This window comes from Coturnix japonica, chromosome 3 (genome assembly GCF_001577835.2).
Source record: "Coturnix japonica isolate 7356 chromosome 3, Coturnix japonica 2.1, whole genome shotgun sequence".
NCBI classification, from domain to species: Eukaryota; Metazoa; Chordata; class Aves; order Galliformes; family Phasianidae; genus Coturnix; species Coturnix japonica.
The window spans coordinates 45,568,356-45,693,921 of record NC_029518.1 but is presented as its reverse complement, the minus strand read 5'-3'; the positions used below and the strand labels follow the sequence as shown (position 1 = coordinate 45,693,921).

General features: G+C 38.6%; 3 protein-coding genes across 9 annotated transcripts; 1 reads left to right on the top strand and 2 right to left on the bottom strand.

Annotated features, from left to right (window-relative positions):
* Positions 1–5,605: 5,605 nt before the first annotated feature.
* Positions 5,606–30,605, top strand: TFB1M (transcription factor B1, mitochondrial). Of its 3 annotated transcripts, none has more exons than XM_015858260.2 (8): positions 5,606–5,760; positions 6,818–6,959; positions 8,478–8,629; positions 10,809–10,917; positions 12,233–12,384; positions 16,152–16,271; positions 27,661–27,788; positions 29,724–30,605. In XM_015858260.2, exons 2-8 carry the CDS (start codon positions 6,827–6,829, stop codon positions 29,980–29,982), a joined length of 1,053 nt encoding a protein of 350 aa, XP_015713746.1. In that variant the 5' UTR covers positions 5,606–5,760; positions 6,818–6,826; the 3' UTR covers positions 29,983–30,605. The 3 variants fall into 3 exon arrangements, with proteins under 3 accessions (XP_015713746.1, XP_015713744.1, XP_015713742.1); XM_015858258.2 differs by lacking the exon at positions 5,606–5,760 and adding an exon at positions 5,787–6,099; XM_015858256.2 differs by lacking the exon at positions 5,606–5,760 and adding an exon at positions 5,787–6,165.
* CLDN20 (claudin 20) lies at positions 18,368–24,936 on the bottom strand. Its single transcript, XM_015858261.2, has 2 exons — positions 23,401–24,936; positions 18,368–21,532 (listed from the first exon to the last, which is right to left on the bottom strand). Exons 1-2 carry the CDS (start codon positions 23,507–23,509, stop codon positions 20,784–20,786), a joined length of 858 nt encoding a protein of 285 aa, XP_015713747.1. The 5' UTR covers positions 23,510–24,936; the 3' UTR covers positions 18,368–20,783.
* TIAM2 (TIAM Rac1 associated GEF 2) lies at positions 30,538–115,751 on the bottom strand. Of its 5 annotated transcripts, none has more exons than XM_015858245.1 (26): positions 115,637–115,751; positions 113,413–114,612; positions 107,562–107,997; positions 102,559–102,731; positions 101,309–101,533; positions 91,400–91,585; positions 90,126–90,272; positions 87,038–87,100; positions 82,298–82,465; positions 79,657–79,761; positions 79,108–79,186; positions 78,131–78,223; positions 76,852–77,115; positions 61,421–61,524; positions 44,683–44,862; positions 43,083–43,151; positions 42,571–42,696; positions 41,049–41,157; positions 40,272–40,451; positions 38,791–38,909; positions 36,961–37,069; positions 35,342–35,400; positions 34,453–34,558; positions 33,605–33,692; positions 32,590–32,744; positions 30,538–31,789 (listed from the first exon to the last, which is right to left on the bottom strand). In XM_015858245.1, the coding sequence occupies exons 2-26, from the start codon at positions 114,604–114,606 to the stop codon at positions 31,149–31,151; spliced, it is 5,178 nt and encodes a 1,725-aa protein (XP_015713731.1). In that variant the 5' UTR covers positions 114,607–114,612; positions 115,637–115,751; the 3' UTR covers positions 30,538–31,148. The 5 variants fall into 5 exon arrangements, with proteins under 5 accessions (XP_015713731.1, XP_015713732.1, XP_015713735.1 ...); XM_015858246.1 differs by having other exon boundaries at positions 82,298–82,462; XM_015858249.2 differs by lacking the exons at positions 61,421–61,524; positions 76,852–77,115; positions 78,131–78,223; ... (9 more) ...; positions 113,413–114,612; positions 115,637–115,751 and adding an exon at positions 58,822–59,004.
* Positions 115,752–125,566: the final 9,815 nt, after the last annotated feature.

Genomic DNA, 125,566 nt, shown 5'->3' with positions numbered 1-125,566 from the left:
AACAGACAAATTCATTAGCAGTCTGGATGGAGCTGTGGCTCCAAATTAACTTCAAATGAATTACTGAAGTGAAGAAAGAAATCAGTTTACCTCACATTCCTTCATTTCCCAATTACAGTATGACAGTATGTATCTAGAAGTGAGCAAATCATTGCTATTTTTTTCAAATGTATTAGAATATATTAAAGCCAAATCTAACCAATGAGAACAATAAAGTATTCTCACATGGTGAAAATCAGCCCCACCACCATGGCTTTAACAAAAATGTAGTAACTTACAACAGGTAAAGTCTGAGCACAGTATATTTTGAGAAAACTCAAAATATGTGTTTTATTGTGTTTGATTCTTAATTTCAGCATAGCACTTCCCTTTCTCTCTACAGAAAATCAATTAGCTTTACTTTTCACTACTCATCATCACAGTAATGGTAGTGGTTAGAACACAGTGTGGTAGCTACAGCACCTAAAGGATAAAAACAAGTCAAGGTTCAAACTGAAGTGCTATATTTTATTGTATATATTGTACATTACTATAAAACATTGTATTTATTTCTCAGGGAAGAAAAAAATGCTGAAAAACAATAGATGAACAACAACAACAAATGAAATGCTTTTGTTTTAAATCAGTCTTCTTAACATTTTCTTAGCAAAATATGAATTCTGACCTAACCTAATTAGGAACTTCCAAAGAGCAGAGCTACTGTGATTAACAACCTACTCTTTCCTGCAGCATATTTAGCAAACCTGAACCTCCAGGTTTTGTAGCTTAGGTTTTGCTAGCTAAATCTTCCTTTCTTGTTTACTGTAATCTTGTATCATTTAACTTCTGCTTTTTAGTTCTGCTAAGTATAAATTCTAGCAGCCTGACTCGACATGAGGGTGTACAGCACAGTCAGTAAACTTTTCCTTCATTGGTAGACTGCAGCTCACTCATCGTGAAACAAGAGTGGCACCCAGTGGCCAGAGAGTTTGGTTCAAATTCTCTTACCCTGAAGTTTCTGTCTCTGCACTTTATAAATGCCTTTCCAGCATTTTGAAGACTCAAGCTCATAGAGCTCTTCTTCCTCTCCCACCTATCTGAAAGAAAAAAGGCAGAGAACTGAAGCTAAAATGTCTCTCTTCTGTATAAGACACAAATAATCAGCTACAGGTATGACACATGTAGACAGGTTAATGCTTATAAGGGATCAGGCAGAGGCTCTCTCCTGACGTGAGTGCAGAAAAAAGAGGAATGCAAGGACCCTGTCCAACTCCCACATGTTGAGGTAAGCTTGCATACAGAAACCACCTGGCAGACACTTTAAAGTAACACTACACCAGGAAAGAAGAACCGAGGGACACTGCCTGTTTTGTGATCTGCTCCTGTGGGAAACACACAGGTTCTGTGCTGCTCCCAGCCCATGGCTGCATGTTACAAGACAATACAATAGATCGTTCCACAGAAAACACAGGTGATGAAACAGGGTGGCCATGAACACTGTTAACTTTAACAGGAGTGTGTGCTACTACAAATTTCATGGGCTTCTCAGAGATCATGTAGTTTTGTACTCATTTTTCATGACCCTCAGTGTTTAAAAATGTTGTTGATGTGGTATGCTACGCTGTACTGCTATGCTGTACTTTCAGTGAAATTCCTTGGGGGAGCTACTGCTAGTTGTAAGGAAGCCATTACTCTCCAGCATTTTTCTTCAACTTGTGTGACTCACTGATTAAAAAGGAAACATGAAATTTGAAAATTCTCTGTCAGAGAGCCTAATTAAGACACAAACAACCATTATGCTCAAGGAAAAATCTCCAAGGAGACTTAATACTGGGAAGCCTTAATAACACCAAGCTCACTACAGCACCGGTATTTCAAAAGGATGCAAAATTCCAAATGCTAAGTGGGTGCAGTTTATAGTGCCAAGCCTGTTTTTATGTCTTGAGGCCCACATTGCAGTGTGAAAATTCCCAGTTCCATAGCGGCTGTCATGCAGGTGGAAATAGTCTCAATGCTCGTCCTGGCATTCTTAAAGTGGTGCCACTGCCTTTGCATTAACTGCTTGTCTTTCTGATTGTCCTAGAACCTAGAATGGTACAAGCGTGTGAAAATCAAAACTGTAAACTAAATTATTTTTTTTTTTAGCATGGAGGGCTATAGCTAGCAGTTAACACTGTGACTCAACCAGATTAAATGGCTCAGAAATAAAATGGCACATCAGAAGAATAAGCTTTAAAGAAACCCAAATGTTTTAAAGTAAACATAATGTTTTTTAGACATCTGCTGTGGCAATAATGAAAGCCATGGATTTTTCTATTTCCTGAGTTATGTTAGGAAAGGGCTCAGCAGGCTGGATAGCATTTTCAGCCAGATTTTCTGCTAATGGGAATTCTTTGTTCCTTTGGTGTTTATTTTTTTGCCACACAACATTACTGAAATGGTAACAGGGAAAATATTGTTCTCGATCATACTGAGGCTTGATGATTCCTCAGTGGTACACAAGAAGGAAGATTTTACTCGCAACTGGATTGCTTTGCTTTTGGGCAAAGGATGAATGTAGTAATTCTGTTGTCTTTCACATTGTACGTAACTATTGCATTTAACATAAATACTTAGTTCAAAAAAAGGTACTCTGAATTGCTTTGTCTTCACCATCAAAGAGCAAGAAACCATTTTATGGATCTTCTTCACAGTTAGATTTATTTTCTTCTGCATTTCAGCTTTTTCTGAGTGTATGGGAAATTGGTAATCACAGCCTGAACCTCTGATTAATCAGCTGAGGCAAGTGTTGGGTCAGCTGTGGGAGCACAGGTGAGAGTAATTTAGCTGTGCTCCTGGAAGGGGTGGAGCTCGACTCCACCTCCTCTAGACCTCATTTAATGGCTGACCACCACCAAGGCAGCATTTCTTGGAGATTGCCCCAGCTTTTCCAGCCAAGGCATTTGTGTGGGTGAGTTTTCCTTTACAAACAACCTTTTGAATATTTGCCAGCATCTTTGATACCATCTTTGTATCACTCAACCTTACACTGAGGGAAGGTAGTTACCAGGTTGTTTGTACAGTGCCTGGTGCAATGGGCTCCTGAAGTCTATGCAGGGTCCTTATGAGGTAGTGCAATAGAAATAATAAGCATTTTATTTTAACAAACAGTAGGAAATGGTCTATGAAAACTAGTTGAAGAACAGAGATCTTGTTGTATCAAAATCCAGGTGTTTGTTTTTCTGTAGTGTGGGATGGAAAGCAAAAAGATTTGTCTCTAACCTCTCCTGTGTGTTACATTTTTGTAACACTGTTCAATGCTCTCCAGCCATTCATAATTTGTTATCCTATTTACCTCAAGTTAATGTAAGATAACTGCCAAGTAGGTGATTCTGTCTAAGAATCCTAATGGAGTGTGGCAATTATGGGCGTAAGGTGTGAAGTCTGTTTTCTAGAACAAGATGCCATAATGTATAACTAATAATAATACTCCCCAAATCACAATCATTTTATGCCACTGATACCATGCTTCCTTTTACAGAGGGAATTACTATTAAATTGTAACAACTTGAACACAGAACCAGTACACAAGTAGCTATGAAGGAGCTCAGAATCTATAAATCCCCAAACTGAACCTGCCAGTGAAATTCCCAATTACAGAGAAAACCTTTCATCAGTGCACATAGTGCTTTGAAATCATGGCTGAAATGTTGTTTCCAGGGCTTGTAATGCTGGAAAGTAAACCTGAGTTGAAACCGAACTCAAGATAAACAATTCCAAGTAATCTCCCATGAGTGATTTCACACAACTGATCTCACAACCCAAATGCGAGTTTCTTCAGATGCCTGGTTTACCTTTTCCTGTAATTACAATTAGCATAGATTGTTATACTCCTATAAGTCACTTAAATATAAAGCTATTATATCTTGTTATTATTACAGTAAGAGTTGTGGCTACACAAAATACCCAGAAACTTCTGTACGCACATCTCATCAGTAAAGAGCCTGTATTTAAGCTATGGCAGAACTATTTCCCTGTAGAAAAATTCATTAGATTTGAATTTGCAAGATGAAAGTGCTCAGCCTAGGTGACAATCAAGTATGAAACGCATTATTAAAAGAAAAGTCTCACATAACGTTTTTCATGTACTGAGAAAAATAAGACTGGCAATTTTTTGTTTCAGAGGTAAAATAGCCTGGATTATTCAGCTGGTCATAAAACAGATTAATTACATGCTATTTCCACAGTTCTTCTGGTCCTTGTTTCTTCAAACTTCTTCATATTTTAAGTAGAAAAATCATCAGTATTATTATTTTCTTTAACAGCTCTTTTCAGAACTGGGTGTACTAACAAATGAGGTTTGAAATCCCACATTCCCACCAACAGGTGGAGCATGTATTACAATGACTTCAAATTCCCCCAAAATAAAAAGACAAATACTTTTTAGCTCACAAATTCACAATTCCAGTGTTTCAGTTATGGCTGCAACCATGACATTTTATTCTAATATTCCATTGTACATAAACAATAATTTCTAATCCAGCTCCTTTTGTTACTGACACTAATTGCAATATTCCATTTTAATGACTCCAAAATTAGATCCATTTTCAGTTTTCATTTTTGTTAGCTCCACAGGTGCTCACATTTATTTTTTTTTTAATCTCACGTGCACAAGTTTCAACTCTGATAAACTTTGATCTCAAAAGATTGAGCCCACATTTGTAAAATGTGTTTACAATGTATTTACCTTTCTCTACTTAATTCTATACTGAATAACGTTATGATACACTTTAGTGCAAAAGGAGTTAGTTAGAAAATAGGAGACATGAGAAGCTGAGGAAACTGAGATTGTTTAGTCTGGAGGAGGGTAGACCTCATCTCTCTCTGCAGATGCCTGAAAGGAGGATGCAGTGAGGAAGATGTTTGTTTCATTTCTCTGGTGGTGTGTGATAGAACATTAGGAAATGGCATCAGGTTGCACCATGGAAGGTTTAGACTGGACTTTAGGAAGAACTGTTTTAAAAGAGAGGGTGATCAAGTATTGGAATGAGCTGCCCAGGAAGACATGGTAACTTCTCCATCCCTGATATTTTAAAATCATATGAGCATGGCACTGAAGGACACAGTTTAGTGATGCAGCTGGGTAGCTCAGATCGATGGTTGGACTTGATGTAGAAGTTCTTTTCCAATCTAACTTACTCTATGATTTAAGAGCACGATATTGATGGCAAAAGTTTTGTCTAACACATAGCTGTTTTAAATTACATCCATTCTTTGCACTGAGCAAGGAATTACTTTTAGAACTCCTTGAATGTTTCCATTCTCTCCCATCTAGCTGATTATCTTTGGCATTTTAGGAACATTAGACTTCTGGAAACATCTCTTAAGTGTTCACTTGTTGAGGGTAACAGCAAATAACCACTGAAGCAAATTCAAAGCAGGGCTCCAGTAACCACTCGGGAATTCTAAGCTCAGCAGCGCTGGAAAACATTCATAGCAATATACACGCAGACAACAGTGCACACGCAGCTCCCAAAGTTACAGATCCTGACCCTAATCTCAAATTACTCTACAGACAGACAGAACAGACCCAAACAGCTGTGCGACTACCACTCCCAGCAGCACAGCAACACAACCCTCCACATCCCGCACAAGCGCACTGCGAACAACTTCTGAACTCGTCCGTACCGGGGCTCATGCGCAACCCTGCCCCGAGCCCCCACCGCCAACCAGGGCGCTACGCGGGCACATGCGCCTGCAGGACGGGGCGCTTCCTTTTCCGGGTCAGCTTCCACGTACAGTGTAAGAAACTGCAGCGTTGTTTGCGTGCTGCTCTTGAGGGGTTTTGTTTTCTTTTTTCCCCCCACAGCGAGAGGAAGGGGGTGTGCGGCGCATTGCAGCGCCTATCCACACAGCAACCCCCCACCCCCCTTCCCTGCTTATGCTTATCATTCTCCTTAACTACGCTTGCGGCTGCCGCATGTGCGCAGCCGGGACTCCCATGTAGTGGGCAGAGGAGCGGCCGAGGGGCGGAGCTCCTTCAGGCCCCGCCTCGCTGTGGGACCTTGGGGATGGTTGGGTCATAGAGCTGTAATGGTTGGCCTGGGCTGGGGTGTGCTCGGGGTGGAATGCTTTGCTGTGGTGGATATAAGAGTTACTATTGCTTACACCTGCAATTCCTGTCTTCATCCCTGTTTAGAGGAGCAGGTGACTTGAAAGTGAATCGTTTGAATGCCTTTTCACAGACAGTTATGTGCTTGCTATATGTGACACTGTAAACCAAACAAGAAAGTCTTAATTAAGACATGGGTTGATAGTGATAAGGGGGTGTGGTTTTAAATTAACACAAGGGAGGTTTAGGTTAGAGGTTAGGAGGAAGTTTTTCACTCAGAGGGTGGTGACGCACTGGAACAGGTTGCCCAAGGAGGCTGTGGATGCCCCATCCCTGGAGGCATTCAAGGCCAGGCTGGATGTGGCTCTGGGCAGCCTGGTCTGGTGGTTGGTGACCCTGCACATTGCAGGGGGGTTGAAAGTGGATGAGCATTGTGGTCCTTTTCAACTCAGGTCATTCTATAATTAATTATGTATTGCTAAAAAGAAAAGAAAGTTAGAAAGTGAACAGTCATGGGATGGTTTTGTTTTGTTTGGTGTTTTGGCAAACCAACCAAATGAGTGTCTTGCCCAGCTCCCACAGAGACATGCTAAATAGAAACATTGTGTCCAACAGTGAAGATGTCTGTGGGTAAAATCCAGCACTTGCGAAATGATTTGTAAATCATGTCTTGGGTTGTAAATTCCAGAGAGTTTTGACTTATGTGAATTCGCTGCAAATGCCAGAACTGTCTTCTCTGTCCCCCAGTTCCATCCAATGGCGACTGCAGGAAAGGCTGCTGCTTTCCATCTGCCTCCTTTGCCAACAGTGGGAGAGATCATTAAGCTTTTTCGTCTTCGAGCACAGAAAGAACTTTCCCAGAATTTTTTGCTGGACTTGCGATTGACAGGTTAACTATTTTATTTTATATGTTTTTAGCTATTAGGAAGTATATATTTTGAGATTCATCAGAATCTGGTTTCTAGCTAAGAGGTGATGTTTGCATGATGATGTCTGTCCTGGTGTCTTCTTTGAAAGCTGTTTTAGTGTAGACTAGTTAATTTCACTTGTACATCCCTAGAAAACATATTTCTTTATAGAGTAAATTACAGAGTATTTTTTAGGTATATTCCTATATAAAGTATCAAAAACAGAATATCAGTTCAGTGCAAAACTCCAAGCCTGTGTAGTACCATTTCCATTCAGGTACTGTTATTCAATAAGAACTATCAAGAATTATCAAAGCATTGCCTAATTTTGATAAATTTCAGGTGAGTTGAGTATACACGTTTAATTCAAAAATGAAGGATTTATTTCAGGTTATTATATATCACAAGAAATACTGTTAGTCCTTCTGTCTTCTAATATACTATATACGGTAGTTAGGAAGGTTGGTTGTGTCAGTCTGTCAGAAATTTTGTAGCTTTTTAGACCAGTTACAATTTAGTTTTCTGTAGCTTCTTCTCAGCAGCAGCTGACAAAGACTGCAGTGTACAATCCACAGCAGATTTCTTTGTTAGAATCATTTTGATACATAGTATCGTCTAAGTGGTGGCTGCATTTTACAGTAATCAGTGCAGTGTATCTTCATGTACCCAATGATTCAATTGGTACTCTAGCTGATATAGATTAGGATTGTTAATATAAAACTCAATTCCTTTTATGAATAACCAGAGTTTTAGCTGGAGTAAAAATGTCTGAATGTACTTAGTAAAACCTTAGAATAGACATTGTCAGAATCTCTTGTTTTTGTTACATATTTAGAAGACTTGTAGAGTGAGCAGTATGGTTTCCCTCAGTGCTTCCTAATAATCTCTTTGTTTCATTAGCTATGTTTTTAATCCTTACTTTAAGCCTTTTTCAACTGTTCATTTGTTTTCTTCCTCATCTGTAATGACTTTCAGTGCTGTATCTTTCTATTTGTGTACAGTAGTCTTGCTAACGCTTCACTTTTTGCATCTCATTTCCTTAAAGCAGGTGTTCTGTAGTGATATACCTTTATAAAGATAAGCATTGAGACCGTAGGTTGTTGAGTGCTTACTTCTGGTTTACAGATTAAAAAAAAAAAATTTTTAATTTACTCTTTTAAATTAAAATTAAAAAAAAAAAAAAAAAAAAAAAAAAAAAAAGTAATTCTCCTTTTATTTGATTCTGTAATGAGCAACAACGTACATGAAAGACAGTAAACTGGAAATAGCCCTTCTTTAAACACTGGAGCAGTAAAGCAGTATCTCTTGGCATGAAATAAATCTGAATTCTGTGATTCTGTGCAGTCTAGCAGGCATGTGATTGTGTAAGTGGGATGTGTCACTGTTTGTGCCTATTCTGAGATAAACTCATTGTTTATTGTTAGGGTGAGAATGTGCTTATCTTAGTAAGCCGGCTCCTTTGGAGAATAAAGGCTTAGTGTGTTCTTATTGTCTTGCAGACAAGATAGTGAGACAAGCTGGTGAGCTGAAAAATGCTTATGTCTGCGAAGTGGGCCCTGGGCCAGGAGGAATTACCAGGTCTATTCTTAATGCTGGTGTTGAACAACTCCTCTTGGTTGAAAAAGATACTCGATTTATTCCAGGATTGCAGGTATCAATTGCAGAATGATTCTTACAAATGTATGTGTGAACATTTTAAGGACACGGAAAGGTTCAAGTGTCTTACTTAGATCAGAGCATTAAAAAGAGCTTTGATACTTTGGCTCAAATCAGAGCCATCATTTGCTTGAAATGAAAACATGTACTATGGCAATTAATTGATCCTGTCTTACCATAACAAGTACCCATTGTCTCTTTCTGATCTGATGCTGCAACTCAATAAAGGTGCTTTTTTTTTTCTTTTTTTTTCCCCTAACATTGGGATGTTTCAAGTGCTTTAAAGAGGCTATACATGAAATAGTAGTTTAAACATTGATGTTAATGTCCTTTAATCTCATTTTTCATTTTAATCCTAATAATTTTGCCTTAAAGTTTATAAAACTCTGACCACATATTTCCAGTTATAACAATTCAGTTTAGGTTCATATTCAGGTACAGAAAAATAAAACAAGCATTTATTTCGCATCTTCAAAGGGAAAAAATAAAACCCCTTAAGCTTATGCTCCTTTCTTTGTAGCTGATGTAAGTTCACAACTCATTGAGTCATTTTGCAAATACCATCTACTTATGTTGCTCTGAAAATTTCCTGTTTTAGAACTTGGCTGTATAAGAAAAACAGGGACCAAAATGTCTTCAGTTTTGACATGTATTTTTGTTTTGTTGTTGTGTGTTACAAAATTTATCTTTCTTTTGTGATAATATAGGTCACATTACCTCTAATTTTTTTTTCTCCATTTCCATATTAAATGCTGTATCAATAATTGAATGCCCATAAAACTTGCTTGATTTGTATAACAGAAAATGTCAGAAATTAAGTAAAAGCTCCCAGTTGTTTTTTTATAAATGTCTTTTTAGGTATTTATAAGATGCTGATATAAAGCACACAGCATTTTTCAGTACCTGGTTTTCCATCTGTGATCTCTATTGCGAAGCTGAAGTTGGGATCCTCTACTGCAAAATGGAAATGTGGTGAAGAACATATGTGTTCGGAGTAACAGTTTACACAAGCTGAAAGTCTGTCAGTTCTGTCTCACTCTTAAAGAATCACAAACGCCCTATGCCATATGCCCTAATACTTGTTAGGCTGGAAACATTTATGAGAAGAGTGAAGGTGCTCTCAGTCAGAGAGTAGTCTGAATATACTGTTCTTCCAGGAAGAACAGTTCAGGTTTTTTGAACCATGCCCATTGGTTTTTGTTTTCTTACACCCTTTTACATGTACATGAAGAGCAAGAGGATCTGCATAATGGAAAATTACTCATCTTGTGCTCTTGTTGCATAAGAGCTCCTGGAACCATGTTAGCTGCACACATTGGTTTTAAAGTGAAGAAAGTGTTGGTGACTTCCCTCAGTTTATGATTTCAAATTGAATGTATACGATTGTGGTTTTCTGCTGTCAAATGCACTTCTCAATTATGTTAGGCGTGAAACTAATTAAAACCTGCATTCCTTCTGACATGGAAACTAATATTAACAAACAGCAGAACATATTTCAGTAATCCTTTGTGTAGGTGGCTGTTGGTTTCCTCTTGTGCTGTTTTCTAAGTTTACTCATATTACGTTATCTTTCATCCATTTACAGCACTTGGAATAACTTAAAAGAAAGATTTGACAAATCATGGCAGATTAGTGAATTTGAATGGAATATAATTGCTAATGTAATGCTGGAAAACCCATTAAGTGATTTGGAGTTGTGGTTAAATTTGTTTTCCTAGTTGAAAATAATTGCACTTAAATCACGTGGAATCGTAAAACCATAGAATGGTTTGGGTTGGAAAGAAACTTAAAGATCATCCAATCCCCTTGCCATGGCCAGGAACATGTTCCACTGTAATAGATCCAAAAACATTCCTAAACTTGCTACTTGCATTATCCGTTAATAATGTAGAGTTTGTTAGTTGTTTTTATTGAAGATAACCTTGTTTTCAGGTTTAAACTCCCTATTAGGAATTGTGCAGCTGTGAATACTAAGGTTTTAGATACATACTGAACTTTTTTCACTAGCGCTTGCTTTTTGAAGGTAAACAGTTACTGTGTTCAGTTTTAATTGCTACCATTTTTTGTGTATTGAAGAAAAGTAGATAGCAGGGGTTTTTCTCATGCTGTGAATGATGCTGAAAATCAGAGTGGTTAATATTCACTGTAAATTCTGTTTGCTTGTATGTGAACAGATGCTGTCTGAAGCAGCTCCAGGAAAAGTACGTATTGTTCATGGAGATATCCTGACATATAAGATGGATAAGGCTTTTCCAAATCACTTAAAGAAGAACTGGGAGGATGGTTAGTATTTGGGCTTGTTCTGGATTCATTTTAAGGCGCCTGAGTTAAGTGCAGAGGTGTGAAAATTCCATGCCAAATTTGCTTTGTTGCAAAGATTCACACAAAAAACTGACCAAATGGTTGTGTGAAGGTATAGTATGGCTTTTGAAAATCTACATTTCTTGAACATCTGTGCACACAAGTCACTGTTGTCTTTGGAATTTATTAATTAAAGGTAAGGTATACTTTTACTATTGCCATATGAAAATCTGAAATACTTGTAGATTTCAAAAATAGAGGGAATGGTTTTAAGCTGCGCCAGGGGAGATTCAGGCTGGACATTAGGAAGTATTACTTCTCGGAAAGGGTAGTCAGGCATTGGAATGCACTGCCAAGGGAGGTGGTGGAGTCACCGACCATGGGAGTGTTCAAGAAACGTTTGGATGTTGTGTTGAGGAATATGGTTTAGCTGGGAAGTATTGGGAATGGTTGGACTAGATGGTCTTCTAGGTCTTTTCCAAACTTAATAATTCTGTGATTCTGTATTTGAGAAAAATCACAAATATCCTAGAAATATCCTAGCCTGGAAAGTGAATAACAAGTAAACTGCCTAAAACCCAGCTTGAATTTGATATTATCATCTGCCACTCATTTAATTAAATGCTGTATTATCTAAGAAAGAGCAACACTTTCTTCTGTCCACCTCTATTGCAATATCTACTTTGTGCTGTGTAACAAATGCATTGGTGCAATGCAGAATTGAACTATACATATAAATATGCGTGGCTAAGGAGCTGTCTTGTGTTAGTTATAAAGCTTTCAGATTCCATATAGGACTCTGTGCAGAGATCTCTCTTTAATTTGAGCTAAGTTACATCTTTGACTCCCCTGAGTCCTCAAAGCCCCTGGGATGAAAGGTGTTGGACAGAATAATGAGTGGGGCTATTTTCTCTGTATCTGATAGTCATAGATGAATGAAATGGCTAAGTTATATATTTCTGCTATCCTGGAGCAGCTCAGCTGAAATCTATTGATCTGCTGAAAATTGTCTGAAAGCTGCTTTTTTATTCTAATGTGCACAAGAACCAAACTCAACTTTTTTTTTTTTTACTTTTTTTTTTTTGCAACTAATTACCATAAACAGTAACAGTGTTGTCAGTCTAAGATGAGTATAAATGGAAAGGCATAATTTTAATGTGTCACAATAAAAATTGTTTTAGTACTTTAAGTCTAGATTGATAGGCTCATATGTTTGTTATGTAAGCATTCTTCTATGGCAGATCTTATTTAACTTTTTGACAGTTGTTTGCTTTTTTTCCCCATCAAATGTGAACAGAGCCACCAAATATTCATATCATTGGAAATCTACCCTTCAGTGTTTCAACTCCTCTAATCGTCAGATGGCTTGAAAATGTTTCTAAAAGAGATGGACCTTTTACTTATGGAAGGACACAGATGACACTGACTTTTCAGAAGGAAGTTGCAGAGGTAAGATGTTACTGCTTTCCCTAAATTTTAATTAGTTTCTAAAAAAAAAAAAGACACTGTAAGTAGATAATAATGTCACGGAATATACATCAGTAGATGTTATAGGATGACCTGAAGGAGATGAGCTCAGCAGAAAAGGACCTGGATGTCCTGGTGAATAACAGAGTGGCCATGAGGCAGCAGTGCACTCTTGTGGCCAAGAAGGCCACTGGTATGCTGGGGTGCATTAAAAAGAGCATGACCAGCAGGTCAAGGGAGGTGATCCTCACCCCCATGGTTTGCTCACTGGGCTCCCTAGTTCAAAAAAACAGGAATCTCCTAGAAGGAGTCCAGTGGAGGGCCACAAAGACAATTCAGGGCCTGGAGCATCTGCCATATGAGGTAAGACTGAATAACCTGCGTCTGTTCAGCTTTGGGAAGAGAAGACCGAGGGGGATTAAATGTGTGTGTGTGTGTGTGTGTGTGTATATATATATAGAGAGAGAGAGAGAGACAAAAATATTTTATGTGTGTGTGTATATATATATATATAAAATGTATATAAATATCTGGAGAGAGGTAGGAGGCAAATAGGTAAGGCCACACTCTTCTTGGTGGTGTGTAGTGACAGGATGAGAAGTAATGGCCTAAAACTTAAACATAGGAAGTTCTGTACATGTGGAAGAAGTTCTTTACAGCAAAAGTGGGAAAGCACAGGAACCCAGAGAGGTAGTAGATTATCTGGAGATATTCAAGACCTGTCTGGATGCCTACCTGTGTGACTTATTTTAGGGAACCTGCTTTAGCAGAGGGCTGGACTTGATAATCTCTTGAGGTCCTTTCCAACCCTTTCAATTCTGTGATCCTACTTGATTGAATTTCCGTCTAATTAGCTGGAAATAGGAAATAAAGTTTCGTCTATGCAGCCTAAATACATATGTTGCTTTAATTACTTCTCTTTAATTTTAATGTTTTATAATGAATATTATAAAAATTAAATCTTACTCTGCTTTTTACAATGCACATTAATTACTTATGCATGCAAGTGGCATGTCTGCTTTCACTTTGGGGTCATAGAAAACCAGTCTTCTCTGTTACTGCTTTAGTTCTGCAATCAAGTTTCAAGCAAAGTACTGAAGTTGTTCCAGCAGATGGCTCTAGAGATCACAAGGGACAAGTGTTTGTTATGACATGAGCAGGGCTTTTTAATTCAGTTCTGAGCTCATTCTGTTTTCCAAAAGGACTTCCTATCATCTGGGATAATACATAGTTGTAAAATATGGCTTGTGGACTAAAATAGAAAATGCAAAGTGATGATTAATAATGAACAAAGACCTGTGACAGCAGTGAAAAAAGTGGTGTAGTGCTGAAATAATAAATGGACTTTGTACTTTTTTTTTTTTTTTTTGTAACCAGCTGAATACTCTGATAGTAACATGCAGATTATAGTGCTTTGGTACCCAACATAGCTCAAATGAGATGCAAAATGCCATGCACTCTTAAATTCTTTGTACTTAGAAAGCCAGGAAGTTAAAAACAATAGGAAGTGGAGTGATATGTTCAAGACTTATCAATTAATCAGTGTTAATTGTTGATTTTGCATTCTGGTACATCTTGATTCATGTTTTTATGCTTATTCAAACACAGAGCTTTCTCTGATGCAGAAACTTCATAGTTTATGGTTTGTGTTTTCATAATGAATGCTCATTTGGGATGTACTATTTTGTTTTATGATTAGGAGGAATAGTAATCTTTCTTGTGGCACTCTGAAGCAGATATTTGCCTTTGATATTTGGCAAGTACAGGAGTATTCTGTACATGCAAATACAAAACAGTTTAACACAGTAGAAAATTAAAAAAACTTATTTGTTGATATTTTATGTATCTGAAAAGAACATTTCTTAAAAGCTAGATATCCTCACTGATCCTGTGTAAGCTAAGAACCTAAATACCGAAGAAAGTGTTGGTTGTACATACCATAAGTTCAGTGTAAGAGTAATGTGCTAGACCAGACTGCCCAGGGCCCCATCCAACCTGGCCTTGAACACCTCCAGGAATGGAGCTTCCACAACCTCTCTGGGCAGCCTGTTCCAACACCTCACCACTTTCTTGGTAAAAAAAAACTTCCCCCTGGCATCCAACCTAAACCTTTTCTCTTTGAGCTTAAAACCATTTCCTCTTGTTCTGCCATTATATACCCTTGTAAAGAGTTTACTCCCCTCCAGTTTATAGGCTTCGTTTAGGTACTGAAAGGCTGCAATGAGGGCACCCCACAGCCTTCTCTTTTCCAGGCTGAATGAGCCCAACTCCCGCAGCCTGTCTCCACTGGGGAAGTACTCTGGCACTCTGCCTTGCCAGTCTTAATTCTTTGTGTAGGTTGATTCCTGTGATGGATTTTGCAGATTCATTGATAATCAGCTTTTAATATGTGCTTATTAAAAGCATAGCTTACCAAGGAACAAAACAAATAGTTGTTCCTGAGGAGCATCGAGAGGATCTGATAGTGTGCAACCTTAAAGAGATGTCACGTACCACCTTGACTGTGTTCCAGAGTCCGTGTTTTGATACCTGTCTTGAAATTTTCCTATTACATAGATGCAAAAATGCTGGTTAATTATCTGAACTTCTGAAAAGGTTGATTTAGTGCAGTTTCAGGTGCTGTCCACATTATAAAAGTAAGTACAAAGAAAATTTTGAGAGCTAAGGGAGAAAAAACTCAACTACCTAAATAGCTCAGGTTATGGAAGTAATACTCTTAGCATTTTTTTGCAGAGTGCCATACTCAGGTATGTTCCTGCAGATGTGATTGAAGTTATTTAAGATGTTTCTGCCTAGAGGTGGATGTTCTTAAGTTACTCCCTCTGTAAACTGAGAGGCAGGAACTAAGACTCAGACTTGTTTTCATGGAAAGTATATTGGCTCATTTAAATAAGCATTTGAAGGGCTGCAAGAGCTGTCCATTTCATTTCCATTGCAGAGTTAAGGAAGTGCATATCTGGTTGCTTTGTTCTTAGACTTTCTAATCAGCTTTTTTTTTTTTTTTTTTTTTTGTTCTGTTTTTATTGAGTTAGTTTTAATAAGTTTCTTCTAAAGCAATAAAAGGTAGTTTTAAATGCTCATGTAAGCTGAAAAAATCGCTGTTTGCTTTCTGAGAAATTGTTGAAATGGATTTTATTTGTTCCATGCTAATACTTAAACTGCCTTTTAGGAGACCTGCTGGAAAAAGAGGGGGGGGGGAGGGAAATGTTAGGCAGTGGGTTTAGTTTGTTTTTCTGACATAGTGAGGGCAGTATTTTATTAGCATGAATTTCACATGAAGTTATATAATCTATAGATGTTATAAGGTATACAGACTGCTCCTTTTTTTAATTTATTTTTTTTTTTTTAAAATAAGTTAGTGATAAATAAGATGAGAAAGCTTCAAAATTCAGTTGTTACCTGTAACATTCTCCACGGTTTGAGAGATGTTTTACTGAGAGATTTTTGTTTAAGTTTTGGTTTTGCTTGTTTTTTATGTTGACATTTATGTTCTGCAGAAGTTCAAGGAGCTCCTTTCTGTGTGCATTTGATTGAAGGACTGTGGTTGTAAATTAGCATGATACCATGATGAAATGGTATTACGTAGGAGAAAATAGTTCTAGATGATTTGAGCTTAAACTCTGATGTGAGCTCTTAAGAATTAGTTGGGTTTTTTTTTGTGTTTGATCATAGTGATAATGAAGCTTTTGTGTAATTGACAGTTCTGTCCATTCAGTTTCACTGATTCATGTGTTTTGGTTCTTCAACAGAGGCTCACAGCTAATACAGGAGGCAAACAACGTAGCAGACTGTCCATCATGTCTCAGTATCTCTGCACTGTTGAGAACTGTTTTGTAATACCAGGCCAAGCCTTTGTTCCAAAGCCGGATGTAAGTTTTGTTATGTTTTTCTAACTTTATTGTTAATTTTTCAGTTAGGCACTGCATCTGACTTTCAGGCAGTAAAGCAGCGGGGTCCTCAATTCAGCATCTCCATACTACTAAGTAGGGCGATATGACACGCATGAAAATGAAGCATCCATGGCTCAACAACATTCTTTTCTTTTTGGTTACTGAGAACTTGTTCGTTGATGTTCAAGTCTATTTGCAAGATTACTGTAATTCTTTGGATGTTTGTGGAGATTTAAATTTAGTGACAGGATAGACTGCTAGAATTGCAACATCTTTGAAAAGCTATTTTACGATTTGCAATTAGAGACAATTTAAAACTGCCTGGAAAATTTGTTGGGTCTTCTGAAAGACCCTGATTAATAAAAGCTTTTCAGATGCCACAGATCACTATTTTTACCACATCTGTAGTCTGCGCATTTCACCTTACTCATCTTCAGCATTTTGAACTCCCTCATGTTTGCTATACCACTTAGTCACCTACATCCCACTTCCTGTTTAAAAAAGTAACCATATTATCTCTCTTTTGTCTGCTCTGTAGAGGAAAAAAAGTGTCTTTGCTGTCTTATTTCCTGCTAATATTTTTTTTGTTGTTTTACTAAATCCTTTGGGATTACAGGAATCAAGAAAGAGAAAATTAAACTGCATTTTGATCACAGATCCAACTTTTTTTTCTTCTTTTTCTTTTTGTGAAAATGTGTGCATGACAGTGAGTAGCATAAATTTGCCCTGAGTACACATGGAAATTTACTTGCTGCTTCTGAAAGTTTCTCTTAAAATGGTTGGTTTGATTATTTAATAAGCCATCTTTTTTCATTTTTCACAGTCACTCTGTAGGTCTTTTTATTCCTCAGGCTTATCTCTTGGGAGCTTATAGAAGGTCATTCCCTTATTTTTGCATACCTTTGCTAAGGTGTGCAGGGAGAAAGTTAGGAAAGCAAAAGCCCAGCTTGAACTCAGATTGGCCACTGCAGTAAAACAGAATAAGATATCCTTTTACAAATAAATCAATGGTAAGAGAAGAACCAAGAAAAATTTCCAGCCTTTACTTGATGCACTGAGGAATGTGGCCAATGAGGATAAGGAGAAAAAAGAACTCCTTAACACCTTCTAGACAGATCAGTTATCCTCAGGTCACTTTATTCCCTGATCTGGAAGTCTGGCATGATATACAGGATACACCCCCAGTGATTCAGGTGAAGACAGAGAACTCCTCCTGCATCTGGACTGTCACAAGTCCATGGGACTGGATGGACTCTATCCTAGCGTGCTGAGGGAGTTGGTGGGGGTGATTGCTGAGCTGCTCTTTGCCATCTTTCAGTGTTCCTGGCTATCTGGAGAGGTCCTGGAGTATTGGAGTCTTGCTGATGTGACTCCCCTTTACAAGAAGGGCTGTAAGGAGGATCTGGGGATCTACAGGCCTGTTAGCCTGACCTCAGTACCAGGGAGAATTATGGAGGAAATCGTCTTGGGTGAGATCACACAGCACATGTGTGGCATCCAGGGGATCAGGCCCAGCCAGCACGGATTCATGAAGTGCAGGTTGTACTTGACCAGCCACATCTCCTTCTACGACTTGGTGACCACACTGGTAGACGAGGGAGAGGCTGTTGATGTAGTCTGCCTAGACTACAGTAAAGCCTTTGACATGGTCTCTCACAGTATTCTCCTGGGGAAGCTGGCTGCCCATGGCCTGGACAGGTATACCCTTCTCTAAGTGAGGAATGGGCTAGAGGGCTGTGCCTAATGGGTAGTAGTTAATAGAGTTAAGTCCAGCTGGCGGCCTGTTATAAGTGGTGTTCTTCAGGGGTCAGTACTGAGGCCATGTACTGTAAGGCCAAAACTTTGTGGGTGCAGTATGAGTACATAGTAAAGCTATAGTGAAAAATCTTGTGTCATATGTGTCTTGGCACTGGGTAACTATAAATAAAAGTTCCATTTTTCTGTACTGGATAGGCCTTTATTGAGTGAGGAGGAGAGAGAACTCCATGAAGGTGTGGCAATTGAGCATAAGCAAATCCTATTATCAGTTGTTGCTTAGTTGAATAAGGACCTCTCAAAAAGGCAGTACCACTAAATGCAAACGTGTAATTATTTAATGTATTTCTTTGATTTACAGCAAATACAAATTATATATTAAGAGCTGATAATACAGGCTTTTCAGGCAGACCTGACACCCATTGCACTGTACTTCGTTTCCTTCAAAATCATGTTGTGGCTTGACATCTGTACAGTTATACAATTGTACAGTTATACAGTCAATAGGTAAACAGAGGTTATACAGATGTTTTGTATGAAAGATTATCATGATTGAAGGATGAAGTGAAAAATGCTCACTGACATTGAAGGTTCTCAGGAAACTCCACGAAGGATCAATCTCCAGGGGAAGAGACCCTGCCTTAGTGGTAGTCAGCCCTTAAATAAGATCTCGGAGAGGTGGAACCAGGCTCCACCCCTTCCTGTAGCACAGCTTCAGGAATTGCCTTCACCTGTGCTCCCACAGCTGACTCGTTGCTTGCCTCAGGTGATTAATCAGAGGTTCAGGCTGTGATCAACAGTTTCCCATACAACATCCTGGTCTGTTTGTTTCTTTTGGGTACCCTATGTAGACTGACATGGTTTGAGCTGTTACTGTTACTGATAGAACCTTTGCCTTCCTGGAAAACTCTTTGCAGCATGTTGTGAATAATGCAGCTCTGTGCTTGACTTTTGTTTCATAGGTGTCCGAAAAAGTGCAGGTACTTTTGTGTAAAGTTTAAAAAAGAAAAATGCATTGCTTATGTAATTGGAGAATATTTCATTTTGCTTGGAGTATGCAATTATTACATTTATATATGTATAAATGTCTTTGGTTCCTGATTTATGAATGCGGATTTTAATTCTCATACGTTAGCAGTGGTCGCAGCATGATGTTATGTCAGACCCCAAACAAAAGGTGTAGAAGAATGGTTGGTAATGAGTAGGTTACCTCATTTGCTCAGTGAGTGAATAATATTTTAATAATACCTATGAATGTTGAGTCATAATGGGATTCTGTTTTATGGAAAAAGATGATGCTGCACAGCGTTCTGTCTTAAGCAAAGAAAAATAGGCTTTTTGCACATTGTTATTACTGCGATATTAAGTAACTGCAGATAAAAGTAGTAGGAATAGTACAAGTAGTAGGAATAGTAGTAGGAAGAAGCTCCCTGATGAATAGATAAGAAACTCTAAATGACTACATAACAGTAGTAATAAAAGCAAGATAAAGTTTGAAATTTCTTTCAGAGAATGCAGATGCTAAAACAGACTTTTTTACGTTATTAGATATAAAGCATTTCACTTTCTAAAATGCTGTAACAGAAGATTTTATCTTTTGAACACGTTAACTTTGTGGTTAATGTTATGGAGTCTTTATACTGTTCTTATGAATTTGGGGCTAATAACACAAGAACTGAAAGTTGGATATAAATGTACCAAATAAATAGTAGTTGATTTTGTTGGAAGACCTGTCCAACGTTGTAATATTCCTAAATTTATGGGCCTGCATCATATCCTCATGCCTGTTCTACCAAATGGGCTCCTTTAGAAGGCCGAAAATGTTCAAGGCAATAAATGGCAGCTGGAGGCCAAATGTTTCTGGATTTTAAATAAATGTAAATAGGTGAGTAGATTGTATCCCACATCACAGTTTGCAGATATTTTCATAGTCACAGTTACATTTCAGTTGTACTGCTACTCAAATCTAACACTCGTGATAGACTAGCAGTGATTGAAGAGTGCCCAACCAGCATTTTTTTTACCAGTAATAAATGAAATCCACAGCAGGACAGAAGTTTAGGGGGTGAGAGACATTTTTGACAACATCTGAATGATACCACTGATTCTCCTTCCTGGTGCGCAAATGTTGTGCAGCTAAGTTTGGGAATACAGGTTTTTGTTGTTAGTTTGGTGGGTTTCATTTTTGTATTGAGTAATTTATTTCTTTTTTTGCTTTGTACTGTTGTTTAGGAAATATAAATGTTACTATGACAACTCAGAACAAAAAATGAAAGGTAGATGTGTTCCTTGTATAAAATTTGCTCAATTGGGCTTCTTGGACAGAGAATGGTTGCTTCTTTTCCTTGCATCATAATTAAAAGGTAAAATACCATATAGAACATTCTGTTATCAGTAGCCTGATTTTACTAAATAGAAGTGTCTTTGCTGTAACAAGCTATCAGTACATTAAATGCACTGTTGCTTGTGCTGAGGCGATTTATTTTTCTTTAGTAAATCTTACTTGGAAATTCGTACAGAATGGTTTGAAAAGCCAGTCAAAAAAGTGCTCTTGAAGCAGACTCGAGCATAGTTTCCTATCTTGTTCTTTTTGCTGATACCACTAAGTGGAAAATACCTTATGTAAATATAATTACAGCCCAAATGTATGAAAATCCAGATGTTACACATTCTTTAGAGTAAGCAGAGGACACTTAGCATGAAAAACAAAGCCTCAGTGGAAAAAAACAATGGTATTTACACATAGTCCTTCAGGTTGTAACCTGCATTTCTCTCCTGCATTGTGGATGGGAGGTGCTGCTGCTTTCGGGTATAAATCCATACTCCTTGCTGCTTTTTAAAGCAGGAAGTGCAGAAAATCACACCTGCAAAAAGCAGAAACCCTGCTGAAATGAATCCTATATAAACCGCTCCTCCCGGTTCATGTTTACTGCTCTCTGGAATGGTCTGGTCCAGAAAATCAGAAATGATTTCTCTTGTGTACCATGATGTTGGTACTAATCCAAAAATTCCTGCAAGAATGAAGCAGACTCCTCCAGCAAAACAAGTGTGACTTTTGCTGTCGGTGTCCCCTCCCAACTTTGTGCATTTCATTCCAACTGTAGTGATGCAGATCCCAAAGGCTGATAGGATGCAAGACAGTACCATGGTGGTTCGTGCAGTCTGGATGTAGACGGGGAGAGATAGAATGGAGTATTTCAGGGTACAGCTGAACATCCCGGTGCTGTACCATGTGCAGTCCATCCACAGTCCTTGCATCTGTGTTATAGCTGTTATGATGTTGGAACCAACATCTGCATTTACCTTCCAGTTCGGTAGCAAGGTAGCTGCAATGTCTCCAAAAGCGCCAAACAAAGCCAGCATAAAAGCAAAGAACTGCAGACCAGCTGATGCCATGGTTATCTGCTGTCCCCTTTTGTCTGCTCTCTTCTCTCTTGTAAATCCGTGTAACTGGTTGATAGCTTCGTAGCCAAGGCTGTGGCTGGCTGTGGGATGGGGGGGGGAGGGGGGGAGGTGGATGAGGGAGAAGTGCAGCGAGAAAGAAAGAGAAATCAGCAAACAAAAAAAGCTTGCATTTAAAATCAGAGCTATGTGAATGAGTAACTGAATGTGACCCTGCAAGCAGATGAGAGCAGCTGAGCGGCTGTGTGCAAGGCTCTTGGTCATCAGTGATAACAAACGGACAGTGTTTCAGCATTGCTTGTGAGGGGGTGCTGCTCTGCCATACGTGATTACAAGCCATCAAACAAAACACAGCGTACCAGAGTGGTGTTTGGTTGTAGTATGCAGATTACAGGCTTACTGGACAACCACACATTATAAGTGGAACATGAGAAACTTGCAGATTATCAGCCATTATGGAAGAATATTGTTGTGAAAGTTATGTTGTATACTTGGCATATCTTCCATAAGCGTGTTCATGGCTGTAGCTCCTTTTGACTGTTTTGTAGCAAAGACCATTGATGATGATATCAGTCACTTAAGGTTCCAAGTAACCCTTTATTTCAGCTCTTTACATACTGGTGTTCTTTTCTTTCATAACTAACTGTTAGCAAATTTGTTTTTTTTGGAGATTGAGATGGATTTTAGTTTTTGCTGTATTTTCATAATTAAGTCACATATATAACATATCAGAATAACTAATTCACTTTCACATAGCGATTTTCAGTCCTCAGCATAGACCAGCAGTCTTAGCAAATATGTCATAAGATTGAATATGACGTTTTTGTTTATAAAATGAAATATTGTTTTTACTGTTTTATTCAGATGGCACCACTTAGTTGTGTAAGAGCATTTTTTAAAATCATAAACCCATCTAAAATAATCTGCAAATTTGCCTCACGGTGGCACTTCATAAAATTTGTTAAAAGGCAGAAAGGCCGTTCTTGTTTTAAAAGCCAAATTTCATGTAGTAAGATTAGAACATGTAGTTGTTCGGAAGATCTGTGAAGATAGAATTGATGCTGTTACATCGACGGGAGCATTGAGATAGCAGAGACAGAAGAACAGTTTGAAACCTGTGATAAGGATTAGAAAAGGTGTCCTGCATTTAGAGCGAGGCTGGATAACAGGCAGTTCTTGTTTTTTATCAGTGTGCCGTCCTTACACTTCCTCAGACATTCTGTCTAAATACGAACAGTAGTATTGGAATCGGTCTTTTAGCAATAAGTATTTTTGAAAAGCCATGATAATAGGGGATACAGTTGAATTGAGTGGAGCACAGTAACTGTAGCATTGTAGACTTATTTCATATTTTTATACATAAGGCAGCAAGCTTTTGATGAATGTGTTATTAGTGGCGTTACGTATCAAGTAATTCTCTAATTCTGAAGTATTAGTAATAAGCTAGAGTGTATATATTGTACTTAATTCAGGTAATTGTTCAAGTATGTGCTCTGTCCAGCATAAATGTCTATATATAAAGTGACTGTATTTTAGGTGAGTGATGGCAGCTAATCTATTTAAAAACCTTATTTCCAAGCATTGCCTATTTCAAAATCCCATCATTCGCATTCAGACTGTGAGGAGCTCCTTTGACAAATATGTATCATTTTTTGTATCAGGCCCACAGGAAAGATGGCTTATCTTCCTTTTGCAGAAGGAGCTGACATGTTCCTGATAGCCCAAAAGCTTCTGGAAGAAGTCATTAGGACTTCAAGTTAGTCTTTGTATTGTTTCAGTTTTACCATTTCAGCTACAGCATGCACACAGAAACCCAAAGCACTGCAAATGGTAGTCACACTTTATAATTAATGGGCTCAGCTGAATTAAAGGCATGATAAATTCAAGTATAAGCATTGTAGACATAATAGAAGATACAGTTATTGTGCATTCCTGCTCGTGTAACACTTACTGCTGGATGCGAGGTCTGAGTTGTTTTCTTCACTGTCGATGTCCTCGAAAAATAGGGTTTCTCCTGAATGGGACTGTCCCTTCTCATATAAAACTGCATTGGCATGCATTAACAAAATTTCTTGGAGTGTTGTTTTTTCTCTTCTCTACAGCAAGTGCAGTACTGTTGTTTGTTCCCTCTCTTAGTTCCATCTACCAGAGAATAAAGGACTACTTTGTTTAATGAGTTTTGTTTGACAAACACTTAGAAAGGGAAAGCAAAGAGATTATACAGAAAAATACGTGGAGGCTCTTAGTACTAAACACATAACAATATCCAAGTGCTATGATTAAAGCTGCCAATGGTGATTAAAAGGGAGAAGTAAAATCGTAAAAATCCAGAAACTCTATAGACATATGAATTTGAGGCTGGATATGATTCATTTAAGTTCATCTGGGAGCTGTAGAGGGTTTTTTTTCCTCTCTCTCTTTTTTTGTTTTCTGTTTTCTTTTTGCATCACATATAATCTTATTATGAGTTTAAACTTCCTAGGAAAGAACTATGCAATGTATTTTAATTTTTAATTGGAACAGTGGCTCGTTTTTCTTCAGCTACAGGTTTTGCTTGTCTGTCCTTGGTAGCTTTCACCTTCTGTAGGACGTCCTTTACTCTGTTACCTTTCAATTATGTGTAAAAGAATTGAAGGAATAAAGCTGCTCTAAAGCTTACATGGTAATTGCAACCTGTTGGTGAGGTGGCCTCAACAAGACAGGGTAAGAAATCACGAAGCTGGGAGAAAAGCCTGTCTGATTGTCACAGTGACATAACCATTAGCTTTTGGTTGACACGTGCGTTTAAAAAGATTTGGGAGAATTGTTTCATTTTCATTTGCCAGAGAAGAATGTTTTACATCCTCAGGTTTGTCTCTGTAGATGTTGTGACATTTAATAGCAGGTCAGGATAGTTGTCACCGCCAAGAGAAGTTTCTCTGCTCCCAGATAGGCACAGGTGTGAGCGTTCAGGAGCTGCTGTATGAGCTGATATAATGCATTAACTTTGGTACGACATATTCAGTTGTTCTTAAGGATTTTTCTGCTTGTCAGGAGCTTTCTACAATACTGAGCAAACTGGTATGAGCTGCTACAAAAATCAGAAGTAGTGGATAATGTGTAAGTGCTGCAGAAATGCAAGCAATGTCTCACGCATTTGGAGTCCTTTGGAGCAGAGAATGCGTGGTCCACAGTGTGATTTCATTAGGCTCTTGGAAGGCATTTGTGGTCCCATCACAACACTCTTGAAAGAATAAAACTGTCGCAGAGTTAAGAGGAAGGGTCTCAACAGGGACAGATAATTGGCTGGAAGATAATGTACAAGTAGATACGTAGAAATGAATGGTCAGTGGAATTGTGCTGCAAGTCTAAGAAAATGCTTGTGCTGCGTAACCTAAAGAGCCTGGAAAATTGTGAAGATGTAAAATTTTTTGCTCATGAAAGTAATGAGGGTAGTAAAGATGAGGTTTGACTTTGAAAAATTGCAAAAGGACCTTTATAGTGCTCCTGATTGGATGGCAAAATAGGAAATTAAAATGAAGCTTTAAATGCACAGGACATGACAGAGAGGAGAAGAACGCTGCTCACATCATACATGCAGTAACAGGCTCTGAATTCATTAACCTGAAATGAGGCTTTGTAGGGAAGTTCACTGTGGTGCTTAGAAAATCTGAGTGGCCCTTTGCTCCATCAAAAAAAAGTGGTAATAATGTGGTCAGATTATGAATAATCCAGCGCCTCTTCATCCTGGATCATTGCTCCTTGTGAGGAGGTATGTGTTAAAGGACTGAGGACTATCCTTGGGTAGGAAACTCATGTTTTCCAATACTGTAATAAGAAGCTGTATATTATTGTTCATAGTGCCACAGTTGTTTTCTGCTGGATGGGAAACCAAAGTGAAACCCTGTCGTCAGAATAAGGGGCTGTGAGATCAGCATACCTAGTGTGAGACTGAATGCTTGCCTGTAGCGCAGACGCAATGCTGGTGCTGAACGCTTGGTTGATGGAGGACCTGCCTTAGAATTATCCTATTAGGAACTCAGACAGTCTTCTTTAATGAAGTGCAACATGTTCTGCTTAGGTTTCAGCTCCCTGTAGGAGAAAAGTACAGCTTGGAAAAAGATATGTGGGTTTGTTTTTAATACAGGCTTTTTGCAAGATACATGTATTGCCTATCGTGAGACTTCTGTTGCTAACAGTTAGTAAAAATTGTCTCATTTAGGCTCATTCTGATTTAGAGCATTGATTTCTTAAGCAAGGCAACAGACTAAATTACACTGTACGTTGTCACGTGTTTCTCCTGTCTCACTAGAACATAAGCCTTCTTTGTACTCAAACACTAAAATAGTAAGGGGAGAATAATTGTTATACTATTGACAGATCAGTTTATATCAGTAGGATAATTTTCATATTCATTATTTTATTAGAATTATTATTTTGAAAATATTGGTGGGGCAAAAAATAAAGTGCTAGAAATAACATAGTTGTACGTTCCAAGTGCTCTCGTGTACTCTATTGGTTTTCATAATTCTACTCTCTGTCTTGTGTATATTTAAAAGGTTAGTGACAAATGGCTAGGATAATTTTAAAGGAGTGGCCAATTAGAAGTGAAAAGCTTTCCCTGTATCTGTCGCTATAGTAACCAGGCAGTTTTCCTGGGGTCCAAAGAAAACAGCGTCTGTAATGGAACAAACGCTGAGGAGTGCTGTTTTCTCTCAGAAGCAGAAATTATTGCCTACCAGCCTGCAAGTCCAGCTGTTTGGTTTGTTTTTTTCCCTTAAAGTTTACACTATATCCTTTTTTCTTATCCCTTTAGTTGGTGTGGTCAAAGATGCAGCTCCTTCTCTCAAAAGCAGAGGTATCTTCATACCTCACTAATGATGGGTTCTGCAAGATTGAGGGGAGGGGATCCCAGATGGTCTCCAATGATTTTCTTGTCCCTAGTTTTGTGGGGCAAATCACAGAATCACAGCATGTCAGTGACTGAAATGTATTGGTATATTTCTTGACAAAAATGTAGGTGAGCATACATGCATGTAAATTGGTATTTCTGTGCAAGGAACCTTTTGGTCATGCAAAGGATATATTTACCTTGTTCAAAAAGCTGAAGTGTTCTGATGTTCAGTGTGACCACAATTTTTCATGGTGTGCTTGTATTCTTCCTCACAGGTAGGAGTCTGTGTTGAGGTCCATGAGAAATTCAGAAACTATTTGGGAGAAATACACATTTCTCTGCAGATTCTATATGCCAGGTTTTTATTTGTCATCTCACTTCTAAATAAGCTCTTCGGGTAATTTTTTAATTATATTTTACTCATTAAAGCAATCTTAGTCTTACAAAAAAGTCCAGCTTACAGAAAAAGTAGGGGAAAAAAAAGTGTTCTTTAGGGTGTTTTTACATAATATGATATAACTATAACTGCATGACATATTGTGTTTTTTTTATATATATCTGTGTATACTGAAGGCAGGATGTTGCTTCAGTCTGTTTTCAGACACAAGGGAAGTGGCAGGTCTGTGTAGCAAGCTGATACAGGAACTAGGAAAGAAAATAACAAATGTTAAAGAGATCTGTGTGGAAACATTCAAATGTAATTTTGGATTAACAGTGATGGTACACAGCGTAAATTGACTCTGAACACAGAGTTCAACTACCACTTAAATTGAACGCAGCCTTATTTTGATCTGCCATTCCTTTGAGTAGATGTGAGTTTTAAGATATAATATTAATATACTGGAAAGTAATTCCTTGGCTCTCATTTTGCCAAAGCCCTAGAGCAACAGAAAATATATAGGGAATGGCTTTGATTTCTAATTATAATACCAATTTTCTCCAGCTGCCCTTCGGCCTGTATATTGAATCTGTGTCTCACGTCAGAATTGTCTTGCGGAAGGATCTGAAGAAAGAAGTGCTAATTACTTTACAGATGACATGGAAGTTGTGCTGGATGGAGGAAGTGCCATGGGGAAAAAAGTACTAAGTACTAATGGCATGTGAACTAATTAGAAATATGTAGATAACCAGGAAATACTAAAATACTCCACGGCTTTGAAATTTATGCCAAGCCAAATCAAGTACTGTGGCATTGGTTTTCACACAGCTGTTACCTGTCACAGTGTTTTCCTGTGTTCTGCCTGTTTCTTGATGCCTAACCTGTAAGCTGTAAAGAAGTACTGTGTCTCAGAGGAATGTATGTGCCCAGATATCCTGATGTTTTGTTTCTCCTTGCAGGTGGATGTAGCGGTAGTTCATTTCACTCCATTGGTGCAACCAAAGATACAGCAGCCATTTGAACTAGTAGAAAAAGTGGTTCGAAGTGTTTTTCAATTTAGAAGAAAATACTGCTGCCGCGGAGTTGAGTAAGGAACTTTAAGGAAAAATTTTCTATTTGTTTTTATTCACTGTGGTTAAATATGCCATTAGTAGTTCATCAGATCTTTTAATTTCAGAACAGAAACAAAATTATGAGCTGAATGCCTCTTTGTTTTTGTTAAATAATAATTACTGTGCATAGTTGTTGATGTACTTGAAACTGTTAAAATTGCTGGGATAAATGAAATTGGTGAGCTTTCCAATTTGTGTCTCTCTGATAATTGAACAAAATAACAATGGCAAAAGTCACTGAAGATCAATAGGATGCATTTGTTGGTTGAGTTAAAAAATAAAAGTCTCAGAATTCTTAACCGATGATTGCTGTTTGGAGAGAAAAATCAATCTGTGGGAAATTTTACTTATTTGGAGGGATAGTGTCAAAAGGTCAAATTCTTACTTCTGTGCTTGCCCTTGTATGGAGTTGTTATTGCCTCTTTAAAAAGCCTTGTGTCTCACTGAGAGAATTTACTAGGTTCTCTAACTGGTGCAGGAAAACTTCAATCTGTTCTCCAGGGATTCTTTTAAAACTTGAGTGTAGATACGTGACTGACTTGGTATGGGAAAAGCCCTGTGTAGAAATATATGACAGAGCTCTTAGGGAATCTGAGGCATAGAGCTGTAGTGTCAGCTAGCTGAGGTTTGCTGGGCATGATTTTGAAGCAGTTTAGATGGATGCCGCCTTGCTAAAATATAAGGCTTACATGTTGCTATTTTGTAGGTGAACATACACAGAATTTTGCCTTTGTTTTCTAGATGGAGAAGTGTTTTGATTGTTCCTGAGGCAATGAGTTGTACTGATGTCTGGCATTCAAAACTGAATGCTAATTTGCCTGCAATAATGTTTGTGTTTGCATTTGAAAGTGGTGAGACATTGAGGTATCCAAACCAGCTGGGTTTGTATTTGATTTACAGTCTTCATGGAAGAGTGGCTTCAGTTGACAGTATAATCAAGAGGCACATGCAATCAGCATGTATATGTTATGTAATGTAGAATATTTTTGCCAAAGCTTTTATTAAAGACTGTGTAAAATGAAGTAGCTAATAACTGCTGTACATTCTTTTGTGGCAAGAAAGGCAAATCTGAACTTTTGAACATCACATATTCCCTAACAGATTATTGTACTTTAGCCCTAGCACGCAGCTAAGAAACACAATCCTCTTAGTCCTTAGCTGACCTGAAAAAAAAAGAGCAACTTGTGGTGCACAATGGGGCTGTTACAGTACTTACAAGATACTGTATAAAAACAAGGTAATAGAATGAGTGTGTTTAATTTCTGGGACCTGAGAGAGATGCGGTATGAAAGATTAAACTGTTAAATCTGGGAAGAAAAAAGCGTAGCTCGAGTGAGTTACTACTGATGTATAGACTTTTCATAGTCTATGTATAAAAGGTGATTTTTGGCTTGAGGAAAGTAATGGAGATTTCTTTAATCAAGGCCTTGAGGTGTATTGCACCTTAAACCAGGCTGCTCCCAGAGATCCCACCTTCTCTTGTCCTTCTACTAGACCCCTTTTTATTGTGTTCTGACAAGTTATAATAATACGTGTCCCACTGAAATGAAACAGCCAGAAAAAACTTATTTATGTAGTTTGGATCTAATGTGCTTTGAGCAAAATTGACTCCATTATTGCTCTTTAAATATTAGGCTAATTCCAAGAAGGCTCTGTGACACTATCCATACCCAAAGCTTTTTTAATGTTACTAACCATGAGCATACATGCATGTGTTCGATGTACAGTGCACAAATATCATCTTTCACATTGCCAGAAGTTGCATTTGCAGAAAAGTGGCCCTCCTATGTTTCTATTTGTTTAGATAATGAACTGTCTTAAGATTATGTAAAAGCCCAAGGGAACCTCTTGTCTCTTCATGGAAACTGAATTGTCTGCACTTGTCTGTCTTCTCTTTGCCCTGACTTTAGGATCTTGTTTCCCGAAAAAGAACGTTTGAAAAGAACAGAACAGTTGATGATGGCAGCAGATGTTGATCCGACTCTGCGTCCTTTTCAGCTCACTATGTCACACTTTAGAAATCTGTGCAATATGTACAGGAAAATGTGTGATGAAGACTCGAGCCTTTTTGCATACAATTATAGAGAAGAGCTAGCACAGAAGAAGAGGAAGCGTTCCTCCGAAAGTACCGACCAGCTAGAACAAACGCAAGAGGAAAATCATCTGTAACAGTAGCAGACTGAACTGGGATGTAACTCGCTGATCTAGAGGTGTTGATTTATGTATTCTTACATCTGTTCAGGTATGGAAGAAATAACTTTTGAAAAAGTGGTGAAGAGGGCTTTCCTATTTGGTTTGTTCTGTTCAGCTATAGACAAAAGTTTAGGACAGTCTACTTACAACGCACGTACTGGTTCTTCTAACTTCAGGGAACAGAACATACACTCACAATAAAGTATGTTGTGAGATAAGTAATTAAGTTGAAATAATACATCTTGTATGAATGTGAGTGCATTATTGTAACATAAAAGATGCTTTTCCTACTTGCAGCATGTAAGATGTCGTCCGGGGTTTTATGCACTTTTTATCTGGGAAAATCCACTGTGCAGAGTAATTTAAAAAACAAAAGCCTCGTATAAATATACTCAAGTGACTGGCTTATGGGGGGATAAAGTGCACAGATTGCCTCAAGGTCTGCTAATACTCTTTCTCATATACACAAAATAAAGAACTTGGGAGTTTAAGAGAACAGCAGCATGATAAGAAGTAGAAAACATGGCTAAGTACAATACTTATTTGTCTTTTACTGTACAGGCTGGTAGAGAAAATAAAAAATACAGTCAAATAAAAGATTACAGGCCAAGCTTTGATTTTTTTTTTTGTATTTACACATATACATAAAGTATAAACAGCATCTTGAAACATACAAAAATGCCCTGTTGTGCACTAAAAAACATTCAAATAACTTAATTCTGCTTTAAATAAAGCAAAAATGAAAACCAAAGAAAATAAATGCCCATGGTATTGAAAAATTCATTTTGCTATACTGCTTTCCACTGCATGCACTTCTGCTACTCACTAGCACCTTTTCCACATAACTTAAAAGTATTAACAAGGCCATCCTTTCCCTCCCCAAGAATACTACATAATCCCAATAACTGTTTGAAAGGGATGAACTAATTTACAGACCTTGGTAAACTTAATCTAGTTTTGATCCACAATAAATTAAAATAACTTAAAAATCCTTTACAGCTGTATTTGTGGAAAAAATGTACTAGTGCAGATAGTAGTTTTGCTGTGGCTTCCATGAATTTACTAATTTTAAAGCAAAATAAGTTTGTTGAATTTTATGTGGACTTCAAATGAACATTTTGAATAGAGCGCTGCTCAGAAAGCTAGGATTTCCCATGCCTCTCCACAGCTTCATAAAAACAGTCCTCATTAACTACAGATGTTAAGCTCTGGACACTAAATTCCCTCTCCAAAATAGAGTTCAGGTCCAAGTTTGCAGCATCAGAGTGGCTGTCAAGGGACTGGTGACGTTCCTGCATTGCCATTAAAGTTTCCCTGTTACGCTTTGTGCTGTTTACTTTTCGCTTCACTGGGCAGAAATGGCCACGTATCAGCTTTGGATGTTCTCCCATCTTGAAACCATCTCCCTCCTCCTTTTCTGCAGCTTGATCTTGTACACAGTCAGTACTGGGTTCCTCCGAAATCTTCAGCCGTTGGAACTGAATTTCAATGTCTTTAGTAGGGCTGCCCTTCTTTAGGCTCTGATAGTCATCTTCATCATCATCACTGAGAATATCAGATTCTTTGACAAGAGCATTGGAAAAGTCGGAGGCACAGCTCTGTACGTGTTGATCAGGGGATGAACTTTTGGGTTCCTGTATGCTCTCTGTGGTGTTGCAGCTGCTGCTCTGTGTACTGCTGCTCAGGCTGCATTCATCGGAGTCCTGGAAGGTGCCTTTCCCCTGGTCACCGTTCCATTCGCTGCTGGGTGAATTCTTCAATACCTTCAAGGACCTGGTGGAAGCTATGCAGAAGAAGGCAGTTTTATCTTCTCATCTAAACATCTGGTTATACCGTCAGTCTCAACAACCCACTTCTGGTCACAATGTACAGTCTCATTCATGGTCAAGTGTCAGCATTCTGATACCAACAGGGTAATTAAACATCACATTTTTCACTCTTACCTACCTCCTCTATAGTTACGTACTTGCCTTTATGTTCAGGCATATATATCTCATGCACTAGAGGGTCAAGTTGGAGGCATGAGTTGAACTGTCCCTGAGCCTGCCATGTAATAGGGATTTTAGTCAACTGAACACATGAAGAACTAGAAATACTAGTAGCCAACTAGTAGATAAAAAACCTGAAGCCTGTGCTTAATTAATGAGGGTATGTGCTGGGATGCAGATTAAGAACACACACACACACCAAAAAAAAGAGCCCTGTCTTTTGTTGTTTATTTTAGTTTTAAATGTTAGCAGGGCTGAGACTCTAGAGATAACCCAGAGGAAAGAAGTCTGTATTCTGCATGCCAAGGGGAGCCTGTTTCTAACCAACAGAATGAGGGCTTATTAACATTTCTTTTAAGATAGATAGCTAATAACAAATCAAACATGACAATACAGTGAGGGACAGCAAGCTTGTTTATCTCTTCTAGCCCTTGTCATACACTGAGCTGTGAAAAAACTCTGCTGCAACTACTCAACCTGAAAAAGAAATGGAATTTGTGGCACATGACACCATACAGCCACTTCAACAACTGTGAATCAACTGCCAGCTCTGGATTCCAGCCTCTATTTTTCACTTCGAGAACCTGTTTCTTACCCAGTTTAGCTGTCGCGGGCACACGGTTCTTGAGTGGGATGAGGCGATCTTTACAGGCTTTGTCCAGAGGCAGCTCACATTTTATGTGACGTCTGAAATTCTCCCGCAAGATAGAACGGATCACTTTCACAATGTTAGTCTTGTTCTCGCAGTCGCTGCAAGAGAACAGATAATCTAATTTTCACATCTGAAAAAAGACAGCTGAAATCAGTTCAGTTCAGTTGATGTCCTTTAGTGCAGTGGTTTGTTTTTAATTGCTTTCCTTAGTAGTAGTTTGGCAGTTAACATTGTTCTGTGTTGTTAGGCATGTCACACTCTTGTGCTTTGAGATCCTTGTTACTTCCTTTAAAACAGCCTGAACGAGACTTCAGGTACCAAAGGATTACCCTTTGAGTGGTGTTATCAAACTAGGGTCAGGAAATTTCTGCTAAGCAACCAAGAGTCTGGTAAAATTAGTCTGCTCCTGTCGTACTGAAATTTATGATACTACACCTGTGCAGATTTCCACTTCATCACTGTATCAAGTTTACAGAACCACAGAATTGTAGGAATTGGAAGGGACCTCTAGAAATCATCGAGTCCATCCCCCCTGCCAAAGCAGGCTCCCTACACCACGTTGCACAGGTAGGCGTCCAGACGGGTCTTGAATATCTCCAGAGAAGGAGACTCCACCACCTCCCTGGGCAGCCTGTTCCAGTGCTCCGTCACCCTCACAGTAAAGAAGTTCTTCCACACATTTGTGCAGAACTTCCTATGCTGTAGTTTCATCCCATTACCCCTAGTCCTGTCCCCACTCACTAACAGAATCACAGAATTGTAGGGGTTCAGCGTAGGGGTTCAGTGTAGTTTCAAACTGTTGAATCTGTTATATCTTATGCAGTTAAAAACTGGCTTAGTGACTGGGTTTAAAGACTAATAACAGCTTTAGAAGTGCTGATATAAAGGTTGCAGGCTGGAGAGGTCTTTACTTTTTTATTCATTCATGTAATTTGTCCAACTTCCATAGAAATCTTACCTGCTACATAACTGAAAAATGGTTTCAGGCCTGCCTTCCAGTTCTGACTTTGTGTGAATCAGTTCCCAGATACAGCTGTTCTCTGTTCCTGTGCATAGAAGAAAGTGTTATTTTTGTATATACTTCACAAAACCTTTGGCATTAGAAAGACCCGTGGAGAGCTCCTCTTCTCCTGAAAGCAGTGTTAACATAGGGTGTGGCAGATCCACAGAAGATCTCATCTGAGGTAGAACCCAAAAGAATGTTCCCTGAACACTCTAGTTCTAGCAACCTTGCAGGGCTACCTTTGAAAATTATACCTTCTCTCTTGGAGAGTTGCTTTCCCCTGTTCTCATGCTTCTTGCTGCCTTCCAGCCTTAGATTACCTTCTCCCATTTCCTCTAAGACACTTCGTGGCACTACACAAGGCTCAGAACTGGACAGGATCGTAAAGATCATCTCAGAGAAAACAAAAAACATGGCCCTCTACTACACCAGTTATATAGTCAGTTTCCCACACCTGGAAAAATTCAAGACTGCACACAGAAAGGGCATTAACAGGATGTCAGCCAAGGTAAATCCCCATCCTATTCATGGTATCTTCTTACTGGGAATTTTCATTCTGTCATACCTTCATATCACCTCTCATCTTCCTTAACTCAGGGAATAGGGATGAAGCCAGCATATGGAACTGAGAAAGTCTGTTTGTGAATCAGGTCTGTGTTCTCTGAGGTCAGAAAACAGTACATACTACTTTTTCCATACCTGCCTGTTTCCAGCAGCTCCAAAATGACATAGAGAAGAAGCAGTGCTAAAGAATCCCAGAAAACTATTCATTCCAGAGTTTTCAGTACAAGGGAATTAATTACCTGCTGTGTTCCCAAGCCTAACTTGAAGAGCAGATAGAGGAATCAGCCAACGAAACTTAAATGGATCCAAGTCACCGTAATTATGGGCAGCACGAACATTAGTAGGCTGCAAAAACAAAAACAGGGGGATATTCCTAAGAAATGAAGTGGTTCTTTTTTGCTTTAATTTTAGACCCATCACTAAAGAGAAACTGTAGCCCCCTAATGCGTGCTTGTAAATGTAGCTGGGATGGTAATAAACACAGCCTTGGAATCTGTAGTTGCTTCAGCTTTTAAAAGCACATTTTTTTAATGGATAAAATAATGCTTATATGTAAATGCTACCAGGGAACAAACTTTCCATGAAGATATAGTCTAGGACTGTACATTAGTAGAAAACATTAATCATGTCACCACTGCTGCTACTCCTCTTAAAGCCCTTTCATCTCTTACAATTGGCAGGTTGCTGCCGCTGATACTCAGGATATACAGTTTTGTAAATGGGGCCAGAGGAAGTTACATTTATAATGCTCCCTTTCCTTTCAAAGTGATCAAGGGTCTATAAACAGAGGTCTTCAACCCTCATAGTGTTAAGGTAGACCATAATAAAAGCCATTGGGAAGGAAGCGATTCCTGTATAGTAGTGTTTCATCCCTGACAAAAGGAATGTACTGGTGACATAGAGAAGATACTGGAGCTTACTAAACAGCACTAAAAACAATCAAACAAAAAACCCACAACAACTACAACTTATTGTTAAAACAAGTGCTCAGTATTTGTGTATCTGTGCTAGTTAATATTCCAGCCCAGTGAGAGGAGGTGGCATTTTACCGCAGCCACTCCCTCTTCAACACCAGTATGATCCATTCTAAACTACAGCAGGATCCACCACAACACACACCAGACTTACCATTTTCTTCTTCAGTTTGTAGTTCTCTTTATACACCAGTATTACAGCCCTCTTAAAAACTAAAAAAGAAAGGAAGAAGGAAAGAAAAAAAAATGAAGACTCTTAATTGCAGATACAGTATTCAGGGAAAATATTATCTTGAAGAAGCTGAATATTAAAAGTCATAAGATGAGATAAGCAGAGTGGCTGGGAAGCATCTACTCTGTATTAAAGCACTGAGTTTTTCATCCCACATTTGTTCATGCAATAGCAACGTTTATTCTCAAATTTTCTGATGAACTTTTAGGATGAAGTCATTCTGTGCTTGCATTATGAAACTACTGGCAGCCTGGCTCTTTCAAGTCTCCACACAAACAAATTGAGCTGATGTAGTTTAGACATAAAGATTCAGGTTTTCTTCTGGATGGATACCTTCAAGCAGAGTAAAATGCCAGTACTAAGAGATGTCTGTGAAAAAGGATGATAAGTCTTCCTGCAGGCCAGCTTTTGTTCAGTTAGAAACAAACATTCATCTCAGTTCCTACTTCTCCATCTGAAGGAACTCTCTGTCTTCCACAGCATCTGACTGGACCGGCTCACTAATAATCTTTCACCCTCCAGTGAGGCAGGGGCATGTTCTCTCTAATCAATAAGGAGAGAACAGAAAACCAGGGACAATGAACATGCATCTGGACTATGGGATTGCTTATAGGTATGGCATAGGCAGCTGTGGGCATAGTTTCCTCCAGTTCCATGTATTAAGTGCACTTCTCAAGCTGCAGTAAATTAAAGTGGGAATAAAACTAGGTTTCCCATGTGGCAGACGAGCAGTCAAGTTAGATCAGGCCAGAGTCACTTCATTTATTTATACACACCCTGCTGGGAACTCACACTTTCTGGGCTTAAGTGGCTGGCATGTATGGATCACTGAGAAGCTCATCCAAGTGAATATGTGGAAGCAGTTCACACTTGCTCTTCTGTTTAGAAGCACTCTCTCTCCCTATCTGGCATGCTTAGAAAAACTTGGAAACTTAAACTTGTCTCTCATGAACCTGGAGTTATTCTCTGGGTCCAAAGACCTTTTAAATAGATGTAGACAAGTGCCTAGTATGTTTCAGTGGAACCTTTTGATTACTTAGGTAATAATGATTAATAGAATGTATACTGTTCACTAAAACTATTGGTTCTGTGCTCTGGTTTCCATTTACACATTTCAGGTTTAAATCATCTGAATGAGGCTTGGGAGACAAAACATTTTGATGCAACAGTTGTAGAACAGGCTGTCCTGTATTCCCAGGAGTGAAATAAATCACTATTTCCCTACCAGCCTCATTAGAAAGACTTATTTACCATATTATCTTAGAGAGAATGTTGTTGTTTGAAAATAATTGATTTCCATACTTGAAACACAGAGCACATGAGGTTGGCTCACAGAACAGACAGGAGCAGCAAGAAAATTAAATAGAAAGTTTTCACTTGTATTAGGAAACGTAGCAGTTCTGCATATGCTTTCAGATGCAAGTCTAGCCCAGATAACCCATGGTTACAGGGTAAGGAGATAGTGGCTTTAATGTCCAGGGAAATTTTAATTCATTCAGCTTCAGATCTGAAAGAGCAGAGTCAGGAAGGAAGACACTTACCAAACACTGTCAGTTCGAGGTCTTTTCTTGCTTTGCCCAGTGATGGGAAGGGATTTAGCCAGGAAACTGTAGAGTGCATCAGAAGTTCTCCCATGGAAAGTTCAGTCACCTGGATTAAATTAAACAATAATTAATTAACAACAGATAAAAAATATAAGCAATATACACCAGTGCCACGATCCACAGGTGGGAGTAAATATTAAAATGAGTACACACTGATAGCATTAATGATATGATTTCTGTACACAGTGAGCAAGACAGGGATATCTGTACTACAGCAGGAAAGTGTGAGTAGTCCCCCTAGGTTGCTCTGAAACTAATACCTCCTATTTATTTCCATGGAAACTACAACAAATACAAAGAGCACAATAACACAGATTTGATAGAGCAAACTCTGAACTACCAAAAACTATTTTTTCAACAATCAGTTGATTCACATGGATGAGCTAATTAAGATGCTCTTCATTTTGTGGTGCGACAGCTGTGCATGGCTGTCTGGAATGTGGCTTGTCTTTCACACTGCTGTCACCACTGCTGAAACACACCACCCACCTCCTCACTGTGCTCACATCCACTGTTTGTCTCTATCAGTGTTTAGCAAGTGTCAATGAATGTCATTGGGTGCAGTGTTTTCCACGTGGAGGAATTCAGTGATGCACCTTTGCTTCACATGCACTTCTGTGTTGAATGCCATTTGTCAGACTGCCCCTCTGCTGCTATCTGTCACTTGGCAATAAAACAAAACAGAATGCTGGCAGAAAGGGTCAGCCTGTACAGTCATACCATCACCATCTGCTTCTGACATTGTGGGCCAACAGGATAAAATAGGAGGCATTACTTTCAGAGCAGCCCTTGTAAAACATAATAGCCATAAAAGTAATAGCATCTAAGTTATGGATGCTCTAGTTCTTACTATTAGCTTACTAATATATCTTACTATAGCTTATAAGATTAAGTTGACCTGATGATCTTTCTACATATAGCCAGTTGTGAACTGGCTGATATATTAGAGGTAAATGTCTCTGTAGAGTAATTAGTATTAATGATACTGCCAATGGCAGAATTACTGCAGGTCTTGCTCTCCAAGGCTTTTCTTTTTTCAGTGGACTACACTGTAAAACTGAAGAATATCTCAGGCTGTCAAGTTTGTTTCCGATAAATGATGAGAAACAAGATCAGTAGCGGAGGTGATTTGGCTTTAAGTATAAGGAAATAGAACAACTGAGTTGCCATCTTCATAGTCAATCTCTACCTCTACTGATTGTGTCTGCTTTGTAATTGTTTGATGTAAATTCCTAAGCTGAGACATTGCTGCCCCAGCTTTGTGAGGTGTGTGTACACAGTTCATTCAGCTAATGGCTTTTGCTCTCTCAGATACCCATGGATGCCTCAGCGCTAGAAGCGTAGAGAATGAGAATAACAGACATTAATGTGAAATCCCTAGAATTGCCACTCTGATTTATATGGGTGGAAAAAAAAAGTCTTAAGAACTAAAGAACTCTGAAGCATAAAATCTGAATGCCTTTGGGCATGGATTATCTCTGCAGCACTTGAGAAGAGGAAGATGTCTTTATTTTTTCCTACTGAGACTTAACGTCTATGCCTGCTTGCAATTCTTGTCAGTCCAGAAGGCTGTCTGAAAATTTTTACTGTAACCTGCTGACAAAAAGAAGTTTCACAGGCAGATATGAAATGGAAGTCAAAATATTAAAGGAGAATGAAGGACACACAGCACAAACAAGTTCCCAAAATTACTTCAAGAGATAAAGACTTAACAGCTAGAAGAATAATGCTTCAGGAGTGAATAAAATATGTTGTTCCTTCTCTTACCTCCTTCTCTGTTCCACTTTGATCTGCAACCAGTTGATCAAATACAGTGCCATAATCTTCATATATCTTCTGCATCTCATTGATGTGACTTGCTACTTTTTCCATTGCCTTCAGCGCTTCTGTAAGGTTTAAAAAATTCATAGACAGCTATGTAATTCAATTGTATTTTCAAACCATGTCATTTTGTATAGAACTCTACTTGAGGCAGCCAAAATCAGGCAGCATTCCCAGTCTGTTGATCCAAATTCCAGCTTTAGATTAGTGCTTCTCATAGCAGCTGCAGAAAGTGCGTTTCCTGATCAAAGTGAAAAATGCTTATCTGATCTCTTAAGTGCCTGAACAGATAGCAGTAAGTGTTCTAATAATGAATATTCATGTATTTGGCGTTCAGAACAACATGACAGGAGACACAGATAGGTTTTTTCATCTTGTATAAACGGGACCACTAGGCTATGCAGTCATAAGCACCCATACTAGAATAAATAATCTAATAAGCTTTAATGAAAAATAATTGAATTTGGCTCATCACAAAATACATAAATAAGTATAGTGCTAGGCTGTGCAAACTCATCGCTGGTTATTATCCATGAAATTAAATGCTGATAGTCAGGTTTTAGTTAGATTTTGTTTTCTAGGCAAAGAATGACACTAGATTGCATTACTTTCTTGTTAATCCACAAAGAAGTTGGATAAGAGCACTTAATAACCCTAGTTCTGCCAGCTCTTAATGGCGTAGTCTTTTAGCAGTTTGGCATTCACCATTGACCTACAAGCAAGTCATCCTCAACCTGGCTGTAATGGCAAAATATAGTATTAGAAGCTCCCCTTTGAAGTCAATAACAGTTTCATGACTTTTTGCTGACAGAGTATTTGGCCTGAATCTATTTTGTTAAAATGAAAATCGATCCATGAAATTCATCTCTGGACTTTAATCCGTACAGTGCTGACAGACGTGAACTGAAATTTGTCAGGGTGAAATCCCAAGCATCTGAGCCTAGGAAAAGAATCTGATATATATATATATTGGAGCAGCCATGTATTTCTGCATGTGAAGCCTTGACACAGAATGCTTCCACACAAGCAAGAATCACAGCCAAGCCTCAAACAACTAAAGTTTCCTTCTGTGATGCTGCTAAAATTTAACACATTTCAAGAACTGACTAAATAACCACAAGTTATTTCCAAGTGGAAAAACAACATAATGAGCTCCTGTCACAAGGATTAAGGAGAAAGAGCCCAGTCTCTGTCTGTCATGACTAATTCTGGCTGTACCTATTTCTCAAAGGGACTTGGACATACCAAGTGGGAATCTTTTGCTAAAAGCAAAATAAAGCTACTTACTGTTTGTAATGAGAGAGACGGAATTCTCTCTGAGTTTCAACAAGCTCTGTGCTATCTAACAGATTGGCTACCTGCAACTTTAGAAAAGGCTGGAAACCAGACCTAATTCACATTCATTCCTTTATAATCCAAGAAGTTACCTGTCAAATGATAGTGCTCCTCACTCTCGTTGTCTGTCAAAGACACCAGCTCTTTTAGAAGCAGAGGATATTTCAGCACTCTCTGAACAGGCTTTATGAGATATGACTCCAGCGTAGAGGAGTGTTGCTTTGTAGGATTGCGAGCGTCCAGGAAGGCCTTAAAGGCACTGTCTGTTTTGGCTACATATAAATGAATGGGTTGGTCAGTTGAACGTGGAAGCCATAGTGTAAAAGCACAGAATTGCAACTTGTGACCAGCATTAAATAGATTCTTTACACTATTAGTTTCATTGTAATTTCCTGCATTAAATAATGTATGGAAGGGCTAAGAGAGCAATCATGTAAAGGTAACATTATTCCTCTGCACTGCAGGCCTCTTCTGCATCAAATTAAATGAAAGAGGAAGTAATTCCTCACTTGCTCTGCTATTCATTACAGCTTTGATCGACATCCATCATTTAACATGCAAGCATATGCAAACCAAATATAGCTGCTGCTTTTTGGAGTATGAACTAAATCTGCAGACAGCACAAACCTGTGGCAGATGTTTCTGCTGCTATTCAGGCTACCGCTTAGTTGTCACAAAAGAAATCTCATCCCTTCAGTTCTATACTGTGCTGAGGCAGAACTGCAGATCTCAGCTATTTCTATTGAAAGATATCCTATTAGTCCTTCCTTTGTAGCGATATTTGCCGCAGGTCAACAGAGTTTGTTACCGCGTTTCACTGAAGTTTAAAGTCATGCAAATGAATTGTAGTAATGAAGACAATGAATTACCTCTCTCAAGAACTTTCTGAACTTTGATGTGGTTGGCACAAAAGCCACTGTACAGTTTAAAGTGGTCAGCGTAATACAGAAACGATCCTCCCAGAGAAAACAGCAATTTCTGAAATCAACACAATCAAAAGATTTACTTTATTATTACTATTGTTACTTTATTTTACATACATATATTTATTTATATGGATTACTACTTTATTATTACCAGAACTCAAAATAAACATTCAGGTATGTAACACAGACACTCAATGGTATATCTGCTGCCTTTCTATACATACCTTAGAGTGTGTATATATATATATATATATACATATATACATATATACACACACACACACATCCTATATATACTATATCCTAGAGTATATGTATATATACATACATATATAAACACATATATATACACATGCACATATATGTGTATATTTATACATACACACATATATTTATATATGTGTGAGTATATATATAAAGTATATTACATGAATACATTATTCATAATAGCTCCATGATGCTTCTTTGTTTCTGCAGAATTCAGCCTATTTAGGCACAGCCTGCAGTTTTCTCATTTCTTCCTAAGCAAACACCACCGCTGTAGGCATTGTCTTACTGTATCTTTGAGACAGCACGGGAATAAAAAACTATAGACATGTAACAAGTACATTGTGCTGGGAAAACACATGAATGCTTGGAAGCAGAGCATGAAAATGGTAAAACCAGGAGAGTGTAAAACAAACACAGGGTTGCTTTTCAACTGTTTTCCTTGTTTTGGGCAGGTGATAATTACAGGGCACCTCTGCTTTCCCTGGATGAAGAGGAGGATGGGAAGATGTGGGAGGGACTGAATCATGAGGAAGATCTTTTTAGAGAAATGCTTCTCACAGCAAAGACAAGAAAGACAAGTAGTGATGGAAGAAGAGGTGGAGGAGAAGAGAGCAACCTTCTCCCATCTTTTTGATCAATGTTTGCTCCACAAAAAACAACAAGGGTCAAGGAGACCTGCCAGCAGTCTCTCCTGGCTTTGTGACAGTGCCAACATCTCTGGGGGAACCTTCTTCCTCAGTTATGCCAAGTACTGAGTGGCGCCACTGGGAAGAAGACAGCACAGAGAGGGCACAAAGCTACAGTCATCTACACTTCTTAGATGTGACCCTGTTAGACCTCACAGCATGGGAAACTCATACCGCATTTAAAAGGAAAAGCTCCCAGTCTTCAGCAGGTGGACTGGGCATAGCAGGGAGCACAAGGCAGGGCAGAATTCGGCACAGCAACAGTAATCTTTCTACAGAAGTTACACTTTGTGTAAGCACTGCTACTTAATAGCATACTCAAAGTCTACTCTACATTGTCTGTCTTAAATCCTTTGCCACAGGAAAGAGGAAAAACTATGGAAAACAGCACTCATCTTCCACTGCTGATAGGTTCAAACAAAAGCAATCATATGAAACAGAATTTTAAAGCCAAATGTCCACAAACATTTCCAAGCAAACTATAAGTTACTAAATAACCACATATTTACCCGGAACTGAGATGGCGTCTCCAGCGTGTTAAAATCCGAGGAAGAAGATATTCCATCTTCAAGGGTCTCCAAAAACACCTTCTGAAAATCCAGCATTTCTGGCAGACTGCCGAACAAGGACTCCATCTGTGAAAAAACATCAGTCTATGACATACAGCATTCCATACATCTGCCTTTGGTACTGAGAAAATAGTCCACTAAGGAGATGTGGCAAACCAAAAGAGGTTGCAAAGACCAGTAATATATTGATTCATATTTTTCAAATGTATTTTATTTAAAAGTCACTATAAAAAAGCAGAGATTTCTTAGCGGTTAGATCAAAAGTACAAGAGCCATTTTTAATGAGTGATTTAAAAAGTGAGAAAGAAAGACACATACAGGTGTAAATCCTATTGTTATATGCACTGTTTTCTGTAGTGCTCTTAGCAGTGAAAAGCAACAACAACAAAAAAAACCCACAAGGTCTTAACTCATGAAAGAATGGAAAGAACATCTTTCAGTAATTCCCTCACCTCATCTTGTGTAAGGAAGGTTTCATTCTGAAGCGGCTCCAAGTATAGCTCAAAGAGGCAACTCAAGTCCTGCAAGAAACAGAGTTTATTCACTTTTTATGTAACTGTTTGAATTTGTTCTTTATATGGCAACTGTGGTAATACAGGTCATTTCAGGAATAAGTTAGAGATACAATTCCACTCCTGTAACAAAACCACCTGTGTGTTGTTAGCACTACAGTGTTGGCGGAATTAAAAGCAAACTGATTTCAGTGTAATATTTCTGTCTCATCCTTCGGGATTTCCAGCTTGATTATTACAAATGATATTTTAGTAAAGCATGAGGAGGAAGTGTTACAGACGATGGCTTTCTGAAGATCTGTGTATGTGAGCAGTATCAAATATTTTAATCATGCATGTTAGATAAACAGTATAGTCACTCATTTAAACATCAGCAATAATATTTGTCAGGACATGTGACATTTAAAATCCTATTATGTATTAAAGCATTCAGTTATATTGTCAAGTGATGTAATTAGGGGCTTTTTCAGCCACTTCTTCAAAGAATTGGTGCTACTTTTGAAGACTTACTATCCCACACCAAAGCATGACAGCAGGGTAGGGGCCCACACTGCAGGGCTCTGTGACCCTGAGGAAAGAAATGGCAGAAATTCTTCTGGAGAAGGAATAATGAGCATCTGAGAATCCCCATAAAAAGCATTTACAGCCAGACAGGATTTTTGCCTGATGCTACCAAATATTACAGTGACCTCTGTGATCTCTTTTGTTTAAGTGATTTCTGCATAAGAAACACCAGCTGGACATACAAATGGGGTAAAGCTACCTCAAGCTTGAAAGCCTATGGTTGTGTTAGTGTATGGATGGATACGTTAAAAATGAGACTGGAAATTTCTCTGGTTTCCCATATACATTACTGCAACGAGTACTGATATCAGCAAGTATGAGTTTTGAGATCAAGTGTAAGAGATTATTCCTCCTTGCTGAACATCAGTGAAATCAAAGTTCATTCCTTTAGGCTTGAATTCTGTGCTTATAAAAAGGGAGAAGGAATATCCAACAAATCATGGGCTTACAAGTCAAAAGAAAATTAACGCATGAATAACGTTAGACCCAACTGGAGTTGTACCATCTAGCTTTGCTGATTCAAAAATAAAAATGCACTGTTCTTGGCAATTAAACTTCTTTAGATTTGTAGGAGGTTGTTCAACTCTACCAGGACTTTTAATTTCTTTTTCATTTTGAAAACTATGAAAACATCCCCTTGGCAGGCTCTAGTGTTAAAATTTTGCAGATAACCACTCCCTGCTAATTACCTCTTTCAAATCTAAGTACAAATTGACCAGAACTAAAGTGACCAGATCAAATCCTACACCAAATATTACAGCCTATTGCAAAAACAAACAATAAATAAACAATAAAACAAAATAAACAAAAAAACAATAAAAAATAAACAATAAGAAAAAGACAACAGAAACAATCACGTAAGCAAACTCTGTGTTATGACACCAGTTATATAAAGACAAACATGAAATATATTAAGAACATCTACAAGTCATGGTCAGCTTTAAAATGAAGGCTGTATCCAGCTAGACTTCACTACCTTCACATAAGATTTCTCAGTATCCATAAGTTCTTGGATGACTTTCCTCAATCTATCTGCATCAGAAAGGTGGCGAGCCAGTGGTCGTGGAGGTGGATCCTGGTTGTCCTTCTGCCCTTCCATGCTGTTCGTCTGGATCTCTTGGAAGTTCCGGCACAACGCAGTGATCTGTTCTGCGCTCTGTTAAATGAAAAGAGACCAAGTGCTGATGTTCTAAAATACAAACTGCACAACAACTATTTTTAAGTTCCTCAAATTTTGCTTTTCTTCCAAATTCACATGCCAGCATGGGCTTATTTTTAACCAATACTTACCCTGGATTGCTCTGAACAGCTTGAATGTGTAACAGATCTAAATCACAACAGTAACATTAAGTGAAACATTTCTAGTGCTTTTTCAGTGTACATAATTTAAAGTCATTGGATACACACTTGTGAGATGCAAAAGATGGGGGAGCACACAGATAACTCATATGATTTGATTCTAATTATGCCAGCATCACACTGTTTTTCATCTCGTTGCTTTTGCAACACTCACTGCATCAAAATAGAATGAATTAGTAGATAAAGATGTTCTAAGCAGGTAGAGTCTCTGGATGTCCACCACTTGCACCTGTGAGCAGCTTATGCAGGCAATAGTCTTTAATGCTTAGTCTGAAAATCATTCCACTGTTCTTTTCACTATATAACATTTTTCTGAAAACTAGAATATTGCTACAGTGACCTAGCTCTACCTTAGGACCTGTTGATATCCACCTTTTTGTACCACACAAAACAATTTCTCAGTGTTTGCTCTCACGCTCTCCTTGAGATACTGGACAGTCACATATGCTGTGCCACACATGATCTTGTAGCTAACAAATGCATTCAAATAAGGACTGGATGAATGCTCCCTTATTTCACGTGGAAGAGAATGCAGCTCAAGTGCATTTCAGAACTGCCTTGATGTGCACTGATTTAGTCCAAAAGCTGTTTCAAGTAGTCTGCTGGCTCTCCTGATTCACCGATTATAAGTACAGCTGGGTTCACCAATGAACTGTGTCATCATATGGGCAAATGCAGAAGTTATTCTGAAACAGAACTCAGCTCTACTAAACACTCTGTAAGGCAGAGGCTGAATGTACCAGCAATATTAAACCTCCACCATTTACGTGAGAAAACACAGATCCATCCCACATATCTCTATGATGAAATATTAAAATGCCAAAAACTTGCATGTAGTCCATATCACTTTGTAACTTCCCAGTCCCCCAGTTTGGAACAATGTATTTGGCTAAAGAGGGTTAAGTTATTCTCATCACTAAGACGTGCAACTATCTTCCACAATCCTATGTAATGACAGTTTTCAGGACTCTGAAATTAACATCTGTACTGTATTTAGAGCATTCATTAGGAGCTGACAAAATGCAATGTGAGCATCTGTGGCGCTTGGTGGAAATGCAGCTACATACTGATGGAATACATTAAAGAAAGCACAGCACTCCGTGGCACTAAAAATAATTCATGTATTGGAAATAAATCATGACTTCATTTAGGGAAATAGAGGGGCATTTAAAAGCAACTTCTAAATAGCTCAATTCCGCAGTACTTGAATTTATTTGTTTTTGGTGTCAGAAAGTTTCATATTTGTATCAGAATGACTCAGATTTTACACACTCTGCAGCTCAAGGCATGTGTGGGCAGCTTGATTTACATCAACATGGTGCCTGATCAAGGATACTAGATCAAGGATTCAGGATGGCCTGTTCAAAGGCAGCCACAAACAGCATCATCAAGCACAATTTTACAAGTCACTATAGCACAAAATGGTAGGACAGGCAGATGCTGGAGAACATCCTGTATGCTCTCTGTCTTGCTCAGTTTTGGGGCTAGAGCTACGTCTGCCAAGAACTAAGAAGCACTGGATAAGAAAGTAAAAGGAAAATATATGGTACTACTCAATATATACAATATTTGAACAACATGACAGGTATCAGAAATCATCCTTCAGAGAGCAATTCTTGCTCTCTGTTCCTTTCCAAAAGTCCCTTATCACATAGGTTGGGTCTCCCATCCTTTTTTTTTAATGCTACTGTAGATGCTCATTTCCATCCCCCACACAAAGCAATGTCCTGCTCTTTATTATTATTGCTCTTTAAAATAGATCCTTCTAGGAAGGCTCTGAGGACAATCCCTAAGAACACATCTTTGATATCAGTTGGATGTGTAGGAAGGGCTCAGACTCTGCCCTGTTACTGCTTGCAAGGCACCTTGTCTTTTGAGGTGCCAAAGCAGAGTTTGGCAGCTCTGTGCTCTTGAACCAGGAAGCCTCAAGAGAGCCCCAGGTTGGCAGTACCTCGACCTTTAACCACAGAATAACCCAGAATTTGCTGGATACACAGAAGAGTTGAGCAGAGCATGTAGCGGAAGCAGTAGACTTTCTCTATAGTCCATCACTTTAGCTGACATGTGACACATTCAGTAGCATTTAAAGGAGATGGTGAGCAGCTTTGGCTTACCTTTGGCACTTCATAAAAACTTAAGACTGCCAGTGCTGTATTTGAATGGCAGAGTTGGGAAAGAGAACTAGAACTTATGCAGGGTTTGTGGAAAAAGAAGTACGTGCATTCTAGGGAGAATCGAGTTAAGCTACAATGTTCTGTTCTACCAGCCCCTTCTAAAGATTTTCCAGTAAAGCTGTATAACCTTTCTACCAGACCTAGCAGCTGGGAGAGTGGGCTCTCTTGGAAGGATGCGTACAAGCAGCCTTGAGAAACTTTGTTTCTTTTCATCCTTGCACCTGTGATTCATACTTTGGCCCCATATATTTTAGCTTGGAATATGCTTCATTAATGAGCATCATTCACAGTGGCGTTAGGGAGGAAAGTTCTAATTCTCTAATTGTCAAAAGTATCAGCTTCACTCATAGCTGCCAACAACCACAGTGGTGCTCACAGCTTGTAAGATGAAGCACGTCCTATTTTCAGTAATATTCTCAAGAAGTAATATTAAGAATTTTTCCTCTGAAGTGAACAAAAGATACTCTTACAAGAAATGTCTTACAGATTTTCTTTGGTCCTTGCAGACAAGCATATCATCATCTGAGGCTGTACTATCCCTACCACAGTTAAAATCACCATAAAATTAATTGGTAAGAGGGGAGAAGACATTAATCAGGACTGGTCAAGCATTAGCACAACGATTTCATGGCTACTGTGTGACTTTTCATTGAATTATACTGATTGAGCATAAATGCTTCACAAGGTCAATTAGTGTTATAGAGTCTCTGCTCACTGCTGTTTCTCTTACTCTCATTTATATACCTCACATACTCTGTCAGCAGGGTTTGGTGTATTGGTTCATTGCAGTTTGGTATAGATTGTGGCTTGGTGTGGGGTATTTTTGTTGCTTTTTTATATTATTCTTTTTTTTGAAGTGATGGAAAGGAAAATTTAAGTAGGCTTTTAAAACACCTCAGGCACAGGAAGATTCCTTTGGAAGTTTACAGCAACACACGTCCTCTGACTTGTTTCCAGATTCCAGTACCCTTGTGAAGGACACTGGCCACACCTACGTGGAGGTCACTAACCCTTTGAATTCATTATCTAAGGGAAAGCACACACTCAAGAAAGCCTGCTGCTGGAACAGATTAGTCTTATAGCTTTCAAAAATGAGAAGTTAACAGCTCAGTGCTGTCTGATGCATTTTTTTTTCATGAAGTAAACTGAATGCACTAGACAGCAGAAGAAACGCAGTTACAGAAGATTTTGAGAATGAACAACCAGCCAAAAACGTTTTTACATCTTTCACTTTCTGAAAAATGAAAGCCTTTGGAGGTTTCAATCACTTTCCTTTTATATCAGAAGACATTTCTCTCCAGAATAAAGGCAGGCCTAGCATCCGGCCTGTTTTGTGAGTCTGTCATTCTGCAGACTTCTCTGTCATCCCTAGTCTGGGCAATACTTTGTAACCAAGCAATGTAAGTGGCTAGAAAGTAAGTCTTAATAGTCCTAAAGATTGCTGAAAAAGACCAGTACAGTATATGTACTTCTCTAAAGTAAGACCAAAAAAAAGCACAGCTCAGTTTTACTTTACTTTACAGATTATTTTGTGGGATTTTCACCATACATTTCTGGGCAAGGCTACTGCTCAGCTTTGGGCAATAGAAGCTGAATATTAAATTCAGTCATCACGACTTACTTTTTGGTCCTTCTTTCTTTTTACAACCTCAACACCAGCTATTCTTGATGGACACCGCTGAAATTCTGACAGCCTATTTTGTCTGTCTGTTTCTTGCACACCTTTTAATTACAACACTAAAAACTGCTAAAGGGAAACAGATAAGGATAAATTACCCCTTTCAGTCAGAAATTCAATTTCAGTGTGATTTACATTAACAAAGTTAGCCTGTTCTGGTAACGCAAGTTGGTATCAAACAAACTTACGTAGAAATCAGAATTGCAGTTGGAAGAGGGCTTGATATTCAGATTAAGAGTTCCTATCAGGACCACATGGCTCCTAAGAGGCAACCCACGTGACCTGGTGCCCAACCTATCAACAGAAATCATGGGGTGTTAAGTCTTTGCTCTCTTTTGCTCAATTTTTCTCCTTGGCTATATGTGAATAATCTCCAGTGCCTTAGGTATTCAATGGCAATACTAGTTACAAAGCAACTCATGCAGAAGAGATCTGGGCCAAAGAATCTGCAGCAACCAGATCCCAAGGATCAGAAGTTCCCATCAAGCTGGACATCAGACACTAAAGTCATCTGATCTGATGCATATCAAAGTCAAATGCAAAACAGAAGTCATTTCTATCACAGAAGGTTAAATCCTGACCACACAGAAAATAAAGATGGGGTATAAAGCATTACAAAGAGCAAAGAGAGGAGCTCTGATGCCCAACTCACTAAAAGGAAGCTCTTGACAAGTAACATTAAAGCACAAAATGCAGATTTTCCCAGACTATAATGCTATGAAAATATCATAATTCTCTCTCCCCAGGTCCTTATCCTGGTGTTGTTAATCTTTAATACAGAAGGCTCATATCTACCATCTACATAACATGTTCACTGCCTTCTTATTTTTTCTTATTTCCCCAGCCATTCCTCGATCACAGCTTTTCTACTTGCCACCCTTCTCCCAAAACTCCAAATCATTTGTCAGAAGTCAAATAAATAGTTAAAACATTGCTGCAGATATTTCCAAATTTTAATGGAGAACCGTATTAAAACCATCCCACTCAGCCCTCTCTCTGACAGAGGCAAGAAATAGCTATTTACTGGAGCACACACAACCAACTACCCACCTCCCCCCCCCCCCACCTCAAGATATTCAAAAAACCCAAATCTTTTCCAGTGCAGCGCTGATATGGACTCACCTACAGAGCATGCTAATAACCAGCTGCTATTTCTGAGATCCCAGCAGCCCAGTCTTTTGTCTCAGCCTGCTCACGAGCACCCCGGCCCCGGACTCACCATAGAAAACATCCTGTGCAGGGAGCCGTACGCTGCTGCTGCCTGCTGCTGGGTTTTGCGAGCCAATGCTAAACTCTTAGCTCTGGTTTTACTCCTCCTGAAGGCGGGCATTGCGACTTATCAGTACAAACTTTGCCAAAGGAAAGGCCCCTGGAAAGAAAGGCAGGGATGCCGTGGCCTCCCACAAGCACACCTCTCTGCATTCAGCTGCAGCCTGCCAGCACGCACAGACACAGCACAGAAGTTTTCCTTTTGTGCTGATTAACAAAAACAGGAGACACTGTCAGTGTCCCAGTTTAACTGGGCTGAACAGTACACAAGGCAGCCGGGCCTTCCATTATTGCTACAGAAGTAGTGTAAACCTGCCAGAGGAGAGGGATTTTTTATAAATAGCCTGATGTAACAAATGCTGGGCAAAGTGCAGTCCTGCCAAGGAAATGTGGGTTTTATCTCCCAGAAAGGTACCTGTCTCTATGCCCATTAAATTCACTGCATAAACAAAACATCAGGTGCTGGGGAAAAATTAGCCAAATACCTAAAAATACCTAGAGGGTGCTGACAGCTCTGAAAGTCAGCATGAATTATCAATGGCACTGATGCACTGTCAAGGATATATACGCTGCTAAATGATGCAGCATACAAATGCACTTACAATGATAAAACAAAAAACAAATAAACATCTCCACAGAAGATTTGTTCCAATAACTGTGCTTGTCCTTTGTTTGAACTTTCTCACCATAATTACATCAATAAAGGAAGTTTAAACTGTGCTCAATAATAAATTTGAAAGTAGAAGTACCCATGTTGATACATCTACACAGAAACAATGAGGTCCACAAACAAACTATTCTAAACACAACATAAGCTTAAATAAAACATGATAGAATATTACACCCTGGAGGTGAAGAGTTACAAGACTGACAAGAAATTCATTAATAAAAAGAGAAGAATATCAGTGGCATTTAAAAAAAAAACAAACACAGCAAGTCCCATATTCCTCCCATTACAGCACTGTTAGGGCACACTGATGATGAGATGGAGGGCTTCTTTCAGCACTGCCCTTGCCACCACCTCTTTGCATTCTGGCAAACCTTTTTCTTTTGCCCCGGTGATACGCTAAGCTCAAGTGCACATCTCCTTGGTTATGAGTGTGCTACTTCGCAGGTTTCAAGGATATTCCCCTCCCTACAAACAAGGGAATAACACAGCTCTGTCCTTTAATTACTGCAATTAAACTTACATCCATCTCTTTCCAAATCGTTAGCGTAACTTGACAGCTCAGCATTTGTCAAACCATAAAGCTCAGCTGCTGTGCACACCCTATCACAAGAACAAGAATGCCGGCTCCCTGAAAAAACAAGCAGCTGACAGAGCACTGAATGTACTGAAAGAGTAGGAACTGTTTGTTTAACTCATGTTTTTTTTTAAGGACCGGGCTATTTGGAGAGAGATATCAAATTTAGTGGGCGAGAAGACTGTGTAGCAGAAAACTGAAGAAATGATCTCAATAAAGTGAGATTTTCCAGGATGCACAGCCTAGCTTAAAGAAGTCCAATTACATGGACCACTGTGTAGTGTGCACAAGGTTGCTTTTCTTATCCACCATTAGTGGCTGCTTCTGCAGTAGTCCATAGAGACTAGGAATCTACAGACCATATCCAAATAGATAACAGCATCACTAGATTTTGGAAATTAAATATGAAAAATACAACCTCAGAGTTCAGGTCACAAGGTCTACCTTTATCAAGAGCAGAGCTACACTGTACGGACAGACATTGTTTCTCCTTTTATTTTTAAAAGCCAGCATGAGCTGTAGCAACTTCAAGCACTGTTTTTGTAACAGGTATGTGTTAAAAACACAGCACGTCTACTGGGACAGGAAAAAAATGGCTGCTGAACTTCAGGTCCAAGCAATACCACCAATCTCAATGAAAAACAATGACAGGACTTTTTACTTCCATATTAGGAATTCATTCTTCCCCAGATTTGCTAATTAAGCCTGAGTTATTAGCTAGCCATATGCCCGCTAAAAGATGTTACCAATTAACAGTTGGTTATTTTCAACGGGTATTCATTAAGAAAAAACACAATGTTTTAGTAATACTTCCAACCCCTACTGAGGAACTGGGATCAATCTAAAAAGTAAAAAAAACCCACACACTAAAACAAATCAAATGAATGAAAGCACTGTCTTTAGCATTTTTTCTCGTGAAATATGCAACAAGCGTTCAAGCCCTCCTCAACAATATGCCTACATGCAAAATAATCAATCACCTTGAAACACTTTTAAGATGACTGGAAAAATGACGCAGTCTCGTTGTTTGTTCCTGTGTGCTTTGAGTAACACTCTTTCCCTTCAGAGACATCTGTTTTTCATCTTTCCATTTCAGAGGCACCAGGCTTGATAGTTACCATAACAGTAACATCCTTTACGATACAGGCTTCCCTCTATTGTCCCAATGCCTGTAGGTGTGTTTATCTGCAGGGAGTTTGCTTCCCATCCTGCTTTTGCCCTCAAACCATGAAGGGAAAGGTTAATTCAGCTGGTCTCCAGTTCTCTGCAGGGATCTATACTCTACTCTTCACTTTTTATACATGTAGGTGGGTGATTTGTCATTCTTATCATGCTACTAGCATGTTTTAACATCTCTTTAAAAGATATTTCGAAGGCATAGTCAACCAAATTGAAGACATTTTCTTTAATTTATAACTGCAAACAGTTAATGCTCCAAGTGTTTAAAATGAATTGTTATTTAATTTTTAATTTCAATCACCTGAAGTACCAGTTTGAACATTTTCACTCAAAGTGTTTTGTGCTGAATACAAAAACTTTTTTCAAGTGCTGAATTAGAAACTATGGCAACCACTATGACACTATCTTTGCAGTTGCATTCATCTTGCACAATAAATTTCTGCAGAGTGCTTTCTTTAGAGTCAGAGAGGGCAACTCCAACCCTTTTAGGCATGTTGAACCTTAAATGTTAAGAGGTGCAATAATCCCACTGAAAAGATGGAGTAGACCCTTGAACTCTACAGCAGCAGTAGACAGCAACTGACAAAAACAGATGCAAACCTGTCGTCAGTTTCCTAACTCAACTGATCCCATAATTTCATAATTCTCCCCCCTCTCCCTCCCTTTCAGTTTATCTTTGATTCTGCACAGTTTCCTGCAGGCAGTGGATGTTTTTTTTCCATTTTTGGCATTTCAGATCTACCTTTGGCCCTACACATTTCTGATAGAAGAAAATAGGAATCAAAGCCTAATCAAAATGTACGTGTGTACCCAGGATGCAGCTGCTGTCTGAAATTCTGTATTGCAACTTTGTGTGACTTTGAAGTGATTTTGTATCCTGCAGTTCAATGTTAGACACATCACATATTATGCACTAAAATTGTGCTTAAATGCTTCTGAATCACACAGGGAATAAATGCATGTTACTATCAGTTCTGTAATGGAATAGGATTCTCATCTTAGAAGGAAAAAAAAAAAAAAAAAGAGAGAGAAAACATAAATAATCCATATCAGGGAGTTTTCCCAGCTCCCTGAGTCTGTCAGAAGAATGATTAGGTATCTCAACCTTTGATTTCAAAGTGAAATGCTGTCATCATGTCCTGTACTGCAGGCAACTGGGCTGGGGTTGCCTTTGGAGGCCAGGGGTGAATGATGCTAATGCAGATTCCTGTCCTTCATCAGTGAAGTCAAAAGCATCTCCAGAGGCACTGCTAACCATATCTTGCAGCAATGAACCAGTACTGTTCTCACACAATTCTCTTCAGATGCAGGTAAGCCTGATGGATTTTTCCCAGCAGACCACAAAGACAATCTGCTTTATAACTCATCTCTCACCAGCTATTTTCAATTGCAAGCATCAACATAATTTCTTTTCCTGATGAAAGCCATCTGCATGTTTTACACTGACAGCTGTCACAGTACTTGTGAGAGGATGTTTCCTTTGGTCTGAGGAAAAACAACAACCACCATCTCTTCTGCAGGCCCCGAAATGCAATAGCACAGAGCAATATAATAGCACAGAGCACAGCAACACAAGTTTACACCTCTACATGCAAAAACTGCACAATGTCATTTTGCTTTTATTTCTAGTATGTATGTATGCAGGTCTCCATCTGGAGCTTGCACTAGTGTCTGGGTTACAGGCTCGCTCTAGACATGATGCCTTTCATACTTAAAGCTTTATGGTCTCAAGGCTCCTTGCTACATTAGCCAAGACTTGCATTCAAATTATGGGACATCCAAAAAATCGACATATTGCTGTTGATTTAAATAGTTTGATGTAAAGAACTATAGAATAAACAAAACAGAGTGAAAATCCAGGGCCAAGGTTAGGAGCACACAGTCACTGGTATGTTTACAATAAGTCTTCTGCAACCTAGTACATCAGGTTTGGTGCTTTTCCTAAAGGATGGAGTAGAATATTGAAATCTAAAGTAATTAGTGAAGGTCTTACAGACTTTTAACAGGCTGATTTCATTCATGTTACTCTCTAATACCACTCTGAAAAGGGTCCTCAATGACAGCAGGGTTTCAGCTCCACATTTCTGGAGCCAGCCGCTCTGCTTGGGCTGCCTGCAAGCCAAGCTGTCTACAAGGGAAGTGCAATAATTAACAAAGCTCTCTATGGGCTTCTGCCTCCTTTCAGTGTGGAACTGTCCCCTCCGGGCAAAAATGAATCAAGAAAAAACTGCTAAGCAACTTGCTGTTCTCCCATGCTAGCTCTCAGTCTCCCTCAATGCATCTCACAACTGGAAGGAAAATGACACTTGGATTGAAGAGGAGCACATGTGATTTTGAAAGGAGTACTACATTCACCATTGTTAAATTCCTTTCACACAAAGAACATAAAAAGGGATGTTAATTGCAGACTACTCCCCAGGCTTTTGGGTTTCATCAACTGCTGAAGTTCTCATGATTGAATTAGGGGAAAAACCTTAATGTCCTATGGATGTTGAGCAGACCTTCAGGCAGACAGTTCTCTTGCAATTAACGACATGCTGTGCAAGTGGGAACTGCCTGGGCACAGCAAAATAGAGCTAGTAAGAAGCTACCATCGTGAACATCATTTACCTGTAATTGTCTCCATGCATAAAATAAGTTTGGGGCCACATGGGACTGCCAATAGTTTTTAACTCTTCTTGTTTTACTTCTCTCAGAGGGACCTATGTCATGCTTCTGGTCATTAAGCTCAACTCAACAACTGGTGTTTCCTTGACTAGTAATAACATTTGCCTTCCAAGATTTTTACATTCTTTGCTTAATGAAATTGCTCTTCACACATGCTTTCCCTTCTCTTCTCTTCTCTTCTCTTCTCTTCTCTTCTCTTCTCTTCTCTTCTCTTCTCTTCTCTTCTCTTCTCTTCTCTTCTCTTCTCTTCNCTCTTCTCTTCTCTTCTCTTCTCTTCTCTTCTCTTCTCTTCTCTTCTCTTCTCTTCTCTTCTCTTCTCTTCTCTCTTTTTTTTTTTTTAATTTATCTCAGTTTTATTACAATATTAATGCTTCTTTGGGTATACTTTGGAGGTAGGAATTGCTACTTGACTAGCAAGAAAGGTTGCCACTTACACTAAACTTAGAGAAATGTGGCTCTGAAAATCACCAGAGACACAGCGAACATACATACACACCACCTAAATGCTATCAAAACACAATTTTTACTCAGTTTTGATGTTTTATGTAAAGTATTATTGGAAATCTTCCTTCCAACTTCTCCACTCAAAAATCATATTAGCAGTTTGACTTCAATGGGGAAAAATAAACAATTCTTGAGATCTGCCCATTAAGACAATCATCCACTGCTTATGAACACATTCATACTGATGTGTATCATCTAAGAGAGCGAATGGTTTGCATTGCTAGATCAAAATAAATGAACCGCCAAAACTGAATATATAGGATTACATTCACTGACAGTTCCTACAGAAGGCTGTTTGGTGTGGTTTGAGTAAGAGTATCTTCAACTATCCCACTGCACACATGTGGTAGTTCGCTTCCAGGTAATAAACTAAAGGAAAATGTCATTTCTGGCATCCACTTGATTTCTTCTGGAAAATGAAATACCATTCAAATCATTCATAAACATTGAACAACTGTGTTAATTTTCTGCAAAGATGGGACATTGTGAGTAACGATTACTAACTGCTTCAGTCTCCATTATTCCATGGTAGCTGTTGTTGTTGTTGCCCTCTTTCTCTCCCTAAAATGAAATCATCCTCTTTTCATTAACAACTGAGAATAGAAGCAGACTATCAATGGGATACACATTCTTACTCTCAGTTTTGAACGTAACCACCATATATAGCACTTGAACATTTTTGTTGTTTTCTGCATATGAAGCTAATGGTTTTATTGTTGCCTCTAATGAAGGGTTTTTCCACATCAGTTTCAGACAGCTTAAAGAGAAAACAATTTTTGTTCAACTTATGAAGATCACCTGTCTAGTACATGGCTACACTGCATACTCAAGAGGCCAAAACAATATATGCTGTAATCTCTTAACAATACTTAATGATTTTTATTACAGGAACAGCTGTGTGAAATCAGCTAATAAAAAACACAAGGATTTCCATTTCGAAACTATGACACACATGTTTTGCCTTTGTTGAAAGCACCGTTCTGGGAAGCTTGTTGTGATAGGTGTTGTCTTCTGACTCAATCTCAGTCTCCAATTTACACCACTCAGGCATCATATGACAGTCCAGACGCTCAAACTTTATGGGCAAGTTTGCAAATCAGCAGCGTGAGTTGAAGCGGCAAGAATTTAATGCCAGCCCAAGAACAGACTGAGTGCAAAGAAGCCAAAATCAGATTTCCCACCTGATATTCATGATGTTCATGGAAACATCAGCTTCTTTCTCACTATACCTGCTGAAGCTCCTCTCTGGATAATGGAGGACTCTTCAAAACTTGCATTGCAATAAAGAGAAAATACAAGCTTCAAAAGCATCAGAAGATTATTTGTCACTACATAAAATATTGAAGCTTCCAAAAGCAGATTATGAAATACACAAGTAGTTGCAACACATTTTTTCTAATTTTGTTTTGCAAAGCAAAGCCAATTTCTGTAAGAGTCTCCATACTCAACTTACTCCTAGAATCTTTTCCTTCATTATTTGTAAGCAATACAGCACCACATCAAAAACGCTAAAAAGTCAAACCTTTTGGGCATTGTACAGGAAGTAAATTCTTGTTAGCATGCAAAGTTTCTCATTATAGTAGATTCCGTTTCTGCATCTGCAATGTTAATTTTTGAAGATGCCAGCATAAAGTCATTCTGCATTCACTGTCTATTTTTCACATGATTACAAAGTATCAACACCAGCTCTTTTTACTTGGTTTTAGTGCATTAAGCTATCCATGTTCCTTAAAAATACAACTCTTTATATACATGAGAATATAAAGTCACTTCATATATTTGCACAACACTTACACCAAGTTTTTCTCATGATCTTCAAAATATTTGAAATGAAAACATATCTTCTCCCTCACATGCATTTATAAGAAAATTCTTCTTTCCTTTTGTTAAAATTTAACTGGAAGTGGCAAATAGTTGTCTCTTACAACACACAAAATATTTAAAGCAGCTGAAAATCAGAGCACAACTGTCTTATAAGGGACTCCTAGAAGAGGAGTTACATATATTGTAAAATTTCACCTTTTAGCTACGCTTATCTTTCATAAGGGGACATTTTTAAAATCATAGGAAATACAAAGTGTGTAAAAGATGCTTAAACTTCATCTAGAAGAAACTGTGGGCTAAAAAAAAGCCTTACAAAGCAATACAATCAGAAATCACAAGTAACTGAAGGAAAAGTTGCATTCATGCTCCCAGGTACACAGATAGTTTGATTCTTGGCAACTGTCAACATACCAGGATTGAACTGAGCACCAGAAGCACAGACAAATAGTTCTCAAAATGATTAAACACAACTTAAAACTAACTACACTGACAGGCACATTGAATCCCTGCATTTTCTGAGGTCCTCCATTCTTCTGTCAACAGGACACCTACGTATTCCAGAACCAACAATTGCAGGGACAATGTGCCACTGCCATATAAGCAGTATTTTAACACAGTTTGAAAATGTACTGCAGCAGAGTGTGTTAGAATTGTCACGTATTTCCTTGGTAAATGAAACAGAAAATAAACTGAAAGGAAGTTTACAACTAAGGTATAAACAGGGTATCCCAGAGAATACAGAGCTGGCAAAACTAACGAGCATCTAGAATGGATAGTTCTTGACATTCATGTCTCTTCAATAGTATTTTCTAACTGGAGGAACAGTTTTCATTTCTGGAATGAAATTATCCTCTATTGTCTTCCTAATTCATTTGTTAACTCACAGATGAAAGACAAACATTGAGCTATTCTAAATTCATTCATTTCTTGGACTAAGAAAAAAATAAATGAGTGAAAGAATGAATGAGCTCATATTTGAATGTAGTACACATGCAACAAAAGACACCCTTCTTTGAAATTACTAGGGAAATGCCTTCCTGTCTGTTTAGTTAAGATAACATTTAACCTTAGCCTGGTATAAGATTAATTAAGATTAAGAGAAGATTTGAGAATAATAGCAAAAAAAAAAAAAAAAAAGACAAAAACATTCCGAGTAAAAACATTAAAATCCAGAAATCACACATGCAAGCATTTAGGATTGTTTTTTATTTACTTACATATAATGGGACAGAAATCAACCAAACTTCAAAGGAGTCTGCTCCCTTAGAGCCACGTAATTACATCTACAGTTGTTGTCAGCTAGGAAATGAGCACGTCTGGCTGTTCCTCCCCTGAAATAATCCTAAGCAGCCTGCTGTTCCAGGCTGTGCGCAGAACCTCTCAGCACCACCAACGTCCTCCCCACAAAGCTGTGGCTTCCCCCATACTTTGCGTAATACCAAGGTGTCTACACTACTGCTCTCCCACTGCCATGGATCAAGTTAGCACAAGCAGGAAACAGAAGGCAAAAGGAACGGGGGAAAAAAACAACAAAACAAATCCAGATGCTGTGCTTTTTGAGGTCACACAATTTCCTCAAACTAGCTTTTATTAGCAATAGCTATTGTTCATCCAGTGAGCAGTCCCAAATCACAGCTATAAAAACAGAAATCACTTTAATACTTTTTTTTAGCCAATCACTGAGGCACATACAGTATATACTGCTTCCTAAATTTACTGCAAGGGTTTTAATTCTCCATTTAGTGGAGAAAATCAGAAGGGTCAGACAAAAGCTCTGACAGTAATAGGTGCTCTCCAACAGAAAGGCGGCAGTCAATTACAAACCATTTGCAGAAATTGGAGAGCTGTCACAGACTCGTTTACAGCTGCAGTTCAAGACAGGCTGCCTTTGATTTGCCAAGCTGTTCCTCACCGCCTTGCGCCTAGAAAACTAGGACAACTTCAAATAGTTTTTAATGAAATGACACTAGCAGACCTGCACGCCAGCCCAAGGAGTGAACTGCAGTATAGTCTGGGCAGTTACTCCAACAAATTGTGCACAAGCCATTATTACTGACAGATGTGACAGCTTTTCGACTGGAGAGAGGACAGCGAACAGACCTATCTGTTTTCCCCTTTCTAAGTACAACCACAGTACATCATTCAGAGCTTCAGAGAAAATTTAGCATGTTCAGAGTAAAAACTACTCTGAAAGAATTGTTCTCTGCGTATTTAAATCCTGATGAATGCTCCCTAGTTTCCCATGATTTCCTGTACTTGACACAGTCAGGGGTGACTGACAAACAAAGCCTTTGTTTCTCTGCTAAAGCAAAGCTGAAGCTGCAGAGCTTCCTCCCCTCGAGCAAGATAGGTGCTCAGCTCCCCATGCCTGCGTGTCACGCTGGGGGTAGAATGTACCCCAGGCAAGCAGGGCACCTTGCAGCACTAGGGATGCAGAGGTGACCTGGCCAAGCACCAGCCAGCTCACACAGCCGGTGCTGCATAGGTGTCACCTCTGATGGGTTCTCACAAAGGTGGAAGGTGTTTTGACACTGACTGTAACACACTGCAGATGCCCTAGAACAGGACAGTAGAGAAATCTGCACTGTCACTGCCAAATGGGAGAAAAATCCCCTTAGGATTTATTCTTCATGCTTGCAAAGACGTTTTGGAAGCATAATCACAGTGGAACAGAAGATAGAGATTATCTCCATGGGAATCCCCTGTGAAAAAAGAGATGGGCTAAAGGCCCCAGATCACCAGGCTTCTCCTTATTCTCACAGAAAACTGCATAAAGTCATCTATACTTGACTGAAGGAGACTACAAAAGGACTGCAAACATAAAAGACAATCAGTTCCTCTGGGTAGGGTATGGCTAGAGGCAAAATACATCTTCATTTTGGTGTTCTGAGATTTTACATTTTGCTTTATCTCCAGCTTTCTACCTTTCCTCTCTTAGCTCTGCCTGCCTATCTACATATTCCGTAAAACTAGTAATAAATTCCTGAACCATATAAACTTATTTTCTGTTATGTAATTGTGTAACGTATTATCACACATTTGATTAGAGGTACAACCAACTCAACAACAGAAGTAACAAAAACACTTCTGCTGTCAGCAGAATGGCAGCCTAGTAAAGTCCACAGACATGAAAGCTACCCATGCTAGCAGATGGGGGGTTCAAAACAATATGCACTTGGGCTGGACACAGACTGCACTTTGACTGACATGGAGGAAAAAGGGCAAAAAATTGTTCTCTGAAGATCAATGCATTCAAAGACAAACACTAACTGTGGGGGTTCCTACATCACCCTCCAAAGCTGTAATTGAGAAAAGGCATGACCATCCATTATTTCAGCTGAAGTTAAATAATAATTGGAGATGCATAAAGGTTCTTCAAATAAAACAGCAGGAAACACAAAAATCCCCAGAACTGCATGTCTCAAAGTTTGCAGTACAGTCTGAAATTATTCATGTTATGTAAGTGTTGCTTTAGCCAATGCAATCTTAACAAGTCCTAATAATATCAGCAAAAAAAAAAAAAAGCTGCATTAGTTTCATTGCTCTGTGGAGAACTGGGTTCAAGCAACACAGAAAAAGGCATTTGACAGGTCTCTGTCTCTATGTCATTTGCTCCTATCGCAATGCTTTTGGAGACGCAGCACCTATTCCTAAGATGCTGACCTGCCAGCATGACCTCAAGATAGTAAAACACTAAATACAGCTAATTCCAAATTAGTGCCATATATTAATTTCTTTTTACCCCCACAAAACACAGTGTTAACAATAAGACAACACTACCTTTACATTTATAATGATTCTTAGTTATGTTCTTACCCTGAAAGGTGGATCAGTCTTCTCCCTGTGTGGTACTTGGTCCAGAGTGCCATCAGTACTGCTCCTTTTCAAGCTGGATGTGACATCAGGCACATTATTAAAATCTGCATTTGAGAGAAAACAAATAATTTAGAGGGTTACAGGAGAGGAACAGAAAAAGTTTTTGCTTTTATCTGCAGATACTTTTAGTGCCTAGCAGAATTTTTGTAGGGCGAGAAAAGGAATACAAGATTTGCCACTCACCTCCCAGCCATATGGAAAATAACAGAACAGGACAAAGTAAAGAGAAGCTATGCCTAAAAATTCTGCTTTCAAAACAATGAGCTGGACATGTAAGAACCATCTGAAGCAATGTGCATCTCTGATATAGAAAAACAAGCCTCACACTCTTGCTAGCAGCATACTTTCTAAAGTAGCATTATTTATAATCAGCACACTGTGCTAAGACAACCAATGAGGACATTCTCAGCAGTTCTCCTTGGATAAACATGCTATTTGACACAACTTAGTCCTGAATCCTTTAAAGGTTTAATAAGAGAATTTTGCCTGTTAATAGCAGTTAACCAATGTTAATAAATCTGGATTCCAAGTGCAGGGCATCTGGCAAAACACAAAAACAGTAGGGAACGACCTACTCTACTTACTGAGAGGCTGTACCTCGCTTATATGAAAACTCAAGACCTATTACATAGTGCTGAACATTCATATGAAAATAGTCATTTTCTCTTTGCATTTCCTCAAGTGGCTGCTTAATGCGCAGAGATATTTTATTTTTATATAAGAAAAACTACTAGAAGTCAAGCAAATTCCTCTGAACTAGAAATAATGCAATTCTGTCTCCACCTGGGTGTTTAAATCCTGAAGCAGGATGTTTTCTGCTGTTTTTACTTTTAATATAAGGCAGCTGTTGCATCCTCTGCATCTTCTGATTTTGATGGAAAGCTACCAACCAGACTTCCTTTCCCCAGACAGCTCAGCAACGTCTTTGCTTTCTGGCTTCAAATTAGTTGAGAACAGGGACTTGCTGCTAGCCTGTACCCACCAAATAGTTTCTGTTAGCATGGATTTATAAACTGAAACAGAGAGGGAGGTGGAAATTTTAGACCTGAAATAGCACCACCTTGAGGTACCTACCTCAAGTTTAATTGTCAAGGTTGACACTTTCTACTCAGATGCCAAAGACTTGACTACTCTGTCATTCTCTAACCACTTAGGACCAGTATCCCCATCACTTTTCTCCTCTCAGTCTTTCGTATCTTTTGCTTCTGGAGTCAGATGTAGCTTTTGATATCTCAGATCCCCTAAGCCACCTTTGCAGAAACAACACATTTTACACAGCTTCACCAGTCACACATCTTCTTTAAGAACTTAACATGGAGCTTATCTTGTCTACTTATTTTATTATGCTTTTACCCTTCTTCCTCCACCAAGCATGAATTATTTGCCTCTGTCTTCTGGAATTCTGAAGTCATATTGAGCCTGCCTTTTGTATATGGGTCTATGTGAATGACCACTGACTTCAATCACTGTCAGCTCCTGGGTTCACAAAAAGTAAGCCAACTCCTAAAACATTAACTGACACTATTTGCCATTTGGACTCTTTTTACTTGTCTTCTTTCAGTGCAGTTTTTCCCCAATACCTTCACACAGCATGCACCTGAGATTGTCTGGTTTTTTTCATTAAAGAGCTACCTGATGTCAAACTCCATACCACTGGGATACTAATATCCTTTCCTCGATTAACAAAGTAACCATCAATTACAGAATGGCTTAGGTTGGAAAAGACCTTAAAGATCATCATGTTCCAACACCTCTGCCATGAGCAGGCTGCCCAGGGCTTCATTCAGCCTGGCCTTGAGTACCTCCACAGAAGGCATCCACAACTTCTCTGGGCAGTCTGTACCAGTCCCTCACCACCCTCCGAGTAAAAAATTTCCTCCTAAAACCTAACTTAAATCTCCTCTCTTTTAGTTTAAAGCCATTCTCCCTTGTCCTGATGCTACCAGACCATAGCAGTCTCCTTTCCACTTATAAGTTCTCTTTAGGCACAGGAAGGTCACAATGAGATCTCTCTGAAGTCTTCTCTTCTCCAAGCTTAGCAAGCTTAACTCCCTCAGCCTTTCTTCATGGGACAGGTTCTCCAGCCCTCTGATCATCTTCATGGCCTCCTCTGGATCTGCTCCAACAGCTCTGCATCCTTTCTATGCTGGGGGCCTCAGACCTGAACACAGTACTCCAGATGGGGCCCCATGAGTACAGAATAAAGGAGGATATTCATCTCCCTCAGCCTGCTGGCCACAGCAAATTAGTCCTTTACAAATCAGGAAATAAGTGAAACTAACATACGTAAGCAACAAAGCAAAAGCATAAATGTAAAAAGATGACAATAAGGTAAAACAATCAGTAGATACCATGAACAGAACAAATCATAATAAAACAGCCAAAGCAGGCAGACAAAATATTGTATCTATCTTTTCTTCCCTTCACTCTTATTTTTTTTTCTTCTTGTAGTCTCCAGGACTGTCAGAGGTAGATCTATATTGTCTTGACCATTTTTTATAGCATTTACTATTGGCACAAAAACTGATAATAGTTAAGAGTAAGCAATATTAAATGTCATTTTAAATAGTAAACTAAAAATGTACATGGAAAGGATCCAAAGAAAAAAGGACATCCTACTGTACACTGTATGCCAAACTATCATGGAGATGGAAGGAAGGAAGCATGGCTTGTTGATCAGTTTAGCATCCATATCCTGTCTCCCTTTTCTCCTATTACTATGGAAGCAGACTTCCTCTGGATTTGTTCATACACATCATTGAACAATTTCCAAAGAGCAGAGAAGCATTAACACCAGCTGCATAGCTAAAAAAAATAGTCAAAGGGTAAAGAAAAATATACACTGCCTTAAAGAATGTGAAACCTCAAGTGCAAAACCTAAGAACACAAGCAGAATACTGGAATTCTCCCTATTTGTTTTACTAAATGAAACAGGAATAACAAGGCAACCCATAAAACTATGTTTTCTTTGAACTTTTACATATGGATTTAGCTGTGCCGCAAGATTCATATAGCAAAGATGTTCAAAAACTGTAATGTAAAACTGTTACCTCGTAGGCTGTGGAAGTTACTGTAGTTTCAGGATAGCAACATAACCACAGAGAGTGTGTACAGCATTCAGATCAACATTATAGCCACATACGTATACTTTCAGTATATAACATTCTAGATCTTCGCTGAAAATTAATACAGTAAAGTATGCAAGTAGATATATATTCTTAAAGATTATCTAAACAATAAAAGGTCAAAACACCACTTCTTGGCAATGATGCTTTCTTCTTAACCACCTGTATGTTACTTACTACAATTACATTACCAACTAGTTAGAAAAGAAAAGAAAAAAAAATGACTGCTTTGCTGGAACTATATTGCCTAGGAGATGTCCAGAACACTAATCTAATGGGGAGTATCCTATTACTAGTTCTGCTTATACAATACCAATACAGTAGTATATTAGATTTTTCCTATTGATACATTTGTAATAAACCTTTCTGAAAGAAGAAAGTAACCAATAATGTTGAGTTAAATGAAACTTGGTTTCAACAGTTAAACATAACTTTGCTGAATGAACATCCTTCTGTCCTATCTACACATGCAGACACTCACGTACAGTGAGTATAAATGCATATCCCTTCCATCTAAGAAGGACAGAAACCTCAGAAGCAGACAGCTGCTTCCTATTTAGCAAACAGGATAATCTCCAAATACAGGTCAGCTTGCTGTGAGTATGCTAAGTAGCAACCTCAGATAAATGATAATATCCTCAGAAAAGCACAGGAACAAAATGCCACTGCGTGAAAAGGTTAACTACAATATATAACATGTGCGACATGCCTTATACTTGCTTTCTAGTGATGAGTTAAGCATTAAGAACCCAATGACCACCTTCAACTATCAGTATCACCAAAGAAGAAAGTGCAGTGGTTTGGACATCAGGGTTTGGACCAATAAATGCAAACATTCTAATTGAACTTCCTCTCCAGTGCCATTACTTCTGCAATATTGCATCTCGCTGGCAGGCAGATACGTGACTCTGAATCACTGAAGACAAATAGCGAAGAGAAAGAAATAATAAAGTAACCACTAAAAAATGAAAAAAAATATATACTTCCTAAGTCATGTTCCTCATTACTAATTATTTGGTTTAAAGTGGGCATGGAGTGAACAGATGGGAGAATCAATGAGAGAGATAAAAATACAGCACATCTGAGAGCTCTGTACGCCTACAGAAATGCATCCACGTCTCTGTGGTGAAACATGCACAAGTGGTCAACATAGAAGCCATTCAAATATTTGTGAGCAATGAGGTACAATGGAAACATCCTTCAACACATATGTGAGACAATAATAATCCGTACTACGTTCCTAGCCAAGAAACCAAAGGAAATCATTTGGAAAACATCAGTAATTCATTTACCATAAAGAAGTCATCAACAAATTTAAATGTTATTAATCTCCTTTTTCTGTTCAATTAACAGAGAAGACTTAATTACTTTCTACTCAACGCTGCTCTTAGCACTATGGCCCCTACCTACAAACAAAGCTGAAATTACCATGGGGAGAAAGTAGGAACTGAGAATCCTGCTGCTTTTATAATTCTTTGTAGTACTTTGAAACATGTTCCATTTTAGATTTTTCTCACCAATTTCAAAAATATGAAATACTCTTCTTAAGCATGTCAAGTGTTATCAAGTGTCAAGCACTATGTAGGTGGTGTAACCAGCCCCTTTTTCAAACTACAAGAAGAGGGTGTGTTTCCATCTGCCACTCTAGTGACAACAATAAATTGGAAAAAAAAAAAAATAATCCTTCTAGATTTGAAAGCGAAGGTAACACAGCAAAATTAAATGTACCCATTCTCTCACTCCAAGATATACTAAGAGTGGTGCAGAGGCGTCATTTTCAGCTCTTGGCATCAGCAGCAGCTCTGAGCATCACTTGATAACTACCCTCTGCAAGTGAGGAGGAACTTTTGATAGTCATAGGCAGCCCTGACCTTGATAAAAATAAAGCCATAAAAGCAATATGGAAAACTGTTATTCCATTCTGCCATACTCCCAAGATATCAAAAACCATTGCTTTGAATCAGAATGAAACTGTTTTTTGTTGTTTTTTTTTTTTTTTCCAAAACACTGAGAAAAAAATACCACAAAACAAAATGAAATGGTTTGACATCAGAATATTAATCCATGATGTAGGATAGAGAGATAAGTCCCCTGCTCTGTCAGATTCAGGCAGGTATTCGAACTAGGGTCTGTCTCATCTAAGGTAAATTGCCTGTTAACAGTAGTTAATCCTTTGAGTCCTTTCTGGTGTCTTGCTTACAGTTAAAGCTTGTCTCATAGGATGCAAGTGGCCCAGGTAAAAACCCGTCTATCTTCAGCAGGAAAAATAAAAGGCAGGAAACCGTTTTCATAATGATCCAGATGCTGATGGAGAAGACAGGATGATGCTATGCATCCCTTGAATAATAAGCAATACCTGAGTTTAAAGGAATAAAAATGTTGAGGGACTCTGTTGTAGGAAGTGACCTTCATGGTAACTCCAAAGGCTTTCTCAACCAGATGTTTAAGGAATCTAAGCTTAAATAAATAAATAAATAAAAACATCTTTACACCTTTATAATATCTCAAGAGATATCACTTTATAAAATGGAAAAAAAAAAAAACATAGAAACCAAACCACGGCAGAACTGGCTATCAGAAAGTACATCAAGAACTAGTACAATTAAATACACTGATCATTCAAACTGAGTACATATCATTAAGAACATTACTAGTCTACCCTAAAGAAGGTGCAAAATGACCTTGAAGATAGATCCACAGTCCCAGAATGAAACTGCAGGACATAGTTTTAAGGACCAATAAGAACAATTCCTTCTATAAGCACATCAGTTGGAAACATGAAAAAACAAAATGCATGAGAATGTAGAGAAAGGGGTAAAACCATAAAGCTTTGAGTTAAAGCTACCTAAGCAATGGTCAGGCCTGGATCAGTTACAATACTGGCCAGAAATTTACCGATGCAAAAAAAAATAAATAAAAAAAATGAGAAGATGGGCATTCAAACATCACATGAATTAATTTCTGAAACAGGCTTACACAGGAAGAAAGGATGCTTGTAGACTACTGTGTTTTAAAATATGATAAAACAACTGTATGAACAAGGTTGTTTAAAGCCTCAACTAGCTGAGGATTCTGTGAGTCTGGAAATTCTTTTCCATTCTTTGTTTCTGTCATATTATGTGAAAGCTAAAGCACTAGTATAGCATGTGAAAACAAACTACAGCTATACAGGAGCATGCATAGATGACTTAGTGTAGCACAGAAGTTACTTTGTTTTATTAGTGCTGGCATATAAGGACTCTGACAAAGAATAATGAAGACTAAGATAATGCTTATATCAAAGTGCATGTAGGTGAGGAAACCCTAGTGTCAATAGCCATCCTGCACCTCATTTGCTTGCTGATCCTACTTCAGATGTTCATTTTTAACTCTAGCTTTTTTTTCTGATGCAGTCTTATCTGGTTGTAGGTTCTCTGGCACTGGGGAAGGAAATGGTGCTGTCATTTCCCATCCTCTTGACAGAGGATTTTTATCTGCAGTAAATAGATGATTCAGATGTAAAAATGCATGCGCACAAAAAGCTTCAACCAATTAGGATGGCCTAGGTCTTGTCTGTAAAAGACAGATATCCAAGATCCCCAATCAGAGCAATTAACAGCATTGTTAAATACTGATGCTGTATGGTAGTTTCAGATATACATTGCAAAACATAAATAAATTGGATATAAAGTATAAGAGTACCAGCATAAGTTTTAAGCTTGAAAATGTTAGAATCCAAAGTTATAAGGAATTACAGAGTTCTATCCTCTGGGAAAGACTGTATTCAATATTTTCACCAATACTCTAGAAAGTGTCAGTAACAAATAACACAGTCAACCTTTAGTAAGATATTCTCCATCTGTAGACCTCTGCTACAGAGGGTTTTTGTAACATCATTACATGGTTAGGATGGAAATAAGAAAATATATTCAGGCAATGAACTTAACCAAGGTATGGTAAGCCACATTCTTCATTATTATGTGGATTCTCCAGACTGAGCATTTAATTATCATAAGGTCTTAATTCCCATATACTTCTAGTCAATGTTACTATCAAGACAAAAGCAGATTTACATGAGAAAATAACAAATGCTTCTTAAAGCAATACTAAAGCCTGAACTAAATCTCAGAAAGGTACAAAGTCTTGGTGGTCTTAATTCTTTCAGACTCACTGAAAAACAGGGAGTGGTGAGTGAAGCATTCCAGCATTGCCTAGAGACATGAAATATCAGTGTGCTGAACTCTAAAAATGCTCCCTTGGAGAGTAGTACTCATAACCTCAGTTAAATAACTAAGCCTGGCAGGTAGAAGGCATGTGCTATTTATCTTGGTCTGATGCAACTAAATATATTTCAGATTTTCAACAGTATATTTACTCTTTTGTAGTGAAGTTAAGAAGATAGGTATGTAAGCAGTTCCTTCTGTATCCTTTTTTCTTTCTGAACAGCCACAATGAATAACATTCAAAAAGAAACAGTTGATCCCAAGGAATTATAGAATGGCTTTCAGGAGATATTCTCACAATCTTTGTTAAAGAAGGCACTCAAATTTTGCTAGAGAAGGTTCTGGGCTCACTAATTCTGTTATGAATAACTCCTACGTCTTGCTTATTTCAGCACCAGATCTAAGAGTTCTTTGGCTCACATTATCCCCTAAGACCAGGAATGGAAGGGGTTCTCAGTTGACCCTTCGTGCTTCCGGGCACATTGCTGGCTCATGTTCGATCTGACTCCAACTAAAACCACTAGATCTCTTTCTGCAGGGCTGCTTTCCAGCCTCTCATCACCACTAGAAAGTAAATGTAGAACAGTAAGGTCAGCATTCCAGTGCCATGGATCCAAAGTGTACATTCTTATTAATCTCCAGTTAAGTTTTAGAGAATTATGGAATTATTCATGTTACATAAATTCCAGTTAAAATTACTGAATGCAGCTAAGTGTTTAACTACTGCATAGCACCAGTTCAGTTGTTTCCCCACTGCTGGCACTCACAGGCAAGTATTACTACTTAAGTACTCAGACTCCACTGCTGGAGTAAATTCAAAACAATTCTGCAGGCAGTAACTGTGGTTATTAACTGTGCTTCTCTGCTGCTTTAACCAACATTTCAAAATGTAGTGAAATACTAAATTTATTACCAAATAAAGGCCTCTTCCTCTCCTGTTTAGGAAATTTTCAAGTTCTTCAGAAAGACTTTTGCATATGTGCAGATACTGACTCTCAAACTCTTGCTAAATTAACACAATACATCTCGACTCCACTCGTACTAGTAAATTAAGTTTTTAGAAAGTGAAAACTAAATAAATAAGAAAAACACACCAAAAATGCACTCAGTTTTACTATTCAGAACTTTTTCTTTCTGCAAGATATATTGGCTTCTATCATATGATTGTCATAAGCATTTCATAACTGGCTGGAAGGCACGTTCTCAGTTCAGCTGACTCTTTAGTGTAGCTAGAAACTGCATTCAGTAATACATTCAAGATGTTAAATCTGGAAAGATTATAATGCAGTTGTCATAACATCAGTCTTCCTAGATAGTGTTCTTCAATATGTGATTAATAGATGCCTGTCACTGACATGACTAATTGTTAGCAAACAAGGCTTGCAGTTACTGGCCAGACAAGTAGGCTCTACTCACAGCCTCTCTCATCCAGATGTTTTGGTTTCAGAGTGCAAAGTGTTGAAACATCAGCAGGTGCTCTGTAAGCTTGCCAAAGGGCAGCACAGCCAGGGTTGTTCTTATTGCAAATCTGATAAAGCCTAGAGAGAAAAAAGCTCATTCTTCAGGCAAGAGTCTGAAATACTGAAGTATTATAAGTCCCCTTTGTTCACATCCTTCAGTGAGAAAGAGATACTTCTTGTTCAACCACTGCACATTTTTCATGTCTATGAAAAGCCAGTATGTTCGTGCAAATATTCTTGTAACCATACAGCTTTAGCAATGTTGAGCCACATGAACAGTGGCTTAGCTCCCATCAGCCACCTACTTCTGCAAGTGTGACTTTCTGTAGGCTGCTTTATGTTCTTTTCTTTTTTTCCTTCTAAATATCTGCAGAAACATCCATTTTGAAATTAGAGCAGAATCGTTTAGAACCCCTGGGAGTTCCTTTGTTGGTTAACTGCTGGTCATAAAACAAAGCAATTTGACTCACTTAACAATTCAGTAATCAATAAGAAATACAAATTAGCAACATAGTAACTAGCAATGCTACTTTAGCAAGCCCTGATTACCCCCTGAATTTTGATATGTTTTTATGAAGTTAATTAACTTGCTAAACTTTCTCTGTACAAGTATCTGCCAGTCACACAACTGTGCAGGCTTTCCAGGTTTAGTCTTAACACTTTGCACTGGCACCACCTTACAGGTACATTTTTTCCTCCATCAAGTAATTTAACAGTTTAGCAAGAATTTGTGGCTGGTTTACACAGTTTTTATAATTACCCAATCATTTTATCCCTATGGAACATACAACAACATGCATGTGCATGTCTCCAGCTTTATAATTAATAAATCTCCTTGCTGACTACTGTCAGTCTACAGGATTCATTACTATGGGTAACATAATTTATGTCCATGTATTACCACAACTTCGGGCCACTGACATCATAGGAATTAAATCATAGCAGCATTTAGCAAAGCAAAACAGAATGTTCTGTCTGTAGAAAAGCACAACGAAGAGCATTTAAGACTGCCTCATTTTAGAGCATAAACAGTCTTTTAATTTGCAGCATGCACATCGAACAGGAAGCAAACAGGAGTGTTTGTCAAGTGCTAGTAAGAGCTCATTAAACCACCCTTCTTGAGAAACATTCAGTATTATGCAACATGCAGTAGACAGCAAGTGCTTCTGTGAGGAGATAAATGTTTCTTTGAATTTACTGCTACATTGTTAATAGTCCGAGGTACTATTCAGAGCCACCAATGTTATTTTGCCAGTGATAGACCAGAGCACAGCTCCAGCATATTTGTATGAATGCTGCAAAGGCAGTTGCAGTGAAAGACAACTTAATAGTTTTCCAAGGCAGTTTCAAACAAACACCTTATCTCTCTGAGCTCGCCTTGACACCCAACCTCAGTATGTCCTCTGGTCCTTGCATAGCTTCCTGCTGAAGTGAATTGGGTAATGAGTGAAAATAGAAACTCAAAGTAATAGATCTTCACACTGATAACCAGTCATGCTGCACAGACAACAATATGATTGCACTGTAACAATGCTTTTCCAGCATATTTACACCATGCAAACCATCAGATATCCCGTATTCAAATCATCAGAAAAGAGTCAACAACATTCAGCTACCTGCAACACCAGCACTCCTTCCTCACAGATGGCCTAGCAGGGCTGTGAGACTCCTCAGGAAGCTAAGAAGTAATAATCACCCTCTTAGAGTTCAAAAGAGCTTCCTGTGACTGAATAAAAATAAATGGCTTTCATTTCTCACAAGGGCAGTTTCACAGCACCAGGAAGACCATGTCCCAAAGCAAGACTAAGAATTAAGGCAAATAAACAGAATGCAATTTGTGAAGAACTATATGAATAGGTAATATTGAAAACGTCTTCTGGTGTAGTTCTACTTTTGTTTGCAAAATGTTTTGAATCTTGGCTTAAAAGAGGCTTATGAAATGCTCTGAAAATGATAGGCAAGCAACATGCAAGGCACGAGGAGCTAGTGCTTGCTATTGCAAGCAGCAAGTGAACTTCCTTTTCCATCTGACTTTCCTTCTTTTCTTAAGGGACATAAGGGCTTTCCAACTCCAAAAGGGCTGGAAGAACATTCAGAACTGCTCCTGCAAGGCTTAGACAGTGACAGAAGCACAGACAGAGCCAGCCCCTGCCTTTATCTTCTCTCTGGGCTCATCAGTACCTGAAAAATGCTCAATGGAGAAAAGTTTTCTGGAGTAGTTGTGGTTTGCAAATTAGCTTTACAGAGGCACTGAAACCACTCCTTGAAACACAGTTGTGAAATATGTCAACTGATGCACTTTGCTTCTGAGTAAGCTTGCAAAGGTTAATATTAGAAGTGGATCGTTTCTTGGAAAACAAGAGAGACTCTTCTCACGTGAGAGTTTAAGCCACCGATTCTCCTCTTGAAGCAGTTACATTTTGCATAAATGACTAGTAGATATTTCATAGATGAAGTGCTGAAAAAGAGCTTGCCATCTCCAAAAGCATCCCTCCTTGCAAGCAGCTCTGCCTCCCATACATGCCTTCCCTGTTCCCACTTTCAGGTCCTGCTGCTTACCTGGCTCTGACCATAGTCAGATCTCTGTGCCCACTAGTTCAACTCATTGCGTTTGTAAGCAGGAAAGGGAAAAAAAAAAAAAAGAAAAAAAAAAGGAAAAAAATAAAGAAAAAAAAAGTTCTTAAATTATCTTCATTGAGGTCTTCTACAAGTGCTACTGTCAGCACAGGGGCAGGACCAGTGCTGGGGGCTGGACAAATGGGCCAAGGCAGTGCTGAGAAGGAGGAGGAGCAAGCCTTTCACTTTGCAGCCTTATGTGTGTTTTTATTTGTTTTTAATAATTATCATCCTTTTTTAAATAATTTCTTTGCCATTTACCTATCTGATCTTCCCAGGAAAAAGCTTTTCCTCATGAAAAGTTGCTAAGTCATATCCCAACTGCCATCATCCCCCACTTTGCCCACTTTGTAATTATCTGCTTTTTATAAAATCAAAAGTATTTACAAATTAGAATTGGTTTCAACAGTGTCAGCTACCCAGAAATGACAGCTTTTTTTTTTTTTTTTTGGCAAAAGCCCACTTGCTGGGAAAATAAAATAAAATTGCCTAACTCTGACAGCAACTCACACACTTGGATGGGTTTTCACACCTACTAAAGCTTCTGCCTCCTCCTTCAGCACTCTGTAGAAATACTGTGAATGCACATGGGGCCATCTTGGAAAATAGTTCTCAATTCTTGCTTCTTCTCTGCTGTTTATTCCTTCAATATTCACACCATCAAAGAGAGTTAATTTTTCCTCTACAGTCACAAGAATCCTATACCAATTCTCTTACGTTTTTTTTTTCTTACTATACAAACATTTGTTCAATTTCCTTAGTACTGGAGCTTGAAGGAAGTTTAGCTGCTCTGTTGTTTGTTTTTCCACAGTTATAACTTTATTTTTTTAAATATTTCAGCTCATTGCTTTTCCAGAACAAGTTTATTGCCAACCAAGTGTCTAAGCAGCAACACAGTGTTGCCATTTGGAAGGTCAAATAATATGACCACAGGCAGCTCCAAAATACTGCCATAAGGATTTGGCACCCTCTTGGAGGGAATGAATCACTCCCCACAGTAAAATTCCCTGGGAATGATTTTTAGGAGTGGAACAGTTGGTGACTGGAGAAAGTCAATCACTTCCCTTCTGTACAGTAAAATCTGCCAAAGTTTGGCATGAGGTATGGTGGAGTAACCTCTACACAGCAGGGTATGTATGAAAAGGCATTAATCAGGGTTAGGCTGAGCAGTTAAAAAACTGTAAATAAACTATTTCCACCCAAGTTGCATGAAGACAGAGATTCTACTTCAAATCTCTTCTGCTTTTGCCTGGTTGTTGTCATCTAGCAGCAGGCAGGGTATTAGCACATGACTTATAAGACTGAAAATTTCCATTTTCCAAGCAATTTGTTAATTTCATCTTATTAATCCTCACAGTATTCTAGAAATATAAATAGAAATAGTTAATTTTTAAAAGCAGGAAGGTGACAGTAGAAATATTAAGACTTTTAATTCCAGGTATGTACCCTGGGAAAACATGTGCTTCATTTTTGTAAAAGGAGCCCTTCCACTGATACTGATGGACTTCCAAAGGCATTGCCTTAGATAACAGGCTCAAAATGAACAAACAAATATCAGAAATTATTTCCAAAAGTGTGTTCTTAAGAGTGATTAACTCAATGCTATCAAAGGAAATAGAACAATATTAAAAAAGAAAAAGAAAGATGAGAACTCAGCCTCCAAATTCCTGCTCAGATTACTAAGAACCCCTCTTCTTATCTGAAATCTTACTCAATTCCTGAGTAAGGAAAAAGAACACAGAACAGTTAAACCCTTTAAGATTATCTATTAATTCAAAGCTATGTCATTTTCTTCTGTTTTTATTTGAACCTCATCAGATGATCAGACACTAAGCTTTGATACTTGGTAATTCAATAAACATGAAAGTACTTCTCACAAAGCTTAGTTTTCAACTATTTGTTCACTTTCAGAATAAAATAAACCTTCCTTTGATGCTTTTAAAAAGAAAAGTAAACCGTGTCATTTTATATGCTGGTGCTTAGTGTATGAAACATACTCCAGTAATAATGGGCTATTTGCACAGGTTGCAAATTTATCCCAGAGGAACGATGAATCTAGTGGATGGACACATACATTTATTATACAAAATACCTCAGGTAACACTGTTTTTTGATATCAAGCCAACAAACTGAGTGATAGCCATGGTATAATTATGTAATTAATTAACTCTATCATAATTTTTGTTTTATTACACTAACTTTTATGCCACCAGTCAATTTAATGGCATTTTAAATTGAACTAAGGCCCCTGAGAGAGATGATACTTACGGTATCACAAATCTTGTGTTCAGATTACTTTTAATTTCAAAAGATGACCTAATAAAATTGCTTTATAATTAAATTCATTCTGACAACTTCTATGCGATTATTTTCTTCTCTCCCATTTTTAATTATGAAAAAAAAATCCAGTCAGAAAACACTTGCCACCATAATTATATACGAAAAGCAGAGATCCTTCTTTGTACCTCTCTCCATGCTATCCCTTACACAACAGTGCACTCTGGCTAACTTTCCAGTAGAATTTTACTAGCATCCCCCAGAGGCACAGTGAGAAAACTGCATCTTTTTCATTCAAGAAACTGGAATTGAATTTGCTTATGTACCGTTTGAAAAATAGTCAAGACACATACAAAAAAAGCAAATCCCTGAATACTTTCTGCTTCAGACAGATATTTTATATGTATTCTAACAGTACAAGAAACATGTCTCAGAGACACAAAAAACCTCCTAAAAGGGTTTCACACACAGCGCACTCCCTGTGCACATCTGCCTGTCCCAGTCCGGTGACACAAAGGATTGCAAGCTGCAATGGCAAGTATTAATGGAAAGGATGCTAAGGTTTCTCTCCCATTAACTGCTTACAGCAATTCCAGGGCAGTGAGTCTTCATCTGTTGTTGAGGCTTGCCTAAAGAAACTGATGGAGCTTTGGGTACTATCTATCCCTAGGACTTTCTGGCTCAGAGGCAGCCCTATGAAGGCCCCTAGAGGTGACCAGTTTTACCCAGAGCCTGTCACACACCTGTTCACAGCACTCCTGAGTGCTCCTCTCTGCAGACACCCCATGACAGAGACAACCAAGCAGCCCCACACAAACCCAGGAACATGTTCGTACTCAGATCTGAGCTGGTTCTCTCACAGTGGGCTCCTGCATAGGACCCTCTGCCCCAGGGAGTGGAAGGGTAACCGTGCTCCTCCATGTAGCATCTATTTCCACCTGGAAAGGCAACTCAGCAGTGAGTACTAGCACCTTCCTTGGGGATGACAGGGCAATACAATCATCAAGGGGCAGTTCTTACATGGCTTTTGGCACCTTCACTGCTTAGTACCTATTTAGTATTGAAACCAATTATGTTCTGTCCCTGATACAGCACCATTAGGATACAACTGAATTTCATTCAATGTTTAGAACAGCAGTATTGTATTGAATAAGAAATCCAAGCAAGTATGGCATCAAAACAGCCTCTGTGAAAACTGTTTTCACAGGCTCTACTCTACACAGCAATTGGCTATAGTCAACTGGAATACGCTAGGGGTAGTATCTTAGGGTTAAAGCAGAGCTGAACAACTTATTTCTGAACTGTTAATGATTACTGCATTCAGGGTACCCATAAAGTATATGGTATCTCATAATTTGTAAAGCATGTTAAACACAGCAATACATCTGCCTCTGAAAATCATCAGATCACTTCAACCACTAATGCCTGGAGATACTGGAGATGCCCAGCATCACAGAGAATTATGCCCGGTAAGACTGGATGGTATAGCCAAACAGATTAAAACAGTGTAACTTTCCCGCAGAAGTAATCATGTCTCATTCTATTTCTACTTTATAAAAAAATAATGAAATAACAGATCATATACGGAGCATAAATGGAACTTCAATGGCCTGCACTTGGCTTACTTAATGAAGCAGAAGCAGAAACATGAATGTAAATGAGTTTTTAAAAAACTGCTGTCAACTTCTTACCACTTTCTGTGTTCTTTCTGAAGTTATCAAGAAACTCTTCCAGGAGCTGTGACTGGTTTGGAGGCGGCAACAAACTTTTTGGAACCCTGGAAATGTCACCATCCGATGACCAGGATGCACACAAGGGTTGCTGAGTCCCACAATGGCTCATTCTCAAAGTGAGCATTACGCTTCTCTCTGAAAACAATAGCTCCATCTGCCTGAGGTCAAGATCAGACACAGACTCTCCATTTATGCTCAGGATTTCATTGCCTACACGTAGCCCTGGGAGCATACAAAAGGAGAAGGGAAAAAAAAAAAAAAAAGGAATATAAAACAGAAAAGTCACAAACCAAACCTTACACTGTTCCACCTTTTATTTTTATTTTCAATAAATCTGTTAAAAGACAATGAAGTTTTATATGTGCCATAAAAATACAGTTTGATCTCACTCCTTCTTTGATACAAGTTGCTTATTCTAAAAGATGCTAGAAGATTTAGAGCAGAAGGTAAGTTCAGCTTTTGAACAGAGGCACCTCTCATGACTCAGATAACCCAAATCCATTACAAAAGATGGCCCATCAGCTTACAGCACACTAATACATATAACATTATTCCAGTCTAGAAGAACAAGAAACTAGTCATATAGATTAAATCATTTGTGCAAAACTGGAAAAACAGCAGATAGGGTCTTTACAAAGTCTTTGTATAAAGTCTTTTGTATAAATCTGAACAGTAGCAACTGCTGTCTTTCAAGATTTGCAGCAACTAAGTGGTCATTATTCTCAGGTAGCTATTAAAACTTCCTATATTTTCTGTTTTCTCCCACATTATCCAGAGAATCAGAACTAACATGATCCTACTGAAGACAAATGTGATTTTGAGCACAATAAAGAAGGAAGTTCAGATAAATGCGTATAGAAAACTATTATCATGAGGGACATGATAATTTCACAACACTGAAAGTCTTGGGTCTTGGAGAGTGACCAAGCCTATGAGTTCCCCAATGTGAGAAAATCTCTTCCTTTATCCTGTTCCTTCATGCAAAAGCACTTGGTCGGATCAATGAATACAAAATTTGTTTCCAAGGGTGAATTATCCTGATTATATTGGAAGGATAATTCAGTTATTCTGTGTACATTATCTTTCCTGCAATCATACATTTCCCATGGTTACAAGGAAAGAAAACTATGAACAGTAAAAGCCAAGAGTCATTTCAGATAGCTGTACTAAATCTCTTTCATGTTTTGAGTCCGATACGATAATGGAGTGTAGTGTTAAATGTCAGTACGGTACATACCTTCCCTGTATGCAAGCCCATCAGGAAGAACATCACTTACAAATATGTGTGTGAGATGCTGATTTTCATCAACTTGAGCAGTGACAGCAAAACCTGAAGTAAAACAGATTTAAATCAAATAAACTTTCACTGAAACAACTCTTTCATTTTGTGAATTTAGTAGAATTAACACAATCAGCAAGTTAATATTTCTCATGAGGAAGCACCTGCAGATCATAGAAAAGTCACCTCATTGTTCTCAGCCATTTTGGGACAGATAAAGTTAACAGGACTTTGTGAGGAAATGTCATGCTGTGCAGTAAAAAGACAAACAGCTTGAAAAAGAGATACTTTCTACCTCAGCCCCACAAGGCATTTCAGTAACACAGCTCATTGTTACAGTGTGAGTTCCATAAAGTGTCCATCTGACACAGAGTTGTTTTAAGCAATTCCAGAAACTGGAAACCCAACCTATAAGAGCAGCAAATCTAAATCCATACAGACCCATTAGTGAGCCCAGGAAAAACAAACAAAAACATTAATACTAACAAACATGCAGATAAACAGTGCAGAGCCATTTAACTAAGATACCTTTTCAAAATGTATGTTTACTTCTAAGCATAAACACCTCATGCAGATAAAAGGCTGTCATAATTTGTACCAAAGGAAGATCTGCTGATACTGTGCCAACCTGTGTTGGCAGTCCTCGACCACAGTCTGGTTGATAGCATTAACTTAGGCAAAGGACATTTTTCTTCTGAAACTTACATGCTTGAATAATTTATCGTCTGTGGAAGAATAGATAATGGGACTTTCCCAAACAGAGAAATAATTAATGCATTTGCCAGTGTAAAACAACCATTATAATCATTATAAAGTCACGAGTCCTTTGCAGATTTTGACAAAGATAGCTGTAAAAATGGCAGAAAGCTCCTGAAGAGACAAAGCAGCTATTCACAATGATAAATATTCCTGAGAGCTGTTTTGGTTAAACTTACCAAAATCAGTTATATTTTCAGTCTTTGTAAGATGAATGTGATAAACATTTAATGGGCAAATTTCTATTTCGTCATACACCTGTTGGAAAAAGAAGGAACAAAATTGAGAAAATTACGAAATTGTAAGTATCAAAACACAAAGGTACAGCATAGGAAAGAAATGCAATACCATTTGCATCAATACAGAGCTAAACTTTGGTATATTTACACAGAGAACAGTGTTACTCTGCAAGTATCACTGGAATCAGTGGGACTAAATGCAGATTGAACTAGAGATATAGACAATCCAGTCTGGAGATGAGACTGACACTTTATGTCTGTACCAAAATCCCCACTTAAATTTTCAAACAGTTCTTGAAGAGAGTGTTTGTAGTGCCTACCCATCTGAATGTCTGCACAGGCATGAACTGTGTGAACAAGGATGGCAGAACGCAATGCATGAACAGCTTTAAAGCCTTATTTTAGAACTATATCACACATATTCATAGGTGATAATTCAACTGTAGCTACAGACATCACTGAGCTATATCTAAAAAGAATCACACTTTCCTGGTCTACTATGTACTCATATGGTTCAGGAGCACAATATTCAGTATTTTCATCAACCAGCCTTCTGAGTTGTAGACCATAGTTTCTTGGCTCCAGTTGTTTCATCTAAGGAAAAGAGAATGAGGTTTGGAGTTTATTATTTACTTCCAGAATCCCAGAGGGCAAAGGAGCAACACACACAAGCACATGCACAATCCTTTAGAAGTCATGCAAAAGTAATTTAAACAAGTCATTTTCAAACTATTCCTGTGCTCTAAACAAAATAGCTGTCTTGCTTCAAAGCTAATGTTGAAGTACAGTTTCCATTTTCCCTTAAAATTCATCCAACTTCTTTCATAAGTACTATATCTTGGCTATTAGATTAACTGAACATCGCTATGTTTCTAAAGATAATCACAATTATTCTCTGTACTTTTGAACTTACACTCAGAACCATCTTCTTTTGTGACTACTTGTAATGGCTCAGTTCTACTTAGCAACTTTTTTCTTCTCATATAGGAAATGTGTATGAATATAAGGGCTGCTAGAGAAGGGGATTGGCTGGGAAGCTGATTCCCTAAGGGTTTGCCTTTTTTGGATTCTATTTTTATTGCTAGGTTTCACCTATGATCAGAGAGTTTCACACATTTTTTTTTCCACCATGTGAGGTCAAAGCCAAAATCTTGTATCAACAAGAAGCCAAAGGGAGATAGGAATATTCCCAGAGAATATTAGCCTGAAAATGCCAAGCCCCTGATAGGAGTTGCTCTGAAACCAGGATGCTGCTGAGAGCACTGCATAAAACATTTTAACATATTAATAAAGCAAACAAGAGAGGAATGACTAAAACAGAAGGAATGGCAGGATCCCTTAGGATTATTTAACCTCATTTACACATCCCTGCAGCTTATGAAAAGAAAATCTACTGAATAACTAGTAATTACTTGACCATTTTATTACTTATAAAAGTTTGAGTTACAAGCATGCTATAACCTAAATAATTGTATTCAAATGCACGCTCTTTGTTTTCCATATGTGCTACTCAAAAGCCTCAGAGAGAAAACAGAAATGAGAAAATTAGGAAACACATAAGACATGAATGACAAAAAACCACCTTTGAATTGTATCCTTATACACACAGCATTCAAACATGTTCTGTTTAGAAGAAAGATTCCTTACAATCACCATAGTAGAATGAAAATACAGGATAGATGAGCAGAAAGTAGTCTGCTTTAGAGAATGCTTAAGAAAAGCTTTGCACACAGAAGAGGAAGAGAAAAAAAAAAAACAAAAAGTGTTTTAGAAAAAAAAATCAAATTATTTAAAACAAAGTTTAAATTTTTCAATGAATTACAAATACTTTGGAATAGTGGAGTAAGAGAGGTAAGGAATTTCATGTGTACAAATTTTATTTCATCATTCAGACGTATTTCTTACGTGTTATCTTAAAGTCTGAATGTTTCAGCAATACTGCGCCATCTGCTGGTGAAATAACGTCTCAAAATTCCTTCATTCTGAGGAATGTATTTCTGAGAAGTAAACTTGGCTATGAACTGTTTCTCCAGGATTCAGTATCCACCATCAAAAGCAATGAGGAGATAATTTCTCCCCAGCGATGCACTGACTTCTCTAAAAGAGCAAGCGTGTTGTGTTTTTTTGATTTAAAACATATCCTAGATTTTTAGAAACTTGTATGATTTCCTAATTTCTTTCTTTATATATTTGGTTTACAAAATTATCATGTGGTGAGAGCCACTGAAGTGGGGCCTTTACTTCATTAAAAGCCTCAACTTCCAGCCAGCTGAATGAGCTTACCTGAGATTTCACACTAATCTATGTCAAAAACTACAGACAGATTTTGTACTGAGTAGGACTCCCAACTTTTTTTTTTGTTCTCCCCATTTTAACTCCTTACCTTTGCATTAAATAAAATATATTAACCACCTGTTAGAAAACAGGAAAAAATGATTTGAATATAAAAAGTTATCTCATTCAAAGAGCTTTTTTGTGTAATTTGATTTGAATCATGAAGTTCAACTACTGGCACAAATAAAGACCGAGGTGCTAGGTAAGTTGTGATGTTCATGAGGTGGTAATCTTTTGTCAGAAGGTAAAAATCAGTATTTCCACTCTTTCTTTCATCTGTGATTCAATTTTCTGTCCTAAGACATACTGCAGTCTCTCAGATTTCTGGCATTGACTCCCAGAACGGAACACAACTCTTAGAAATTCTCAGGTAGGACTGATACGTAGTTAAAAGCAAAATAGCGCCCTTTAAGAAACAAACGTATCTAACAAGCATTTGTCATAGCAGTCTTAAATGTCTTATCTTCATTTGTTAAGTCAACTAGTCCTCATTACTCCTCTGTGACTAATTTGCGCAGAACAATTCAGTTTGCTGCAATGCAACTTGAAGCAGACACATGGGAGATCTCTCAGAGGCTGGTAAATCATTATCACTCTGTAAGGACTCAGTGCACTCTGTCTTGATCAATGCTTCTTAAAAAGTTTTCCACAGCCCTGCTACCCTGCTACTTGGCTACAACACATAAATACTGCTACTAAAGGAAACACTGCAACCACTCAAAACGTGCATTGGTGCAGAGACAGGGAGGTCCTTAAATACATCATGTTCCTTCTGAAGTGTGTGAAAAATGAATACCTTGCATGCCAGAGACAGAACATCTTCCACCCTATGTTCTGGTTTCAGAGTTAAAGCTACACCTTGACCGTCACAGAAGTGAACGTATGTTTGTGTTTCCCAAGCATTCTCCTTCTGGATGCTGTCCGGTACTGAGCAGTAGACATTCAAAAATTCATCAACTTGCTGCTGGGAGCCAGAGAAAAACAGAAATTGTACGTGAATGTTGCAAAAATAATGCCAAAAAACATACATTTACACTGACAGTTTGCAGTACATATATACCACTGTATCTTTAGACATTGTACTGTGTATACTCCCATGGCAAATGAGGGGAAAAGTCCTGTCGTTCACTGTCAATGACTTGATTTTCTTGATAATGTTCTTTCACTGTATTCCCATTATGGGCTTTATGTCTTTTTCTCATATTATTTGTTGATTTAACTCTAACTGAAAATATGTAACTACCTGATTTTATAACACAGTGGGAAACATTTCTTAAGAAGAGCTGACTACTACAATTTTACCTAATTAAGAGATCTGAAAAAACATAATTACTGTAATTTTGACAGAACAAAATGGTAATATAGTATACTTCCAGCAGAGAGCACTGTAGAGTAAGGTTTGCCATAACATATTAATGGACTAAAGCAGGAATCTAGTGTTGCTCTGTTTACTGCTTGAAATCACATTAATTCATAGGTAGCAGAGTATTTGCTTGTTTACCAGTCTTGTTCATATTCACACTCACTCCAAACCCACTCAGCTTGATCCAGTACAATATCCACCCTAACCAAAATCCCTGTCATTTTCTCACCCTTCATTTTCACACTTTGTTCTTCACTGCACTTCATGGTAGACATTTCAAAGAAAGCCACACAAGGAGAAGAAAAACACCGTAAGCACTTCTAAACCTTAAGTTTCACTTCACTATTTGGGTCTGCCTATTCAGCACATCACTTCACTGCCCTCATCAAGGCATTCTGTTTACGAAGAGGTGCTCCCTGGATTCCTCCTTAAAGCCAAAGGAAAGTGACAGTAACCCAGGAAAGCAGCAGAACTGTGACCCAAGATGGATCTTAAGATACTCTGAGCTATCTTAGAGTGCCTAACTTTGGACTGCTTTTGCTTTGCTAGTTTGTTTATAGCCTCTGTTGGTTTGGGTGTGTTTGCCACCTACAAAAAGCTTCTTGATTATGCAATTCTTCCTACTGACTCTGCAGGGACACAAGCCCAGTGGTCTACTGCAATTAAAAGCTGCAGTAAAATCAGTGCACAGGGACTGCTTCCCTTGCTGCAGGCATCAAAGTTATTGACAACAATCTATCAACAGCAACAGAGACCAATATTATTTTGTTTTTCTAAATAACTGTGGCTGTAAAAAAAAAAAATGTAATAAACAGTCCTATTCATGAAATTATTAAACAGTGCAGAAATTCAGGTTGCAGATGAACCACAATAATCATTTTATGCAAGAGTAGTGCTGGTTTTGGCAGAATGATATTAGTGAAGCAAGAGCATTCAAGAATCTTACACTGATTGCTCAACTATCCTTTATAACTAGTTGAAAATGAAATATTGATTAGCATGGGTCCACAGAAGTCCTGCGAGAATAGAACAACTATTATACAAAACAGCAGTTCTGTTATGCCATTGCAATTAATGGAGCGATGAAATCTACACCAGGTGGAGTTTCACTTTAGTGGCTGCAGCTCCAGACTGCTTGTAAAACTGCCATAGTCGAAAAAGATAATTCCAGTGGATCTGTGATGCTCTCAGAAACCAGTCAGTCAAGTGCCTGGGAGCAAATTATGATCTTCCACAGCATATATAGCAGGAATGAGAAAGGGCAAGGCAAGCATACTGCAAGAGTTGAGACAGAAATGGTAAGACTGAATTCTCCAGCAGCTTCCTTTGAGGTACATTGACTTAGATGCTCCTATCAGTTCAGAGATTTCTAATTACCAAAATGGTTTACTATCCTGCAATAATAGCTCTTTGCATCTGTTCAACAAAAAAAAAATGAATCTCACTTTTGCAACAGATTAAAAGAAAAATAAATTTAAAAAAAAGTTAATCAAAACAAAAACAGAGGATGAAGGTGATGAGAAATAGGTTTCCACAAAGCCACCTTCTTCTGAAACATTTATGACATGACAAAGTTCTTCCGACTATAGAAGACGCTTCCCCTTCCTTGCCATGTACATTGGTGCTCAAACATAAGCCACAAGATAAACTTGTCTGTTATTAAACAAAACATGTTCTTTAACTGCAGTGAATATATTGTTGCTTCATCCACATTTTCCATCTCAGAAAATCTGACATGAAGAAACTTTTTCTTGTTATGCCCACAGTGACTAATACTACAATAGTTCATTCATTCATTGCCACATAAAGTTAAAACAACCCATCCAATTTTCCAGAAATACATGCCAGAATTTGCAGACTGTCACACGTTGTGCCATAACGTTGCTGCAGGACCAATAGGTTACTTCATAATTTCCCTCACTATTTGTCTCCATTTTTATCATCCCTTTCAGGGAAAATACAGCCTTCAAGTCAGAGTTCGCTGTTTGTAATTCACTGCATTCCTCGGGTAGCATTTTATAAAAGTTTTTATCCGGTTTTGTTTTTTATTGAAATTAGCCAATGAAAATGGGTTAGTGCCAAAGTAACGGTTTTCAGAGCTATGATGAATCATTTCTGAGTTGTCGTGTGATTCATGAAAACGTCAGGATCTTAAAAATGCCCACACTGTATTTAATTCCCATTAAAAAAAAAAGGTTTTTGAAACACAGTTCAATTGGTAATGCTTTTCTAAAAATAAAGTTGAGATCCAGAGCTCCACTTCTACACCTAAGCTGGAGTACTTTTTAAAGTCCTGAAACAACCCCATTTAACTTTTTTAATGGTCTGACCAAAACCTGCAGCAAGGTTGACCATATGCTGGCTGTTTCTGCCCAGACAGAGCAGAGGCAGACCTTGACCCTTTCCAGACAGCACCAAGGCAAGTGGATGTCATTATTCCTGCCTTGTGCAATGTCCAAGACCAGTCTGTCTCTCCTCACAAAGGTTCAAGAAGACCAAGAGATGCCAGGGGACACAAAACCCACAGCAGAACTGGCTGCATCAAGTGATGATGTTGATCCCCCAGCCTCAATGGGATCAGTGGCAACAATGAGGGACCAGCACACCATTCCTCTGGGAAGAACCTTCAGGAGTTGTACACAAGAGATTTTGCTTCATACTAGATTTAGGAGGGACCAAATCTCCCCAAGATTTAAGAGGACTTGACCTTTTTTTTTTTTTTTTTTTTTTTTTTTTTTTTTTTTTTTTTTTTTTGCTATTTCTGAGATGTGAAATTGAGGCAACCTGGCACCACAGTCAGTGGTAGGTTTTAGAAGAATTTGTGAGTTTTCTCAATAGGAGATCATGTCCCCCAGAAATCTCACATAATGATAATTTATTTGGAAAAGAGAGGGGCGATTTCGTATAAATATTTTCCCACTCCAGGATATAACAGGCAAGAGGTCAAGTAACAAAGGGAATTCAGTTGTTTCAGTACATCGCTTCAAAAGACACACAGAAAGTGAAGATACTTCCAAAAAATCAGAACTACAGGATTGCTGTCAATTGGAGATAACTCTCAGTTAGCTTACACATTATTACACATTTCTTTATTACCTAGCCATCACATGACTACCTCTGATGGGGAAAGAAACCCCGTAGCAAGTAATGATACCCAAAAATCCAACAATAGGAAAGCATATGAAAGATTTTGAACTTTCTCCAAAGCTTTGCCATGAAATCCTATTCCTACTGTTAATCATTTTCAAAAGCAAGATTTTATTCTAAAAGCAGTTTTTGACTTTTTGTCTAAGACCTGGTACACATATTCAGCTGAAAACGAGTAGTACTGTGACATGCTTTCTTTCTTTCAAGTCTTCTCCTAAGTCTTAAACTACATTAAAAAATATATATCTGTTTCAAGAACAAAAGAATAGGGATAGAAAGTAGGTGGGAAGACCAATCCCTTTTTTCATCTGGCACATATTGCAATTCTACACACAAAACCAAGTCCAGAAACTCTGCACCTAATATTTAATCCTTCACTTGGTACTTATCTGTACAAGCCTAGCAAGGGAAGAAGAACCTGTCTGTATAAGCACTACAGTAGTTTGACAACATGAAGTGCTCCTACATGTGTTTTGGTTATGGACTTGAGAGTGTCCTGCTCTGACTCCAGTGAGTGGATGGTGACACTATCCCCAGAGAGGCTGCAGGAACCAAAAGGGATTGTGACCAACGTCCTATGTCTTGTACATTAACTCACTCCTCTGCCCACAGGACTTGAATTTCATTGGCCTTACCACTCAAAACATACAGGTTCTGTTGAACTAGACGAAGGGGAAAAATAAAGTTTAGCATTGGCCACAATACAAAGGCAAAACCTGCAAACAACCTCAGTTCAAAATCTTTCTTAGATACCACCATACAGACATTGTATACCAGAAAGGACTAGTGCTGTAAAGAAGTTTCTAGGCGTTTTATTATTATTATTATTATTACTTGTTAAGGGCTACCACGCATGTTGAGAAACTGAAAGTGAGCAGAACTGTAGCTCTGCCATCTAACACTGACTTTACTTTTATGAACCTCGGTGGGGTTTCTGAACCAACCTTGTAACATGCTTATATATTCTAGAAATACATTTGGGAATTTAAATTAAGATGGTGCAGAATAGGGACAGGCTTCTCTTACCTCAGCAGAGTTGGCTGAATTCTGGACACCAGCAATTCCATGCCCTCCAGCGGAGTCAAAAATCTATAACAATACAGAAAAATAAATAGGCTAAACAAATTATATAATTAATTGGTTACAACTGAAGAAACAAAAACTAGATGAATATATTTAATTCCCAAACCAGGGATGGTTTTGCACTTCTGGTTGTTTTATTTTGATGGGAGGTAGTATTAAGGAAATAGGAATTCTCCCTCCATAAAGAAAGTTTAAGTCAATGTTCTCCTTCAGAGTTATGTGTACACTTATATTCAAACATATACAAAAGCATCCACATGCTTGTTTGGTTTTTTCCTATCTGCTACTTAGCAGTAACTTTAAAGACAATGACCATCAAATAATGTACTCTTCTCCAAGTTACAGTTTTACCATTTGCTATATCATTAGGTACAGCTACAAATCTCAATGATTTGAAGAAGCAATTTTGAATTAATATTGCAGATTTGGAAAATATCATCCCCTACAGCTTTTCAGCTCATCTACCTGAACAGCAAGCCTGACACTGTTGGTAGTAATATAACTTTAGCTAGAACAGCATACTTGGCCCCCACCAGCACTAGCAAGGAAGTCACTAGCTGACTATTGCCCTACTTCAGAACTGACAAAAGCAGAAACTACAATCTACATTTCCCATGTGTAGAAAGTAGTAGTTTCTACAGAGAGGCTAGGAAGTAGTAGTTAATAGTATCCCACAAAGATGTTAGGACTATTCTTGCAATTAAATTTAAAAAAAATAAATTAAAAAAAAAATCAATAGCTAAGGCTACAATCAGATATTTTGGTGATAAGAGTTATATAAACATAAGGATAGATCTAGACAGTTCATATAAGATCTTGATTTGCAGGTAGTAACATTACTGTCCCAAATTACAAATATAAACTGCACTTTTAGTCTCCTTCTGGAATCTACAAATCAGTACAACATCATCTGACTTACATCTGACCTTTCTTTCCCCTCCCCCCCTTTTTTTCCTTGGAAAATCCTTTTGGATAATCCAAGACAATGACAAACTCTTTTCTAACATTTCACATAAAATGTAGTTTCTGACAGTGTGTCTAACAGGCACTACTTTTGAACTTCCTCTTTCTTGTCTTACCCGCAGATGTAGTCAAAGCATTTTATTGTTTATGATTTCTCAAAATAGTTTATCATTTAGACTGAAGAAAAGCAGATAAGCATTTAAGAAACTGGGGATAATGTGAGCCTAGACAGCCCCCATCTGCTACAGTTCAGTTTTATTAACTGGTTTCTAAAAGACCAAGTGACTTCACTGATGTTTACAAAAGCCTCCTGGAACAGAAACTCTGCACCCTATTTTTTGAATTATTATTAACAACATAAAAATAAGATAAAAATTAAAACTTCTCTGATGCAACGATGGTCAAGAACATAGCATCTAATTTTGAAGCAAGAGTACCATAGACACCATACTAGCTCTAGTCAAATGAATTTTAATTAAACCCATGAGCGCATGAAATTTTTAACCTTTTTTTGTGAAACAGATGTCGGAGCACAATTAGGAGAGAACCAACCCTGACTTTTCCTACTTAACCCAGTTTCCCAGCGGGTTGAAAAGCTGACAAGAAAGGCAGCCCCAGGCCTATTCTGATTTACAATTACGTGCATATACACTAGTCTGAGCAATGACATGGCTCCCCTTTCAGCCACTTTCCAGGTTCAAGGGTCAGTTTTTAATTCATGCCTTTAAAAATTCTTCACTTTTATGAGTATGAGTCATAGTGCAGTGTTATTAAATATGCAACACTCAGAATTTACATTTCCTTAATTTTATTGTAGGTTGCTTAATAAAAAAAAAAAAAAAAAAAAAAATCAAATAAACACAAGAATCTGAGTTCTTGGATGAAAATGAACACTTTTTAGGGCCAGCTGTTGCAAGTTTTGGAACAGAGGGTGAGGACGCACAGGGGACAGCTCTGCCTGTGCTCAGGAAACAGCTAGGAGGGCAGCAGGAGCCTCCTTGCCTTGTCGTGGAAATGAGATTCCCTGTCCCTGAGCTCCACAGAATCCACTTCTCAGGCTACAAAGAGTACAGGGGGATGTATCATACAGTTAAGGCAGTGAGAGATATCAGCACAGCTGGAAATGAAGCTAATGGGCACAGCAACCCTTCCCTCAGGTCTGTTATTAATAAAGAAATAAAGATGTAGAACTCGCAGACTAGCCTCACCTGTCACAGAGAACACTGAAAAATATATGAGAAAGACCACCTGGAGAAAATCTTTCAACCAGTTCCCTCTTTCAAATGACAGACAGATTTGAGCTTTTATTCTTATTCAGCATCACCATATAACACACCTCAACTGATATGCAAAAAAATGCCTATCAGTCTTCAAAAGAAGCTTCATCCCAAAGCAACACGCAGATAAATATTTACCCATTAAAAACATAAATAAACAGACCAGAAAATTCGGACCTGTTATTTTGCAATATTAAGTCTGTTTCACCAGTTCTGGGGGACTACAGTAATACAAATATGGGTAGATTTGCTTTGTATACCTCCTGTGAGAGGCAATGCCAAAGGCCGCTATCTTTGGATCAGTCTCTCCTTCCCCCTCCCCCACCCCACCCCCCCCATGAAGAATCACCAATGTTATTCTGTATTAAATTGCAATAGTACTTCAGAGTCCCAGATATGCATCAACACAACACCAAATTAAAGACTTGCATACAGGTTTTCTCCAAAGAAATCCTACTTCACAACAATTTGCAAGATGGCCAGAAGATGAGTTTTCTTACAAATTCAGAAGAGATTGTCTTGAACTGCAGATAAACTAATCCACAGGGACAAATCTCTCATTCATCAACTTTATTTAACACAAAGGAATCCAAAATCAGACATATGCCAATGCCTCTTCACAAGTGACGTTCTCATTGTAAGTCTATAATGTCTATTGAAATTGTAGAGGCAAACCTGATGGGCAGATGTCTCCTTCACCATGCACCGACAGCATTAGGCAGGATAAGCCCCAGTAGAAACAAGCCCTTCTCTACTTCCAGTATCCTAAATCCTCAGTAAATAAGATTTACCTGTGTTATGGAAGGTCGCTTTTCTTTTCCTTTTCTTGCCAGCGTGTCCAGTCCTTTTAGTGAAGAAAACAAACCCTTCTTATTTCGGACTCTTTGAGACAGAGACAGGGTACGCTTTCTGAGAGCAGCTTCATCCCTGGAGCAGATCTATTTAAACACAGACAGAACTTCTTTATAGCATTTTCATAAAAGCAAAATACTGATAGTTATTTCAACCTAAGAGAACAAACGCAAGTTTCTTCAGTTTATCTCAATGCAATATGCCATGATGCTTTTTTTCATATTCAAATGGTGTAAGAGCATAATTTTTTTCATGAGGCAAAATTAGAAGGTCATAAAAGAGAAGGAACTGGAAAATGTTGCACTGAAAAACAGAAGAAGTTAATGAAAAGACTCTGAAAAAGAATGATAATCTAGACAAAGCTGGCAAACATAGAAGATAAAAGTGCTATACTATTGTGTCATTGACAAGCAACGACACAAAATATACAGATAAAAATAGTGGCTGAGAGAAACACATTCTCTGTTGGGTCTTTCAAGGCTAATATTCAGTCTGATGCAGAAATTCATCAGTTCATGCAGAAAACATGCTCTATCTCTTGCTGCAGAGACCAGCTTCGCAGTCCTGTAAAGATTAAAAGAAGAAGCATGCCTGCTACTGTTATAGTTTACTTGAAGCCAACAAGGTGACAACAGCTTACAGCAGAGGTATTTCCTCATTCCTCTTTACAAACATAACCCATCATTTTTAAAAGTGACTTGCAAATTTAGATTGCCTCCCATTTCTGTCAATTTTAAAAATACTTTCTCTTCAGGAGGGTACTGTCTCTAAAAAAATGGAGATCTGGGACCTCCACAAAGGATTTTCTCAACCAAGAGAGACCACAATAACTTGTTCAAAATGACAACCAGTGGTTTATGTCACTTTAAACTCCAAACTCAAAGGGTCAAAATTGCAGTGACAGAATTTCAACACTATTACTTGCTTACTTTTATGTCTAGCTTTATTTCTTTAGATACGGGTCAGAAGCAGCCAATTCCAGAGTCCTCAGAGACCAAAAAAAGTCATGCCCATATATACTCATGGGTTCAAAGCCTGTCACTTTGAAAGAACATTTGTTGCAGCCAAGGAAGAGGCAGAAACAAGGGAACAAGGCCATCTGAACAATGCATGGGGGTGCAAGAATTATTTATCCTAGCACAATTTCACATGTAAATACAGTAATAATGATGGCTTTGTGTGACACACCCATGAAAAGTACATTTGTACTTACCAGTGCATGGAAGGATGAAACTGAGAAAATGCCAAGCCTTCCCAGTGCCAATTTTGAAGGACGACTGGCAGCAGCCAAAAGGCTCTTTGGGTTCGGAAGCTCCCCACCTTGCAAACTGGCTAGGTAACATCGCATTCGGAAAAGGTCCATGTTAAATTTTTCCAGGTTCTGTTCCCATTGCTGGATCTGTTTAGATATAAAAAGAGACAATTAAAAGGGGAAAAAATGTCTTTGTGGGCTGCACTGAAAATCTGAGCTCTTCCACAAACCCACAGTAAATTACTTTCATCTGGTGCTATATGGATTAGATTAGTTATTCCCTGCCAAAACACATTCAGTCATATTGTGTTACATCAACCCAAAAGATGACTTGAAATAAAACAAAGCTGGTGGTCTTAAATGCATACTGACAAGATGAACATACCATGAACTTCGAGTAGTTTGATAGCCACTAAAGCAGTTACATAAAAACATAACCTTGTGGTTCATGAAGGCTATTTTTTTTTCCTCTTTTCTCCTTTTTTTCTTTTTTGAGATTATTTTTGTTTCCTTCATTTTGTGAATTGAGATTGTATAGCTGCCTGGCTGAAAGCGAGACTGCACAGCTACACTAATTCACTACACTAAGTGAAGTAGCTGCACTGATAGAGAGGCTATATGAAGATGGTGGAAATATGAGCAGAACCCTTCTGTACACAGGAGACAATACTGGCAATGGGAGCACATACAATTCTTTGACTAATAGTTTAAAACATGCCTATGCTCAGCAATAATGCAAGAATAAGTTACATATACTCCATACAAATTACTGGACCACATGTAAGAATGTATACATACCCTTATAAAAATTTTTAAACATTTAACAGAGATAGATGTGGATGCATCAGATAACTAAATCTAATTTTAATATAAAATTAGGAAAGCGAAAAGACTTAAATACATACTAGATGAGTGAAGTCCTGAATCAAGACTCATATGGCAGAATGATGCACACTCATCTACACAAACACAGATACTTAAATTTTACACTAAAGTCAGATTTTGCTTTTAATTTTCTGTTTACATGTTGACAGCTCAAATCTGCCCCACGGTGTATAATATACATTAATATGGATAAATAATGCAAATAAGAATGCAGCTGCGTTTAATATAGTAAGCACATTCACTCATGAGAAGACAGAAAAGGCATCTACATTGGGTTAATGTACAGTAACTTAATGTACATCAACTGATAGTTGTTAAAATTCCTTGACAGTGTTTTTCTTCAAATATCAGTTCATATCACTGTAAACTTGTTAAACTGGTGGTTTAGGGTTATGGAGAAAGTTTATCGCATTTCCTCTAACATATGTATTGCCCTCATACATTTCGCTGACATGACTTGCCAATCCCTGAGTGTAAAAAAAATTGTCATCTAAAATTAATCAATGTTGGAACAAGCAGTTTTATGACTTAGAAAATAAGCTGATCAATATCACAAAAATATCAGATGAACTATTTGACCGATAGGTCCCTCTAGAAGCAAAATCAGTTCAGTTTTCTTATAACATTGCCAAGTACCACAAAATCACTACAACTGATAGAGACATTACCTATTCTAGCTTTCTTACACATGTATTCACAAACTGTAGCATCAGCTACAGCTATAGTTGTGGAAGCATTAGGCATTGAGGATAAAGGAAGGAAAGGGAAGGCAATAACAGGACAAACTCATAGTAGTCCAGAGAAAATGGACTGAGATATATATGTAAATAGCTCTGAAAGCTATGCTTCCTATTCACTTCCATGGAAACTACAACTGCTGCAAAGAGCACAGTATTTGATAGAACAACTACAAAACAATATTTCTCAGCAGTCAACACCCTTAGATGTGCATTCTCATTGGTGATGATCAAGAACCTGCAAGCCCTGCTCATGAAAATATGCAGTGCCACTCCAAATGTGGCTTGCCTTCTACATCACTGTTGCCACTGCTGAAACACACCACCCACCACCTTACTGTGCTGAAATCTCTATCACCATTCAGCAATCATCTATTAGTGTCAATGAGTGCAATTGTTTTCTACATGGAAGAATTCAGTGACATACTTTTTCTTCATCCTATGTTAGACGTCATTTTGTCAGACTTTCACTGCATGGCATCAAAATGTAATGGAATATTGTTGGGAAGATTCAGCCCTTACTACCATACTACCAACATCTGCCTCTGACGTCATGGGTCAACAGAATAACATAGGAGGCATTAATTTCAGTGTAGCCCTCATATCTAATGACAACACCTCCCCCAGTCTCATGCTACACTTTCAAAACATGCATCCTTTATGTCCCATAAAGAACAATTATTTTTTTTCTTTGATTTTTTTTGAACACTGTCCTTCATTTTGCTCTCTTCTCTCAAGATACTCTTTATCCAATATTTTACTGCATGCCTATATCTTACATATGGAACAATACCAGAAAGAGCCTTTGTGACCAGCTCTTCCTCCATGTCAACATCTAATAAACCAAAACCTACAAATTCAAGCAAAGTCTTTCCCTCTGGAATGATATCTCCATGTACAGAATCAACACCTCAAGAATAGAGCAAGGCTTGTTCTGGGTGCTGCTGGAACGGAACATCCTGTTCCCACTGAACACAAGCTGAACTCAGGTCCTATGTTTCTGAGGCTTTCTTCAGAATCTTCATTTACTCCTTTCAAGTAAGTTGTATTTTAAAATAATCTCAGAAGGGGGAGTGAGGTAAAACACAAGGATGTTCTAAAGAAATAATTAAATTAAAGTGTTTATCAGTCATTCAGGATGCTAGCTAATCAGCTCCAAAAGCATCGGTAATCATGATGTTACATTTAATGGCATTAGCAAAAGCTGTAGGCAGGGAATTTCTGAGATTGTCTTGTAGTCTTATCAAAACCATGGATGTCTGGAAACAATTGGAGACCACAAACCAATACCAGCTGCTATTTGTCTAAGCCTTTTAAACTATGATAATTCTTCCGAAAGATTTATATTCTTGAGGGCTAGATGGGGGAAGCTCACAAATAAAAAAAGCAACAACTTCAAAGCTCACTATAACCTGGTCCATGAAGTTAATTTACAGCCTGAAGATTAGATGCTACAATCTTCACTCTGCTATTGTGTGAGGCAAACCTGTGACCCACGTGAGAGGACTGTCCAAAGACAGCTCAAGGACTTAGGTTCATCCTGTACAGACAACACTTTTGAAATCTGTTCTAAAGCAAATGGGAAAAAGCACATGCAGCAGGCAGCAGTGAGAGTGGGAATGGGTGACAGGCTAACAGCAACAAGAAGAGAGTCCACAAAGAGATAAGAGATACTGCCTGATGGGAGGCATGCCAAAACAAACAAGCATACATGTGACCCGCTCGGTTATTGCTGCTTGTTTGCACTGCAAGCCTGAACATCAAGGGCATCCAAAACACCTACCTTTCTCTCCTAGTTTCAATCACACTTCAAACACCTCTAGTGAATTTCTAGGAAAACCATTAAAGGAGGTGAGGCAAAAGGCAAGCTGCCATTCTCAGTACAAGCAATTGTGAGGCATGCATAACTGGGTTTTGTGGCAGCATGAGATAGAATGGGAGAACGACAAGTAGAGACCATCCAAATAAACCTATTTCAGACCAATAGGATCTCTGTAAAATAGAGAGAAGGAAAATATAGCAGAGTTATAAAGGAGCAAGACACAAGAAGCCCAAAGAGTTAGGGACATAAATGATTTAGTTTGGGTCACCAGGACAAATTAGGGCTAGGAAGCCTGATTCAGAGACAAGACTAATTATGCTAGCAGTGCTAAGTAAAAGGACTACCATGACAGAGACCTTAATGGTTAACACACAGTGTGGTACTTTTGGCAGTAATTTAGCAGTAATGATCTTTTTTCAGATCATAAACAGAAAATTCTCTCCCAAATTAAGTGAAAAATCTATTAAGGCACTAAGAGACAGTTGTAAATTCATTACACTATGAATTATGCAAACAGATGAGTTGAAGGAAGGTGCTAGAAGGTGAATTTCTTCATGTTCAGTATCCCTGCTAGGCTGGTTCTTGGGTAAATACTGAATTGGGACCTTGGGAAAGCCAGGAAGTAAATATGTTTAGAGTAAATCACACAGAACAGGGGTTTTCAGAATGTGAGATGGGGGCCCACTGAGTACTGCTTAGGAGATTATAAAAAGTTAGTAGGGAAGGACAAGTCTTATCTGCTATACAGCCGTCGCTGTAGGTAATGCATCTAACAGAACCTCCACCCAAGCATGCCTCAGGGCTGCTGTCTGTGAAAGACAAGGCCCAGCAAAGTCTGTGCTGGTAGAGGAACTTAGAGACAGGCACTGGATCCTCGCCCATCCTATCATGCAGTGCTAACAGCATCCTTTGGAAATGGGAGGAAAAAACATCTTTTTTTCAAATACTTATTTGCTACAAAGTAAAAGAGCTCAATGTAATAAAATCAAAACTAGCACGGAATTAGCTGAAAGCAGTGCCAGAAGCACCATACCAACTCAGTGTAAGAATACTTCAAGTAACGAGAGAAAAGAGGGAAGGAAGAAGACTCCTGAAGCTCTCCTAATAACAAAATAGAATTTTTCCACTTTGCACTTGTAAGGTAACACAAAAGATTCACAAAGAGAAGTGATTAGGTCTTTAAAATGGATTTGATTTAGAAACAGATCTTACACCATACAGAAACATCAGCTCCTCATGACACAACTTTCTACAGCAATAAGAAATTCAGAATTTTCCCCTACACAACATCTTCTGTCTAGATTGAAATGTCTCTGCAAGCTGATGTAAGGAACTCTGAATTTAAATGAATCTTCTGCCGCTCTTTTATATGATCAGCTTTTTAACCACATTACAAACAATGTCAAACTCTTAGCATTCCAGTCCCCAGTTCTCAGACACAATACATATTGCACCCATCTGGTCAAATGAGTCACTCAGTATCTTGGGACAGAAAAAAGACTTTTTATTGTCATTTCTTCCTAAAGAGCAGCAAAGGGGCAGTCTGACAAAATAGCATCTAACATGGAAGCGCAGATGAAGCAAAGCTGTGTCACTGAATTCCTCCATGTGGAAAACATGGCACCCGCTGACATTCATCAGCAAACAGTGGATGTGAGTACAGACAGGCAGTGGGTGGTGCATTTCAGCCGTGGCAACAGTGGGTCACCGTGGCTGGTACAGACGTTTACAAGCACAAAGTGTAGGCTCTGGGTCACCACTAGTGAAAATGCAGATCTAATGGTGGTGCCTATGATGAAAATTATTGTTATGTAGCTGATAATGTGCTCTATCAAATAGTGCTACTATGCTCTTTGTATCTACGGTAGTTTCCATGGAAATAAATAGGAGGCATTACGTGCAGGGCAACCTACATATATATATGTATATATATATATCCATTTTCTCTGCACTTTTGTGAGTTGTGTCTTTTTATAAGCTTTTGTAAATCCAGTCTTTCAGAGCAAAATATACATGTCTATAGCCAGGGATGAAATTCAGAAAGCCATCGAATCCAGCTGCCCCTCCCCACAAAACAGCAGATAGCCCTTCCTGCACACACCCCTGCAACAGCTTAATCTCACAACCACTGCTATGCAATTCTACATTTGCTAGTAGTTTGTTTCAGGAAGATTTAATATAAAATAATGAATAAAGACGGAATTTCATACATCTGCAAAACAGCAATTACAGCAGTGAAGAGAGTGGAGATGAACCTCCTTTACTTCCCTGGCTGCTTATTCTCTTCATTCCTTAGTGACTACCAAATGCAAAGGATTTTACTACTAACATAGGGGCAGTTCACACAACACTGAATATTAATACCTAAGAAACCGAACCGAATCACTCAGAAAGCAAAGCTGAACTCTAGCCAGTTAAAAGACCATCCAAACTGAAGATTTAACAAATTTAGATAACTTTTTTTTTTTTTTTTTTTTTTTAGTTTAGAAGAGTGTGAAAGAAGGAAAAATCACTGGATATTATAAATAAATTAGAATTTCTATGTGGAGAAACCGGCAAGTGTTATTAAAGATCCCTGGAAACATTCTATTTCAGGTTTGTTACTATGAGTTTTCACCTAACGTTGGACAATACTTCATAAAATGCTTAATAGAAAAATACAGATCTGCTATTTGGTCTTCTGAAAGGAGCCCGGAGAGTAAAATTCTTAAAACTATACAAATTGTCTTCCTATACATGTTTATGAGAGGAAAGAGAAATAGTCAAATATATTTAAAAAAAAAAAAAAAAACAAAAAAAAACCAAAAAAACGTAATGAAGTTATGAAGCAAAAGGCAAAAGATCACCAAAGGAAAAGAAGGAAACATACTAACTTATTTAATGACAATTCAGAGAAAACAAAGTACCACCTTACTGATCCCCTTATTTTGCTTTATATGTGTGCAGTTATACAATTGTACAGTTACACAATTACACAGTCAATAGGTAAAGAGAGGTTAAACAGATGTTTCTCATGAAAGGTTATTGTGATAGAAAAATAATCTATGACAAATGTAAAATGCTTACTGATGTCAAAGGTTCACAGTAAATTCCACAAAGGAGTGACCTCCAGAGAAAGAGAGCCTGCCTTAGTGGTGGTCAGCCCTTAAATGAGACCTGGGAGAGGTGGAGCCAAGCTCCACCCCTTCTGGTAGCGCAGCTGAATTACCTTCACCTGTGCTCCTGCAGCTGACTCATTGCTTGCCTCAGGTGGCTAATCAGAGGTTCAGGCTGTGATCAACAGTTTCCCATATGCTATGCTAATAGATGAAGACTTGCAGTTGCAGGTGCACATGAAAACTTACATAAAAACCATCTTCAAGTATGCATCTGTTTTTCTCATTAATGCCTAATTGTTTCAATGCTTGAAAGTAAAACCTCTGCTTATAACCTCCCTGATAAATAAGTCTCATGCACACAGAAAATACGAATAAGAGAAAACTCTGAATAGCTTGGAAAATAAAACATTATTATGCCAATATATTACAATTCAAAAAGTCCAGAATGCTTTCAAGCAACCATTATTCACAGTGCTGTGCTAAAATGACACCATAGAAAAGACTTGTGTACAAAGTGCACAAAGAAATACACCCAGAGCTACAGTGCCCTCGCAGTGAGGCTAATTTTCTATCCCATTAAAAACATTTCTACAGGCAAAGGCAGCTCCAGTTTTAAATTAACATGCAATATTTTGTTAAAAGAGCTTCAAATAAATGCCATGAATCACTTTCACTAAATTCAGTTGCAGGTAGACAAGGCTCCGTTATCACAGCAAATGTAAATATGAATACCTCTCCCATGTTAAACAACTAGGAAGTTAACATAGATAGACAGGCTATCTACACAGTCTACCATAAAGACAGACTCTATGGGCTTTGAAATCATGCTCAGTGCTGTGAGATTTTTGAACTTGTTACTTTTTGTCTTACTGTGTTACACCCTGGGGAAACAAACCAGCACCACCAAACAGCATATTTATAGCATATATTAATATAAATACACATGGCCATAAGGTAGTATGTGCACACTTATTTTCAGCCATATGACCAGAGGCCTACTGGGAATAGTTGCTGTACACACACTGCTCTCTTTGATCTCTTCTAAATTGCCCACTGTACCGATAGCTATATCAAGGGCTTCTATTTTCTCTTATGCTGCTAGTAAGTCCATTATTATTATTACGGAACCAGTAAACCTGGACAGAGGGAATCCCTGATCTAAACTGCAGGTCTGAAGACATTTCTTGTCCAGTTTGATAGCATCAAGTTTCTAAAATAGTCATTTATATAGAAAATCAACCCTCTCATTCTGTTTTTTGCACTTCTGTGTATAGTGATACACAGTTTTATCAAACTCTAGCCTGCAAATCCATCATATTTAAAAAGAAGCATCCAAAGAACTTTTACAGTTCACTTGCTGCAAACAAAAAATAAACCTGTATATACATTTAAGTACATACAGCAATTTTAGAAGTCTGGATATCCTTCCTGTAATTGCCTTTCAGGTAATGGCATCTGTGAAACAAGAGAAGATGCTGCATGCTTGTAAAGCCTTGTGATTTATTAAGCCTTCAGCAGAAAAGCATTCCTTTTAAATCAATATAAATGTGTAAAGAAAAACTAGAAAGTTGAGGTTGGGTAGTTGCTTTTCTGAGGAAAAGGAAGAAAAGAGACAAAAGTGGTCCCTCTGCAGTCAATTTCAGTATTTGCTTTGACTTCCCAGAACCTATCTCCAAGTAAAGTTGTCTGGAACAGGATGTATATTATATACTTCAGTCAGCTCCTACATGTTTGAAAACACCACCAAACACAGAGAATACAAGTTCAAGTATTTATACTCTTCTTGTGTCTGAAAGTGGGCAAAAGATAACTAAATCATTTCAGTTCAAAACAACTGAGCAACACATACACAAACCTTTCACTGAGGAATAATGCTTTTCCAAAATCATTAGCTCTGTAAGTATATTGAGAGTGCAAGAGTGCTTACTTACTAAATATATCGAGTTGTTTTTTTGTTGTTTTTTTTTTTTTTCCCCCAGAAACCCATCTCTGAGACATTAAATCAAAAGATCGGGAAACCCAGTTATCTACTGACTTCTCTCTGAAGTGATCTTGCTGACAAAATTTAAAGCAGTTTTAAGAGGAAATTTTATAGAGATCAAAGGGTTTCAGACTGAAGAAAAGGCTCACTGTGAATTTACTGTTTGCTAACTAGTGGATTTTTGCAGTCAATTCATTTCACTCTTTGTCTTGCTAGTTTGCCCTCAGTCATCATTTTGAGAAATTGACAGAAGATTAGCAAGAATAAATCTTCTGCAACCCTAGTGATGGATTTTAGTTATAGCAAAATGCAGCCAATTCCTTCCACGATCAGAACCAGAAAACAATGACAGTTGTTCAAGGACAGAACATCTAATTAGCAGAAATGAAGAGACCATCATTAGCAAAGTTCACCTGACTCTAAATAAACTACTAGCATCAGTATCTAGTGAGTCAGTGAGTGTATAAAAAGATTTTTCTTCAGTGTGTCACACATGATAAGGCCAAGCACTAGAGAGTCTCTAGAAATCTGTGTGTTTTTCTATGTCTCAAAACCTACAGCAATAAAAGGATGCCTTGCTCATCACTAGGCTCTGGAACATGAAATAAAATGACATGGAAAGTGTAAACATCTGAGCACTCCAAAAGCTTAGGAACACCACCACAAATTCCCACACAAACCTATTTACCTTTTTGAACTCAGCTCATATAATAGCTTCAGTCTGTCAGTGGTACTCATGGAAGTGCTCTTCCATCTAAGATGGATGGTCTTGACTTCTAGTTCTCCTTTGAACTCCTATGTGGCTTTTTAAGAAGACTAGAGGATCCTGGACTTTAATGTCTAAATTTCAGCTGAAGCATATGGTTTTGTCTGCTCTAGACCTTCTTACAATTTTATTTGGATAGAACATACACCACATCACATTTTAAGGTGCAGAAATGTATTGCTATGTACCTACTCTAAAATGTTTCCTGCAGTTCAATAATAAATTATTCACCGAACATACTGCAGATCCTGTGTTATGCTACATAATAGCTAGATATTATTAACATCTAAGCGTATGACAAAACAAAGCAGTGGAAATTAATTACATTTTTAAAGAAGAGAAAATAAATAGCTTTGTGTTCATAAATCAGACCAGTCTGATCATCAGCTTTGAGTGCTGGTCTACTTCCTGAGCTGCTCTGGATTGCTATAGAAACATGGCAATAATTATGACTACCATATCATGCCAACTATCTCCATGACAATTGCTTTCAGCTTTCAGAGACAAAAGCAAGAAATTATGATAAATATTCTCCCACAATAATACTTTGTAGCAAAAACAAGCCACACTATTTTCAGTACCTGATTCTCTATCGCTTTTCTGTTTTTTGGATCACTAACAATTGAGAGCTGCAACTCGGCCATCTTTTTCATCTTGCTGTCCATATCAATCTTCTGAAAAAGACTCTTGGTCTGATTTTTCAGTAGCCGAACTGTGTCCTCCTTCCCAAGCTTCTTTGCAAAGAGGGAAGCACAGGCTGAATGTATGGCAGTAACCCAGTTTTCCAAATCTGTCTGACTTGTCGCCTGTGGAACAAACCAACAGTGCAAAATTACAACCAGGAAAAAGAAAAGAAACAAAATGAATCTGCAACTCTAGGACACAAATTGTTTGATAGGTTCCCTGAGACCTGAAGCATTTGCTCCCAAAACTTCTCAAGTAAAGTTCTAAGACTATGCAAACAAAGGAGCTTTTTCCATAATCATGATTTGTACCCAACCTCCAGCTTCTCTTTCTTAGACCTTCTAGGTCTGAGGGCTCTGGGAGCACAACAGAGCCCATGAGCTGTGGGCAAGATGTGACTTGCATTCTTTATTTAGTCCTCCAATTAAATAAGGTGAAAGCCGACAGATTTCAAAAATAAATCTCTTGCGGAGGTAACATAGCAACAGGGATGATTTTAAAAGTAAGGTGTGAGGAGAGGTGTTTGCTTACTTTAAAAATGCCAAATTATTATAGCAAAGCCTAGCAAGGTAAAGAGAATACATCTGCACAAAGTGTCTCCAGAGATGTTTACAAGCGTGCCTATGAATCGACATGTTTTTATGCAGGCAGTTCCACACATTACTGTTCTTTATTAATATTTCCAGTGCTGCAGTTAAGCAGCCAAGAACTATTTTTAACTGTCTTTTTGAATGCTTCACTCAACTGAGACTTCCTCTGAGGCCAGCGGATTCAGGGCTGTGTCCATCATTCTATAAAGGCACAATGCTGACAAATGTGAAAACATTTGCTAAGACGCCTGATTTTCTGGAAGCCCGTAATGATCAAGAACCAGAATTGTCTTGTATGTTTGTGCTCTGTGTTCTCTTTATTTCTGAACTGTAACTGACTGAGTCAACTGGTGTAATATCATACACTTGATGTTGTATCACACTTACATCAATACCATAACAGTATATTGTAATAATGTAACTGTAGTATTATTTTTAAGTCACAGACATAATGAGATTGCATGCATACGTATACATAATTACATACATGTAAGTACATAATCAAAGACACCATATACAATGGAAATAGTTAAAAAGTTATGTATGCATTCTGTTACCTGAAATAGGTAGACATCTCCAAAAGAATTGCTGAGACAGAACACGTTTTCTTTCTTGGGATGCTCTGGAACAGACTGGACTATACTGTCTTCAGCAAACAGGGCATATCGAGGCAAGCTACTCTGCTCCACTGAATTCCTTCCATAGGTCTCATAGAACAGCAGAGTACAACCTTTGGGGTTCAAAGGGACAAGAAATGTGAAGAGAAAATTAAGCTCTGGATCTCCCATTCAAGTTCTCTTAGATTAATGCTTCTGTGAATTAAAATTCCCAATGACAGAGAGTATTAGTTCCCCTCTTTAGAGTTAGAAAAATGAGCAGGATCCTCAAAACTGGGAAATAGGAAAAGTTAATATTGAATTTACCAATGTAAATTTAGAACAGACATCCAATAGAGATACAACAAATATTCAGGACTTAAAAAAAATAAACAAACAAAATGAAGAGGATAGCTCAGTAATCTCAGCCTATTAAAATATTTAAGCCTGTAGAAAAATTCCTGCTTAGTTCAATCAGCTCATCTGCTCAGTTATTATTTAAGAGAATCGGCTCTCTCTCAACAACCTTCGTAGTTGCAGACAAAAGATTTGCAGAAACACTGGTCTTCCAAAAAATAAGCAAAGTGAATAAACATCTCAAATTTAAAGTGGACTTTCTTCAATCTACCTGAAAACTGTCAAGTTAGATGATGAACAGTATCAGGATAATTTAAAACAGCGTAAAGCATTCTCATGGGTAGAGGAAAATGTAAGATGTGAGATGTACAAACAGAAAACAAATTTCATTCTTGACAGTCATGAATGCAAATAGAGAAATTATTTCTGGAGGAAAGAAGAGCAGCCTTGGTCCCAGTACCCACAAGTATGACTACACTGCCTTTGGCAGTGGAGCTGGCATAAGAGCTGCCTGCTGCTCTTGTGCTCCTTGCCAGCCATTCATTGCTGCCCTGTATTACATCTCACTGTCCTCTGAGATGTGTCGATTTACCTGCCCAAGCAGCCACAGTCTGAGGTACGTTACTAAAATAATCCTGTATAAAATTATCTTGGGTTTCTGAAGAATTTCTTAACCCATTTGTGCATCTAGAGAAAAGAAGTAAATGCACTTCACTTTCATTCCTGTGAAATAATAGAGGAGTTGATGGTGTGTTGTTTTTGTTTGTTTTTTTTTACAATTAGAAAACTAATTAATACTAGACTATGGTTGCATGTTTAACCTGGAAGAAATAAGAAGAGATGCTATAAATATAATTGGAAAATTGCCTAAACAGTTAGAAAACTCTGAGGCTGCTGGTGGAATTTTCAGCAAGGAGATCCTTTTCTAAAAGATATGCTTCAATTCACTCAGGAATTAATTTAAAGACTTACAGCCACATTATGTATTGACTCAGACTAAATGATCACAATGGTCCCCTAGGGACCAGAAATCCATGAATATATTACTGGTTTAGCCCCTATACACATTCAGCGGAGAACTTGAAACTCAGCCGGTGCAAGGATTAAGTTTGTTAGGGCTACACCATTGTTATCTCTTTGGTCTGCTTTTTCTTGTCGTTTTTCCTTCAAATCAAAGAGACAACACAACACAAGGCAGCACCTAAATTTACACATATATATACCTAGGTAGTACGTATAAAGGGAATGTTGCAAAACCTCCAAAATAGAAATGTTTTCTTTATACTTTTTTTTTTTTTTTAAATAGCTGCAACTAGACATAAAACCCTGTTTTGACATTTCTCTAACTTTAGTACACTTAACATCGTACTAAAAATCCCAAACACATCAACCAAATTCACGTGATTTTGAGGTAAAGATTACTCAACAGTTAGATCTGAAATCAGAACTAAAATCCTTGGTTTTGGAGATACTACTGCCTGATTAAGGAAAATGATTTGCCTGCTAGGGTTTGTGGAGCACACTGATTTTGAGAAGCTGCAAGACAGAGTCCACTCTTTCTCTCATGGCCCAAATCTAGATATTTTATATGATAATAAAAAGTCAGATGAACCTCATCACATTCTCCAGTGCCACTGAATGTACAGCAGTTACACAATAAAAGGAAATCACACGTTACTGAGCAAATCAGTTGACAACCGCAAGGTTTTAAAAGGAACACATTCAATAAATAGCAATTCCTGTGCACTACTTTAATGCTTCTTTTTCCTGTTGCTGCTCAGTTCATCTAACAGTATACTCAAGATAGGAGGGAATCTTATAGAGTTGGTCCTATCCTTTCCTCCTTACCCACTCATACTTGCTCTCCTTTAAGATAGAGACAGCTGGACATTTCTGCAGTAGGAATAGGATACGGTTTGTTACACTGCAAATCAGATATAACCACTTCTTTAGTAGTTCCACCATGACAGAACAAACAAAACCAACAAACCAAAGTTTCCTCTTGCATTCATCAGCAGCAACACTGTACAACAACTTCCACTTTTGTATTTCAGGAAAGTACAAATTAGTTCTATTTAAAACTTCCACATTTCCCCTACAAATTATCAGAAAGGTAACTAAAGATATGTTGCCTTTTACAGTGGAAGTTTACATGTACAAAATCAAGCAAGTAAGTAATAGCTGAAGAGCATGCATGGTTGTTAAGGTGTATAGCACCCAAGATATATCTTGGGGTGAAGCATTAGCTGGTTTCATGAACTCTGAAAGACCCACTGGGACTGATTATAGTTAAAGTATTTTCACCAAAATGTGAGCTGAAAGGGAAGTGCAGTTGGAAAGCAATTTCCCTCATTAAAATAAATTAATTAGACAAGACAGATGGGAAAGAGAGATCCTCATGTTATTATTCAAGCACAGGTCATGGTGGCCCTGAAAGTGAAGCAAAGGTCTCAGGACACGTCGACTTTGAAGTCTGGCATGTAACAAATGGTTATAAGCTTTCTGCATATTTATAATTTAACACATCTCACCAGAGTGCAAAGAAACACACTGTTCTCCATTTGCATATATGGCTATTTTAAGTCACATTTTAAAATATCTTGGCTACTTAAATTTCAAGAACAAATTAAATATAGATTTATTCAAAGTCCTGCATTGGGGAAAGCTAAAGCAAGAGACTTGATCTTGATGCAGCATCTTATGAAAACAGAACTACACCTTTATATCTAGACAGGCAAGTTTATTTTGGCACCAGAGCTCTCTACAGGACAACAAAGGAAATCAAGGATCAAGGAAATTAGAAATGTATATTTAAAACTGTTAGCAAAGCAGAGTAGATTCTTCACCGTGAATGCAGCCATATCACTCATCTTAAGAAAGCATTATATTGAATACTTCTCATAACATTAGAAGCTAATAAAGCTTTTTCCAAATAATTTTATTGTTTCCTTGATATGGCTGGATAAATACAGGTAGCAAGAAGGACGTGACTTGTTCAAGGAAACCAGTAAGCCAACTGCATAGCAAATAAACAAACAAAAAACACCTGACTTCCTTCCCAGAGCACTATAGCTTCATTGTCCTGAAAATGTACAGACAACTAGTACACATGCATTACAGTTTCTGCATTTGACATATTTGTTAAGAAACTGCTAGAATTTCAGAAGAGGCAGATAAAACTCATTTGCCCTCCATAACACAAACATACAATAAAAGGGTGGCATTCAGATATTGTTTTTTCTTTTGTATATACTGCTTGTAAGCATGAATCATGCTACCTGATGATCAGTATAAGTAGTTTAAACTGTTAAGACTGCCTACATTTTGATCCTTTGATAACAGGTCTCTGAATTATAAGGCAGAATTGCTACATTCTTGCAAGTTTGCTTCCTTCAATCAGTACTATCAAGGGTAACATTCTCCACACTTGCTATTTGATGTTCATTTTTCTTCAGTCTACACCCATGCAGAATTTTGAAAAGGGCAACCTGTGGGAAAGTTGTTATTTTCTCTCCTGCAGTCTCAGACATGCTAGGAAATTATTAAGTTTGATCATTTCCTTACTCATTAACTTAGCACTACATCTACTGAAAGTCAAATTCTTTGGATACAATTGGGGAAAAAAAAAAAAAAAAAAAAAAAAAAAGAAAGAATGAAAAAATAAGCCTATGAACTCACCCAGTAAATTCCTTTTCCTCCCCACAATACATGTTATTTTCCTTCTCACACTTCCTGACACCCATATGCTTCTTGCGGCACACCTACCTGCTCCATTACTCTGAGCTATCAACACATGCTGCTAGTGCAGGGCTAAACACAGTAATCACACAACAGCAGCCTCTGTTAAGTGGATTGCCTTCCCACAGCAAGGGAAGAGGGGGGAGATGGGAAGGGCAAGCAAAATTGCTCAGTAATACAGAGCAGGCCATGTGAAAGGCCATCTGCAGAAGGAAGGGAAACTGAGGAGCCCTAGAAGTGGCTGCAGCCACAGAAGCAAGCATCCCATGCTGAGCTTTGGGCACTGCAGTCTTCCCCCCCACTGCTGCTACTGCTTCTGAATGTAAATGCTTCTCCATGTAAATGCCTCAGCACGAAGGCACTGACCTCTTAGTTACCTTGCCACCTGGCAACAAGCCAACTGTTTTTACCTTAAATTACCTCAACTTAAAGTAAACTTTATAACAGATTCAAGGAAACAGTGTGCCTGTGCCAGAGAATCAGACATCAGGGATCTTTTAATCCTTAAATTTTGACTTCCCCTGATATGGAGATGTAACTTCTGTAGCTTTACCACTTTTGGTTCAATTTAGTCTTTGACCTCCAAACATCCCGAAGCATCTTCTAAAACCCCAATTATGTGTAAATACAAGAACTAGGAAGTCAGATGAAACAATTCCCGCTATGGTAAGAAATGCAAGTGCACGCGCAATACATGAGCACCACCTTGATTTGGCGGGCTGGTTTGACACATTCTTCACTTCAAGTGTGAGAGTAGACTGTGTTAAGTTACAGGAATTGCTAATAAGAACCATCATGTGTGAAAAGCTGTGCAGACACAATGGAAATAATCAGTGCTGCAAAGCCAGAGGGGAAAAATGGCAGTTTACCTTTGAGCGTTACCCAGTACTGCTTCCACTTTCGCCGTGTGACCAGCTCCAGTTTCTTCTCTTTCTGCAGGGTCACCAGTGGTTTGAAGAACAGCCACCCTGCTTTGCGCACCACTCCTTGCTCCTTCTCATACAACAAATCCAGTTGCTCCAAGGAGCTGAGGGACTCGCTGCTGGAGTCCTCTGTTTCTGATGAGGTCTCAGTGTTCTCCAGATTTGTCCTGCTCATCTCCAGCTCCCGCATGAAGTTTTCATAAATGTTCTGCCTCAGGGCATCATTGCTGACTGCATTGGTGGACTCGCTTCTCTGGGACAGGATGTGACTGGAGCTGGGTGACCACAACAAAGTAGATTGCTGTGATGGTGCCAGTGTGTCTGTGCTGAAGTTGTCCATTCTGCTGTCAAAGTATTCACTCCCATCTTTACATTTGGGTTCCTGCATATTACAGGAAATAAGAAGTAAGTCACCAGTAAGTCTGAGTGCAAGCAGGAATAACATCACTGTACACTGCTTTATTACAGGGCTTTCCATGCACTGGTGACGCTGCTAATGCAAGGCAGCTATCTTTACCTTCAAGCATATCAGGACCAATTTTATCTCTGTTTTCTCTGTCATACAAAATGTGCATAACCAACACACACACACACACACAAAAAAAAAAAGTCAAAAGTTTGAAATATTTTAAACCTTGTAGCACTGATTGATAAAAATCTAATCTAATATACAGTTAAAAAAAAAAAAAAAAAAAAAAAAAACAGGCAGGAAGGCTTGCTGACTGGCAAGAATCCAGAGGTGTGTATTTTCTATCTTGCTGGAAACCCCAAGGGAGCTTGACTATCTCATCAAGCACCCACAGGTCTTTCCCCTAATTGCACTGCATTACTTTGTCCCTGCACTGAGAGGCTGGCCAATCTAATTTAAAATACTTGAGCTTGATGACATCTTGTGCCTTGCAATATGACCACTAATGCATGTCCAGCTCCTGCTCCTACCTATCCAAGTGGGATCATGCTGGCAGCTTGGACCTTGCCTGTCTCAGGCCTTCCCCAGTAACAAGCTACCCACTCTCACCTCTCCCAGGTGCAAAGGAGAGGCACACTGCATCGCAGGAAGACAACTGTTATGCTTCCATCTTACATTACTGATGGTATTTAAAATTGGTTTTAAGATTTGAGAGGACACAGCCCAAAAATTTTGCTGCCTTTTGCTGTAGAGAAAATTTGAGACTGTTGCTTGAAATGTATGAATGAAAACAAAAGAAAAGATGGCTACAAAAATCAAAGATGCGAAGCTATTTATTCTCTGTAAAAGTAAAGCTATTATACTTTTAAGTTCAGACTACTTTTATACTTGCATTTATTTGCACACAGGTCAAGTAAATAACCCTTGGTCTTCCACAGTCTGCTTTCAGCATAAGTTTTGAAAGCAACTTTTTATTTTTTTCCTTTCCACTTGAAGCTCTCAAACAAGCAATGCTGTGTTTTGATGGTAGAACGTCCTCCACATGCAACTGGGAGCCTTGGTGAGCCCACAACCAGGTGCAAATGTCACAAGGCAAGCTACTTCTCAGTCTGCAGAACACTGCTGCTGATGGCATCCCAAAAGCTGAAAACTATGACCTTTAACAGCATATTTAGCTTCAAGCCTGGCTTTTCAGATCACCCTGCCCACCCACAAGGCTCGAATTCTCACAGCAAGGCAGCACTTCTCTCAAACCTTTCATCAGTGTTCTCAGAGTGGAGAATGAAGCTCAATGAACATCAAGTTTTTCCAAATGTGCCTGCAGGAAAAGCCCTGAAATTAAATAAAAGGATATGCATTTTCCTACATATACAGCTTGACAAGATATGTACCCATTTTCACTGGGGCCCATGAGAACAGATGAATAAATCCAAGGCATCAGTGACTGTAAACAATTTTCCACAGGCAAGCTGAGAGATGGTTGAGGGGGGGGTGGAATCACATCTGTAATGTGTTTATGCCCACAGAACAACTGTAGAAGATGGATCACACAACTGCACCAGCCATGTGTCGTTCCGTGGGAACGGGAAGCTTTCTCCTCCTACTTTTTAATGACTGTTACTGAATGTGTGTGCAAAAATTCTATGTTTTAGTTGACTATTTATTCTCCAGAAACTGTCTGCTAAAAAACATTAGCATACACTTTATGAAGCATATCTATTTCTTTTAGTCCTAAATCACTAATTTGAAAAGCCAAGAGAGAAGCACATATAAGAAGATGATTTCTATGAAGGGCTATTACTGGAACAACACACACTGAGGAAAGAGAAGGAAACAACCTAACCACCAACAGCCACCAAGCACACGTGAAGTTTTCTCAGAAAGGATGTATGATGAATGAAACACTGGAATTGTACACATTTTGCCATGACAATGTCACTTGTATTTGCTGAAAATGAGCAGCACTGGCAGCATCACTCAGTCTCTGCTGGTCCCCAGGGAAGCTGTCACTGTGGCAGTATCTGGTCACTGCTGCTCATGGTGCTTATCCTGCTCTTTTTCCCTCTGTTGTTTCTGACGATAGAAAATTCCCACTGTATCTGTGCAGCTGCATTCAAGCAGATCTCTTAATGTCTGAGATATATCCTGGATTAATTGCAGATAAAGCAAAAGATAAAGCGGATATCTAAGATACTAATTAGACAAAGTGACGCATGTAATAATTAGCTGTAAGGAACAAGGCAGGAAGTAATGCAGGCTGTTAAATGCATTAAGACCCAAGCCAAAAGTGGGACCTAATACCTGCTTTCAAGCCAAATAAAGAGTTTACCTTAGTGCACTTTTCTTTTAAACTCTTTTAAATTCTCTCTTAACCAAGCTTCCTGCTCTGGCTTATAAAAGCCAGTGCATTTCAGAAATTATTCCTCTGAATATACTGCTTACTTCATGCAAAAAAACCTATCTGCACAGAAGTTTCTGGTGTTTTTTTTTCCGACTTCATACAGCATAATCCCTTTCTAGAGAAAGGGATCATCATACAGACACATGGGAAGTCCTTACACCACTGTCATTAGAAAGAACTGACTTCAGTAGGTCTGCCTAGGTCCTGTCCATGCACTCCACATGCTCGACACACACCTATGATGCTCTTAAAATGCATCATGATACAGCATCTTTCCAGTGCTGTTCCAGAAAGGATTAAATCAGTGAGGACGTGTCAAGCAGTACAGCACCAGTGATGTACAAAAGCAGTGGATCAGGATGTCATCCTGCAAAGAAATCTGGGCAATGGCACAGAACAGCAAGTCTTTGACATGAGATGATGATTAGAAAGGCAAACTCAGTAAACTCAGTTCCAGGATGTATCAGATCAAATATCAGATCAAGCCAATAAGGAAGCATCCACCTCACCGGACAGGACACAGCCAAGGGCTCATCTGGAATATCCTATATCTGAATCTGGTTACGAATTATTTAAAACAGGTGCAGAGAAAGGGTGCCAAAACAAAAAGGAAACAGACTTCCTATCTTAAGACAGGGGACCAAAGAAAGACTGCACAGCCTAGAAAAGGTAGGCCAAGAGGAGATACAGTTTCTCCCTTTAATTAAATTGTAACAGATAAAATAACAGAGAAGGATAATTAACATAATGCACAATACTGGCATCAGAAACAGACTGGCTGAGACTATATTTAGTCTGCAAATTAGATGACAAGTTCCAAGCATCTGAGTAAGAGGGTTTAGAAGTGGTCTTCAAGTGGGCTAAAAGCCTACAAGATTCTCAGCTGAAATTGGTTCAGTTATGAAAGAAGTTATACTCCGCTGCCCTTCCAACAGCAGGAGACTGGTCCCAACTGCCTTCATTGTCCTTTCTGGCCTTGAGCCCTCATGCTGCAGGAGGCTTGGCCAGCTGGAGGGCCCACCCACCCAACCAGTGCTCTGGCGTACCAGTAAGGATATATTCCAGCTTTCACTTGTGCTCAGTCTAAGTGACTCACATCAATGTAATGAGGAAGGGACACAACGTTCAGAGCAAAGCAGAGAGGCTGTAATCACGATGATGAACAGTCCTACTGACTAGGACTAACTAGCTGCCAGCAGAATCATGCACAGTGCTTTTGCCCTTTTGAGTCAAAGGAGCTGGTGAGTGCAGTCATCACCATACAACACAGCAGCCCCTTGAAGAGATTGCAGGTTATTCAAAACATGCGAAGCAGAAAGAAGCGGACCAAACCTCACGAGGAGGGAAAACCACAAAGCACTTGCTGCCTGCTTTTTTTCTTGCCTGCAGTTGGATACTCATCTGATAAAAATCAATGACTAACTATTTCCTATGCCTTTTTCTAAGAAATCATCGTTTACAGAACTGGAGCCAACTTCCACCTATCAGAATCAAATCTGAGTTTGACGCAATCTCACAAGCAGATTTTCTTTGCTGCGCCTAAAGTAAGCTCACTGCACAGTGAATTCAAGGCAGCTATGAATCCTGAATCACAAATACCATTCTGAAAATGTCATAACTAAGTAATCCATGGCAAAGGTCTGGGATGCAGAGATCATATGTAAAGCCAGGCTATAAAATCCAGAATAGCTGCAGATGTCAAAATCAGCAAAGAATCCTGGCAGAAAGCATTGGGGCCCACTTTATTGATTCCATTTTTTTTCTGCCTTCTCTTTCACAGCTGAGTTAGAAGGTGAAAAGACAAAATCTGATAAAATACATAAGCATCAACTCAGAAAACACTGACTCAAATACACGGCCGTCATTTTCATCTTCCCAGTTCTCTAGCCCTTACCTATGAAAGAAAGAGCATCATATGATCTTAACTGTTGGCAAAGTTGCAGAATTAAGGGTTCCTCTTACTCTCTTCACACTTCTAAAGCAGCCAGCAACCCAATCAATATTGATAAAACAGAGCAGATCTACGTAAAACAGATTTACGTAGAGAAGCACAATGACTGCTCCTATATGACAGACATTAGGGAAAATTAAAACTATTAAAAAAAAAAAAAAAAGTTTCTGCCCTTCCAACTCAATGTTTGAACTCACTTCAAATGCCAGGTACAGTCTGGCATTTAAAGAGCTGACTCGGGGACATATGACTGGAGACAAGAATTTCGTTCCCAACCACAGGAATCCTACATTCCTATTAATGGGATTAGTTTTAAATTCTTCAAAAGGAAACATCCTTTCCCTCCCTCTTGCCCTCCTCCCATCTCCTTCTTCACAAAACTAACTGCTGTCAGGCCAGATGGCAACTCAAGCTCCTCCATCTGGCAAGCTAAGCTCACGCACGTGAAGGAGGAGGGCACCCCATGTAAAAGATTAATGGAAGGGAGATACAGAGCCAGTGGCTCTGGCCAGAGGTCTGCAGCTGCTTGCCTAGCTACAGATACACCGATGGTGAAATCAAAGTCAGTGATGAAGCATATAATGCAAACAGAGAGTGTTTGCAGAGGTATTTTTAACATGCTGCTTTTCACGTTTACTTCCACTGCTCCTTCCATGGTTTTTAAATAATGTATGCTAGGTTATATTTTCATATTTGAAACAAAAAGAAGGCTTAAAAATTCAAAGTTATTTCATAAATAACACAGTGGATACAAAAGCTTATTCACTGAGGTATTAGGGCTCAGAGATTCAAGACAGCTAAGAGGGTGACAAAATAGGAAGGGAATATTTTTGCACAGAAATGCTTTGTTTCTTGTGTTGTTGCTTTTTTTTCTTGTTGCCAACACCTATACATAACTTCTAGGTTGGAAAATTTCACAGAATTCCATGAATTATCAAAAGAAACTGGTAATTCATTATTCTGTTAGAAAGACAAACATGATACAAATCTACAAACCAACTGCCAGACACTTAGGCTCAGGACTGTTTGTACATACCTGCAACTTCCTTTTCTTCCTTGAGAGACTTCCTGTCCAATCACTGATGCGCCTCATGCGGCTTTTTAACGTGTCCTTCTTGGATGCATCCTCAGTAAGGGGCTTGGACTTTCTACACGGGAGTGTGTAAGAGGAATAGTGAGCAGGACTTCCCTGCTCTACTCTGGAGGGAACATCAATGTCTGAGGCAAATGATACACGGTTGCTTAGGCTACCATGAGTGTCGATATACTCATCAGACAGCCTGATCCCAGGTGGAGGAGTGCTTTCCAAATTTGTATCCCTATAGAGATCTCGAAGTGAAGACAGAGATGAACTTTGATTGAAGGACTTCTTGTCGCTTGCTGGGAAACTGGCATGAATGCTTGTATCCGGAGTGCTCCTTGTCAAATATGGACCATCCAACTCATTGATATCCCCAGCATTTCCCCAGAGAGAGTCATACCATGAAGACTCGGAGCTTAGGGAGCTTCCCTTACTAGATCGAAGCCTTGAATCAGTAGGTGACAGACGATGGTTTGAAGAACAGTCTGCACTGGAGTTCCTCCTGACATCAAGCAGGTTATTTGATTTAGATTCCAAGGCAGGTGAATACCTCAGCAGCTGGACTGGCCCACTGGACTCCTCAGTCGGTACTTTGCTGTTGCTACTGTTGTGGAATTCAACTCTCAAGCAACCATCCAGCTTCCCCAGTGTTTTAATGAGCACTTTTGGACTCCTCCTGTCCTCTGATGGGGAGGTTGATGCAAGACTCTCATTCTTTCCATAGCATTTTAAAACGTGCCCATTGCAATCCCGGGGAACAGCATGATTACTTCCAGCTTGAAGGCCAATATAGTGGAAACCATTATCAGGCAAAAACACTGCATTATTTCCTGGACAGTAGTCCCCTGAGGTGTGTGCCCTGTGTTTGACAAGGACGTTACTTTTAGAGGCTTTCACCACAGTGTCACTGAGTCTAGCTGAATAAGGCTGACTACTTTTGAAGTGCGAAAGGCAGCTTCTAGCAAGAGATCTCGACTTGTAGTTTGAGCCACTATTGGTATGTCCCCATCCATGCAAGGAGCAAGACTTTTCATCTTTAGCATGAATGCTGCGAATTTTTAGAGAGCAAGGCTTCTGCTTGGAACCAGTTGAAGCAGCAGCATGATTTTTTGATCCCTGAAGACTGTATTGGCTTTCTGAGTTTCCCATTTTCCACTAAATTAAGAAGAGTTTCATTAGAAACAATGGCCAGTAGAAAAAGCAAAAAGTAACAGGCCAGATTTATTCTCTGTACAGGAAAATGCCTTTTCTTAAAAGTTATATTAAACAATTGTTTAATTAAAAAAAAAAAATTACAACATCAAACTCACAATTGCATTAATTTTAGGGGCAGCCTAGGAAAGCCTATTCTCTGTCTGGTTTATTACCCCTCTGTTTTAAAGCTGGAATCTAAACCCATTGAAATCACGTCAACACCTTTCTCCACCCACACCCTTGGCAACATCTTTTTCTTATAACTTACAAAACCTCTGGCTCCTAAGAACAATGGCATAATGAAAGGGAGACAGCACGATAATCATTACTTAGATGTAAAGTGAACTGTACTTTCAGAGAAATCCCTTCTGCCAGGAGACAAGCAAACTGCAGTTTCAGCTTGACTGGCTTGTATGCAACCAAGTATTGCCTCAATAAACTGTTCGGCTAACTCCAACTTTATGTATAAATGGAGTCAGTCCGGGAGAAGAGGAAGGAATAAAAAGAACTTGGTTAGCGAAAAGCCTCATCTTCCATTACAGCACAAAACCACATTATGTTCATTCAGCATGGGGTAGTTTTATAGTTCACTTAATAAAACACACTTCAGCCTTGTACTGAATTTACAGGAAATGGTGCATACTGGAATAGGCAACCTGCCAGAGTGAGATAATTAAGATTTTGTACCTTCACAAAGTGTACTCAAAAGTAAAGATGGTCGTTCTGTTCTTTTCACTACTTGGAGTTGATCTCCACTGTAATTTGCAGAAAGAACGTCAAAGTCCATTTTCAGTCAGAGCTATGATTCTTTGTTAGACCTCAGGCTGTCACTCTTAAAGTCACTGCAGTCTCAATCAAACTTTTGTCAAAACAATCCATTGTGATTACAGAATCTTATTTTCTAGAATTTATATTTATTGTAATACCCTAAGTTTCATCCCTGATCACTTTTAGACAAAAGCAGTGTGTAAAACAAGAAGCATACCTGTAGAATCTCTCTCTCAAACGTAGGTATGGTTATCAGTTAGCATCTTTTGCACTGTCTTCTTGGCCAGCCACTACACTTGCCAAAAAAGCAGGATGGAGATGAATGCAAGCTTCCTAGAAAACAAGAAAAAGACAAAATAATAATAATAATAATAAAATTTAAAAAAAAATAAAAACAGGCTCTCAGTCATAGAAAACACTTTTTAGTTGAATAATAAGCAAAACAAATACTAAAAAATAATCATACAGAAGGCACAAATGAATAAAAGAGATCTAATTATGGATTCTTGGACTTCAGACACCAATGTTAATAAACGTACTTTAACAATTGACAATAAATTAATACAATGAAGTCACCAAGTAAGGGCTTTATTTTCTAATCCTTTCCTTTTCCCCTCTCACTGATGAATTAGGGTGTACTTTAAGCACCTTCCATTTGGCTTTTGCAACACCAGTACAGATCACTGGGCCATGCAGTGATCCACTATAATTTGGAACAAACCGATCAGAGCATGTTTTGCAGGATCTGTTTATCCTTCCTCGTCCTGTCTCAGTTCCAGCTATGACTCCTGCAGTGAAAGGCTACTTCACAACTCATTCCACAAACCACCCAGCAATCTCTCCCCTTAAGGTTGTACCTATTTTAAGCTGCTCTGCCAAGCAACAATTGAAAGGCAGTCCCGAGCACCCAGCACACAAGAAGGTAGCAAGACCCAAGTTCTTCCCTGAGCATCCAAATGTATTAATCCTCCTCTCAGCACACAGAGGCTGTAACTCAAAGCAAGGATATGAGCTGAATCTCACAGAAGGTACCAGTAGCGTGGGGAAAAAAACATTCAATAGGGGAAGCTGTACAAGAGCTCTGGCTCAGTGTGCATAAGAACTTTCAGATTTTAAAGGAATTCAGTGGTAAGCTAGGTACTTCGCTAAACTTACGGAAAGCAAAGGAAAACATTGCCAACTAGAATTAAAAACAGTCTCATCAGCAAGCTTAGAAAAAAAAAAAAATGACAGCAAACAAATGATTTAGAAGAAATAAATCCTTTTGGATAATTCTAGAGACCTATAAACCCAAATTCATGGCTGTTACCACAAAGAAATCAGACTAAAGAAATCATAAATTTCAGCTAACCCTTGAAAACAAAACTTCTTTTTAAATTGTTTATTCTTTCTAAGTTTGGAAGCTTGCTAGCAAAGACACCCTAGCCTTGAAGGTTTGATTTGCCTATGCTAATTTTAGCCACTTATGTCAACAAGCTAATGATATCGAATGTAACTAGCACTGAACAAAAGAGACTCAAAGTAAAGGTAAACAGAAGACAGTATCAACCTCATGAAGTCCCAAACTGCTGAACAAATTGCACCCGTCCCAGCTAAGCTGCCTGCCTCAGACCAAGAGGCATAGACTGCAAACAAGCAAAAGTCTGCATTCAGAATTCTTCATGTGGGAGCAAAAACTACATTCAACGAGAGGATATTGGGGGCACATGTCTATTCATAAGGGAACACTGAACCCAATTTGTCTAAAGAAACAGGCAAAAAGACCATCTGGTCTCCATAGCAATTGTGCAGTGGTTAGGTAATCCTTTTAACAGAGTGGGTAGCTAGCAAGCTGCTGTCATGAACCTCAGAAGATAGACATTCAGTTCTTTGAGGCTTGAGCTGCTGCTACAGCATCCATTGTACTCATCTGATCCAATACTCAAATCACATAATGGGTGAATGAATAAATTTATCTTGGGGTACAATGTCTACAAAACAGCGTCTCAGTCTGTGCAGAAATCAGGTAGCTCTACAACACAACAGTCAATAAATCCCATGGAAACACCCCCAAGGGATTTTTCTCAGCCATCCACAGATTTACAGAAGGCTAAACATTCATGCACACTGTAATAACCAGCCAAGGCATCTGTAGGGCTGCATAAAGACCCTCACCCTGAAAATCAGCTGGGATGTTTTTCTCTTGCCTCACACTAGCATGGAGCTATTTTCTTTCTGGTAATTACAATAGGGGTAGAGAGGAAGCAGACTTGCTCACAAAGGCAGCACAACACCAGGGCACAGAGGTGGTCAAGGAACAACTCTGGCTGCATTTTTCTTGAACACATGCACATTTTACACTGATTTAATTTTGGAAGCTCTGGAAATAACAGTGCAGGGGACTGCATTCCCCCTGTACTTTCTCATAGCAACCTACAACCCCAGAAGACAAAGTGCTTTTTTTCCTCTGTTCATTTGCAGAGCTAGGGGGATTAATACTTAATGTGAGCAACATCAGAGACTATGAATATTTGCTGTACTTATAATCAATATATTTAGAAAGCAGCTCACTGTGCGTGAAGATGACTATTAAAAGATTACTTGCTTTCAATTATACCCACATTCCCTAAAAAAAGAAGTTCTTAATCTTCACCCTAGTCCCCCCTGACACATTTAAAAAACACAGCTACGCAAACATACTAATCTGGGAACCCCACCACCATCACCACCACACCCAATAATTAACACAAATCATAACCCCAGAGCTAAAAACACATTTCCCTACCTTTATGCTCCTGCACATACAGTTCTCCTAGATGTTTTTGGCTCAGAAAAACAAACACAGAAGCTCAGGAGCCAGCCACCTATATTCCCTCATTAAGAACACAGCACTAGACTGCTTCATAAATATTGGAGGGGAAAACACTATTCTTAGGATTGAGGTGTACACACATTATTTGGCAGCGCACTGCAGCCGGATGGGTGCTCACTTCTCAGTCTTCATCTCTCAAACTGAAGGTTTCTGAAGCTTGACTTGCTAGCTACACTACAATCAAAAGTAAACCGCTACAATAGAAACAAAGAATTTTTTAATCATAGAATAGCTTTGGTTAGAAAACACCATCTAGTTCCAGTATCCCCTGCTATAGGCAAGAACACTACCCACCAGACAAAGTTGCTCTAAGTCCCATCTATCCAATCTGAACTCTTTTAGTTTAAACCATTAGCCCCTTTCCCTATCACTACATGCCTTTGTAAATATCCCTTCTCCGGCTTTCTTGTGTGCACTGGAAAGCTGCTATATGGTCTCCCTAAAGTCTTCCCCAGGTTGAACAATCCCAACTGTCTTAGCCTTACTTCATAGGAGAGGTGCCCCAGACCTCTGATCATCTTCATACTCCTCCTCAGGACTCATTGCAGTAGGTCCACATCTCTCTTGTACTGAGGGCACTGGAGCTGAATGCAGTACTCCAGATGAGCTCTCACAAAGCAAAGCAGAGGGAGACAATCTCCTGCCCTGCTGGAGAATGTTCTTTTTGATTCAGTCCAGGATACAATTGGCTTTCTAGGCTGGAAGTGTGCATTGCCAACTCATACTGAACTTCTTATCAACAAACATACCCAAGTCCTTCTCTTCAGAGCTGTTCTCAACCCATTCTCTGCTCAGTATGTATTTGTGCTTGGGATTGCCCTGAATCATGTGCAGGGCCTTGTAATGGGCCTTAATGAACTTCATAAGGATCACACAGGCCCATTTCTCAAGCCAGCTGAGGCCTATTTTTGATAGTATCCCTTCCTTCCAGCATGTTGACAACAACACACACACTGGCATCATCAGCAGACTTCCTAAGCCAGCATTCAGTTCCATTGTCCATGTCAGTAACAAAGTTGTTAAACAGCACCAGTCCCTATACTGACCCCTGAGAAATGCCACTTGTCACTGGACTCCATTTGGACATCACTCTGTTGACTGCAACTCTTTCAGTGCAACCATCCAGAGAATTCCTCACCCACTGAGTGGTCCATCTGTCCAATACACATCTTTTAAATTTAAAGACAAGGATGTTGTGCAAGACAGTGCCAAACACTTTGCCCAAGTCCAGGTAGATGAAGTCAGTTGCTCTTCCTTTACTCAGTGATGCTATCAACCTATTGTAGAAGGCCAGCAAACTTATCAGATATGATTCATCCTTTAGTAAAAACTGTAGGATGTCACCAATCACCTTGTTTTCCATGCAGGAAGTTCTTTATTGTCTCGGTCCCTGTCTTTATCTTTTGTGACTTGGTTATGAATTGGTGACAAATTTGAGTCAAAGATGGTGGGACTCCTGCACTAATTTGTGCTGCTACAGCAAAAGCATATCAAACATAAATACACAGCCATCTGCCTTCAGTACAGTCACATTCACCAAGTTGAGACTTCCTAAAACTACAGGTTAGTAAAACATAATCTCCAAAGTGTCAGGAGGTGAGTACAAAGATGTAAATAGACTGAATAGACTGCAACCACAATGATGAAGACAGTGGCCCAATACCAGCTACAGAAAGACAAGAAATTGTGGCAGCTTCTTTCCATGGATGTTCTGTTAAGAGTGACAGTGTGACCACACAGGACGCTGTAGAAGTTCAACTAATGTAAGAGCAATGGTAAGCCTTAGCCTGCAGCAAGAAGTAATATTCATGAGACACGAAGCCATGAACCAAAACTAACTCTGCTATATTTTGATGCATTTATTCCTCTGGACAGCTGGTGACAATGAATAGTCACTGGTAGATGTGATCTATATCAAGTAGATCTGTATCAAGTAATCTACAAACCATTTAATCCCTGCAAATCTACTCATGTGGTACAGGGGAGTTGATTCTCACTTCTCAAAACATGTTATCAGTGCAAAAGTAACAAGAAAAAATAAAAATGTGAATTGATATGGTTAATAGGACAACATTAGAATAACATTATCTCATCAAATCAGTACCACTGAGGGAAGACATTAAAATCTGTAGGAACTCTTATACAAGAGTTGTCAGGGATACTAGGAATAATAGCCATTTATGAACAGCAGAAGAGCTTAAATTAAAAAGTTGCTGTTTTAAACAAAAAAATGTGTTTTAAAAGAAGATCAACAGTAAGAGCCTGATAATACACAATGAGCTAGCTGCCTGCACCTTTCCTGTTATTTACAACATAGAACTAGTACAGTACTTATGCTTTACTTCAGGAGGCCTTTTCTTGCGGAATTATACAATTATTCAAGAAAGAAATAAGCTACTAAATACTTTGTTCCTGCTTTTGCATAAACACATATACAAAACCTCTTTGCTGTGTGCATTCCCAGACACAGGATGGTTGTTGCCTGTACTGGCGCAGTACCTCTGGCCACTGGAACAATTTTCCAGTAGCTGTCACCAAGCACAGTCACACACTGATATCAACTTGTGTACAAATGTCTTTGAAATGCAAACAAGGTTTTAACTCATGTTGTGTGATATAAATACCTATATGAGGAGCCTTCATATGTGAAAGTCAGATAGTATATCTTACCAAGTATTCCATAGTAATGAAGCAAGAGGAAGCAGGCAAAGAGTCATGTACACTTTTTGTTGAAACTGGAAAACATGCTTCCTGAAGGGCAATTAAGGACTCCTCTCCCAGCTGCAGACTGTGATTGCAATATTCACCTCCAGAGTAAGCAAGGTAGAGTGAGAAGATACAAATGGCATCAGGGAGGAAAAGAGAACAGGCAGTGCCAGAGTCCCTGCAAAGATGCTCTGGGTGCGTGTTTAATAAGGTCACCATGGGAGACCATCATCAGGATTTGTGAAGCTGTGATAATGGAGAATCTGAAAGTACTTCAGAGCAAGAAAAGCTAAACAAATATCTCTCCTTCATTGATATGAATGACCAACTTATTACTTTCCAGTTACAAATACTGTAGGCTGTGATGCAGAGCTAATACCTATAGAGATGTATACATACACAGCCAGAAAAGCTGTTTTTAATTGACCAACAAATTTATATTTAAAATGACGCTAGTCATTTTAAATGGTTTATGAAGTCTTCGAATTTCATAAAATTATCTACCATATACTAACCTGTCCTGCACAGAATCAATGTGCTCAGAGAATTCTTACAGGGATAAAGAATTGCAGATGTAAAGTTTAAATTAACTTTTAACCTACTCTCATTTTTAATATGAAAATTACACTAAATGCTCAAAGGTGAACCTGTCCTCACCTTCCTGCATGGTTGCACATGAAAAGATACACAAAATTAATTAGGGAGGCACGACAGCACAATACCGTAGCTGGATTAAATATAAAGGTTCTTACTGGAAACAATTTACTGTATTTTTTTAAAACTACACCATTTTGTCACAAGCTTCCACAAATCAGAAGCAGGTTTCTTATTCCTGCAATCTCAATCACATTCCTATAACAAAAATATACCATAATAATTGTATCGTGGTATTCTTGGCAAGATTATTTTGCATTACATATCACTGTATTCAAAGAATGAATAACCAAAACACCACAAGTATGTCTTAAAAAGAAAGAAAAGAGAAGAGAAGAGAAGAGAAGAGAAGAGAAGAGAAGAGAAGAGAAGAGAAGAGAAGAGAAGAGAAGAGAAGAGAAGAGGAAGAGAAGAAAAGAAAGAAAAGAAAAGAAAAGAAAAGAAAAGAAAAGAAAAGAAAAGAAAAGAAAAGAAAAGAAAAGAAAAGAAAAGAAAAGAAAAGAAAAGAAGGGTGATTTTCCATAAAATCCTGTTTGAAACCAGAACTCCTCACTCATTATTCTCTTCAGAATTTCTCCTGTCTTAGGAAGTGTTTGGTAGCTCAGAGATAATCTCCTTTTCTGGCTCCTTTCCTAAAAATAGTATTGATCCCAACAGGTCTACACATATGTACCGCATCAGAATGACATATCTCACACTCGTAGTTCAAGTCTTATACTCAACTCATTCTTTTAAGTCCAAGGTATTGGCAGTTAAATTATATCATGCCATACAGCTTTTAAGTAAGAGCAATATGAAATACTGAATCAAGCCTGAAGATTTGTATCATATTATACGAATGCTGAATCAAGCCTGAAGATCTTTATCATATTATAAAAATCCTGATACAATCTAAATCTCTAGAGAGTTATTTTTCTTTGGAAGGAAAAATGAATTTCACCATCTTTAAGTGTTACTTAATTTATATACAATGGCTAAAGCACACATCCATTTAAATAGAAGTCATTAAGCTTAAAAAAAAAAAAGTAAAATTAAGAATGCCAACTCACATAAAGAAGTGGCTGTAATAATTAAAAGAGTTAGTATGTCAAGGATCATTTTTCTCCTCCTACTCCAGCTGTGAACATGCTGGCAGGCCCAGGTGCAGACTCATACAGAGCCATCAAGGGATTTCCCAGCCTTGAATTTTGGATGGGAAGGATGGTGCACTCTAAAGGGGCCAAAATGCTCCACATGACTCCAGCCTCACTGCTGGCACAGGCACTGAGGATGCCCTGGGGTGGGAGCAGCAGCACCTCAGAGATTGAGAGCAGGTAAAGTCCCCAGAGGTCTCTTCCTCACCCTTCTTACCTGTGGTAGTGGCAGGAGGAGGCAAGACTGGGGCTTTGTGGCCAAACTGGAAGTCCCAAACTTAACCAGAGACATCCACCCTTCTTCTCTTTTATCCTCTCCAGTAGCAATCACCTCATGCTATCAAAAACAAACCCAGTCAGCAAGGCAGACATGGGGCTGAGTAACGCAGCATTGCCACCTATTACCCAACCCACTTCACAGGAAGAAGGGGAAACCATTATATATTTGGTGAAGCCCATCCTCTCAGTCTACACATCCATAAGCACCAGAGGGAGAGGGTGCTGACTCCAAAGTAAATGCTTTCCAACCATTGGTCCTGGGACTTCCTGAAGAGGACAGTGGATCTAGAGGTCAGAACTGAACTTGAGATAGGATCCTTCCAACAATTAAGAGTGGATCTTGATTTTAGCATGCCAAGAGCCCTCCAGCAGTAACACAGTTTAGGGCTTACTTTCTACCTCTCAGATCCAGAATGTTATTTCTACACTAGAAGGAGTGCACTGGAGATTACATATAATTGCTGAAAGACTTGCTTTGTAGCTTCGCAGCTACAGAATACTGTGTTTCTGTCTTTTATGACATAAGGACCCTTTTCCAGTTAGAGCTGATCAGACTAAAAAAAATTCCATCCTTTGCCTTCTAACTAGTAATTTGCTTTACATTATATAATTTTACCAAATCATTCATTCCAAAAGGAAAGAAAGACATGATTTCCAGAATGAAGCATGAAGTCACTGGAGTACAAAATTAACTCAGTGACCACATCAGCAACAAGCATAAACAAAGCAGCAAACTTCGGTTGCATTGCACAAGCAATTAATCACCATCCTCTTAAAAAAGAAATTGGGGAAAAGAAACACTTCTCCATTTCTTGGGCATTTCCATCGTTGTTTTTTTTTAAAATTCTCCTGTGCCACTAAATACAGCATTTTTACAATTTCAGTACAAATATGTATTTAAAATCTAAGCAGCTTTTAAAATCTATATAGAAAAATCAGAATTCATTCAAAACCTACCTCTGCCAGAAGCAACAGTTCTGCTTTTTCCACATAATCCTGATTCAAGCATAGTAGTAATGCTGACTGAAACCTTTTCTTCTAACACTTCGCTGAAAAACTACCCAATATCTACTTGGTTTCACTGTCCATTTATCATGAATTAACTTAAAATTTGAGTGAGAAAAGACAGAATAAAAAGCAGGAAAGACTTGGAGTGATTACTAATCATATTTTAATTAGAAGAGTCACTTCAACACTGCAAAAACTGCAACACTAATACACACTTTCTCATACTCTGCCTTAAAAATATCCAGCCCTGTTGAAGCAGTGCTGTAAAATGATACGGGCGGTAGTTAATTTAGCAATTCAGACAATCAGGTTTGACAGATGACCAGCAAAAACTGTTTTCTGCAGGCAGATCATTCATCTCAGGCACAGCCCACGGCAGTGGAGGGAGCACAGTCGCTGGGAGACGGGGCATAGCATCAGCCCACTCTGCTCCTGGAGGACTTGGTGGAGGCTTGTCTCTTTTCCTCCCTGCTTCCCAGCTCTCCCAGCCTGAGCCCCCTTCCCTCACCCGCTTACCTCCCCCAGGGTGCTGGTTTCAGCCTCTCTGCTCCACGGACTCTCTGGCTCTGCTGCCGGACACACATGCAGACACATGGGCTCTCCCTGCCTGAGGAAAGCCAGGAAACTGTGTCTAACACTTCAAAACACAGAGCCGTTAGGAACTAAAAACAGCCCCTGCCCGCACAAGGCTGGATATATTTTTGTCTGCAGGCTACACACCCTCCTGAAGCTCAGTTTTTTCCATTGGCGGAGCAGTGCAACACAGGCTTCACCAGAGGGTGGTTTTCCACTGGCTGCCCAAAGTGGTTAGGCCAGCCGGCCCATCTGCCGCCATGCCAGGTGGCCACATCCCTGACCGGGCTCCTGTCTGACCCTGCAGTCAGCAGCCACCGCCTGCTTCCACAGCAAGGATGCAGAAAGGCTGCCCACCACAGGCCAGCTGACTCAAAGGGAGCTCTAGGGTCTCTTATTTTCTGTTAGTCTTTTTTTCCTCCCTTCCCCTTAAGTTCCATAAGAGTGAGTAGGCATTCCCAACATCCTTGGGTGAGACACACTGGCAAAAACCTGCCTACCACAACCACTGCAGGAATGTTCTAGTCATGAAAACCCTCTCTCAAGAGCAGCTTCCAGTTGCTTTTAATGGTTTTATGCAATTCCATCATGTACATCACCACTGAACATGTACACATGTTCACAGACTAACAGTTCTTCCCAAATGCTTTCTTCTACTTTTTCTACAATCTTATGGAATACACTGGCTGTTGTTTTTTTTTAATAACTGACCTCAGATAAAACAATACTCATTAGATGCAGGTGACATCTCCAAGTTTTAATATACTGATCTAGGCCATGAAATCTTTATTTAAGTGCATGAACAATCTTACTGCTATTAGAAGGGCTCAACAGTTGCAGTCAAACAAAGAAAAGAAAAAAGAAAGGAAAAAAAAAAGGCATTTATTCAATTATTCTAGTAAAATCACAGGCTTACTTCTAAGTGCCAAGCATGAAACTATAG

Excerpts from the sequence above, each read along its gene's own strand:
- CLDN20 (XM_015858261.2), bottom strand. The coding sequence starts at position 23,509 with ATGCATGCCAATGCAGTTTTATATGAGAAGGGACAGTCCCATTCAGGA. Across the intron at positions 21,533-23,400 it reads CTCAGACCTCGCATCCAGCA|CCAGCCACAGCCTTGGCTAC; the intron begins GTAAGTGTTACA and ends CCCATCCCACAG.
- TIAM2 (XM_015858245.1), bottom strand. The coding sequence starts at position 114,606 with ATGGGAAACTCAGAAAGCCAATACAGTCTTCAGGGATCAAAAAATCAT. Across the intron at positions 90,273-91,399 it reads TTTCATCCTTCCATGCACTG|ATCTGCTCCAGGGATGAAGC; the intron begins GTAAGTACAAAT and ends GTGTTTAAATAG. Across the intron at positions 79,762-82,297 it reads TTCTGTCTCTGGCATGCAAG|ATGAAACAACTGGAGCCAAG; the intron begins GTATTCATTTTT and ends TCTTTTCCTTAG.
- TFB1M (XM_015858256.2), top strand. The coding sequence starts at position 6,052 with ATGGTTGGCCTGGGCTGGGGTGTGCTCGGGGTGGAATGCTTTGCTGTG. Across the intron at positions 8,630-10,808 it reads GATTTATTCCAGGATTGCAG|ATGCTGTCTGAAGCAGCTCC; the intron begins GTATCAATTGCA and ends GTATGTGAACAG. Across the intron at positions 10,918-12,232 it reads AAAGAAGAACTGGGAGGATG|AGCCACCAAATATTCATATC; the intron begins GTTAGTATTTGG and ends AAATGTGAACAG.